This window comes from Saimiri boliviensis, chromosome Y (assembly GCF_048565385.1).
Source record: "Saimiri boliviensis isolate mSaiBol1 chromosome Y, mSaiBol1.pri, whole genome shotgun sequence".
NCBI lineage: Eukaryota > Metazoa > Chordata > Mammalia > Primates > Cebidae > Saimiri > Saimiri boliviensis.
In genome coordinates, this window is record NC_133471.1 from 15,824,224 (window position 1) to 15,945,082 (window position 120,859).

Consider the following 120,859-nt stretch of genomic DNA (forward strand, 5'->3'; position numbering starts at 1 on the left):
TCTAAGCAAAAAGAACAAAGCAGGAGGCATCACACTACCGGACTTCAAACTATACTACAAGGCTACAGTAATCAAAACAACATGGTGCTGGTACCAAAACAGAGATACAGACCAATGGAACAGAACAGAGGCCTCACAGGAAATACAACATACCCACAACCATCTGATCTTCGACAAACCTGACAAAAACAAGCAATGGGGAAAGGACTCCCTGTTTAATAAATGGTGTTGGGAAAACTGGCTAGCCATGTGCAGAAAGCAGAAACAGAACCCCTTCCTGACACCTTACACCAAAATTAACTCCAGATGGATTAAAGACTTAAACATCAGACCTAACACCATAAAAACCTTAGAAGAAAATCTAGGCAAAACCATTCAGGACATAGGTGTAGGCAAGGACTTCATGACCAAAACACCAAAAGCAATGGCAACAAAAGCCAAAATAGACAATGGGACCTAATCAAACTCCACAGCTTCTGCACGGCAAAAGAAACAGTCAGTAGAGTGAATCAGCAACCAACAGAATGGGAAAAAGTTTTTGCAGCCTACCCATCGGACAAGGGGCTGATATCCAGAATTTACAAAGAACTAAGGCAGATCTACAAGAAAAACAACAAACAAGCCCATTCAAAAATGGGCGAAGAAAATGAACAGATACTTTACAAAAGAAGACATACAGGAGGCCAACAAACACATGAAAAAATGCTCATCATCACTGGTCATCAGAGAAATGCAAATCAAAACCACATTGAGATACCATCTCACACCAGTTAGAATGGCGATCATTAAAAAATTGGGAAACAACAGATGCTGGAGAGGATGTGGAGAAACAGGAAAACTTCTACACAGTTGGTGGGAATGTAAATTAATTCAACCATTGTGGAAGACAGTGTGGTGATTCCTCAAGGACCTAAAAATAGAAATCCCATTTGACCCAGCAATCCCATTACTGGGTATATATCCAAAGGATTATAAATCATTCTACTACAAGGACACGTGCACACGAATGTTCATTGCAGCACTGTTTACAATAGCAAAGACCTGGAACCAACCCAAATGCCCAACGATGATAGACTGGATAGGGAAAATGTGGTACATATACACCATGGAATATTACGCAGCCATCAAAAACGATGAGTTCACGTCCTTTGTAGGGACATGGATGAACCTGGAAACCATCATTCTCAGCAAACTGACACAAGAGCAGAAAATCAAACACCACATATTCTCACTCATAGGCGGGTGTTGAACAATGAGAACACATGGACACAGGGAGGGGAGCACTACACACTGGGGTCCGTTGAGGGGAAATGGGGGAGGGGCGGGGGGTGGGGAGGTGGGAAGAGATAGCATGGGGAGAAATGACAGATACAGGTGAGGGGACGGAAGCAGCAAACCACACTGCCATGTGTGTACCTATGCAACAATCTTGCATGTTCATCACATGTACCCCAAAACCTAAAATGCAATTAAAAAAATAAAATAAAATAAATAAAAAAATAAAAATAAAAATAAAAGAGCTATCAGATTAGTATTTTCAGTCTTAAGGAATTTTATTCTGAATTAAACGCCAGTCACATTTTCTGATACTTAACGGAGCTTTTAACTTCGTACATTTCCCTAAGGTTTCTACTGTTCAAAAATCTCAGTATTTCAACATGTTACCTTTTTCCTTTATACTTTCCCTTTAAAAAATCTGATTTATTCAATATAATTCTGTAATTTAAAAATCAAATTTGGAGTCTTACTATAAGTCTGATATGAATCTCTGTTAGAACTTCTACTATGATGTTCAGAATGATCTCTATCAGCATGCCTTTTGTAGCCATCATGATCACTAAATTAAAAAAGAAAAAAAAAAGAGTATTGACAGAGTCACAAATAACGATTTAAGAAATCTATTGGACAAAACCGAAAAATGTTGTAAGACTTATATCCTCTAGTGCAATGTGTATCCTGTCTAGAATGAGCATGATCACAGTATGCATAGTGTCTACACATCGAAGCATATTCCATGGGGTCTCAAAATCCTGAATTATTTCTGATTGCATTAGTTGAAGAAATACATTTTAAGTTATCAATGTCATCAAAAACATAACATAGTTACAGCTTAAATAAAATAAAGGCCAGACATATATAAAAGGCTAGGCACTTATCCAAATACAATATGAAAATACTCAAAAGACAAGTGGAACTGATATTTGTAATTAGTTATTCAGAAATACATTTCAACACCAGAGAGATACCATATTTCAGCAATACTGAAATGGTTATACATTATAAAATGCTACAAATATCAAGACCGTGAGAGGATGCAGATAAACTGGAACGCTGATACAACACTTGCTGGATTGGAAAATGATGCAGCTACTGTGAAGAAAGGTAAAGATCCTCACCACACACACACACACACACACACACACACACACACACACAAAAAAAAAAAAAAAAAAAAAAAAAAACACTTAACATCAAGAATTTTCACTCATACATACCCAGAATTCAGTACCTATACTCAAACAAACATGTGTGCATAAAAATACTCTACAAGAAAATCCAAACAAATGAATAGGTTAACAGCTTGTGTAAAGCGAAGTGCTATGATGTGAAAAAAACTTCAGGACATGAGGCAGAAGAAAAGGGATATAAAAGTTGTGTAGTGTTTGATCAAACCCATTAACATGAATAAGGCAGAACACGTCAGTTCACAATCAAAACAGAGTGATGGTTATTAGCAGCTGAGGAAAAAGACAAAATGAAAGGAACTGCTTAACTGGTAAGGGACATGTAGCTTGGAGTGATGAAAAGCTTTTGGAACTAGACAGAGTCAGATGTTGCACAACACAGCATGTAATAAATGCCACTTAATTGTTTACCTAAAAATGTTCCATTTTCTTACGTGAATTTCATCACTAAAACAGCAATAAACTAGATTTTCGTTTTTCCTTTATCTATTCTTAGGTGCATAATCATCATCTTTTCCTGACATATGGTCATGCCTCCAGGAAAAGACTGACTTTTCACGTGAATGACCTCCGTAATTCTCTCTTCCACGTAATGTGGGACCTGTAAATTTAACATGATGAAGCATTATATAAAAAGAAGAAAACCTGAAACATCATTATATGTTCTCAAAGGCAACTGATTCAAGATATATCTTCAGTGACTCAATTCTTCTTTCCATAAGTCACCAGAAATTCCTAACACCTTGAATCCTTCTTATGGATTGGAATTATCTCGATTCCTACAAGGCCAGTTCTTAAAACTTAAGCCATACACTAACACTTAGGTAAAAGTTCACTTTTAATGACTAATAACTATTAGTTATTATTTTCTTTCTCATATGAATTGCCTACGGCTATGGATGACACACAAAAAACACATAAAATCATTAAAGTCTTCACTGATTGTAAAGTTTGCAGGCTGGTGCTTTCTCAGCTCAAGAAAGTCAATTTGCCCATGTTGTTCAGTGCATCTCACTCACACAAATACTACAAACCACGAGTGGCTGCATGCTATATTTACACCAAAATGTTCTCCTTGGTCTTGAAGCGGTTGGCCCTATCTTAAATGTTGAAAAATTAAAATGTACTAGTGCAGGTTTTCTAATGATGGCCAAGAATTCTTCTCCTGGTAATAAGCAGTTCTATTCAAGTGCTAATTACATTATTATGCCCCTTTCAAAATAGAAAACAATCTCTTTTAATACACTCTTCATCTGCAGCTTCTTAGAGGTCAGTCTTTGACCTGTGATATGTTCACTGGCTAAACTTTGAATGAAAATGTGCTGACTTGTCTATTTTGAAGTCAGTGGATATCTACCTTCACTGATACTCTATTACAAAACGTAAAATTGATAATGCAATGTTTCTAATTTTCCCATATTAATATGGAGGGCTAAGTTAGAATTTTAATGTGTTCTACTTAAAATACTTTGCTGAGAGCAGTTACTTTATTGTCTGGCTTTCTTCTGTTCACTCTGAAACCTTACACTTCTCCTTCTCAGAAACATTACTTCTATTCAACCCTACTGCTTGCCTCATGCTGCTTGGTTCTGAGTTAGCCCCTCAAATAATTTCAACTCCTATACTATGTATCTTGCTTTAATATTTAAACATCCCTGTACCATCCTAACCATTAATTTAAAGCCCTTCCTATATTTCACAACTCTGTACTTCTGTGATATCCACATAACTGAAAATGCTTGACCTGCTGCTGTCCAACATGCATCTTTGAGGATGCTCTTAGTATTTTAAAATCCAGTCAGAATGCCTCCAAATATAAGCATTGCTGGGGTCTCAGGATCTGGATGGCCAGGCACAATGGCTCACACCATAAGCCAGTGTGAAAAACTGAGGCAAGTCAACATTTTGAGCTCAGGGATTTAATGTCAACTATGACAATGTAGTGAGATCCTGTCTCTATCAAAATTTATAAAAAATTAGACAGGTGTGGTGTTGCATGCCACTAGCTACAAAAACAGCAGGCAGCTTTAAGAGAATAACTGCTTCAGCCCCAGAATTTGAGGCAGTGATGTGTCATCCTCGCACCAGTGCACTCTGGCCTGATGAAGGTAGTACTTCAACCCAAAAATGAAACTCAACATTCAATTTTTAGATCGGAACACCAGGGGTCCAGTACAAAGGGACCTAGTAAATGGAAGTATTGATTGGATTAAAAAGCTGACCATCAAAAAAACTACCAGGAACTTCAAGAAAAACTAAGCCATTCTCTAGCATCACAGCATTAAAAGGAGTGTTTCCCTCACTGTAATCCCTTCTTTTATCTGAAATTTGAATCTCAAGTGTTTCTTCACCATAAATATGTAACTTCTCTAGTGAGATGGAAAGTATTATAAAAGTTTTCAAACAGTAAATATGCCTATGTATGTGTCACATCTATTTTATTTCTCAAACTTTTGGTTAACCTTTCAGTACAAATGGCTCATTTTTACAGAATGAGAAATGACAGAATTCCATCAGGTAGCATTTACCTTGACCTCCCATCCCGCTATTGCTTCTAGCCACAGTAAAAGGAGCAGACTTTTTTGGATAAGAACCTCCACTTCTCAAAGGTGGACATCTCTTAACTGGAAAAGGTCCTCTGAAAAAACTCATGCTGAGATCACCAGTGTGTTCACCATAATCTGTATTTCAAACAAAATATTTTGTTAAGTAACATCATTTCCTAAATGGCTAACCAGTAGATATTTCTAAATCTTTTCTATGTATTGTAACCTTAAAAATTTACATTTGTGTATGCTAAAGAATGTAGAATTTCAATATCAAATCAGTGCAATTCACAGTATCAAAACCCATTTAAACATCTGTCAAATGAACACGTAAGAAACACTGCACATTGCTGTGAGAAATAAATATGGGATCAGTAGTGAATGAACTGAGAGCATAAGCCTATTGGCTAAATAGCAAAATATAATGAAACTAAAGAAAAAAAACATTAGAAGATAAATGATAAATTACTGTTCATATTGTTCTAGTATTATGAAAGGTTTTTCAAATCATATAATAAACTTAAACCAAATTACACTCAAAGAAACTCAATTATTTATAAAATGATAGTGACACCTCAGAAAAATCCATTATGTGCAAATTTATTAACATAACAGAATTCTTACAGTTCCCTTATAAAATACTACTTTTCTTCTTAGCCCATGCTCAGTTTTAATAATCATTAAGTATCATGTATTTAATAATCAATTTTTTTACATAACTACAAAAATGTGAGACTTTGGTGGTGTCACATGTAAAAATACACACATTCTCATACATGGCAGAGTATTGTTAAACTTCACATTCAACATTAATTGCAATCAAAAAAGACAAGAAGTTCTGCCTCTTAAAATGAAGCGAACACTGCAATTTCAAATTTAGAAAATGCATCTCCCATCAAGTACATAGCTACCTATTAAATTTCCAAATTAAGTGTTAGATTTTTGATGGTGGGTTAATAGATAACACAAGTTAACCAATAGGTATTTTCTTAAAACATGGTCACATTTTTTTAAGTAGAAACTAAAACCTCTGCCCTACTGAGTAAATCAATCTTAAATGATTTTCAGAAGCTCTTCCTCCTGCAAAGAAAGATACATATGTGTTGGTGAAGCCAAGGATTCTGACATTTCCGAGTCACAGAATCTTTTAAGAAACTCAAGTCCTATACTCCATGAATAGATAATACTTTATGGCAGGCCTATTTATAAATTCTCCATATCAAAAGTGAAATGGTTTTCACTTGCATACAAGTTTACACACACACACACACACACACACACACACACACACAAATATTGTTAAAATCAGTCCTCAAATATTCAGGTACTAATGTTCCATTGGATGGGTTTTAAGGTTTCATCGTGTTTTGAAAATACAACATATATAAAATTCTGGGCCCCAAAGCAATAAACTCTAAAGAATAATTAATGAAACATGTTCTGCAGAAAATATGTAGAGAACACGGAATCAAGATTCATAAACTCAATTCACTTTGAAATTTTCCTAATTTCAATGCAAAGTACTTAAGATTTTAAAATGAGTTTCAGACATAACTTTAATCATTCTCATTATATACTTTTAGTACTTATAAATCATTTTGCTTATTAAGAGTTAGTTAATTTTCTGTTCATAAAGGATATAAAGAAATTTGAAAATTTCTATACTTTCAAGCTTTTCGTCTTTCAGACCTAGGCTTCCATCTTCATATTTTCAAATGTTACCCAAGCATCCTCCACGTGAGGGATGCCAACCTCTTGTCTGTCCACTCCATCCTCTTGCAGATCTCTGTTTTCCTGTGGGTCTTCTGTTTCTTAAAAAAACACAGTGTTCCCTGGCTGCTAGCACTTTGAAAAAAAAGTTTCTTGGCTTGTTCTACTTTTATTGCTTTTCCATCCAAAAACTAAAAGTATTAAGCTGACCATCAGCAACCCTGCCACATTTCAACTAATCCTATTTTACAGACATTTTTACATCAACTCTATTTACAATCTAGATGTTTTCTCCTAAACAAACTTTCTTTTTCCCTGAAATGCCCACATTGAGAACATTGCAAAACCTGCAACAATCACTGAGACCATGCATTCTGTTAAAAAATGAACACCAATTCCATTATTCATTTCCATGAAAAGGCCTCCGGTATTAAAAATAACACCTAAAAAGTTAAACCATCACAAATTGTATGGGAGAATGTAACCCATCTGTTCTGTACAATATACAATGTGCTTAATCTTTGCATTCTCATCACATATTTAAAAGTTTCAGTGTCTTGAGGCTATATGAAAGACTGTGTCATTTGAAAATATAAGGTTATTTATTCAAAGTGGTTAGTCACATTATTCACTATGAATTCATTCTTTAACCCACTGTTGTGTATCACAGAAAATGTTTAAATATGATTTACAGTTCTGTATCTAGTCTAGTACTGTTTCAATAGATGTGATCCCTGTTTGGTCTCATTCATGTTTTCTGTCTTACTCAGTTCTTATTTTACCTAGAGGCATCCCTAAAAAACAACTGAATATAGTACTTCACGTTATTTCTCAGAAGTGGTTTAATGTCCTCATTAAATTCACAATAACTTTCTTCAGTTTAATCTTTTCTGTAGACCAAAGTAATGTTTGAAAACAGTTCTGCTAAACACTCTATTTAAACATTACATGGCTTTTGTTATTTGGGAAAGGATCTTAAATCCCCTCCAAGACCTGTTGCAGACAAATAAGCAGTTCTTCCTATCTTGAGACGTCATGTGTTATTTCTTGGCCCAGAAGAGTTTCCCCAGTTCTGTGCATAGCTGATTCCTTCCTAGTCTTCCAAAGTCAGCCAAAATTTCTTAAACTGTAATCTTCCCCCGAAAACTCTAAGTACCATCTTTATTTCTCATCTTAACGCTTATCTGCATGTAACATTTATTTTAATTTTTCCACAGTAAAATTTGTGAGACAAGGGAATTTGGAAAAGACATCTGCACAAATTAATCCTTCTTGAGCAGAAAAACTGGGAGAAAATGGACAAACATTATGATACATAACTCAAAAGTGTCTCCATACCTAGCATGAAACCATGAACAAAATCAACTATCAGCTTGTACCACACCTTAAAATATGAGAGGATAAGGGTAAATAAAAGTGCACTGTCTGCTATGTACCAGGAAGCGAGCTAGACAGAAGACAAATAAAATCAACTCAAAAAGTTTAAAGATGCACTAAAGACAATTTAATGATCAAGAGATAAATACGTGGTACGGTGAGCACAAAATTCCTATAAAAGACACTGAGGAAAAAAATAGAAAATCTAAGTTGTTCTTAAAGGATACGTTGCTATCTGTGCAACTTTTACATGGAAGAATAATACTCAAGTGGTCCAGAAAAACATACGGGGGATGGCATCAAGTAGAGCAGGAAATAAAAACAGATTGAGATAATATTATAAAACAAAAAAGCTCCAGGGCATCACCAATGGAATCACCTTGGCTGCAACATAAAGAAATTCAGTAGGAAAGAGAATTGTAAAAAGTTTAAAGCTGTAACAAATACACATTCTTTAGAATTTAACACTCCACAGGACAAGATACTGTTGTTTGTATCAAAGCAAGTCCTAGACACACTGGAAAAATAAGGAGGTATGCATGTTACCTAGTAACTAGGTAGGCATGTCACCCTGGTTACAGGAAAAAAAAAAAAAAACGTTCTTAGGAGAGGGACGCAACGATGGGACAAAAATCTCAGTTATTCTGCTATCCAACTTCCATGTTCTCGTATTATTTTCAATTTTCAAGTACTTAACACTTCCTTAAATGTAAACGTCTTGTTTAAACCAACTTTCTCAAGAATGTATTTTCAGAAAATGGGAAAGGATCGTTCCTTCTTGTGAGTCTGTCTTGATGTCTATCTACAGAAGTTTATTTTTTGTAAGTCCATCTAGATGTCTATCCACAGTTTCTCTGTGCTATAGACGTTGAAGTAATTCCATTTATAGCCATTCAATAAACATGACTTTACTAAGTTTTAAAGCTGTTCAAAAGCTTTGAAAGCTTTTTATACTCATATTGAAATAAAAACAAAAAAAAATTGGATTACCATAAGAATTACAATAAGGTATAATGTTTGTTCCAATATCCTTCCAACTACACTGCATTTATATGTCCAAGAAAGAGGATAGCTAAACTATTTCCATTCATACGTCATTATACTATTCTCAAAGTGTACTGTACTAAAAAGACCTAGAGATGCTGTTAATTGAAGAACAGAGTTAGAATAGCACTAATAAGGGAACCTTACCTTTCCATTCCTATCTCTGGTAGCATGCTTAGCAACTGCAGCGTTCTCAAAAGTAATGAACGCAAAGCCTCTGCACTTCCTGCTTCGATATTTCAACAAAATAACTAAAATATAAGAAAGCCTTTTCATTTATATAACAGACTTTCGATAGTACTAGCTATCTGAATGTTACATCAAAATCAAGCAAATTGCACTTCACATTTTTACTGTGATTCTTAACACTACGTCACCCCTGTAGACAGCTTATTTCAATCCACCTCATTCCCTACCAACAAACAAATTTACGTTTGCTTGTATTGTAATAACCTAGCTTGTGCTAGCCTAACTGACTCTGTCTTCGCCATGAGCATGACATGCTCCCTTTAGCTTCTACCTCCATGACTCCGCCCCCTCCACGTGCATTCCTGGGTCACACTGCATTCAAAGCTTTGAATCCTTAAGAGTGGTTCACACTGTCCCCAGTACCTGTAACCATTGTAAACATCTCCTGCTTGGCAAGTCTACCAGCTACTCTCAATGCCCTCCTCGGTGATTGAGTGTATGGAAAGTTCCCCCGCTACCTCTCTAGATGCTCGTATGCAAATACCGTTAGCAACCAACCATCCTGGGAACCTCCTGCCTTCCGGTTACCAGCGTCCTTATCTAACCTGCTTGTTTTGCTTATGTAAAATTCTGCTTCAGCTAGCCTCCCCCTCCCCTACCTAAATAAACGTATAAAGTGAAATCAAGCCCCTTCGTCAGGGCTGAGAGGTTTTGGCAGTGGGCTGACCAGTCACTGCCAAATAAAGAACTCTTAATTTGGAACTTAGAGAGTGGTGCTCCTCTTCTAATTCACTGGTTACAACACTATCCAATTGGCAATAGTATGCAGGTGAACTTTACCACAGACCCTTCACCTGCTGCCATTACAATATTCTGAATACTGTACAGAAACTTCAAAACAGGAGTTTAAAAACAAACAAAAAACTTATGTAACCAATTACATATATTAAGTATATGTTCACTTTGGAACAAAATACGTATATGTTGGTTTTTAGGGTTACCGTCTGACATCGGACCATGTTTCCCGAATACCGCTTTTAGCATCTTTTCATTGGCTTATTTAGTGAACCCATCAATGGAAAGCTTGCCAGGGTGATCTGCTTCCATAATGTTGTTGTAAATGGTAAAAAATAATCTATATTTAGATTACAATAAAAAGTGAAAAGATTAAATTGTATAACACCCTGTGTTGAAAACTGATGTGAAATTCCTTTATAGGGGCTGACCTCTTTTAAAGTACTTTACATCTTATATGAAAAATCTGTAACATAAAGAGCAAAAGGCAGAATGGCTTCATGGATTAATGGTGCATTTCACTACATATCTGAGAAAAACTATTTAGAAAAAACTAGATAACAGAGCTATTCTAATTTTACAAAGTGGAAATACACAGGAATCCCCAATTTAAATCGTTTTATTTGAAAATTACATATTTATGAAGTACAATTATTTTTAAGTGGTAAGTTTCCTGCTGCCAATGTGCATTGCTCTCTGCAGCCTCCTCCACCAAGCCTCAAGTGATCCTGTTACATAGGAACTTCCCAAGTAGCTGGGACTACAGTGGCCTGCTACCAGACCTGGTGTGTGTATGTGTGTGCACTGGTGTGTGCAGGGGTGCGTGTGTGTGCTGGGGTGTGTGTTGCTACCAGAGCGGGTGTGTGTGTGAGTGTGTGTGTGAAGGAGTGTGTGCAAAGTTGCATGCGTGTGCAAGGGTATGTGTGTGTGTGTGTGTGTGTGTGTGTGTCTTTCAATAGACCCAGCTTGTACCATGCTGACCAACTGTGAAACTTCTGGGCTCAAGTGATATGCCAGCATGGGGCTACCAAAGTGCCGTCACTTTTCAAGGGTGAACTGCCACGCAAAACCTCGTATTTTGATAAATGATTAAACTGAGCTACTTAAACTGCAGGCTTTAATAGGGGAGAACCTTTTAAATACTGTGCAATATTTTAGTGATTTGAAATATACACTAACCAGATCGGGTATCCACAAACTCTGGCTTTCAGCCATAAAAAATCTTTGGCCTTTCACGGACCCAGCTGCAAAACAAGGGGTGAAGCACTCTAAGTCACTGAACCCCGCCTCCGCTGGGATCCACAGAGGCAAGGAGCAGTGCTCTGGCCTATGCATGCGAGAAACCTCAGTGGCAATCTCCTCATGAGAATGTAATGTCTGAGAATGACGTTAAGTACCACTGTATGACACCGTCCTCCCTATCACCCTGCGACCCCACCCTGTGCTCCATCCAGCCCTGCTGAAAGCCAAAACCGCTCCATCACGCTGTTCCGAGCAGAAGCCCCACCCTACGCCGTGCCCCATGCTAAGCTGCCGCCTCTCACTCCTCGCCTTCTTCCCACTACCAACCCCTAGTCTGTGGAAAAGCTGCCTTCCTCTAAACCGGTCCCTGGTGCCAGAATGGCAGCAGATTAAACGACCCGCATTATGTTACTCAGGATAGCCTCCAAGTCGTGACTTCAAGTCATTCTTACACCTTCACTTCCGAAAATGTTGGGATTACAGGAGTACGTCAGTTTGCCAGGTCAATACAAAACCTTAAGCGCATCTATTTGCTTCCATTTTCGCCTATGTACCACCATTGATCTCCATTGCAAACACTTCTTCCATTTAAATTATTAACAGAACCAGAGATACAAGAAACGTCTTTCAAATACTGTCATGGAAGGAGGGGGACAATTACAGGTTTAAAAGAGGCAAATTTAAACTGATTATTCATGCTTCCAGACTTCTACAAACCTGAAAGTCAGGCAATTTATGCCAACCTTAGCACGCTACTTCCTGTGAAGAAAATCTGACATTTGAAACGTGCTAACTAAAAGTACAAGCTTTCGTTGTTTCCCTGGTCACACTGCGTAAGTACACTGCCTGTGTATTTGAGTTATGACCACACTGACAGAGAAAAACCGTTTCAATAAAACGTGCACAGGAAAACAATGGCGCCCGAGGTCCCTCTCCCACAAGCTGCCCCCACATCGGACACGTCCAACAGTAAAAGGAAGAATCCTCAAGAAACATCCGTGAGTTTAACAAACCCGAGTTTCTCACGGGCGCTAAGGTGCAGCCCGCTCTACCGTCTCCTCCCATAATTCAACGCCCGCACACTGAAAACCCCAGCCGCTTTCATTGACAACGTCCGAACGCCTGGCGAGACCAACCTGAGCAGAGAAACAGAAATTACAGGTGCTTCTCAGCAGGACAAACAGCCTCTGGGTCACCGGGCCCTCAGGCTGCTTGCATCTGGCTTTGGAAGCCTCTAGCCCCGACCGACTGAGAGGCCCAGAAGCGGACTGGGCGGGAAAGAAAGATCCCCCCCCCCCACCGCAGCCCTACGGAAGTAGCCGAAACAGCCTCTGTCGGCAGCCAATCAGTGCGACGGTGGGTGGCGGTCTTCCAGGGCGGAGGGGCGTGGCCGCAGCTCCACCCTCCTCTGGCGAGCCACAGGTGACGTGCTGGCCGAGTTTCCGCCCAGTGGCTCTGGGTTCACCCACAGGCCAGACGGGCAGCCAGCCCTTTGGAATTGTGGGCCTGGAATCCCCACGGCCTAAATGCCATCATGACTGTGGCAGGCCGTTGACCCACAGCAAACACATGAAACGTCTCACTTCCTAAGGCAGGCCAGGCAGATGGTCCTGAATGTTGCAGATCCAGAGGAGAGGGAGAGGGACCAGCGCTGGCTGCTGCGGCAAGGGCGGCAGCGGAGGAGGCTTGGGGGATGTGGGGCGGGGCAGGCGCGTGGGAAGAAAGCCGCCTGGAACCTTCCTGGGGTGGACTTTGTCTGCACTCTTGGCAGTCTAGGCGAATACAGACCCCGAGTGCCATGCTTCCTCCCTAAGGATGCTGGACTCCCAGGAGCATTCCTCTCATGCTGGGTCCTAGGCACACCGGAGGCCAGCTGCCAGGGTCACCCGTGGATGGACTGTGTACACGCTGTGCTGTGTGCACGCAAGACACTGCATTGCCGACCCAGAAGTTCCCGCCAGCAGGCAACAGCGGCATGTACCGCTCCCGTCAGGGCTTCGCAGGTCCAGGGCCTGCCCTGTATCTTCTGGGCTGCTGGGCATAGCTGATCCCGCTGGGACCCAGGGCCCCAAGGTGAATGCGTGGGACGGCAGCACGGTGGGCCATCCCCGGAGCCCTGGGTCCACGTAGCTTTAGCAACGGATGCTCAGCATGGTGAGGCCCACGGGTTTTTCAAGGACTGGTCCGCACGGTGTAGGGGTTCCCTGACGTGTGTTGAGCAGCAGAGTCAGGTGTAGGTAGGAGGCCTGAGGAGGACATTGTGTTCAGCCTGGAGGTTGGAGAGGGTGACTAGTGCACAGAGCCAGGGGATTGTAAACCAGAGCAGTATCCTTGCAACTGCCCATTTGGGATGGCTGGCAGCAGGGGGTGAGCTCAGACTTCCCAATGCAGGCTTTGGTGGAGCCAGGCCAGAGGTGCTAGAGTTAAGGCAGAAGGCAGGGATGGGGAAAGGGAGGGGAGCCAATGCCAGTGTCTGGTAAGTCAGAAGGCAGCTTGTTTGTGCCTGCGTGAGAGCACAGGGTAGGGACGGGGAGCCAAGCTCATCACTAACAAGGGGGAATAGCCTCACTATGAAGCCTTCAACCACAGCAGAAAGTTCAAGGGCACATTTCTCTGGGAAAGCCCCTGTAGGAAAGGGAGTCTGTATGCCCGTGACAACCATTAAGCCACCCCTGCCCCCACACCTGTTCCCAGCATGCTCACCCCAGAAGCCCAAGGTAGTCAAGGCTTTTCATGGTGCAAAGGACTGCTGTCCTCAGCAAAGCAGGCACTGGCACCCCTGACACATTTTATTCCCTCTGGTGGGGCTGCACCTAAGGGGGTGTAGGTCCTGAACATGTGTGAGCTCCATTGCTCTCCTCAGAGAGGCCAGGAGAAGAGGACACTGCATGTCTGGACAGCAGCACCACCTGTGCAGCTCAGCAACCCTTAGGAAGCAGCTGCCTCACACCACGCCACCCTGCCCCCAACCGGCTGCTCACTATTTCTGTGCCGGCTGCTGGTAGTAGAGGCTTTCTTGGTCAGGCTCCACCTGCCCCCAAGAACACCACAGCCACGTCAGTGCCCCAACTCCGGACAGTGAGAGAGGACCACCACGAAAGAGTTCCAGACCCGAGGTCTCAGCATACCCGTCCTACACTCTTGGTGCTCTTGCAAAGTTGCAGGGTGTTTTGTGCCACGCCCAGCCAATCATATCAAAGCTCCTTAACCCGAGGCAGATTGTGCAGCACACCCAGGTGTCGACCAGCATCAGAAAGGAGGTATGAAGTCCTGCTTAGCTACGTGACTGATTTGCAGGTCAGGCAATGGGGACTGGGTCTTCATAAGGGTTCATGTGTCTGGTTCAGGGTGGGGTGCCCTCCTGAGCCCCCAGCCTATCTCAGGAGAGAACTGGGCAGGGGAAACACATGCACCACCCCAAATACCAGGCCACCTCAGTCCAACTGGATGATTGGTCCCTTTGAGTCTGTCCTCTTTCTCCTCAGCCATACAGGCTGAGAAACTCAGCCTGGATAAGTTTTGTATTTCTAGTAGACGCTGGGTGCCACCATGTTGGTCTGGCTGGTCTTGAACTCCCGACCTCAGGTGATACACCGCCTCAGCCTACCAAAGTTCCTGGATTAAACGTGAGAGTCACCAATCCGAAACCCTAAATTAAGGTTTTGTGCATAGATATTTAGTTACCTGTCCTACTCAACACTTACGAAGTCTGCTACTCCTAGAAATAAGTAAATCTAACTTGAGGCCAGAAGTTCAAGTCCAGCATGGCCAACATGGTGAAACCCCATCTCTACTAACAATGCAAAACTTAGCCAGGCATGGTGGCCAGCAGCTGTAACCCACCTACCCTGGAGGCTGAGGCAGGAAAATCACTTGAACCTGAGGGTGGAGGATGCAGTGAGCTGAGTTTATGCCGCTGCACACCAGCTTGGGCACCAAGAGCAAAACTCCATCTCAGAATAATGATAATAATAATAATAATAATAATAATAATAATAATAATAAAAACAATATGGCTGGGTGTGGTAGCTCACACTTGTGAACCCAGCACTTAGGGAGGTTCAGGTGGGCAGATCACAAGATCAGGAGACCCAGAACAACCTGGCCAACATGGTGAACTTTGTCTCTACTGAAAATACAAAAATTAGCTGCATGTGGTGGTAGGCACCTGTAATCTCAGCTACTTGGGAGGCTGAGGCAGGAGAATCACTTGAGCCCAGGAAGCCAAGCTTGTCGTGAATGGAGATCTCACCACTACACTCCAGTCTGGGGTAACAAGAGCTATACCACATCTCCGAAAAAAGAAAAAAAAAAAAAAAATATATATATATATATATATATATATATATATATATATATATGTCATGTGCTGGGAATATTCTCTCACCTTGAGTGACACAGAATGAGAATGCCACAGCAAATTCATTAATTAAATAGGAATGAATCAATAGGTGGATCTAAAGTTTCTTCTCAAAAAATGAATAAATTTAATAAAATAAAACACCAATGAATCACCACCTACATCTGTTGTTTCTTCTAAAAAATAAATTAAAGTAAGAATGAATGAATGTATCCCTAGATCCACAATTTCTTCTGACAAAATTAATACAATGAGTTAATTAAATAAAACAAAAAGGAATGAGCACCTAGATGAATCATATCTTCTCAAAAAAGTAAATAAATTAATTAAATGAAGTGAGACTGAATCTCTACCTAGATCTATGGTTTCTTTTCAAAAATAAATAAAATTAATTTAATAAAACAAGAATGAATCAGCACTTAGATCTATAACTTCTTTTTTATAACTTCTTCTAAAAAACAAAATTAATTAATTAAATAAAAAAGAATGAATCAACATATAGATGTGTAGTTTCTTTTCAAAAGGAAAATGCAATTAGTTAAACTAAGAATGGGTCTGTACATAGATCCATCATTTTTTCTCAAAAACATAAAACTGATTAACAAAGTAAAACAAGAATTAATCAGCACCAAATTCCATAGTTTCTTCTCAAAAAAAAATAAATAAAATTAGTTAAATAAAATAAGAATAATGAATCTATAGATCCATAGTTTCTTCTCAAAAAGTAAATAAAAGTAATTAATTAGGGTAAGAAGGAATCCACACATAGATCCATCTTTTCTTCTCAAATATAAATAACATTAATTAATTAAATAAGTTGAGAAAGAATCCATACACAGAGCCTTTGTTTCTTAAAAAAAAAAAAAAAAAAAAAAAAAAAAAAAAAAAAAAGATGTGCTCAGAATCCAGAAAGACGAGCAAATATCGGCTCTGGAGAGTTCCAGCTCTGGAGGGAGCCAGACTGCCTCCAACCACCCCAAATTATCCGAGCGAGGAGGAGGCAAAGCTGAGCTGGTAATCTGCAGAGGTGGAAACTACTGAATTACTCACATTTGCAAATTGCATTATGGGAAAAGAAATTACTCTGGTGATGGAATTACAGATATGTATCTACTAATAGCACTCATTAACTGGCAGTGTTTATCTGTCATTTTGAAAGCTGATATGAACAACATCGATCTTGCCAGAGAATAAACAATGTTTTTGTTGTTGTTGTTGTTGTTGTTGTTGTTGTTGTTTTTATGGGGAGTAAAATGGGGTGCATGGTGAGGTGACTTGCCGGGGATCCTATTAACCCCTTTTGGTTTGAAAACACCCCCTGACTGGGGAGAGTAGAGACAGGGCTGTGTCCCCTCAACTCAGAGAAGCTGAAGAAAAACATTCAGGGAAAAATGCATTATGAGAAAATCCCAAAGATTCTATAAATGGGTGCCCCAGAGAATGCACCACATGTGTATTTTTGTTTGTTTTTTATTATTAATATACTTTAAGCTCTGGGTTATGCGTGCAGATCATGCAGGTTTGCTACATATGTATACACTTGGCATGTTACTTTGCTGCATTCATCACCCCGATCATCTACATTAGGTGATTCTCCTAATGCTATGCCTCCCCTAGCCCCAACACACCCTGCTATCACTCCCGTAACCCCTACTCTCTGACAGGCCCCAGTGTGTGATATTCCCCTCCCTGTGTCCATATGTTCTCATCTCTCAACTCCTACTTACGAGTGAGAACATGCAGTGTTTGGTTTTCTCTTCCTGTGTCAGCTTGCTAAGATTGATGGTTTCCAGCTTCATTCGTGTCATACAAAGGACATGAACTCATCTTTTTTATGGCTGCATAGTATTCCCTAATGTGTATGAGCCACATTTTCTTTATCCAGATTATCAGTAATGGGAAATATGATGGGTTTCTAGTCTTTGTTGCTGTAAACGGTGCCACAAAACTTCATATGGAAACAAAATAAAGCCCACGTAACCAAGATAGCACTAAGCAATAAAAAAACAAAGCTGGGGGATGTCATGCTACCTGACTTCAAACTATACTACAATGCTACAGTAATCAAAACAGCATGGTACTGGTACCAAAACAGTCATATAGACCAATTGAACAGAACAGAGGCCTCAGAAGTAACACCACACATCTACAACCATCTGCACTTGTTTTTATGCTGTTCACTTTCCATAATAAGTATCACTGGAACCCTAAGAAAGGAAGGATTTTGTTACCCAGCTGATACCAAGTGGGTGCATTGGCGTCCCATTTAGCCAAATTGATTCTCTAATTAAGAAGGGACGATTGCCTGTAAATGAAAATTATCAGTCACAAGGTGAAAAGCAAGAAAGGCAGAGAAAACCAACCAGGCTGACAAAATTGTCATGGTGTTTGTGGAATGGCAGTTTCCGAATAAGATGGTGGGCTGAATTGTGTCTCCCAAAAACAATGTGATGTCCAGATTCCAGTGAATGTTACCTTATTTGGAACAGCATCTTTGCAGGGCTAATTGGTAAGGTCAACATGATATCCTTAGGGTGAACCCTGATCAAATAGGATTGGAGTTCTTATAAGAAGAGGAGATGAGGACACAGACACACACAGAGGGATGATCCTCTGAGGACACAGGGAGAAGATGGTGTCTACAAGCCCGGGAGAGAGGCATCAGGTGGAGGCAGCCCTGCTCACACCTTGATCTCAGGCCTTCAGCCTCCAGGACTGTGAGAGAATCAACGTGTGTTGTTTATAAGCCACCTAGACCATAGTTTTCTGTGATACCAGCCTCAAATGGAGTAAGACGTCTCCTAAGAAGAGGTGAGGACACAGACACACAGAGAGACGACCCTCTGAGGACACAGGGAGAAGATGGCGTCTGCAAGCCCAGGAGAGAGGACTCAGGAGAAACCAGCCCTGCCAGCATCTTCATTTGAGGCTTCTGTTCTCTGAAAGAGTGAGAGGGAAATATCTTATTGAAAGCCCCCTGTGGGTGACAGTCTCTTATGAGCAGCCCAAGGAACAAATACAGCCATCATCCCACATTTTGCTGTGTGCATTTTCTCAGCTGATTTTCAGGCAGAGATCCAAGAAGACAATCACTAGCCCATCTTTGGCTGTGTTTTTTGACAGCCCTGTGTTTGGAGAGATCCCTGCTGCTGAGAATTGATGACTGTTTGATAGAATATATTGTTTGCCAGGAAGAACCGTGGCAAGAAAAACCTAGCTGCCTTCTCACCAACTAGAAAACTACTGGGGGCATTCCCAAGTGGCAGGACAACATACAAATATCATACAGAGATAAAACAATTCTTTAAGCATCTGACATCTGACTCTGTCCCCGTGGCCCCTCAGGGAGAAAAGTTTTTAGTTTGGGATCAGTGGTAAATGGGCACCAACTACCTACTTGGTCTGTTCTTGTGTGATGAGATAAACGCATTTTGTTAATAAGCATCAATGCTCAGGGAGAATAAACACATGGGTCAGAGTCTCCTGGAGGCAGGCCCTCAGCCCGGGATGCCATCTGCCCCTGAGGCCCTCAGCTTGGAAGGCTGCTGGCACCCTGGATAGACTCATGTTGCTGATCTATCTGGGTCTCTGCTTCTTAGTGCCTTCAGTGCCACTTGGGTGGGGGTTCTCCACAGCCAAGCTGGTCTTTATGCCTGGCAAAGGCCGTCATTGCCAGGCCTCCTCTTGACTCACTTTCCACCTCCCACACCTGAGAGAGGCATAAACAGGTAATATCCCCACAGCCGAACTCCTGACCCTGTCATACATACAGCACCTGCCAACATCTGTTGTGGAGAAGAGATGTTTCTTCCTTCTTCTTTAAGTTTTCATCGTTCCTGTATGATATTGGCCATGCACGAGGCTGGGAGAAAGTCTGTCTGAGTGAGCTTTACAAAAACCGTGCATCTTCCAAAAATCTGTTCGTTCTGCTCACAGTATCTCATAAAGAACGGGGTCGGCCAGTTGTGGTGGCTCAGGCCTGTCATCCCAGCATGTTGGGAGATGGAGGAGGGTGGATCATTTGAGGTCAGGAGTTCAAGACCAGCCTGGCCAACATGGGAAATCTGTCTCACCTAAAAATAAAAATTAAAAAAAAAAAAATAGTCAGGCATGGCTGTGGGCGACTGTATTTGCAATTACTCAGGAGGCTGAGGCAGTTCAAGGTTGCAGTGAGCTGAGATCGCAGCACTGCACTCCAGCCTGGGCAACAGAGCAAGACTCTGTCTCAAAAAGTAAATAAATTATTTAAAAAGAACGGGGTCATTGCAGCACTATAAGAGTCCTGCAAATGAGAGACAGAGAGGTGCGGTGGTTCACACCTGTCATCCCAGCACTTTGGGTGGCCATGGTGGGAGGATCACCTGAGGTCGGGAGTTTGAGACCAGACTGGCCAACATGGGGAAGCCCTGTCTGTACTAAAAACACACACACACAAATTATCTGGGCTTTGTGGCAAGCACATGTAATCCCATCTTCTTGTGAGTCTGAGGAAGGAGAATCATTTTGGAAGTTGCACTGAGCTGAGATCATGCCATTGTACTCCAGCCTATGCAATAGAGCCAGACTCTTGTCTCAAAAAAATAAAAAATGTGAAGATATGAATGTGGACCCTGATACGTTAGTTCTGGGCTTCTTATAGAAACAGGAGTCAAACACATAGACACATAAAGAGATGATTATGTGAACAGAGGGGCAGAGATTGCAGTGATGAGGTTAGAAACCAGACAACACCAAATATTTGCAGTAACCACTACAAGCTGGGAGATATAATAAGAACCCTCCCCTAGAGTCTTCAGAAACAGCCAACACTGCCAACATCTTTAATTTGTTTGTGCTGTTTTGAGATGGAGTCTCACCGGTCGCCCAGGCTGGAGTGCAGTGGCGCGATCTCAGCTCAGTGCAAGGTCTGACTCCCGGGTTCCAGCGATTCTCCCTCCTCTGCCTCCCGAGTAGCTGGAATTACAGGCGCTGAGCACCACACCTGGCTATTTTTTGTATTTTTAGTAGAGATGGGGTTTCACCATGTTGACCAGGCTGTTCTCACCTTCCTGACCTTGGGTGTTCCACCCACGTCCACCTCCCCAAGTGCTGGGACTACAGGCACCTGCCAGCACACCAGCCTAATTTTTGTACTTTTAGTGGGGATGGGGTGTCACCCTGTTGACCAGGCTGGTCTCAAACTCCTGACTTCAGGTGATCTGCCACCTCAGCCTCCCAAATTGCTGTGATTACAGGAGTGAGCCAGCCAGGCTGATTTTTTCTTTCTTTCTGACTTTGTAAACTGCAATGACAGCAATGTGGATATTCATTGATTCCATCTCTCCAATAGTTAGCTAGTTGTTCTTTTTATTCCAAAACATACACTCAGATGAATAGGTGTTTCTATCTCTCTTTCTCTGTCTCTCTCTATCTCTCTTTCTCTGTCTCTCTCTTAATCTCTCTCTATTTCTCTTTCTCTCTTTCTCTCTCTCTCTCTCTCTCTCTCTCTCTCTCTCTCTCTCTCTCTCTCTCTCTCTCTCTCTCTCTCCCCCTTTCTGTCTGTCTGTCTCTCTCTCTCCCTGTTTTTCTGGAGGTTCCCAAATGCTATGATGCTGGCCAGCCTGTTCCTTGAGAGATGCTGATGGGAATAAGCTTTTTTCCATCACCCAAATATGTTCTGACACCTCAGGTCCAGGCAGATTACTTTCTGCGGCTCCTCCCTGGCATTTGGCAAATATGTTAGCTCATTTTCTTTAATAAGCTTGACTTTTTCTTTTGCCTGGTATGTTTCTAAATGGGCCTCATGGCATACCTGATACCTCCTCAGAGAAAGTAATTGCACTTGGATTAAGTTGTAAGTTTTCATCTCTCTTCTCTTTCTAAGTACTGGATATCCCAAGGCATATCTTCCTTCCTGTTTCTATGACTGCTCAAAGTGGTCCCCAGTGCTTTCTGATCAGTGAATCCTAGCATTACATACTGTGTAAAACAAACAAAAAGAGACTGGGCATGGTGGCTCACACCCGTAATCCCAGAACTATGGGAGACTGGAGCAGGTGGAGTCCCAAACACCTGAGATCCAGAGTTTGGGACCAGCCTGGCCAACATGGTGAAACCCCGTGTCTACTAAAAATACAAAGATTACCTAAGCCTGCTGGCAGGTACCTGTAATCCCAGCTACTTGGAAGGCTGAGGCAGGAGAATCACTTGAACCCGGGAGACTGAGGTTGCAGTAAGGTGAGATTGCACCACTGTGCTTCAGCTTGGTGACATAGCAAAACTCCATCTCAACAAGTTTAAGAAAAAAAAAAAAATGATTCATCTACATGGAGTATCTCCATGCATCCTCTCCTTCCCTTTGTAGTTTTTATCATAATGCACACCTGTGATTTCATGTTTTAGGGATAAAACATCTTGGAAACCCCTCCAGCGTCATGGTGGAGAATTCAGATCTGTGTTCAGACCTTGGGATCTGAGAAAGAAGTCATGTTCCTTCTTGGAGCTTGTCACTAGGACTCAGGGCCACCTGCTGCCTCCTCTCAACCCCTCCTGGGAAATCCTGTGCACCACAGTTTGTTTTTTTCTTTTTCTTTTTCTTTCTTTCCTTTTTTTTTTTTTTTTTTTTCTTATTTGTATTATTGTTATTGAGACTGACTCCCAATCTCGTACCCACTCTTACTGGAGTGCAGTGGCACAATCTCGGCCCACTGCAACCTCAGCCTCCCGGGTTCAAATGATTCTCATGCCTCAGCCTCCCAAGTAGCTGAGACTACAGGTACCCACCACCATACCTGGGTAATTTTTGTATTTTTACTAGAGACAGGGTTTCACCATGTTGGCCAGGCTGGTCCCGATCTCCTGACCTCAGGTGATCCGCCTGCCTCTGCCACCCAAAATGCTAGGATGACAGGTGTGAGCCACTATGCTCGACACTCAAGGTTATTTTCATTTTTATTTTATTCTTAACAATTTTTGAGATATGGTCTCACTCTTTTGCCCAGGCTGGAGTGGAGTGGGGCCATCTTGGCTCACTGTAGCCTCTGCCTCCTGGGTTCAAATGATTCTTCTGCCTCAGCCTTCCAAGTTGCTGGGATCACAGGCCCTTGCCAACACACCCAGTTACTTTTTGTACTTTTAGGAGAGACAGCTTTCACCATGTTGGCCAGGCTGGTCTTGAACACCTGACCTCAAGTGATCCACCTGCCTCAGCCTCTTAAAAAGAGTCAGGATGATGGTGTGAGCCATGGCACCTGGCCCTGCCCTCACTAGGGTTATTTCTTAAAAGCCTCAAAGCTGGATCTCAGGGAGTACTTTTCCAAAGCACCAACATTCCGGACACCCATCTACATAGGACAACCTAGCAAAGGACCCACCTTACAGCACTTTGATCCTGGGAAAGTTTGCACACCTCTCCAGCTCGAAGCAAAGTCCCTGGGTTATTGTTACAGATCCTGTGCTTTTCTTGCCATCAGACCTGTCTCTCATGGCCTGGTGCAGCTTCATCTCACATACAGACTATTCGGTCTAGAGATGGGACAGAATGCTCGAGTTCACTCTCGGACCATTTACACCACCTGCTCCCTGTGAGGGTCTGCGGAGTTTTTAAACACGACACTAATTTCAAGTAACACCACCAGGATACCCGAGAGTGGTGGAGGCTGGCAGGTTTATGGTTGATTACCTCATTCCTCTTGCCTTGGAGGAAAGGCATCTCATCTTGAGAGGAAACCATTTCTCAGGAAAGCAAGGTCTGAAGAACCCATCTCTATCACTGTGTTTCAATGAAAGCAAAGTTGACACCCACTGCTTCGCATACAAGGGAAAAAAGGTGCTAGGTGCTAGGATATGGGGTGAAGAGGCATTTCTGTATGGCCAGAAAATTAGCCAGAGCTGGGCGCAGTGGCTCACACCTATAAATCCAGCACTTTGGGAGGCTGAGGCAGGCAGATTGTTGGGTCAGGAGTTCAAGGCCAGTCTGGTGAAACCCTGTCTGTACTAAATATATAAAATTAGCTGGGTGTGGTGGTGCGTGCCTGTCCTGCCAGCCATTCTGGAGGCTCAGGCAGGAGAATTGTTTGTACCTGGGTGGCGGACATTGTAGTGAGCCGAGATCACACCACTGCACTCCAGCCTGCACCACAGAGTGAGACTGCATTTAAATATATATATATACAGGCTTGATGGGTCAATGCCAGATGCTCAGGAGGCTGAGGCAGGAGAATTGTTTCAACCAGGGAGGTAGAGGTTGCAGTGAGCTGAGATTGCACCATTGCAGTCCAGCCTGAAAAAAGAAAATTAGCAGGGCATGGTGACTCACACTTGTAATCCCACCTACTTGGGAGGCTGAGGTAGGAGGATCATTTGAACCTGTGAGGTGGAGGTTGCAGTGAGCCGAGATTGCACCGTTGCACTTCAACCTGGGCAAAAAGAAGCAGACTCCATCTCAAAACAAAGAAACAAACAAATCACATAGTCTCCAAATACTGCGGGTTCTGACACAGAACTGTGATTCAGAAACAGATGGATGAAAGTGTGAGACTCCCCACCCATCTCTCCCCAACCTCATTCTCTGCCTGGCCTCCCACCCATGTCAGAAACACCCACAGTGAGACATTTGGCTGGCAGATTTGTGAGACAAGTGTTTTGTAAAGGACAATCCTGCATTTTAAAACATATTTTTATGGTCACCCTGAGTGTGTGTGTGTGTGTGTGTGTGTGTGTGTCTGTGTGTGTGTGTGTGTGATATTAAGTATGGTTACCTCTCGGTTGGCTACTGTGTCACAAATAAATAAGTCTCTGCTGCTAATATTTTCAGGTGCCTAAGGTTCTCTGTGAACGTTTTAAGAATTTTGGGAGGGCTACATGTTACCTGTCCAGACCATCATGTGTCTAATCCCTGGTCACTATGAGCCTGATCTCCCAGCTGTCTGATACCCGATCACTGTGAGCCTGATATCTGAGCTGTCTGATGCCTGGTGGCTACGAGCCTGATCACTCACCTGTCCGATCCCTAGTCACTATGAGCCTGATCTCCCAGCTGTCTAATCCCTAGTCACTATAAGCCAGATCTCCCAGCTGTCTAATCCCTGGTGGCTATAAGCCTGACCACTGAACTGTCTAATCCCTGATAATTATGAGCCTGATCTCTCACATGTCTGATCCCTGGTCACTATGAGCCTGATCTCCCAGCAGTCTGATCCCTGGTCACAATGAGCCTGATCTCTGAGTTGTCTGATCACTGGTCACTGTAAGCCTGATCTCTTACCTGTCTGATCCCTGGTCACTATTAGCATAATTTCACAGCTGTCTAATTCCTAGCCACTATGAGCCTTATCTCTGAGCTGTCTGATCCCTGGTCACTTCAGCCTGATCTCCCAGCTGTCTGATCCCTGGTGGCTATGAGCCTGACCACTGAACTGTCTGACACCTGATCACTATGATCATGCCTAATCTTTCACCTGTCTGATCCCTGGTCACTATGAGCCTGATCTCCCAGCTGCCTGATCCCTGGTCACTATGACCCTGATCTCTCACCTGTCTGATCCCTGGTCACTCTGAGTCTGATCTCCCAGTTATCTCATCCCTGGTCACTATGAGCTTGATCTCTGAGCTGTCTGATCCCTGGTCACTATGAGCCTGATCTCTCACCTGTCTGATCCCTGGTCACTATGAGCCTGATCTCCCAGCTGTCTGATTCCTACTGGCTATGAGCCTGACCTCTGAGCTGTCTGATACCTGATTATTATGAGCCTGACCTCTCACCTGTCTGATCCCTGGTCGCTATGAGCCTGATCTCCCAGCAGTCTGATCCCTGGTCACTGCGAGCCTGGTCTCTGAGCTGTCTAATCCCTGATTGCTATGTCTGATCTCCCAGCTGTCTCATCCCTGGTCACTATGAGCCTGACTGTCCACCTCTCTGATCCCTGGTCACTGTGAGCCTGATCTCTGAGCTGTCTGATGCCTGATAGTTATGTGTCTTATCTCTCACCTGTCTGATACCAGGTCACTATGAGCTTGAACTCCCAGCTGTCTGATCTCTAATCTCTGAGCTGTCTGGTGCTGGGTGGCTATGAGCCTGATCTCTCAGGTGTCTGATCCCTGGTCACTATGAGCCTGATCTCCCAGCTGCAGACATTACAGTATATTACAAGTAAAATGTCGATGGTGCAAAAAATAGCTCATGAAGATACTTCCTCTAAGGAAGGCAGTTTACTTCCTGAGAAGCATGTGGCTCACAGGTAGAGCAATGGTGATCCCACTCTTGGACACAGGGAAGGGGTACTTATGCCTGATGGGAGTCATTCCTACTGCAGTGTCCTTCCCCTTCCGGCTAGGGTTAGACCACACAAACCAGACTAATCCCAATTGGCTATTTTAAAGAGAGCAGGGATCTGAGGTGGGGTGGCAGGGTGTGTGTTTTGGAGGGAAGGACGCTTGAGGGCCGGTCAGAACAGGCAGCCACCTGTGATCAGGTGACTGGGATGAGTAGGGACAGAGCTGCAGAGCGGCAAGCAGATGTGAACTACTGATTAGAACCCGTGGAGAATGTTGTTTACTGGAATTATGAGGAAGTTAAATATTAAAGCAGAGATTCAGGTCAGGTGTGGTGGCTCACGCCTGTTATCCCAGAACTTTGGGAGGTTGAGGTGGGCGGAGACCCAGGTCAGGAGTTTGATACCAATCTGGCCAATATGGTGGAACCCCGATTCTCCTAAACATACAAAAAGCCAGGTGTCGTGGAGGGCACCTGTAGTCCCAGTTACTCGGGAGGCTGAGGCAGGAGAATTGCTTGAACCTGAAGGCGGAGGTTGCAGTGAGCAGAGATCATGCCACTACACACCAGCCTGGGCAACAGAGCCAGACTCCATCTCAAAACAAACAAACAAAATAGAGATTTAAAGAATAGGAGACCTGAATGTGCTGACACACTGATTCTTTGAAGAGAAACTTGGGGGTCACTAGAAGACAGTAGGTGGCAGAGACTGGTTTCCCTGAACATTCTCGGGAGAAATGTCCATCCGTGCTGCCAGTTTGGAAAGGTCTGTCTTCCCGGGAACAATGGTTCAGAAAGATCCCTGTGTACCTGCCAAGATCATTACACTCAAAACACAGACAAAGGAAAATAGTAAGTGTTGGTGAGGATGTGGACAAATTGAAAAAACCTCAGAAGCCCTGGCCCTGGCCCTGGTCCAAGATGTCAATTTTCTGTTGTCACAGTTCACTGTTGACTGCAGCCTCCTCCACCCACCATTGGAGCTGGGCTCCATGAGTGCGCCAGGCCACAGGGCATCCCTGGATTCTGGGCCAGAGCCATATACTTGAAGCTACCCATTCGGGATGTCAGGCAGCAGCAGGTGGGCTTCAGGCCTCCTGGGGCAGGGCAAGTGGGAGAGGAGAGCCCAGTGGGAGGCGCAGAGGGTCACAACAGTGAGGGGGTAAGGGTCATGGGACAGCGAGGGGAACTGAGGCCAGGCTCCTTGACGTAGGAGGGCAGCTAGCTTGCCAGTGCCATGAGAGCAGATGGTCTAGACCAGGAGCCAAGCACAGCACTCACAAGGGAGAAGAGCAGCGCCAAGGACCCTTCAGGCCCAGCAGAGTCCAAGGGCACATTTCCCTGATAAAGGTATAACGGAAGTTGGAATGCCCATGCCAGCCATTGAACCACCCCTGCTCCCTGTGCCTGTTTCCAGCAAACTCACCCCCAAAACACAAGCACATCAAGACTCAGGTTCACAGTGCACAAGGCTGCTGTCCTCTGCAAGGCAGGCAGCAGCTCCCCAGACATGCTGTCCTTCCTCTGCCGGCGCTGCACACAAAGGTGTGTAGGCCCAGAACAAGTATCATCTCCGTTGCACTCACGTGAGCCCAATGGGAAGGGCCAGACACAGCCCTGCAGTCCCTGCGACCCACAGCGGTTCCCTCCTGGGAACATGCCCACCCCTCAGGGAGACCAGGAGAAGAGGGCACGGCACACCCAGACGGCAGCAGAGCCTGTCCAGCACACAGCAACATGGGGGCCACGTGAAGATCGGGAACCCTGAGGCAGCAGCAGCCTTACAACAGACTAGCCCGCCCCCTGACCTGCTGTCCACTTCTTCTGCACCCCGCCCCTGGTCAGTGCAGGCTCTCTCAGCCTGGCTCCATCAGTCCCCAAGCACCACAGCCGTGACGGTGCCCCCAACCCAGGGCAGAGACAGAGGACCAGCAAGGGAGGGTGCCAGGCCAAAGGCCTGGAGGATAGCCCTACCCCACACCCTCCAGCTTTTGCAAAGCTCCAGGGTGTTTCCTGACACGCCCACCACCCAATCATCTGGAGGCTCCTTGGCCAGCGGCAGATGGTGCAGCACAGCCAGATGTCAACCCACATCAGAAACCATGATGAATTCCTGCAGAGCTGCATGCTGGGTTTGCAGCTCAAGTAGGGAAGCCTGGGTCTAGGGGAGGGGTCTGACTTCTGGGTCCCATTGAGGTCCCCCTGATTGGATGGGGGGCGGGTTCAAGGGGAGAGCTCGGAATAGGGGCGCACATGCTTCGCTCTAGCTAGTGGGCCACCTCAGTCCAGCTTGGTGGGTGAAATGGTCCCTTTGGTTCCCTCCTCTTTCTCTTCCCTGGCCAGGTAGGTGGAGAAACTCAGCCAGCCACCATAGGTGCCGGCACCAGAACAAAGTTTTCCATCTGTCACAACCTTTACTTCCACAATGAAGTAATCATTAAGGAGTATGGCGTTGACATCCATGGTAATGAGTGCCTCCGGCCTGGTAGGGAGGTGGTGTGAGGGAGGTTAGGCCTCCCATGAGCTTTGCTGACTCCTCTCCCTCCTGGATACAGGGTGTCTTGTTACACTTCAGTCCAGTGGTTCTGGGATCATGAAGGCCAAGCCCCCACCTGCAGTCATGACAATTGCCTGTGTGAGCTTCTTCAGCTGTTTGGCTGACCGTGACTGCCCAGGGTCTGGAGAGATTTCTCAGGCGGGGCCACTGTGGGGAGCCCCATTATGGGAAAGCACCTTGCTGGTCACTCTTTGGCCTAGAGGAATTGGCTTTCCACCATGATCCCACCGGTCATGGACCCCTTTCCGCATTCCCCCAGATCATCAGCCAGGGCCTGGGGCTCAATCCCCTAATGTACTACCCGAGGAAGTTGGGGCCCCAGAGAGGCAACAGGGAGGAGGCCAGATGAGCAGCCCAGGGCTGGGCTCTGAGAGGCCTGTAGGTCCTGGAGCTGGGACATACATGGATAAGCCAAGGGTCAGGGAACACACTGCAGTGAGGAATCCCAGGCCATCCATGGGCTCAGGGAGAAATTTGCATCAGGGAAACCTTAACACCCACACTTCAGGCTGGGGAACCTTAACCCGCTTAGGAGGCATACATATCTAAGGTCAGTGGGGCAGAAGGAAGGCTCAATGGATAGCTGTCTCATCATCCCTTGACAGCTGGCTTCCCTGCCATGACACTGGCTACCACCTGGGGCTCAGTTCGGGCTCAACCAGGGCCCCTTTTCCATTCAGGACGACATCTACCCGACACCTGTCAGAGTCGATGTCCTCCCAGAATGGCTCTCCGAGGCTCATCATGTTCTGTTTCCGTGACCGCAGTCTCCCTTGACATACTGTCTCCCCTCTGTCATCCTCACTCACACTGCCCCGGACCCCCAGACAAGAGAGACCGCCACAGGGAATCTGGAGGATCACCCGAGGCTCAAAGTGGAGAAAATGCAAAGAGATGGCAAAATGGCCGCGGACCATCTGTAAGTGTCCAGGGAGGGAATCTGGCTCACCATTAAGACCCACTTCGGAATTGGTGTGGACACCCAGCATCACTTGTCCTTGAGCAAGTGCATGCACACCCCTTATTAAAATAACGTTGGCATCAATACTACCTAAGTGATCTACAGATTCATTGCGACCCCTGTAAAAAATGTCAGTGTGTCTTTCTTCATACAGAGACAATCGGAAATTCCTAAACTTGCTGTGAAATCACAGAAGATCCTGCAGAGTCAGAGCAATCCAGTAGAAAGCACAAAGCTGGAGGCATCACACTACCTCACTTCATAAAATACTACAAATTTTACTCACTGAAATTGCACAGCACTGGCAGAAAACAAGAAAATTAAGCTAAAGAAAAAAGAAAGAAACAAACTCAGGGGATCCCAACAAGGTTGCTACATTTGCAGCTCCCAAACTTCTCCCAAATAAGCAAGAAAGCAAGAATTCACAACTCAAAATTACATCTCTCTTATAAAATGGGTGCGGAGAAATAGGGATATGCATGTAAAGTAGTTTAAACTTGAATTTTGTTTTGTTTTGTTTTGTTTTGTTTTGTTTTGTTTTGTTTTGTTTTGTTTTGTTTTGTTTTGTTTTTGCTGGATGCCTGTGGCTCAGGCATGCAATTCGACACTTAGAAAGGCTGAGGTGAGCATATAAGCTGAGGTCAGGAGTTAGAGATTAGCTTACACAACATGGTGAAACCCCATTTCTATTAAACATATAAAAAGTCCTGTGAACTCTCCTGGTCAGAAATAACCAGGGTATGGCGGCCTGACTCTGTAGTCCCACATACTCAGAAAGCTAAGGCAGGAGAATGTCTTGAACTTTGGTGACAGAGGTGGCACCACTGCACTCCACACTGGGCAACAGAGCCACACTCCATCTCAAAAACGTAATAATAAAAATAAGCCGAACATGGTGTTGGACACTTGTAATCCCAGCTACTTGGAAGGCTGAGGCAGCACAATCTCCTAAACTAGGACGGCGGGGTTGCAGTGAGCAGAGACTGAGCCACTGTATTCCAGCCACGGTGAGAAGGGGAAATCCCACCTCAATTTAAAGAACATAGATTATTTCTCACTGGGCTCTAACGTCAGACATATAATGATAAAAATACCAGAAGAAATCACAAGAAAGAAGCTCCATGACATCAGCGTGGGGAAAGATTTTCTCAAAGTGATGGCAAAAACACAGTAAAAACATAAGAAAAACAGAATATGGAGTCCTATAAACTAAAGTGCTTCAGCACACTGCATGAAACTAAACAGAGGGAAGAGACAGGATGGGAGAAATTATTGGATCACCATGCATCTGATAACAAATGAATATTTACACTATGTAAAGAACTCAAACAACTCAATAGCATGAAAACAGATGGGCTAACAACGTGAAAACTCATTTGTTAAGCTAAGAAATATGGTTTCCCAGCAGGCATACTACAAATATCATCCTCCCTAATCCATCAGGCAAATGCAAGTTAAAACCACAATGAAATTTCATCTCACGTAAGTCAAAATGGCTATTACCCAAAAGACAAGTGGACACCGTTTCTGGTGAGCATGCAAAGAAAAGGATATCCTTGCATGCTTTTGGTGAGAATGTAAATTAGTGCTGGCCTAACTTGGGAGACTGAGAAAGGAGAATTGCTTGATCCCAGGAGGCACGGTGTGCAGTGGCCTAGATCAGGCACTGCACTTTAGCCTGGGTGAGAGACGATTGCTAAGCTGTCAGAAAAACAAACAAACAAACAAACAAACAAACAAACAAATGATCAAATAAATAGAGACTAAATTTGTATTCCTTTTGGAATTACACATTTTTTAACTAAGCTATGTTACATTCAGTAGACCCCTAAGATTTTATCAACAATTTTATATCAATATGGTCATTCCTGAAGTTGACTAAGCATGTGTTCTCCTTTCAGCAAAACCTAATTGGAAACAGATTGTATTATAAATCCTTGTCTGAAACAACAAATGCATTTAAGAATGATTTGCTTAGAAGCAGCTCTAACCATGTAACTAGGTAGCTTTAAGAACTGAAGTTGACCATAGACGCTGTACATATTAAGGGCCTCTTAGAAAAGCCATACTGGTAATTGGTTATAGATTTCCTAACCTAACAAATGAGAAAGACAGGTCACTTCTTGCCAAGCTCGGAAAGCTCAAGATAATTGGTAGCTTCAAGAGAGAAGAGGAATTCAACTGAATCTCCAGGTTCTGAAAGGTTCTGAAACTTCATATTTAAAAACCAATAAAATACAAAATTAGCCAGGTGCGATGGTATTCACCTGTGTTCTCTGTTACTCTGGAAGCTAAGGTGGGTGGATCACTGGAACCCAGAAGGTTGAGGCTGCAGTGAGCCAGACACAGTCTCTCATTTACACAGGTTATAATGAAGGAAGTAAGGAAGGAAGGATAGAAGGGAGGGAGGGAGGGAGGGAGGGCGGGAGAGAAGGAGGGAGGGAGGGAGGGAGGGAAGAAGGGATGGTAGTAAAAGAAGGAAGGAAGGAAGGAAGGAATAAAGGAAGGAAGGAAGGAAGAAATGATGGCCTTTGTGGTCAGTGACCATTTTTACTGCACTTAGGTAAACAATGAGGATAAAACAATGAGGATAAGACCAGACTGACTTTGTGAACAAGAGTAGTAACTGCAGCGAGAATTCTGTTTCAATAGAAAACTAAGGAAAGTCCATATGAGTTGTCCTACATGTTTTAGGAGCATACATAATCTAATTCTCATTTTATCCCATATATAGCTACAACTGTATAAACTAAAATTGCAATGTTATGCCCCTCTTTCATGATTTAGCGTCGCTGAAAACTAACACTGCCCAACTGCCCCCAAACCTTGTAAGTGGAAGCTAGATGACTGCATAGGCACATCTTACAAAATCATCTTCAGGCCTCTAATACCTAATGGCAACTCTGAAGAAATTGAAAAGTGAAAACCAAGGAATTCATTAAAGCATCACTGCCATCCTCACTCCACCATGTAAAAAATACATAAAGCTCAACTTGGAGAATGTTCTACTGGATGTTCTATGGAAGGGGAGCAGGGCCTTTGATTGGAAGTAATCAGGTCAGGAAGACAGCACTTATGAATGTTAATAGCTCCCTCCTAAAAGAATCCAAAGTGTTCCCAAGCCCTTTCTACCAGGTGTAGACTCAGCAAGAGGGCTGTTTAAAATCCAGGAAATGGGACCTTGCCAGAATACTGTATTTGTTTATGCCTTGATCTTGGGCTTCTTGGCCTTTGGGATTACAAAAACTGTTTCCTCGTGCAGATAATCTGCATTAAGATGTTCCAGGGTCAGAGTATCATAGACCATTACACACTTCGTCCTCTTTTTTGAAACAGTCTCTCCTTGACACCCAGGCTAAAATGCAGTGTTACAAACAGACCCAATAAAAACACAACATCATAAGATGAGTTACTCACTTACTCACTTGAAATCAAACTTGGTAACTTCTCTTATAAAAATTGGTTAAAAAGTTACCCTAAAAATTGATAATTTTATCAAAAGTTTTCTCAGAAAATAATTCTTCCTTGCCTCTTCATTTTTCAGAGCAAACCCACCTGGCCGTCTGCAGTGCCTCTGAGTTCTCTGCAGAGGGAGCTTGTTCATTCCAGCTCTTTCTGCTTTGCTGGACCTCAGGTTCCTGCAGAACAGTGATAATCTCTTCTGGAGGGTCTTTTCCAAACCTTTGTTCTGCCCTGTTTTATTTATGGTGAGTCATTTCTGTGTCTGCATACAGGGGAGGATCAAGCAAAGTTTCCCTGGTCTGACACTCAGGAACTGCAGGGGTTTTGAGATGGAGTCTCACTTTGTCACCCAGACTGCAGCACAGTGGTATGATCTAGGCTCACCACCATCATTCCTGTACCATTCTTTTTGATTTTACCAAAATACATATAATGTCACATGCAACAGTTTAACTGTTTCTCATCTTGAAAATAGTTTCCTGGGCCGTGTGCTATGGCTCAAGCCTCTAATCCCAGCACTTTGGGAGGCCGAGGTGGGTAGATCACTTAAGGTCAGGAATTCCAGACCGGTGGGCCAACATGGTGAAACCCTGTCTCTACTATAAATATTAAAAAAAAAAAATTAGCTGGGTGTGGTGGCAGGTATCTGTAACCTCAGCTAATCATGAGGCTGAGGCAGGAGAATAGCTTGAACCCAGGAGGCAGAGGTTGCAGTGAGTCGAGATGGTACCACCCTGGGCACTGCATTCCACCCTGGGCAGCATAGTGAGACTCTATCTCAAAAGAAAAATAGAATAGAAAAGAAAACGGTGTCCCAAGAGGCCCTGAGTGAGAAGTGGGTATCTGCTTCTTCGGGGAAAGAACCTCCTGCTTTAAAAATATATATATTATTAAAGTTCTAGGGTACATGGGCAGAAGGTGCAGGTTTATTACACAGGTGCTTTGGTGGTTTGCTGCATTCTTCACCCCGTCATCTACATTAGGGACTTCTCTTCATGCTATACCTCCCCTAGCCCTCCACCTGCTGCTATCCCTCCCCGAGTGCCTATCCCCCTGCTCTTCCTCCCCTAGCTCCTAACATCTTGCTATCCCTCCCCTAGCCCCTAATCCCCTGCTATTCCTCCTCTCTCCCCAACCCACTGCTGTCCATATCCTAGGCCCTCATCCTCTGCAATCCTTCTTCTAGCCTCTACCCTCTGATATCCCTCCCCTAGCCCCACAACCCCATGCTATCCTTCCCCTAGCCCTCCACCCCTGCTATACCTACAGAATCCAATAAACTCCTGCTATTCCTCCCCTAGACCCAACCCTCTCCTCTCCATCCCCAGTCCCTCACCCCTGATATTTCTCCCCTAGCTCCCCAAACCTCTGCTGTACCTCCCCTAGCCCCCCGCCACTGCTATTCCTCCCCAAGCCCCCCTCCCCCTGCTAACCATGCCCTAGACTGGACCGCCTGCTATTTTTCCCCTAGCCCCTCCACCCTCTGCTACCCTTCCCCTAGAGCCTAACAGGCTGCTGTCCCATCCCTAGCTCCCCAGCTCCCTGCTCTCCCTCCCCTAGCTCCTAACCTCCTGCTATCCCTCCCCTAGCCACAAACACCCTGTTATTCCTCCCGTAGTCTCCCACTCCCTGCTGTCTCTCCCTTAGCCCCTCTGACCCACCTGATAGGGCCCCATGTGTGATGCTCCACTCCCTGTGTCATGTGTCCTCATTGTTCAACACCCACTTATGAGTGAGAACATTCAGTTTTTGTTTCTCGATTCTGTGTCAGCTTGAACCCATCCAAAGGGGGTGAAGGATAAAAACAGACACTTCTAAAAAGAAGACAATCATAGGGGAAAAATACTTCCTGCTTATAAACACAGGAAAAGCTTCACTCTGGGTCCTGATTAGAAATAACATTGACCTGTGTACCCTCTGAGGCAGTCTTTGCAGGGGTATTACTGAGCCTAATAACCATGTCAGTATGCTCCCAGGCTTGTGATAACTTCAGCCTGTCAGGCACAAATCTATCATGCTCATCAGAAACATTCTCCAAAGGCAAACACAAAATTAATTTTTCAGAAATCCCTCCTGATTGCAAAATGAAAGGCCCTTTGCAAAAGACAACAGGCATTCTGGAGAGAAAAGTGGGTCTTTGGTGACAAAAGTGTATGTGGATTATGGCTACCGAACTGTAATTTTCCAGTAAATGGAGACAGCTTTCTGGAAAGGGCTGGGAAGTGGGACGTTTTCTGTATGGAGGAAAGGGACTCACATGCTTCAGAGTTTGCAAGCATAAAAGTTAAAGGAGGTAGAGGAAAAACCAGCTGGGAGGCCAGGCATGGTGGCTCAGGCCTGTAATCCCAGCACTTTGGGTGGCTGAGGACTGACAATCAACTGAGGCCAGCAGTTCGAGATCAGCCTGGCCAACAGAGTGAAAACCTATCTCTACTGAAAATACAAAGTTAGCCACGCATGGTATCATGTGCCTATAATCCCAGCTACTCGGGAGACTGAGGCAGGAGAATCACTTGAACCCGGGACGCAGAGGTTGCAGTAAGCTGAGATCAAGCCACTGCACTCCAGCCTGGGCAACAAGCCAGACGTGTGTCAATAATAATAAGCATCATCATCAATGTCGGGCACAGTGTCTCACATCTGTCATCCCAGCACTTTGGTAGGCAGGGAGAGAGGATTACCTAAGTTCAGGAGTTCGAAACCAGCATAGCCAACATGTAGAAACCCGTCTCTACTAAAAATATAGAATTATTTAGGTGTGGTGACACATTCCTATAATCCCAGGTACTCGGGAGACTGAGGGAGGAGAATCATTTCACATCAGTAGGCAGAGGCTGTGGTGAGCTGAGGTGTCACTGCTGAACTCCAGCCTGGGTGACAGAGTGACACTCAGTCTCCAAAAGTAATAAACATTGAAAACATTTTAAAATTTGAAAAAAAATTCATGTTGTCCCTTGCCAACATCAGGGGGACAGCTAGAGAAGAGCCATTAGTCAGATTTAGATTATGGTTTTTTTTGTTTGTTTGTTTCTTTGTTTTGTTTTTTGAGATGGAATCTCCATGTGCTGTCCACCTGGAGTGCAGTGGCTCCAGCTCAGCTCACTGCAACCTCCTCCTCCCAGGTTCAAGCGATTGTCCTGCCTAAAGCTGATGAGTACCTGGGACTACAGGCACCCGCCATTGGGACTGGATAATTTTTGTATTTCTAGTAGATGCCGGGTGTTACCATGTTGGTCAGGCTGCTCTCGAACTCCTGACCTCAGGTGATACAGCCACCTCAGCCTAACAAAGTCCTGGGATTAGAAGTGTGAGCCACCATACCCAGCCCGTAATGAAGGTTTTGAGTGTAGACATTGAGTTATCTGTCCTACTCAACACTTACAAAGTCTGTTACTCCTAGAAATAAGTAAATCTAACTTGAGGCCAGGAGTTCAAGACCAGCATGACCCACATGGTGAAACCCCATCTCTACCAACAATGCAAAACTTAGCCAGGCATGGTGGCCGGCAGCTGTCACCCAGCTACTCCGGCGGCTGACGCAGCAGAATCTCTTGAACTTGAGGGTGGAGGTTGCAGTGAGCTCAGTTTGTGCTGCTGCACATCAGCCTGGGCACCAAGAGCAAAACTCCATCTCATAATAATAATAATAATAATAATAATAATAATAATAATAGGGCTGGGTGCAGTGGCTCAAACCTGTAATCCCAGCACTTAGGGAGGTGCAGGCAGGCAGATCACAAGATCAGGAGACCCAGACCCACCTGGCCAACATGGTGAACCTTGTCTCTACTAAAAATACAAAAATTAGCTGCGTGTGGTGGTGGGCACCTGTAATCTCAGCTGCTTGGCAGGTTGAGGCAGGAGAATCACTTGAATCCAGAAGGCCGAGGTTTTGATGAGCCAAGATATTGCAACTGCACTCCAGTCTGGGGTAACAAGAGCAAAACCCTGTCTCCAAAAAAAAAAATGATGTCATGTGCTGGGAATATTGTCTCACACCTTGAGTGACACAGAGTGAGAAACTCACAGCAAAATAATTAATTAAACAAGAATTAATCAATACATAGAACTACAGTTTCTCCTAAAAAATGAATAAAATTAATGAAATAAAACAAGAATGAATCAGTACCCACGTCTGTCGTTTCTTCCAAAAAAATTAATTAAAGTAGGAATGAATGAACACCTAGATCCACAGTTTCTTCTGAAAAAAATTAATAAAATCACTTAATAAAACAAGAATGAATAGCACTCAGATCGATCATGTCTTCTAAAAAAATAAATAAAATTAATCAATTTTAAAAAGTGAGAATGAATTTCTACCTAGAGCCAAGGTTTCTTCCTAAAAAACAAATAAAATTAATTTATAAAAACTAGAATGAATCAGCACTTAGTTCTATAGTTTCTTCTCAAAAAATAAAATTAATTAATTAACCAAAAGAATGAATCAATACATAGATGCATAGTTTCTTCTCAAAAAGTAAATAAAATTAATTCTAGAATGTATCCATACAGAGTTCCATCATTTCTTCTCAAAATAATAAAAGAACACTTATCAAGTAAAACAAGAATTAATCAGTAACTGCATCCATAGTTTCTTCTAAAAATAAAATAAAATTAATTCAATAAAATTAATTCTCTGTAACCAACACCGCTTACAAGCGTTTGGCTTCCTGGAAGCTTTTTGGGCCAGTGCTGTGGCAGGAAATTTAAAAAGAACAAGACAGAAGAAAGGCCTGACACCCCTTCTACCTCTCTTATCTCTCTTTCTTCATCCTTTTCCTTTCTTACATGTTGTTCTCTTCCATCTCCATGGACACTGTCCCCTTCCTGTTCAGTCTTTTCTTCTTGAACATTTCCTTCATTGTGCATTTTTCCATCTTGCTCGGGTTTTTTCTCCTGTGGACTTCTCTCCTCTTCTCCCATCCATAGCCTCTTCTGCTAATCCTCTTCAGGAAATATCTTCCTCAACATTTACTGAAGAGTCCATTCTTTCTCATTCCTTTTCATCCTTGCATGCTGCTCCAGCCACACTTGTAACAAAACAACCTCTCCTGATGCCTGGATCTCAACCTGGATGCAAGCCTGGACAGCATCCTCTTAGGCATTCAGAACTCAAGGTTTCCATGGCTGAGTGTCAACTAGCTGTGATCTGGAAAGAAAGTTTCCAGGCTTTCTGGCTCTTCAAGACAGCAGTTGTTTCTCATGAAACCACAGGCAAGTTTAGCCTGGCCATATGTTTGAGTTAAGGTACTTGGTACTAAGACTCTTGTTGGAGACTAAAACTGGAGTTTGTCAAATCAGAAGTTATGTTCTCAGACCTTTGCAATAGCAAAATTTAGATCATTGCATGAATCAACAGAGAAGCCTAAATATTCAGAGAATATCTTATTTTGGCCAAATAGAGCTTATGAGCTGTGTTTTATAAACACAATTCTAATATGAAAACAGTACTTTAAGGATAGTCTTACTTCTTAGAGTTGGTTTATTACTCCACTTGAGGTATATACATATATACATACACACACAGTTGGAAAACAGTAGACTCATATAATATGTTGGATTCTAGTAACTTGGTTATATACAATGAATATATACATATATATATATATATATATATATATATACATACACACACACACGTAAACACACTTACATGCATACATACATACATATATGTATACATATATATATATATAAAATATATAAACACACACATATATATGTATACACACATTAAATTATTATGTGATGGGAAAGTATGCACATACCCTCGGTACTATTTCTAAAATTACACTATAATATAGTATATTTCCAAGTATTTTCTCAGAATTGAAGATACTTAAATTTCCGAGCATTTTACTAAAAACCTAAGATTTCAGAAACAGGAAAGAAGTAACACTAATCTCACTCTATCCCACATGTGGATCCCTTTGGCAGAGTGTGGATTATGCCCTGGTCTTGTCCCCAAGTGTCCCAGTTACAGGGAGGCAGAAATCGGTGAATTTCCTTGGACAGTTTCCATGAAACTGTCTTTCTCCCATTTCTATGCTGGCTCCACAGAAAGAATGGTGGACCCTTATGACAGCTGCTGTGTGTGTGTGTGTGTGTGTGTGTGTGTGTGTGTGTGTGTGTGAGAGAGAGAGAGAGAGAGAGAGAGAGAGAGAGAGAGAGAGAGAGACAGAGAGTGTCTTACTCTGTTAACCAGGTGGGAGTGCAATGGCATGACTCACAGTAGCCTCAGACTCACAAGATTAAGGGGTTCTCCCACCTAAGTCTCCTGAGTACCTGAGAACACAGGCATACACCACTGCCTCTGTGTATGTATTTTTTTGCAAGGATGGAGTCTCACCATGTGTTCCATCCGGTCTCAAATGACCCTTGAAAATCCTGTCAAAAGTACTATTTGTACTTTAGTGCTTACTTGGATTTCATCTGATTCACATGATCTCCAGGGCTTTTTTCACATTGATGTGGGAATAATAAGACTCTTTCTTGATTTTTTTTCTTCAGAATAAGTCAGAAGCCCTGGCCCTGGCCCTGGTCCAAGTGGGGCTTATTGATCTCCAGGATCCTGCCCAAGCTCCAACTGTCAGCAGTGACCATGCCATACTCTACTTATGTCCCATGGGACCTCTACAACCTGGCTTGATCTTCCTGAAGCACCCTCTACATTTTCAACACTGGCTGCTTCCTTCATGCCTGGAGGAAAGAGACAAACCAGAGAAAAACATACAACTAACTATATGACTGTTGGTTACCCTGCTGGTCCTTATGAGGGGTGACTAATTAAGAAGATACTTGGATGGAAGAGAACCATGTTTGGAAAGATAATATTATCCTTACATGAATAATACAAGATTTTTCTTTCCTTTCCAGTCACCATACTTCTCCCTCTAATCTAGGCTAAAGTTGAAAACAAACCACACTAACACCTCTTCTCTGTTTTCCATCAGGAAGTGCTAAAATTCTGAAAGAAAGAAAAAAAAAGGCATCTGAGCATCCTACAAGTCTGCACTTGTGCTCAATTTTGGCCCAGGCTGAATAAATTCACTTTCCCTGTGGAAGCCAAAAAGCTATGTGGAAGCCAAAAAGCTATGGGGAGCCTGTTTCTAAGGTGACAAATTGATGGAGTGTGAATATCAGGGAGATAAAGGAATAACTGAAACACCAAGAGTTACTTCCGGCCCTCCTTCAAAATAATTATTGATATCTTGTTTGTTTTTTCTTGCAGGGTGACCTCTGGGCACCTGTGGTGTGCCATCTATAGCCAAAGGATGTTTGGGTGCAAGTGGGAATCTTGAGTCACTTTAATGAACACTACACAAAGCCCTATGTCTTCAGAAAAGTCTACTCTTTCCTCTTCTGGCTCCAGGGAGTGACACGGCTTAGCCATGCACCCTGGTACAAGCAAGGGCCCATGACTATCTCTGATTCCATGTCTCTTTCACTCTCTACCTCCGCAAATGCCTCAGCTTTCACCTCCACTCCTGCTTCTGTTCAACTCTCTGCCACAGTTCATCTGTCTGCCACAACCTCAGGGTAAGGCTCAAAAAGTTGGTAGGGGAAGTGAAAAAAAGAAGAGAATAGAAATAGAGAAGAACAGAGGGAAGGAGTGGGGAATGGAAAGCTCTTCCTGAGAAATGAAAGACTTTTTTTATCTACCAAATCATAGGAATTGTTTTCCTTATGGCTTACAAAGGCATTTCCTACTCGGTATATGTTTCCATTTCCATAGTATCCCTGCATGAGATAGATTACTGTATGATAAAGACCATATAAGATTATTATTATAGCCATCTTAATTGTTTACTCTGATATTAAATAAGTAGAATGAAGTCGTCAAGTTCTCATGGCAATACATGAATGGAACTGTTACTGCCATGACTAAAACACCAAAAGCAATGGCAACAGAAGCCAAAATAGACAAGTGGGATGTAATTAAACTTAACAGTTTCTGCACAGCAAAAGAAACAATAATTAGAGGGAATCCACAACCCACAGAATGGGAAAAAATTTCTGCAATCTACCCATCTGACATGGGCTAACAACCAGAATGTACAAAGAACTACAGCAGATTTGCAAGAAAAGAAGAAAGCCATTGAAGAGTGGGCAAAGGTATGAACAGACATCTTTTCAGAAGAAGACCTTTATGAGGCCAACAAACATATGAAAAAATGCTGCGCATCAGTGGTCATCAGAGACATGCAAATCAAAACCACATTGAGATACCACCTCACACAAGCTAGAATGAGGATAAGTAAAACAATCAGGAGACCACAGATGCTGGAGAGGATGTGGAGAAATAGGATCGCTTTTACACTGTTGCTCGGTGGGTAAATTAGTTCAACCATTGTGGAAGACAGCATGGCGATTCCTCAAGGATCTAGAAATAGAAATTCCATTTGACCCAATGATCCCAATACTGAGTATATACCCAAAGGATTATGAATTGTTCTATTATAAAGACACATGCACACGTATATTCACTGTGGCACTGTTCGCAATAGTGAAGACCTGGAACGAACCCAAGTTCCCATCAATGATAGATGGGGCAGGGAAAATGTGGCACATATACACCATGGAATACTATGCAGCCATCAAAAACGATGAGTTCCTGTCCTTTGCAGGGACATGGATGAATCTGGAAACCATCATTCTCAGCAAACAGACACAAGAACAGAAAACCAAACACTGCATGTTCTCACATGTAGGCGGGTGTTGAACGGTGAAAATATATGTGCACAGGGAGAGAAGCATCACATGCTGGGGTCTGTTGGTGGGTAGGGAGCGAGGGGAGGGACAGCAGGAGGCAGGGAGGTTGAGGAGGGATAACACTGGGAGAATTGTCTGATGTAGACGATGGGGGAATGGAGACAGCAAACCACCATGGCGTTGCATGTGTACCTATGCAACAATCCTGCAAGATCTGCACAGGTACCCCAGAACTTAAGAGTGCAATTTAAATACATGAATGGAACTAACATTAAGACACACTCTCCTAACACAAAGTCATTTCTTTCTTACCACACAACACCTTATATTTCTAACAGAACTATTTTAAATTTAGTGTACAATAAGTTAAAGACAATATGATGTTTAGAAACAGAATGGTAGTTGGTAAATAATGTGTTTTCAGTGCCAGTACACTAGACTGCATTACACTAGGATTATCATTTTCCTCCTTCCCTGAGCTGGTACAAAACATGTCACAACATTAGCAATGTCTGTTTCAAATTCCTGTTTTCCTTATTTCCTTGGAAACTGACAGATCTCTTCTGGTCTCATGCATTAAATTTTCATGTAATCACAATAAGATGTATTTTATAGTTGTCTACTATTGCCATAGCTACAGTGTATAATACATTTAAAAAACAAAGGAGGCCATAATTCTTTGCTTGCATCCTCCAAATCTAATTCAGAAACAACTACACTGACTTACATGCTTCTAATTTAATCTGTATTTTATATCTATCTATCTATCTATCTATCTATCTATCTGTGTCTGTCTATCTAGTCTATCTAATCAATCTATCCAATCTATCTATCTAATCTATCAATCAATCTATCTATCTAGTTTTTTTTTTTAGCTCTTTCCTGAAACTCAAACTTGAGTTTTCTTTTTAAACCATTGTTTTGATATCTCACTAAGATTATAAGCTTAGTAAGGTAAGCTCCCTACAATTTAGAGACAAGTGCCTTATCTCCAACATGTTCACTACTTATGTAATTTCTTCGAATCACATTATATTTTGTTGCCTATCTACTTCAACAACTTCTAAATACCTAAGATAGTATCTTTATAAAGGTTGCAATGGGGAAGAATGCTGTAATGAATTACAACATTTTACCTAAACAAATTAAAGCTAGGACACAAAGAAACTAAGATCTTGAAGACATATTAAGAGAAATACTTTTTTTTTTTTTTTTTTTTTTTTTTTTTCAAGAAGAATGTGTAAACACAAAGCATGTAGAAGTTGTGTTTACTAGTCATGGTTCACAATGCTGACCTGGTTAGCAGAAAGAGGGGGGATGTAAAACTTTAAAAAATTTGTCTACAGATGGCAGATCCACTCAAACTAATGGTGCTTATTTTTCCCCTCAGTTTTGGCAAATCACGTGATATACCATGCCTTGGCAGGCTGTGATCATGAGCAGTGGCAGTCAGATCTGCAGTGGTTTCAAAATGAGCAGCTCCTGGGCTCTCACAGCTGCCAACTGTGTCAGGAACATGTAAGTCTGTGCCTGCCTCTGCCCATAGCCTAAAATTCATTATCCTGTAATTACACTGCTGAAGGTTTCTCTGTGCGAATTCATTTCCAAAATGCCTGGCCATTTCACATATGCAGATGACAGTTTTGTTTTAGGCTAAAAAGAAATTGCCTCTCTGTGTTTGGCTAAGTAGTACTTCTGTTCAGTTAATTCCTCTGCATTCCCATTGTGTGTCGACTCTTTATTCACAGACTTCTGATTCCTCCGAAGATGAACTAGGGGACTCGAGTATCATGATTAAGGAAATATGCTGGAAGGCCTGATGCAGTATTTAAGTTTCCGTTTTTCTAGCGAAAGCACTTTAATTTACCTACACACACAGGAATCCTGAAGACACTGCTGTGATACTGGGCCTGAGGCGCCCTGTGGCACCACTGAGAGTTGTTAAGGTGTCTACCGTTCCATTGCATGAGAGATTCCAGTTGGTGAGTGGTGCAGCAAGAAATGGCCTGGCATTGTTACTCTTTCAAGTGATCCAGACTCAGTCAGCTCTTAGCACCCTTGGGCTATCTGAAGATCAGAATAGTCCAGAACCCTGGCTGTTTGGGCCAAGAATTCTTATTCCAGGTCAGCAGTTACTTTCCTTATTAGGGTAGTAGTTCTTAAAAAACAAAAAACAAAGTGAAGTTCATATTTTTGATATTAGTCTTCAAAAAAAAATAACCACAATCACAATCTCTGCCTTACTAATTATAAGGCATTTAATCCATTTCGGATACCCACTAGGAGATCTGTTTTATAAGATGATGTTTCTGACCATAACTTGACAGGATTTCAGACGGGAAAAATACGAGGATATTTCTCTGTACAGTCAAGTTTTATAAACCAAGGTAGAGATGATTTGTTTCCCAAATCTTTGCTAACTTTGGAACAAAAGAAAAATAAGAGTTATTTTTGATTGTTTGTGTTTACCTCTTTATGTAAATGAATCTGAACTTGACATGGAATTTGGAACCTTTGTAAGCAGAAACCTGACTTGTTAATTTTGAAGAGTGGCATTTTTAAATGCGATTAAAAAGGGACTAGGTTGTTGAAGTGGCTCACACCTGTAAGTCGAGCACTTTGGGAGCTTAAACTAGAAGGACTCTTTGAGCCAAGGGGTTTGATACCAGCTTGTGCAATACAGCAAGATTTCATTTCTTAAAAAAAAAAAAAAAATTAAAAATACCCAGGTGTGGTCGTGCACACATATAGTTCCAGCTACATGGAAAGCTGAGGCGGGAGGATAGTTTGAGCCCAGGAGGTCGAGCCTGCAGTGAGCCCAAATTGTGCCAGTGTGCTCCAGCCTGGGTAACAAAGCAAGAACTTGTTTCAGAAAAAAGAAAGAAAGGAAAAAGTAAATAAAGGCCAAGTGCAGTGGCTCATGCCTGTAATCCCAGCACTTTAGGAGGCTTTGGGAGGCCAAGGCAGGTGGGTCCTCTGATTTCAGACCAGTCTGATGCACACAGGGATACTCCATCTCTACAAAAAAAAATACAAAATTAGCCAGGAGTGGTGATGTGTGCCAGTAATTCCAGCTACTCAGGAGGCTGAGGAAGGAGAAAATGCTTGAACTGGGCGGCAGAGTTTTCAGTGAGCCAAGATCACCACTGCACTCCAGCCTGGGTGACAGAGAGAAACGCCATTAAAAAAAAAAAAAAAAAAAAAAAAAAAAGTGACCGGAAAGAGAATGAAATAGAAGATAAATGTGTGATGTAAAAGGTTGATGGTGATAACATAAAGTGAATTTGTTTGTATAAGTTATAGATACAAGATTAAGTGATGATGAGACATTAAGGATAAGACAAATCATGGCCTCATCTCAATGCTTAGTGTTTAAACCTAGCACATGTTCTTTAGGATAGTTGTTACTGAAATACATCGTGTTTAAATGTACCATATGTTCTTTAGGATACTTATAGTCCATTTGGCTTTCTAGGAGAAACCAGTGAGAATTCAGAAATGTTTTCTAGGAGAGACCAGTGAGAATCCAGATGCAAGTGATGGAAGCTTCAAAGTGTGCCCATCTGTACCATGGCATAGGCAATTTCACTGTTTGCTTCGTTACTCAGGCCAAAGTCTCTGATGCAAATGTGGCACGCAATTCATTTTTTTCCTCTTTTTACACGAGAGAAACTATATTGTTATATAGATAAAACTTTACCCCATATAAAAAAAATATATGACCTATGCCTAACTGACAAATATACATGAATCGTGGATCAGTAGGAGTAAATATTAAAACTCTTTAATTGCAGAACAAATTATCTGAAAAAATTTATTCCTAATCTCTGAGTTTTCTTACATGGGTTATCAATCTCTAGGCATACTGAAGAGCTAGTATGCTGCTCTTCAAACAAATGAGACATCATATATAATTCTCTTATTTTAACAATAGTACCTTACACTTCAGAGTTTAAAAGGAGTCCAGTGTTTTTTTTATTTACCCAGTGAAACATAACGTTTCCATTTTTAAAATTGTTTTAATTATTGTTGTTTAAGAAGGTGTCTAGCACTATTGCCCAGTCTGGAGTGCAGTGGTGCCATATCTGCTCCTTGCAAACTCCGCCTCCCCGATGCAAGTGTTTCTTCTGAATGAGCCTTCCCAGTAGCTGGTACTACAGGCACATGCGACCACACTCAGCTAATTTTTGAATTTTTAGCATTGACAGGGTTTCACCATGTTAGGCAGATGGGCTCGATCTCCTGACCTAGTGATCCACCCTCCTCGGCCTTCCAAAGTGCTGGGATTATAGACATGACCTGCCACCATGCCCAGCCAAAATGTATCTTTCTAGGATTAGATCTTCAGTGATTTAGTTCCCAGTAAGGTTTGTTTTTGTTTTTGTTTTTGTTTTTGTTTTTGTTTTCTTTTTTTCCCCGAGGTATTTGATCTGGATGAGTTTCCTAGGCACTCATCTGATGTTTACCTTTCTTCGGAATACATCTTCATCATCCACTTATTAAATCTCAGTTTAAGACATTGGGATAGGCATTTAAGTCCAAATTCTATGTTTGAATTTATAGGACTCAGTGAGTCCAGGAGGGCTGTTACGTGCAGGTCAATATCTGGCTATGGCAGTTGGAGGCAAAAAGGCCAATATCTGGCTATGGCAGATATTGGTTATGTGCAGGCCAATAGCTGGCTATGGCAGTTGGAGGCAAATAGGCTTCACCAGTCTCAAAGTCCTAGCTACTATAGTGAGTACACACTTCTTCCGGATCTTATCTACGTCAGCGAAAGAAGGCCACCCAGTAAACCAGGCTTTGGGTAGAAATTGCTCAGTAGTCCACTCTCCTTAAACAGCCAAACTCATTGCGCCTTTCTTCAGTAATAACTACTGCAGCCCAGAGACTTTGGTAGCCTAGCCACTATACCTGGTCATGCTACAGTCTGGTCACAGTCTGATAAAACTCCAGAGCAACAAAAGCAAAAATGCTGACTTAAGCCTTCTAAAATCTCTCTAAACATACATTCAATAAATATGGTTTTTCTTCATAACAACAGCTTTGTCATTACTTCCTAAATTAATGCATGGCCTTGGATTGTTGCCATTTCATTCTTGAAAATAATTCACAGTGTGTCTTTAACATAAACGTGAATACAGGATTTCATTTATCAGCAAATAACGTTTTCAAAACTATGTGAATTAAAAACGCAAAACTGCAAAATTGTATTTCTGAACTTCACTGGTCTTTCAGATTATATATTGATACCTACTCACTCACACAAATTTTCATATCTGTATGTTCTCCTCAGGTGGGGGAAAACGGTATGAGAGTTCCTGAAGAATTTATGAAGGAAAGGATGGCAGTGCTACCCAAGGTTTAACCTATTCACGACACTGTGTTCAGTGAATGGAAACATTGCTTTTCAAATCCTACTGAAGTAATGAGTAAATAGATAAAATATATTATTACAATAACTATACAATATGAGAATGTGAAGAAAATAGAACAAGAGTTAAAATACATCAACAAACAAATGAGGCCAGGCATGGTGGCTCATGCCTTTAATCCCAGCATTTTGGGAGGCCCAGGTGGGTGGATCACTTGAGGTCAGGGGTTTGAGACCAGCCCACCAAACACAGTGAAATCCAATCTTGACTAAAATTACAAAAATTAGCTGGGCATGCGTGATCCTGGCTCCTTAGAGGGCTGAGGCAGGGGAATTACTTGAAGCTGGGAGGGGCATGTTGCAGTGAGCTGAGATCACACCTCTCCAGCCTGAGCAACAGAGTGAGACTCCATCTGAAAAAAATAAAAATAAGATAAAAAGTTCTATTCAAGAAAAAGTGCTCACAGGCAAACTCACATATCCAACAGGAAAATTAAAAAAAAAAAAAAAAAAAAAAAAAAAAAAAAAAAAAAAAAAAAAAAAAAAAAGACCTTTGAGACAAACGTTCCACAAGAGGCAAATAAGGAAACAAATATAAATTACAAATAATAAACTGAGCAGAACCACAGGGGGAAGAAGTTAAAAATTTACAAGTGAGTAGTCTAAAGGAATCCAAAGGGCACCCAAAATTTTCTTGAGTCTCTTTCCCTGTATTGTCATATTATCAGCCAACCAGCTGAACAAGCTCAGGTAGCTGGTGTCCCTTCTGCAGATGGGGGCTTCACCTTCATGATCCTACAGCAACTGGACTGCAATGGAATCAACCACCCTGTACCCTAGAGAGAGGCGGGTGGGGAAGGCTCACGCCAGGCCTAGCCTCTCACACACCACTTCCCCTGGAGTGCCTGGAGGCACTGCTTACCTAGGACGACAAGGAGATACTTCTTAATGATCACTTCACTGAGGAAGTAAAGGTTAGCATGAAAGGACAACTTCAACCTGCTGCTGGTACCCAGGATGGCTGAGTTCCTCCACCTGCTTGGTGATGAAGGGAGAAGAAGTAGGGACACAAAGAGACCATTTCAGCTAGCTGGGCTGAAGCGGGCCTACTAGCTGCTGGAGGGAAGCTTGCATTTCTGCTACCCAGCTCGGCAGCTGAGACACCAACCCCTGGGATCCAGAGAAACCCCTGAGTCCTGACTTCTACCCTAGACCCAGGCTTCCCAGCCTGACCTGTAAATCCGTCATGCAGCTCAGCAAGTAAGCAAGGCTGTATGGTGGCTTGTGATATGGGTGCGGTGGAACATCTGGGTGTGCTGCACAATCTGCCTCTGGTCAAAGAGCCTCCAGATGATTGAGTTAGTGTGTGGTGAAACACCCTGGAACTCTGGAAGAGGGTAGAGAGTGTGGGGCAGGGCTCTCTGGCAGACCTTTGGCCTGGCACCCTTTCTTGGTGGTCCTCTGCCTGTGTCTGGCATGGGGGCAGTTCACGACTGTGGTGGTCTTGCTGGTGGGTGGAACGAGGCGGAGAAAGCCTATGCTGTCCAGCGGCCAGCCAGCGAAGAAGTGGTAAGGAGGTTAGGGGGTGGGCTAGGTGGTGTGAGGTGGCTGCTTCCTCGGGATTCTGGAGCCGCACGAGGCCCTTGTGTGCTGGCTGCTGAGCAGGGTCAGCTACTCTCTTAGTGTACGGTGTTCTCCTCTCCCAAACTCCCTGAGGCGTGGATGACTCCCCATGAGGAAACTGCTGTAGGTAGAAGGGGCCGCAGGGCCACGCCTGGTGGTCCCCATGGGGCTCTTGTGGGTGCAACTGAGTTTATATATATGCTCAGGGACTACTACACCCCTTTGGGGGCAGGGCCAGCAAAAGCGAGGAAAACGTGTCTGGGGAGCTGGTGCCTGCCTTGCAGGGGAGGGCAGCCCCGCGTCCCATGAACTCCAGTCCTGAGAACCTGCAAGGATACGGATCTCCCCAGAAGCCGGAGATGCCCTGCCATCTGGGGCATGAACGGAGCCCAGCTCCAAGTGAAGGACCTCCGGCGAGTCTGTTGCCGGCCAGGGCTTGCTGGGGCCAGGGCGCCGGGCCTGCTGGTCCACCTGCTGCCGCTCCTCAGTGTCAGCCTCCTCCTCGGCCACCCCGTCCACGTCCACCGTTATGTCGTCCACCAGCAGCACTGCCTCCTGCCGCAAGGCTGCCTCCTAGCTCTTCGCCCCAGCCGCCCTCCCTTGCAGTGCCTCCAGCCTGAACTCGGCCCCTCCTGGGGTATCTCACAGACCATGACCTGTGGCGTCCACCCCAAGACCCCGGCAGCCCTGGACTCCCCACGAGGCCCGCGGGCCTCCCATGCTGAGAACCCCAGACGGCGGCTACGTGGACCCAGGGTTCCTGGGGAGCACCTTCGTGCTCGCTGCCGTAGGCACTTGCCGTGGGGCCCAGGACCCCAACAGGGTCAGCTGCGCACAGGAGCCCAGGAGCAGGACGCGGAGGCCCTGGTCTTACAGAGCCCAGCCAGCAGGCACCACGGCCGCTGCTGCACTTGCGGTAGCCTCTGGGTCCACAAGGTGTGTCCAGAGCACTGGACGCGAGTTCCCTAGGAATGCTCCTGGGCGTCCAGCATCCTCAGGGAGGAAGCAAGGTACTCGGAGCCTGTCTGTGCGTAGACCTGCAAGAGTCCGAGCGAGAGTTTCCACCGCCCGAGCGGACAAATTCCACTCCAGCAAGATACTAGGCAACTGTCCTCCCAGGCGCCTGCCCCGCCCACTTCCTCAAGCCTCTCCGCAGCCCTCGCCCCAGCAGACAGCGCTGGTGCCCCTCTCTCTCCTCTCGATCTTGATCTTGGAACACTCAGTACCGTCTACCTGGCCTGCCGACTGAACTCAGATGCTTCATGTGTTCCCTGTGGGTCAATGGCCTGCCACACTCATGATGACAGTCAGGGCACAGCGCTTCCATGCGCACAATTCCAAAGGGCAGGCAGCCCGCGTGTGCCCGCACCCAGCGCCGCCTGCCGCAAGCTCCCAGGGCTTCTCACGGAGGCTTGCCCGAGGAGGCTGGGGCTGCAGGCCAGCCGGGGGGCGTGGCCTCCAGGGACCCTCGCACTGACTGGCTGCTGGGGGAGGCCTGCGGTCTGCGTCGCGCTCAGACAGCCTTTGGAGGCAGTTCGCCCTTGAAGTCCGGCGCATGCGCCCTGGGGGTCCGCCAAGCCACCCGCAGGCTCCCGCGAGCGCAGGAGAGCAACGAGGAGGCCTTGGGGGAGGAGGAGGAGGCGCTGCTGGTGGAGGACGACATAATGGCGGAAGTGGAAGTGGTGGCCGAGGAGGAAGCCGATGTGGAGCGGGAGCAGCAGGACAAACGGGCACAGCCGGGGCCTGGGCCCATGACGCCAGAGTCTGCACTGGAGGAGCTGCGGGCCGTTCAGCTGGAGCTGGAGCCTATTAATGCTCGAGCCAGGAGGGCCTTTTCTCAGCAGACGGAAAAGCTGGAGCGCAGGCGCAAGCCCCACCTGGACCGCAGAGGCGCCATCATCAGGGGCATCCCCGGCTTCTGGGCCAATGCCGTATCCTTTTCAGCACTTTTTCTGTGTGTCCACTTGAAAGATGCCCTAGGGGAACTGTAAGTCACTTACGGGCAGCTCAGCGGGGATATGACTATTCTGGAAACCACGGTGAGGTGCCAGTTGCGAGTTGCCGCGTGAAAGTCTGGCTGTGGAAAGCCGGAGCGGTCGCGGGTCCTGCTCTCTGGCCTGCGGCACAGAGACCCTTCCTGATGCCGAGCAGCAGGAGTTTGAGTCGTCTTTTTAAAGAGCAGAAGCGACTTCTCGCCAGAAGAGTTTTTCTGACAATCGAGCTATTGAGAACGGAGTGCGGTTGCTCCCCCTTGCCAGTCAGATCTGGGACAGGGCATTTTCGGGTATAAGCTGCTTCTGCCACTCCTGAGACAGCAGCAGCCCTCTGCAGGTTGTCCCAGTCAGCCTCAGAATTATACACACTCCGTGAACCCACGAGGCCTTAATTCGGGGGAGGGGGTGGGGAAACGAAGGTCACACACTCAAGCAGATCTCAGAAATCCTGTACCCCAGCCTTAGAGCGTCTTCCCTGTTCCTTCGGGCTCTTAGATCTGCTTCCCTGTTGCGTGTAGCTCTTCCTTCCATCCATGGGAAGGCTCTTTGACCTAAGTCAGATTGCGAACCACCGCCAGATGTCAGCCCTGATCACTGACCAAGATGAAGACATGCTTAGCTACATGATCAACTTGGAGGTGAGGCTGTGAAGACTGAGGCCAGAAGGTTTAGTGGGGAGGGGAAAGGGAAGCAACTCCTTGCTGTCAGCAACAGTGGGCACCTCCCCTGAAAAGATACTTAAGCTTTCTCCACTTTCTCCTGACAGGAAACCAAGCATCCTATTCATGTCTGCAAGATCGTGTTGTTCTTTCGGAGCAACCCCTACTTCCAGAATAAAGTGGTTACCAGGAGTATCTCGTGAACCTCACAGGTGACTGGTGGCCTCCCAGGAGGGGCAGTGGAAGGAAGGTGGTTGGTGGGTGGATCACTGACAACGTGGGCGAAAGGAAGGTGGTGGGTGGGCGGATCAAGCCCACTTCCCACAAAATTCCCTCTCTGTAGAATACAGGCCTTCTCATTCCACTCCAATTCAGTGCTATCAGCGTTATGAACGTGAGGCCTATCACCGCAGACACCACAACAGCAGCCGTAACTTCTTCAACTGGTTTTCTAACGACAACTTTGCAGGATCTAACAGAATTGCTGAGGTGGGTCCTCCCTGGGAAACATCAGGAATGACCCCCCGGTGTGTTCCCAGCTTGGCTCACCACTCTAAGCCCTGATGAGGCCTTTCCCAATTGATTCCTCTGATAGATCATAAGTAAGGACCTGTGGCACAATCCCCTGCAATACTGCACGAGGATGAAGCCACCTGAAGAGGGAACAGAGATTTCAGGTGCGCCGTTCAGTTGGAGCTAGAGCTGACTGATCCTCAGGATGAGGAGGTGGACACACCTCTATGCAGGGAGCCTGCATGGATGCTCCATTCGGAAACGTAGAAATTCCTCGACAGGGAGACAGAGAGTGACAGAATCCAGTACATTTAGGGCATTTGGGCTGAAAGAGGCACATCAGAGTCTGTACTGCTCGGCAGGTTAGAGCTGGGGAGTCTTAAGCCCAGGGAACCAGAGTCTGTTTCCAGACACACTGAAAAGCGAGGCTGAATCATTAACTTCAGTTTGTGGCACTTGTTTCCATGGCTGCCAACCCACCAGCAGTCATCCCACCAGCCCCTTAAGATTGGGCTCCCTGGATATGCCTCCTTGCCACAAACCATAATGACTGTTTCGACTGATGTTCTTCTACTGTAGCCCGATCAGATTTCTGTGTGCTTTTACGGGACTACGTGTCTGGTTAGCTGACTTTGGTCACAGCGAGAAAATGCTGGCAGTGGGGCAGGTGTGACAGAGAACAGCTTGTAACATACGGTAGGAGGAAGTTTAGGAGACAAAAAAAGGGGAACGGGTAGTCTTTTCTGGGCAGGCCTTATAATTAAAACATTTAAAACTATTGCTCAGAGGAAATGCATTTTGACATGCAGTTGTGTTTCTCTACGGGACTCCCAGATTTCGAGTGGAATATGATGGTGTGCCAGACTTTACCTGAAACAGCAGAACTCCTAAAAAGTGCCTACATTATTTAGATGTCAGTACTCCACATGGTCTTATGCACAGGAAATAAAAGAAAGAGAGATCCTGTCATAAAAGAATGCAGACAGGAAGAGGGAGTGAACTTGGATTTTATGGAGTGAAAATAAACACTGTCAAGGATGTTTGACTCTGTGTGTGTGTGTGCCTGGGGGAGGGGTTGTGTCTTCTGTCGGTGTATTGGCATGTGTGCGTGTGTGCGTGTGTATGTGTACGTGGGGGTATGTGTGTGTGTAGCAGTAGTTCAAGGAAAGGGGATAATGGGCACTAAGATATCCAGGGCCCAGTTTGCTGGGACAAGGCACCTCCAAAATCCTTTGTTTGGGGTATCATAAGACACATTAAGCTAGGAAAGGATGATGGAAATCTTGAAGTTCACTTATATGTTGAATTCACATGTTCTTCTTGTATAGGTGAATGCATAATAACCTCTCTGGTGATTTTATGGGACAATCCTCTCGGATCCCAGCAACATGATAAGAAATGGGCATGTGAGGTGTATGGAGGGAATGTGAGAAAGGATACAGACACATGTGGGAAGGCGTTTGGGATACACCTTTTTAAAATTTCTATTTCTTCACGCATAGGTGACTAAGGGAAAACACAGACATACAGAGGTGAGGGGAATGGGGGTGGATCCATGAAATACAAGAACGCCAGCAGCTCAGACCGGGAAATGTCCAGGGACTTGCCTGTTACCAGGACATCAGAAAAGGTCTTGCCCCAATGTAATGCATAAGAAAAAAGTGAGGAAAGGGTCTTGCCATGATTTTTCTAGGAGGTAACTACATAATGAGAAGATTGTAAGTAAATCCCATGACCAGTTTTGGGGCTGGTCTTTTTTAAAATGGTGGTAGGGAAGACCTTTTCCCATGGAAGACAGCAAACCATCAACTGTCCCCTGTGGACTGGAGTGTCAGAGGCACGTCGCTCCGGCGCACTGACCACCCCATAAAGTGACTGCAGCTGACTGGCCTTCCTCCTCAAATCCTACATGCAATTCAGTCTAGTGATTTCACATGGGTCCCAATGTTTTATCAGAGAAAGTGCTTGACTCTACCATCGGTATAATAAAAACAATTATACATCTTTTCTTTGTACTATGTAAACTTTCTGAAAATCTTATTTTGGCCAGTGAGGTGCCCACACCTTCAAGCCCAGCACTTTGGGAGGCCAAGATTGGTACATCACCTGTGATCCGTAGTTCGAGGCCAGACTGACCAACACGGAGAAACCCAATCTCTACCAAAAATACAAAAATTGGCCAGACATGCTGGTGCATGCCTGTGATCCCAGCTCCTCGGGAGGCTGAGGCAGGAGATGCACTTGAAACCTGGGAGGTGGACGTTGTGGTGAGCAGAGATCACGGCACTGCACTCCACCTGGGCAACAAGGCTGAAACCCCATCTAAAAAAGAATGTGTTTTAAGCTCTGGGTAACACGAACAAGTCTGCAGGTTGGTTACATAGGTAAACGTCTTTCAAGGTGCTTTGCTGAAACAGACAACACATCACGTAGGTATTAAGGCCACCATGCTTGAGCTATTGCTCCTGATGCTCTTCCCCCCCCACTCACACTGAGAGGTGCTGGTATGTGATGTTCTCCTCCCTGTGTCCATGTGTTCTCATCTTTCAGCTCCCACTTAGGAGTGAGAACATGCAGTGTTTGGATTTCTGTTCCTGTGTTAGTTTGCCGAGAATGAGGGTCTCCAGATCCATCGACGTCCCTGCAAAAGACATGATGTCATGTATGAACATATTTTTAAAGGCTTTCCTAGAAAAACAGAGCATACAGCTGCACTCACATACATAGCAGCATGATTCACAACAACCCAAAGATGGAAATAACACAATCCATGGATGAGCGGGTAAACAGAATGTGGTCTGTGCAATCAGTGGAATACTATACAGCCAAGAAAAGGGATAAGGCTCAAACCCAGGTGGCAGTGTGGATCAACCTTGAAGACATCAGGCTGAGTGAGAGAAGCCAGGCATGAAAGGCCACATAGCGTATGGCTTCATTTATCTAAAATGTCTAGAACAGGCACAGATTTCAGAGACAGAAACTAGAACTGAGTGGCAGAGAGTAGGAAGGTGGAATGGGGATCTGGTGTTTCTCTTCTTTTCTTTCTTTGTCTTTATTTGACATGCAGTCTTCCTCTGTCAGTCAGATTGGAGTACAGTGGCTCCATCTTGGCTCACTGCAGCCTCCACCTCCCAGGTTCAGGGAATTCTCTGCCTCAGCCTCCCAAGTAGCTTGGAATTACAAGTGAGTGCCACCAAGCTCAGCTGATTTTTCCATTTTAGTAGAGACAGGATTTCACCGTTTTGTCCAGAATGGTCTTGATCTCTTGACTTCCTGATCTGCCGGCCTTGGCCTCCCAAAGTGCTGGGGTTACAGGCATGAGCCTCCTTGCCTCCCGCAGAAATTGGTGCTTAATGTGGACCGTTTCTGTTTGGGAAGATGGAAACATTCAGGAGGTGGATGGTGAAGATGGTTGCATAATTATTTGAATGTACTTATTACCAGTGAAATGCACTCTTTATAATAGCTGAAATCATAGAGGCAATATTATGTGTGCTCTACCACAATGATAAAAAATTATATTGCTGTTGACAGGAAAAGAAGCTTTCTTCTGTGGAAAAGGATAACATTTAGCTGGCAACAATGAACACTGCCCAACATTAAATATATATATATATTTGAGATGGAGTCTGACTCTCAGCCAGGCTGGAGTACAATGTCAGGATCTCAGCTCACTGCAACATCTGCTTCCCTGGTTCAAATGATTATCCTTCTTCAGCCTGTGAAGTAGCTGGGATTATAGACACAAACTCCATGGCAATTTTGTCAGCCTGGTTGTTTTTCTCTGCCTCTCTTGCTTTTCACCTTGTGACTGATCCTTTTCATTTACAGGCAATGGACTCTCCTTATAGAGAGTGTCAATTTGGCTAAACAGGACACCCAATGCACCCACCTGGTATGAACTGGGTAACAAAATCCATCCTTTCTTGGAATTCCGGTGATACTTATTATCGAAAGTGAATTGCATAAAAACAAGTGCAGATGGTTGTAGATGTGTGGTGTTACTTCTGAGGCCTCTGTTCTGTTCCATTGGTCTATATGGCTGTTTTGGCACCAGTACCGTGCTGTTTTGATTACTGTAGCATTGTAGTATAGTTTGAAGCCAGGTAGCATGACATCCCCCAGCTTTGTTTTTTTTAGTTTTTAGTGCTGTCTTGGTTATTTGGGCTTTATTTTGTTTCCATGTCAAGTTATGCAGCACTGTTTACAATAACAAAGAGTAGGAACTCATCCAATTGCCCATCACTGATAATCTGGATAAAGAAAATGTAGCTCATATGCATCAGGGAATACTATGCAGCCATAAAAGAAGGATGAGTTCATGTCCTTTGCAAGGATGTGGATGAAGCTGGAAACCATCAGTCTCAGCAAACTGACACCGGAAGAGAAAACCAAACACTGCATGTTCTCACTCATAAGTGGGAGTTGAACAATGAGAACATATGGACACAGGGAGGGGAACAACACACACTGGGGCCTGTCAGAGGATGGGGTTTAGGGGAGTGGTAGCAAGGTGTGGTGGGGCTAGGGAAGGCATAGCATTAGGAGAAATATCTAATGTAGACGATCGGGGTGGTGAATGCAGCAAAGTACCATGCCAAGTGTATACATATGTAGCAAAGCTGCATGACATGCACACGTACCCCAGAACTTAAAGTATGTTAATAATAAAAATTAAAAAAAAAATGCACGTGTGGGGCATTCTCTGGGGCACTCATTTATAGAACCTGTGGGATTTCTTCATAATGCATTTTTCCCTGAATGTTTTTCTTCAGCTTCTCTGAGTTGAGGGGACACAGCCCTGTCTCTACTCTTCCCAGTCAGGGGGTGTTTTCAACCCAAATGGGTTTAATAGGGTACCCGGCCAGTCAGCTCAGCACACACTCCGTTTTACTCCCCGTAAACTGGTGTTTATTCTCTGGCAAGATGGATGCTGTTCATATCAGCTTTCAAAATGGCAGATAAACATTGCCGGTTAATAAGTGCTATTAGCAGATAAGTATCTGTAATTCCATCCGCAGAGTAATTTTCTTTCCAATAATGCAATTTGCAATTGTGAATGATGCAGTAGCTTCTATCTCTGTGGATTACCAGCTCAGCTTTGCCTCCTCCTCTCTCAGATGATTCGGGGTGCTTTGAGGCAGCCTGGTTCCCTTCAGAGCTGGAACTCTCCAGAGCCGATATTTGCTTGTCTTTCTGGATTCTGAGCACATCTTGGACAGTGGAAACCTGGAATGTTCTTGCCTTCCCACAAGAGATTGACATCCCTGGCCACCCAGACACGGCTTCCTCAGACAGGACAACCCGGCTTGCTCTCTCTAAATTCCTTCTCATCGATATCATCAGTTCACAGAAGAACCAGGAGCATTGTCGGACAATTTAACAAGCACATTAAAAAGAAAAAAGAAAGGTGTGTGTGCGGGGGATGTGGTGGCTCACACATGTCATCCCAGCAATGTGGAAGGCTTAGGTGGGTGGATCACCTGAGGTCAAGACCAGCCTGGGCAACATGGGGAAACCCTGTCTTTATGAATACAAAAAATAGGCTGGGTGTGGTGGCTCATGCCAATAATCTCAGCACTTTGGGAGGCCAAGATGGGCAGATAACTGGAGGTCAGGAGTTCAAGACCAGTCTGGGCAACATGGTCAAACCCTTTCTCTAGTAAAAATACAAAAAATAATCTGGGTGAGGTGGCGGGTGAGGTGGCTCACGCCTATAATCCCAGCACTTTGGGAGGCCAAGACAGGTGGATCCCCTGAGGTAGGGTTTCGAGAACAGCCTGGCCAACATGGCGAAACCCCAACTCTAATAGCACACCAAAAAAAAAAAAAAAAAAGCCAGGCGACATAGCAGTTGCCTGTATTTACAGCTACTTGGTAGGCTGAGACAGGAAAAATAGTTTGAACTTGAACCCTAGAAGTGGAGGTTGCACTGAGCTGATAACACACAACTGTACACCAGCCTGGGTGACAAACTGACACCCCGTCTCTATCTTTAAAAAAAGAAAGAAGGAAAAGAAAAGGAAAGAAAAGAAAAGAAATGGATTTTATACACACCATATAATAGTATGCAGTCATGAAAAATAAGAAAATAATACCTTTTACAGCAAGTTGGATGGATCTGGAGAGGACTGTCCTGAGCAGTGTAATTCAGAAACAGAAAGAAAAATATCACGTGTTCTCATTTACGAGAAGAAACTGCACTATGATACAAAAGGGCACACAGAATAAAATAATAGACAGTAGAGTCTCAGAAGTTGGGAATATAGGAGTGGGGTAAAAGAGGAAAAATTATAAGCCAGCATACAACCTGTCCAGGGAGAAGTCTAGCAGTAGGGCCACAGAGGAGAGTCCCACAAAGAGCATCGCATAGGGACAGATTGTGGGAAGTAGAAAACTTCCTTTCTAAAGTTCCTTTCTTCTTAATGAACAAGTGTGCTCATAACTTTGTGAAGCCCTATCCTATATACCTGTTAGACATGGTGTGCTTACAAGCACATACTACACTCTATGGCCTTGTACTTAATCTGTGCTGGACTTGGCCACAGGCGTGTCCCAGCTCTACATTGCTTTTAGCTGTTCAGAGAAGTTTTAGCTTGTTAGCCAATTGTATTCTGGTTAAATGGTGAGGTCTGGCTCCAGCCAAGAGAGATCAGACAAAGCAGCAAGGACGACCCCACATGCGTCGGGGATAATTGTGTATGTTTTCCTTTCTTCATTTTACTCTGGTGGCACGATGGCTAGTGAGGGTCCTCTTCCCGCAGCCCAGGAAGCAAAAATTGCATTGCTGAAAGATACTTTTTCTCAGTTCTGATTTCTCTTTCCAACACCGAGCATCTATTTCCAACACAAATGCTCTCCTTCTCACAGACAGACATCCCAAAGAGTGGTTGGGAGCCGCTGGGGAAACTTGAGTCACAGTGCCCTTCCTCCTGGGGTCACCTGAGGAAGTCAGTCTGGACAGAGCAGTGTGGTGATGCCAGAAGCTAATCCCACCTAACAGCTCCCAGGGAGGGAGGTTTCAGCATGCTCGGCTTTCAAAGCCTCCGGCTCAAGTCAGAAATGCTGCCGTTTCCCAAAGATCAGAAAGCCATGTGTTTATTGGAGCATGTCTAAGCACATCTCCATCCCTCCCTTTCCTGAAGTGAGGATGACCCAGATCAAAATGGGAACTGAGGCAGATGTCAGCTGCGAGGAGCCATCATTGGGAACCCCGTTTCTGCATGTATCCGTCTAAGGGGGTGCCAGCCTGTGCCCGGCTGCTACTTATTAATATGGATTTTCACGTGCCTGGGTGGAGAGGCAGTCCTCAAGCCTCTCAGGCTTGTGGTCCCTTGGTTTCCTTGGTAACTAACTCCAAATGCACCAAAGCTGGGCTCTGCTCCTCCTTCTCTGCTGTTGGAGGGCTGGGCACAGGCTGGCCAGGTGGCCAGCTCCTCACCTCACCTGTGCACTCCGGGGCCAGTGGGGAGGATTTTGATCACGAGAGGCACCTGTCCCATGAAGACCCTTCATGCCATGATCACCGGGCCCTGCTAAACCCTGGGGATGACATACCCCCAGATCTGTCAGAGGGCATCTCATTCTTATCTCCAAAGTCTACAGAGTGGAAGAAACTATGGATCTAGTGTTGATTCCTTCTTGGTTTATTTGATTCGTTGTTTTATATTTTTTTTATTTTTATTTTTTGAGAAAAAGCTATGGATGTATTTGTTCTCTCATTCTTATTTTATTTATTTAATTTTATCTTTTTTTTTTTTTTTTGAGAAGAAATGAAGGTGTGTGCATGGATTCCTTCTCACCTTATTTAATTAATTAATGTTACTTATGTTTGAGAAGAAATGATGGATCTATGTCTGGATTCATTTTTACTTTAATTAATTACTTTTATTTACTTTTTGAGAAGAAACTATGCATCCATAGATTGATTATTCTCATTTTATTTCATTAATTTTATTTATGTTTTTGAGAAGAAACTATGGAATTTGGTGCTGATTAATTCTTGTTTTACTTAATTAATCAGTGTTATGTTTTTGAGAAGAAATAATGGATCTATGTACGGACCCATTCTTAGTTTAACTAATTGTATTTTCCTTTTGAAAAGAAACTACACATCTATGTACTGATTCGTTCTTTTTTTATTTAATTAATTAATTTTATTTTTTAGAAGAAGTCATAGATCTAAGTGCAGATTCATTCTTGTTTTATTAAGTTAATTGTATTTATTTTTTGAGAGGAAATCATAGATCTAGGTAGAGATTCATTCTCACTTCATTTAATTAATTTTATTTACTTTTTTGAGATGATATAATGCATCTAGTTGCTCATTCCTACTTGTTTAATTAAGTAATTGTATTAATTTTGTCAGAAGAAAATGTGGATCTAGGGATTTATTCATTCTTAATTTAATTCATTAATTTGTTTTAATTTTTTTAAAAATACAACAGAGGTAGGTGGTGATTCATTCTGTTTTATTTCAATAACTTTATTCATTTTTTGAGAAGAAACTTTAGATCTACCTGTTGGTTCATTCCTATTTAATTAATGAATTTGCTGTGATATTCTCACTCTGTGTCACTCAAGGTGTGAGAGAATATTCCCAGCATATGACATAATTCTTTTTTATTATATATATATATATATATATATATATATATATATATATATATATATATATATTGGAGATAGGGTATAGCTCTTTTTACCCCAGACTAGGGTGCAGTGGTGAGATCTCGGCTCATGACAACATCAGCTTCCTGGGTTTCAAGTGATTCTCCTGCCTCAGGCTCTCATGTAGCTGAGATTACAGGCACTTGCCACCACACCCAGCTAATTTTTGTATTTTTAGTAGAGACGAGGTTCCCCATGTTGGCCAGGGTGTTCTGGGTTTCCTGATCTTGTCATCTGCCTGCCTGCACTTCCCTAACTGCTGGGATTACAGGTGTGAATCACCAGGCCCAGCCATATTACATTATTATTATTATTATTATTATTATTATTATTATTATTATTATTATATGGAGTTTTGCTCTTGGTGCCCAAGCTGGTGTGCAGCGGCATGAAGTCCACTCACTGCAACCTCCACCCTCAGGTTCAAGTGATTCTCCTGCCTCAGCCTCTGGAGTAGATGGGTGACAGCTGCTAGCCACCATGCCTGGCTCAGTTTTGCATTGTTAGTAGAGTTTGGGTTTCACCATGTGGGCCATGCTAGTCTTGAACTCCTGGCCTCAAGTTAGATTTACTTACTTCTAGGAGTAGCAGATTTTGTGTTGAGTAGGACAGGAAACTCAGTATCTATGCTCAAAACCTTAATTTTGGGCTGGGCTTGGTGGCTCACACCTTTAATCCAGGAACTTTGGAAGACTGAGGTGGGTGTATCACCTGAGGTAGGGAGTTCAAGACCAGCCCGACCAACATGGTGACACCCAGTCTCTATTAGAAATATAAAAATTGTCCCATCCCAATGGTGGGTGTCTGTAGTCCCAGGTACTCATCAGCCTGAGCCAGGACAATCGCTTGAACCTGGGAAGTGGAGTTTGCAGTGAGCTGAGCTGTAGCCCCTAAACTCCAGGTGGGCAGCACACTAAGACTCCATCTCAAAAACAAAACAAAACAAAACATAATATAATTCTGAGTAATGGCTCTTCTCCGGCTGTCCCCCAGACATTGGAAAGGGAAGACATGTATTTTTGCAAATTTTTAAAATTTTTTAATGTTTATAATTTTTGGAGATGGAGTGCCACACTGTCACCAGGCTGGAGTGCAGTGGTGCCACATCAGCTCACTGCAGCCTCTGCCAGCCAGGTTCAGATGATTCTCCTCCCTCAGCCTCCAGAGTAGGTGGGATTACAAGTGTGAGACACCATGCCTGGCCTTAGGGGACACATTTTCTATGAATTTTCCTGGGAGCAAGGGTGTTAAAGATACAACGTCCTTCAGCAAATGTAAAGAAAAGACAGGAATTCCACCAAATTACAGGAAATCCATCAAATTTGCATACAACAAATCTCTAGGTTACACAGATTAAAGTTTCCCAAATTGGTTATTGTTTCTTTCTTTGAGATAGAGATTTTGCTCTTGTTACCCAGGCTGGAGTGGAGTGGCACCATCTGGGTTCACTGCAGCGTCCCCCTACCAGGTTCAAATGACTCTCCTGCCTCAGCCTCCCAAGTAGTTGGAATTACAGGAATGTGCCACCCTGCCTGGATAATTTTATATTTTTAGTAGCAGCAGGTTTCTCCATGTTGGATATGCTGGTCTCGAACTGCTGAACTCAGGTAATCCTCTCTCCTTGGCCTACCAAAGTGCTGTGATGACAGAGGTGCGCCACTGGGCCTGACCGTTATGATGATGCTTATTATTATTGAGACAAGTCTGGCTTGTTGCTTAGGTTGGAGTGCAGTGGCTTGATCTCAGCTCACTGCAACCTCTGCCTCCCGGGTACAAGGGATTCTCCTCCCTCAATCTCCCAAGTAGCTGGGATTATAGGTACATAACACCATGCATTGTTAATTTTGTATTTTTAGTAGAGATAGGGTTTTATCATGTTGGTCAGGCTGATCTTGAACTGATGGCCTCAGGTGATCCTCCTTCCTCAGACTCCCAAAGTGCTGGGATTACAGGCATTAGCCACCATGCCTGGCCTAACAGCTACTTTTATCTCTACCTCCTTTAAGTTTTCTGCTTGCATACTCTGAAGACTTTGAGTCCCTTTCCTCTGTACAGAAAATGTCCCTCTTACCAGCCCTTTCCAAAAAGCTGTCTCAATTTTCTGGAAACCTCCCGTCCGGTATCCATCATCCACACACATTTTTGTCACCAAATACCTGCTTTTCTCCCCGGAATGACATTTGTCTTTCTCACAGGGCCTTTCACTCTGCAATCAGAAGAGATTTCTAAAAAATTAGGTTCCATGTCTGCCTTGGGACAATATTTTTGATGAGCATGGTGGACGTGTGCCTGGCAGGCTGAAGTTATCACAGTCTTGGGAGCATTCTGACAGGGTTACTAGGCTCAGTAATGCCCTGCAAAGACTGTCTCAGAGGGGACACAGTTCCCTGTTATTTCTAATCAGGACCCTGAGTGTAGATTTTCCCGTGTCTACAAGCAGGAGGCTTTTTCCGATCCGATTGTCTTTTTTTTTAGAAGTGTCTGTTCCTATCCTTCACCCACTTTTGGATGGGGTTCAACTGACACAAGAACAGAAAATCAAACACCGCATGTTCTCACTCATAAATGGTTGTTGAACCATAAGAACACATGGACACAGGGAGGGGCACATCACACACTGTGGCCTCTCACGCAGGTATGGGGGCTAAGAAAGGGATGCAAGGGGATGGGGAATTGGAGATGGATGGCAGGGGCTGTGTACTGGGGGGAATAGCAGGGGGTGGGGCTTATGCTTATGGCCAGAATAGCAGATGTTTAGAGGTTAGGGCAGGAATAGCAGTTGGTGGGGATTTAGGGGACAAAGAGCAGGGAGTGGGAGCTAGGGGAAGAATAGCAGGAGTTAGGGGCTAGGGGAAGGACAGCAGGGCAGTTATGGGGCTAGGGGAGGAATAGCAGGGTGTGGGGACTAGAGGAGGGACAGCAAGGTTTGCAGGTCAGGGTAAGGATAGCTTGGGAATAGGGGACTAGGGAATGGACAGCAGGGGGTTGGGAGTAGGGGAGGAATAGTAGGGTGTGGGGGCTGGGGAGGGATAACATTAGCAGAAACCCCTAAAGTAGATGATGGTGTGATGAATGCAACAAACCAATGAGACGCATATACACCTATGTAATAAACCTGCACTTTCTGCACGTGTACCCTACAACTTTAATAATGATTACTTTAAAAGCAGGAGGGTCTTTCTCCTGAAGATTAGGCACCCACTTAAGACTTGGGGACTCGGTGGATCCTGTTTTCTTTTCTATTTTTCTTCTTTTGAGATGGAGTCTCACTATGTTGCCCAGTGTGGAATGCAGTGGCATCATCTCGACTCACTGCACCCTACACTTCCTGGGTTCAAGCGATTTCCTGCCTTAGCCTCATGAGTAGCTGAGACTACAGGCACCTGCCACCAAAGCAGACTAATTTATTTATTTTTTTTAGTAGAGATGGCGTTTTACCATGTTGGCCAGGCTGGTCTTGACTTCCTGACTTATTATCCAAACACCTCGGTCTCCCAAAGTGCTGGGATTACAGGGATGAGCCACCAAATGCAGCCCTGGGAAAGTGTTTTCAAGAAGAAAACACTTGATGCCTTGATGGGAGCACTGGCAGACAACAAAGAAATGAATGCAAAATCTGCAGATTTTGATAGAAGTGAAATTGGGAAATACGTTTCTCATTGACTCCTGAATTGACAGTCAGATATTGTGTTACTACAGAATAATTTCTCCCCCACCCCTAATATTGCTCATGATGGAAATATTAGCAACTTTGGAAAACTTGAAAAAAAATATTTTTATTTTCATTGTGAATTTCATTCTTTCTCCCAGGCTGGAGTGCTATGATATGATCTTGGCTCACTGTAATGTCTACCTCACGGGTTCAGGTGACACTCCTGCCTTACACTCCCAAGTAGCTGAGATTACAGGCAAACACCACCACACTGGGCCACCTTAAGTATCGGTTTTAAGTAGAGACTGGGTTTTACCATGTTTTCCAGGCTGGTCTCCAACTCCTGACCTCTGGTGATGTGTCCACATCGACCTCTCAAAGTGCAGGGGTTGCAGGTGTGAGTCACTCTGCCCAGTCATGACCAGCTAACACGGTTTCACCATGTTGGCCAGGCTGGACTCAAACTCTTGACCTCAGGTGCTCCACCTGCCTCAGCCGCCCAAAATGCTGGGATTACTGGGCTGAACCTCCACACCAGGTCTGGAGAAGCTGAATAAACAAATAATGACACATTTCCACCTAGCTGTCACAATCACAGATCATTTTTATGTCTCCATTACTCTTTGTCCTACTCTCCACCTAATGACAATAAAAGCAATTATACATCTTTTCTTTGTACCATGTAAACATTTTGAAAACCTCATTCTGGCCAGTGTGGTGCCCACACCTTCAATCCCAGCACTTTGGGAAGCCAAGGTGTGTGGATCACTTAAGATCTGTAGTTCGAGGCCAGACTGACCAACACGGAGAAACCCAATCTCTACTAAAAATACGAAAAATTGGCCTGTCATGCTGGTGCATGCCTTTGATCCCAGCTACTCGAGAGGTTGAGACAGGAGAATCTCTTGGAACCTGGGAGGTGGACGTTGGCATGAGCCAGAATCACTGCACTGCACTCCACCTGGGCAACAAATCTGAAACCTCATCTAAAAAAGAATGTGTCTTTAGCTCTGGGGAACACAGACAAGTGTGCAGCTTAGTTACATAGGTAAATGTGTGTCACGGTGGTTTGCTGCAGCAGCCAACTCATCACCTAGGTATTAAGGCCATCGTGGTTTAGCTATTTGCTCCTGATGCTCTTCCTTCCACCACTTACCCTGAGAGGTGCTGGTGTGTGATGTGCGCCTTCCTCTGTCCATGTGTTCTCATTTTTCAGCTCCCACTTAGGAGTGAGAACATACAGTGTTTGGATTTCTGTTCCTGTGCTAGTTTGTCGAGAATGAGGGTTTCCAGATCCATCAACATCCCCACAAAGGAAAAGACGTCATGTGTGAACGTATTTCTCCAGGCTTTCTGAGAAAAACACAGCATACTGCTACACGCACACACATGGCAGCATGATTCACCACAGCCCAAAGATGGAAATAACCCAGGTGTCCAATCCATGGATGAACGGCTACACAGAAGGTGCTCTGTGCACTCAGCGAAATACTGTACAGGAAAAGGGATGAGGCTCAAACACAGGCGGCAGTGTGAATGAACCTTAAAGACATCAGGCTGAGTGAGAGAAGCCAGGCATGAAAGGCCACATAGCATATGACTTCATTTATCTAAAATGTCTAGAACAGGCACATATTTCAGAGACAGAAACTGGAACTCTGAGTGGCAGAGACTAGGAAGGTGCAATGGGGAATTGGTGTTTCTCCTCTTTTCTTTCTTTCTCTTTGTTTGAGATATAGTCTTCCTCTGTTACCCAGATTGGAGTATAGGCAACTGTCTGCATCAGCCTCCCAAGTGGCATGGAATTACAAGTGAGTGCCACCACGCTCAGCTGATTTTTCCATTTTAGTAGAGACGGGGTTTCACCCTTTTGGCCAGAATGGTCTTGATCTCTTGACTTCCTGAACTGCCTGCCTTGGACTCCCAAAGTGCTGGGGTTACAGGCTTGAGCCTCCTTGCCTAGTCTGGAAATTGCTGCTTAATGTGGACAATTTCTGTTTGGGAAGATGGAAACATTCTAGAGTTGGATGGTTATGTTGGTCGCATAATTATTTGAATGTACTTATTACTAGTAAATTGCACTCTTTAAAATAGCTGACATCATAGAGGCCTTATTATTTGTGCTCTACGGCAAGGTAAAAAAATTATATTGTTGTTGACAGGAAAAGAAGCTTTCTTCTGTGGAAAAGGATAGCATTTAGCTGGAAACAATGAACAGTGCCCAACATTAAATATATAAATATATATATTTGGGATGGAGTCTGACCCTTTCGCCCAGGCTGGAGTACAGTGGCAGGATCTCAACTCACTGCAACCTCTGCTTCTCCTGCCTCAGCCTGTGACCTAGCTGGGATTACAAATTCAGAGCCAATTCTCCAGAGGCCTGGGAATAATCAGCTAGGTCCTTTCCTAGGATCCCCACAATGGTCCCACTTCTGCAATCCTGCCAGACCCTGGGCAGTCATAGTGCACCACCCAGCTGAAGAAGTTCAGGTTGGCAATATTCTGCCTACAGCTGGGGGCTTTACCTTCATGATCCCAGGACCACAGGACTGCAGTGAAATAAGAAATCCTGTATCCTAGAGGAAGAGGAGTCAGGAAGGCCCGAGCCAGGCATATCCTTCCACATACAACTTCCTATACCATGCCAGGAGGCACTCCTTATGGAAAATGTAACAGGATAATCCTTAATGATCATTTCACAGCAGAAGTAAAGGTTGGAAAGAGAAAAACACCTTTATTCTGTGGCCCATTACTGGAGCTGTCTGACTTCCTCAGCCTGCATGGCTGAAGAGAAAGGACAGACTCAAAGAGACCAATCATCTAGTTGGACGGAGGTGGCCTGGTAGCTGGGGTGGTGCATGTGTTTCCCCTGCCCAGCTCTTCCCTGAAATATGCTGGGGCCTAAAGGGGCAACCCCACCCTTACCCAGACACATGAGCCCTCCTGAAGACCCAGTCCCCGTTACCTGACCTGCAAATCCGTCACGTAGCTAAGCAGGACTTCATCATGCTTTCTGATGCTGGTCGACATTTGGGTGTGCTGTGCAATCTGCCTCGGGTTAAGGAGCTTCCATATGATTGGCTGTGCATGCCACAAAACACCCTGCAACTTTGCAAGAGCACCAAGAGTGTAGGACGGGGCTATGCCCCAACCTCTGACATGGAACTCTTCCTTGGTGGTCCTCTCTCACTGTCCAGATTTAGGGCACTGACATGGCTGTGATGGTCTTGGGGGCAAGGTCGACATGACCGAGAAAGCCTCTACTAACCATCAGCCAGGCACAGAAAAAGTGAGCAGCCAGCTGGGGGCAGGGTGGCGTGGTGTAAGGCAGCTGCTTCCTACGCGTTGCTGAGCTGCACAGGTGGTGCTGCTGTCCAGGTGTGCAGTGTCCTCTTCTCCTGTTCTCTCTGAGGAGAGCAATGGAGCTCACACATGTTCAGGGCCTACACCCCCTTAGGTGCAGCCCCGCCAGAGGGAATACTATGTGTCAGGGGTGCCAGTGCCTGCCTTGCAGAGGACAGCAGTCCTTTGCACCACGAACAGCCTTAACTACCTTGGTCTTCTGGGGTGAGCATGCTGGAAGGAGGCATGAGGGCAGGGGTGGCTTAATGGTTGCCATGGGCATGCAGACTCCCTTTCAGACAGGGGCTTTCCCAGAGAAATGTGCCCTTGAACTTTCTGCTGTGGATGAAGGCTTTTCGGTGAGGCTATTCCCCTTGCTAGTGATGAGCTTGGCTCCCCATCCCTACCCTGTGCTCTCACGCAGGCATAAACAAGCTGCCCTCTGACCTACTGGATGCTGGCATTGGCTCCCCTCCCTTTCCATATCCCTGCCTTCTGCCTTAACTCTAGCACCTCTGGCCTGGCTCCACCAAAGCCTGCCTTGGGAAGTCTGAGCTCAACTCTGCTGCCAGTCATCCCAAATGGGCAGTTGCAAGGATACTGCTCTGGTCCACAATCCCCCGGCTCTGTGCACTAGTCACCCTCTCCTACTTCCAGGCTGAACACAATGCCCTCCTCCGGCCTCCCACAGGCAACTGCCTCTGCTGCTCAACACATGCCAGGGAACCCCTACATCTTTCAGACCAGTCCTTGAAAAACCGGTGGGCCTCGCCCTGCTGAGCATCTGTTGCTAAAGCTAAGTGGACCCAGGGCTCCTGGGATGCCCCACCGGGCTGCCATTCCATGAATGCACCTTGGGTCCTGGGCCCCAGCAGGATCAGTTATGCCCAGCAGCCCGGAAGACACAGGGCAGGCCCTGGACCTGCGAAGCCCTGACGGCAGCGGTGCATGCCGCTGTTGCCCACTGGCGGGAACCTCTGGGTTGGCAATGCAGTGTCTTGCGTGCACAAAGCACAGCCTGTACACAGTCCATCCACGGGTGACCCTGGCAGCTGGCCACCGATGTGCCTAGGACTCAGCAACAGAGGAATGCTCCAGGGAGTCCAGCATCCTTAGGGAGGAAACATGGCACTCGGGATTTGTATTCGCCTAGACCTGCCAAGAGTGCAAAGTCCACCCCAGCAAGGTTCCAGGCAGCTTTCCTCCCACTCGCCTGCCCCTCCCCACTTCCCCCAAGCCTCCTCCGCGCCGCCCTTGCCCCAGCAGCCAGCGCTGGTCCCTCACCCTCTCCTCTGGATCTGCAACATTCAGGACCATCTGCCTGGCCTGCCTAAGGAAGTGAGACGTTTCATGTGTTCGCTGTGGGTCAACCGCCTGCCACAGTCATGATGGCAGTTAGGCCGTGGGACTTCCACGCCCACAATTCCAAAGGGCCCGCTGCCCGCCTGGCCTGCACGTGAACCCAGAGTCACTGGGCGGAAACTCCGCCAACTCTTCACCCATCGCTGGCGGGAGGAGGGTGGAGCTGCAGGACACCCAGATGCGGCCACGCCCCTCCGCCCTTGAAGACCGCCACCCACCGTCGCACTGATTGGCTGCCGACAGAGGCTGTTTCGGCTACTTCCGTAGGGCTGCGGGGGATCTTTCTTTCCCGCCCAGTCCGCTTCTGGGCCTCTCAGTCAGCGGCCGGAGCTAGAGGCTTCCAAAGCCAGATGCAAGCAGCCTGAGGGCCCGGTGACCCAGAGGCTGTTTGTCCTGCTGAGAAGCACCTGTAATTTCTGTTTCTCTGGTCAGGTTGGTCTCACCAGGCGTTCGGAAGTTGTCAATGAAAGGGGCTGGGGTTTTCAGTGTGCGGGTGTTGAATTATGGGAGGAGACGGTAGAGCGGGGTCGTCCTTAGCGCCCGTGAGAAACTCGGGTTTGTTAAACTCACGGAGGTTTCTTGAGGATTCTTCCTTTTACTGTTGGACATGTCCGATGTGGGGGCAGCTTGTGGGAGAGGGACCTCGGGCGCCATTGTTTTCCTGTGCACGTTTTATTGAAACGGTTTTTCTCTGTCAGTGTGGTCATAACTCAAATACACAGGCAGTGTACTTAACGCAGTGTGACGAGGGAAACAACAAAAGCTTGTACTTTTAGTTAGCACGTTTCAAATGTCTGATTTTCTTCACAGGACGTAGCATGCTAAGGTTGGCATAAATTGCGTGACTTTCGGGTTTGCAGAAGTCTGCAAGCATGAATAATCAGTTTAAATTTGCCTCTTTTAAACCTGTGATTGCCTCCCTCTTTCCATGACAGTATTTGAAAGACGTTTCCTGTATCTCTGGAACCGTCAATAATTTAAATGGAAGACGTGTTTGCAGTGGAGATCAATGGCGGTAGATAGGCTAAAACGGAAGCAAATAGATGCGCTTAAGGTTTTGTATTGACCTGGCAAACTAACGTACTCCTGTAATCCCAACATTTTCGGAAGTGAAGGTGTAAGAATGACTTGAGGTCACGAGTTGGAAGCTAGCCTGAGTAACGTAATGGGGGTTGTTCAATCTGTTGCCATTCTGGCACCAGGGACCGGTTTAGGGGAAGGCAGCTTTTCCACAGACAAGAAGTTGGTAGGGGGAAGAAGGCGGCCAGTGGACTTGCTGCTGAGGGAGAGGCGGTAGCTTAGCATGGGGCAGGAGGTAGGGCGGGGCTTCTGCTCGGAACAGCGTGGTGGGGAAGTTTGGCTGCAGCTGGGCTGGGTCGATCGCAGGGTGGGGCAGCATGGTGGCAGGGAGGACGTTGTCATGCAGCTGTGGCACCTCACGTCATTTTCAGACGTTACAATCTCATAGGGAGATTGCCAGTGAGATTTCTCGCATGCGTAGGCCAGAGCACTGCTCCTAGCCTCCGCGGATCCCAGCGGAAGCGGGGCTCAGAGACTTAGCGTGCTTCACCCCTCCTTTTGCAGCCAGGTCCCTGAAAGGGCCAAGATGTTTATGGCTGAAAACCAGCGTTTGTGGATACCTAATCTGGTTAGTGTATATTTCAAATCAGTAAAGGATTGTACATTATTTAAAAGGTTCTCCCCCAAGAAAGCCTGCAGTTTAAGTAGGTCAGTTTAATCATTTATCAAAATATGCGGTTTTGCGTGGCAGTTCACCCTTGAAAAGTGACGGCAATTTGGTAGCCCCATGCTGGCATAGCACTTGAGCCAAGAAGTTTCAAAGTTGGTCAGCATGGTACAAGCTGGGTCTATTGAAAGACACACACATAGACATACACACGCATGGCTGCACACACACGCACCCCTGCAAAAAATATTAGCTGGGCGTGGTGGCATACATTTGTAATCCCAGCTATTTAGGAGGCTGAGGCAGGAGAATCACTTGAATCCAGGAGGTGGAGGTTGCAGTGAGCCGAGATCACACCAGTGCATGCCAGTCTGGGCAACAGAGCAAGACTCTGTCAAAAAAAAAAAAAGAAGCTAGACTTTCATATATGCTTCTACATTCAAAGATATTTGGAAAACTAAAAATTCATTCTTCTCACTAATTGTTTTTTTTTTTTCTTTTGGAACACAGAACAGTCACTGAGACACTTGCCCACCTACACTCTACCCTGTGGAACCAGCACAGGTGGCCAGCAGGGGACCTCGATGCCACTTGGGCAAGCCACATCGGAGCAGGGAGGTGCAAGGAACCAGGGTCTGCCGGTCTCCCCTACTCCACCTTCTCCAGCCCACATCCCTCAGCAAGCCCCGCCCTCCTAGCACCCCGGCAAGATGAGGTGGCCCTCAGCTTGGTGCAGGCCTGTGCCAGGGTCCTCTGCTGGGGGTCTGGGCTCTGAGGACGGTCTCGGGTGGTTTGGGCTCCCTGCCTCTGCTGGAGAACAGGAAGACGGAGTCCTGATCATGCTCCCCACAGCTCCATCTGGGCGGGTGGGAGCTGGAACACCCTGGACTCTGGAAGCCAGCATGCTGGTCACGGCTCAGCCATGTCCGGCGGGCGTTCTGTCTCTCACAGCCACAAAGGCCTTGGCAGACCGGGGTAGGGGGAGGAGGGAGGAAGGTCTGCAAGCCAGGCTCCCTGGGGCACAGGCCGTGTGCAAGTCAGGAGACCATGTGAGAGCTCTGCCTCGCAGCCAGGAGGCCTGTGGAGGAAGAGAAGCAGGGTTAGCTCGGCCAGTCCAAATCCCGCTGCTGGACATGACAGGGTGGCAGCCAAGAACAAGCACTGGTCAGAGTCCGTTCTATGACCAGGGAAGGGGCTTTTGTCTCCGCCTCTGAGGGCTGGAGGGCACTGGGCACAGCACACGCGTGGGGCCGCCACTGGTGCCGCCTCCAACCCAGGATCACTTTCAGGCTGAAGGCTGCCTCGCCCCAGGCAGGACATGCATTGTGTGACACTGAAAACTGCCCACAAACAGGCCTCTGTCCTGACCCATGCTGCAACCAGAGGAAGCTCAAGAACAGCATGCACTGGGGAGGAAGCCAGACACCAATGGCCACAGCGGAGGGTCGACTGTTACAGAATGTTCAGAACAGACCAATCCACAGACAGAAAGGGGCTCGTGGGGGCCAGGAGCTAGGGAAAGGGACGGTGGGAGAGTGACTGCTAAGGGGGATGACAGAATGTTTTAGATTAGAGTCAAAAGCTGTGTGACCTTGGATACACTAAAAGTCAATGAATTATACCCTCACACATGAGACTTAGCGCAAGAACTCTGGCAATCCAAAAAGACACTGTGTTCCCTCAGAAGACCCAGGCCTGCGGAGGGACGTGAGGCGCAGCCCTGACGCCCAGCTCAGTCGCCAACACCTGATCTGGGGAAAACTTGAGTGATGAAAACCGCGAAGCTGTACCTGTGTGCTGGACGATTCCAGTCAGAGGCGAGCAAAAGCCACAGGCCCCTCCCCGACTTCCTGAGCCCGGAATCGGGTTGCGTGCCCGTGACTGACAGGCAAGGCTCCGCCTTACTCCCCACCCCTTTAGCACCTCTTAACTGCCGATTGGCGGGATCGGCTTGGTCTCAGCGCTGATTGGTAGCTTGTGGCAACCAAGGGCTACGGGCTGGCGCTTTGCCCTCCACCACAGCTCACCCCGAGGAGCGCCGAGAGGACGTCCGGCCACAGTTGACAACGCGGCAGGAGAGCACGTGAGACTGGAGAGCACTGGGAGCCTTTGCCTTTGTCGTGCAGCATGAAACCCTTGTAAACCCTCTGCCCAAAACCTTCATATTTTAGCATGGAAGACTCCCAATCCCCTCACCCTGAGAAGCTCCAAATCTTGGCAGCCTCCAGATACACCAAATCCTTTCACCTCGAGGGAATTTTTTTTTTTTTTAAGATGGAGTCTCGCCCTGTAACCGGTCACTGCAACCCCTTGAGGGACTTTAAATCCCCTCAGCATAAAACTCCCGAAGTACCTCAGCTTCAGAGACCCCAAATCCCTTTACCCAGAGGAACACCGAATCTCCTAATGATTAGATCCCCAAATATTCGGAGCCTGAGGAGCCACAATTCCCCTCACCCTAAAGCACCCCAAACCCCTCAGCCTGAGGAACCCTAAATATCTCACCCACAGAGAGACCAAATTTCTCCAACCTCAGATAACCTAAATACTCAGCCTGAAATCTCAATCCCTTTAACTTCAAGGACTAAATAACTTCAGCGTCAGAGACCCTAAAGCCCCTTAATGAGAGACCCAAATCTTCACCTGAGACCCAGAATTTCCTCAGCCTCAAAGATCCCAAATTCTTTCATCTGGAGGAACTCCAAATCCCTTAACCTTTCCAAGCCTATAGGATTCCAAATCCTTTCATCCAGAGGAATCCCAAATCCCCTCAAATCCTGTCAACTTGAGCACCCCAAATTTCAACCTAAAAGACGCCACATCTCATTCTGAAAAACCACAAAAACTGTCAGCCTGAGGGATGCCAAAGCTCCTCAGCTCGAGACGCCAAATTTCCTCAATCTCAGAAACCCCAGTTTCTTCAGCCTAAGACACCTCAAATCCCCTCAGCCTGAGGGACCCCAAATCTCAGCCTGAGAGATAGCTGCCCCTTAGAGATGCATGCTGCTTTACTCCTGGATTTTTCCTGAATCCCCAGGAACATTCCTCATTTTTATTTTGCCTTGCTGAAACAAAACCCTGCTCCTCAGTGTGACCCAAATCCCACCAGTCAGGGGGCCTCAAGTTTGCCTTAGGACTCCTCTGGCTCTCACACGTTAGGACTCCCCTCAAACACCCATAGCTACAACCCTCCCGGCCACTGTGCCACCCTTCTCCCCCTCTCCAAATAAGCCAAGCTGAAGCGGAACTGAAAGAACAAAATCCAGCTTACATTAGGTGGTAGTTCATGGCCAGCAGAGACCTTCCCATCCCATAAGTACCCCCAAACCTCCCTGAGGTGCTCAAGACCTCACCAGGAACCCACATCTTCCTACTCTGAACACCCCAGCCAAATGAAGAAGACAGAACCTGGTTCTGGGTAGTGTTCAGGGCTGTTGCCCCCTCTTAGCACCTTCTCCTTCCACAGGAGCCTTTGGTTTAGGACCTGAGAGAATCAGGCCCTTCCCACACTTGCAAATGAAGCAGGGCTTTCTACACAGGGACTGCTCTGCGTCAGCAGAGAGCTAGGAAAATGCTCGGTGTCTTCTCAGTTAAACAGGATGCAATCTGGAGAAGAAGGGAAAGTCTTTACGTTTCACAGAGACTCCCAGAGGCCCCAGGCCAAGCCCTACACACAGGGTAGAGGAAAAGCACCCACTCAACGTGTACTAGTAAATCACTGATGGACTCTGTTACTTCCTCTAGGTAAATGATGCCTTCAAAGACATTGCCATATACTTCTCCAAGGAATAATGGGCAGAGATGGGAGACTGGGAGAAAACTCGCTATAGGAATGTGAAAAGGAACTATAATTCACTGATTGCTATAGGTAACCAGAGTGCTAGGCCTATACCAGCCTGAGAAACAAAACAGGTCTTTGGTCCTGTGTTATTTCAGTTCTCAGGTAGTGGTATCTGCCCGCAGTTCCCTTTTGTATGAAGAAAAATCTGGAGGGAAATTGTGTTCTTTTGTGTCAGTGTGGGGCTGAGTGTGGATACTGACCATGCAGAAGTCACATCTTGACCTTGTTCAGGACTCTGCCAGCTCTTCAGACTGAGCCACACTGGCTTTGTGGTCCTTTCCACTGCCACTGCCCTTTGTTCCTCTGCCCAGCTCTTCCCTTTTAGAACAGAATTTTTCCTTAATTTCAGGTCTCAGAGCCACTCGACCAGCTTTCATTTGTCACCGAAGGCAGGCCATCAAACTCCAGGTGGATGACACTGAAGATTCTGATGAAGAATGGACACCTAGGCAGCAAGGTAAGAGGAAAGTAGGATTTTTTATTTTTTTATTTTTATTATTTTTGAAACAGAGTCTTGCCCTGTCACCCAGGCTGGAGTACAGTGGTGCAATCTCAGCTGACTGCAGCCTCTGCCTCCTGGGTTCAAGCAATTCTCCCACCTCAGCCTCTCGAGTAGCTGGGACATGGTGGCGCACACCACCATGAGCCACCGTGCATAGCCCCCAGTAAGATTTAGAGCAGGCGTCCCCAAACTGCGGCCCCCTGAGGCCATTTATCCAGCCCCCACCGGACTTCAGGAAGGGGCACCTCTTTCACTGGTGGTCAGTGAGAGGAGCACAGTATGTGGTGGCCCTCCAATGGTCTGAGGGACAGTGAACTGGCCCCTCATGTAAAAAGTTTGGGGACGCCTGATTTAGAGTGACCTCTGGCACGGTGGCTCACACCTGAAATCCCAGCACTTTGGGAGGCCAAGGTAGGAGTATCACTTGAGGTCTGGAGTTTGAGACCAGCTTAGCGAATGTGGTGAAACCCCTGTCTCTATTAAACACACCAAAAAAAAAAAAAAAAAAAAAAAATTAGCTGGGCGTGGTGGTGGGTGCCCGTAATCCCAGATACTCAGGAGGCTGAGGCTGGAGAAGTGAGTGGCTCACTGCAACCTCTGTGTCCTGGGTTCAAGCAATACTTCTGCCTCAGCCTCCCAAGTAGCTGGGACTACAGGTGCCCACCACCACACCCAGCTAATGAATCTTTATAATTTTCTATATGTAAGATCATGTCATCTGCAAATAGAGATAATTTTACTTCTTTCTTTCAATTTGGATGCCTTTTATTTCTTTACCTTGCCTAATTGCTCTGGCTTTAACTTCCAGCACTGTGTTGAATAGAAGTAGCAAGACTGGAAATCCTTACCTTGTTTATGACCTCAGAAGAAAGGCTTTCATTTTTCATCATCGACTATGATGTTAAAAATGGACCTTTTATGTTGAGGTGATTTCCTTCTATTCCTAGGTTGTTCAATGTGTTTGTCATGAAAGGCCAATTTACATTTAAAAAATAAATGTAATAGATACGTCATGAATATAGGATGAAACAAAGATGAAGTTTCATCTATCTTTTTTTTAATCTTGAGAAAATCAGCGATGCCCCAATAGAAGCATAGGCCTTAATGATACCTCAGAAAACATTTTCAGATCACCCTCAGATAATACTTGGAATCATCACTCTCTGGTTCAGAATTCTCTGTCTCTAATGAGAGTCTCCAGAGTTGAGCCAGGCATGGTGGCTCATGCTTGTAATCCTAGCACTTTGGAAGGCCAAGGTGGGTGGATCACCTGAGGTCAGGAATTCAAGACCAGCATGGCCAACATGGAGAAACCCTGTCTCTACTATAAGTACAAAAATTAGCCAGCTGTGGTGTCACACACCTGTAGTTCCCAACAACTTGGGAGGCCGAAGCAGGAGAATCACTTGAACTTGAGAGGCAGAGGTTGCCGTGAGCTGAGATTGTGCCACTGCACCACAGCTTGGGCCACAGAGGAAGACTTCATCTCAAAAAAGAAAGAAAAAGAAAACCTCCAGAGTTTGGAAATATTTACCAACCAAACCACTGATTTCTCCTCACCTTTTAGTCAAACCTCCTGGGATGGCCTTCAGAGTGGAACAGAGTAAATACCAGAAGGTAAGTATTTCCCAAATCCTACTGACAAGAAATCTTCCTCCTAGATCCAACACAGGTAAAAGGAGAATGTACAGAGTGTCCTAGGAACTACTGCCTTTCTTTCCTGATCTCTCTTGCACAATGTCTGCTGCCATCATTATTTTAACAGTTAATAAGTACAGTAGTAATAATCACTACTGTAGTGTTATTTTCTCAATATTTAAGACTTTAAGCTTTTTACATGAGTAAACTTCATATATCATACCTATTTAACTTTACATATAGTTCCTATTAAGTAGCTGCTGTAACTATAGCCATTTTCTCGATGAGAAAACTGTCATATAAAAATGTGCAATTATGTGCCTGGAATCACATGCAGTCTAATCGAAAACTCCTTCTCTAAAGCACTTACGAGATCCTTAAAAGTTTCTTAGTTTTATAAAGTTTATCCTGCCTTACCCATATATCTTTGCATCATTCATTCAACTGACTTTTCAACCTCAGATTTTCTCTGTTATAGTACAGTGAGATTTATACTAAAACACTCTGATTAAGAGAAGCTTCCGAGTAAATAGACAATTCATACTGTGACAGTCCCAGAAGGAGATAGGGTCCCTCCCCTCATAAGGGACCCATTCTGATCAGAGGAAGCAGCTTCCAGCCCTGAGGAGTTTAAGGTTTGAAGACTGAGAAACAACAAACAAGAAAATTGTTTAGGACTTCGTATAGGTTACACCTAGCAAGAAAAAATATATTCTGGAACTGATTTCAAATGCTCATTCCTGTAGAAGGCAGTAACAGCTCCTTCCTCTGGACTCCAGTAAGGGAACTCTCATGCTGTCTGGAATCATTTGTTTATCCTGTCTGCTGCCTCTGTACTGTGAGCTCTTCAGGAGTCTGGTCCATACCTGATTCTTCTCAGAACTCCTAAGCCTGGCTCAGGGCCTCTGAGCCTCCTGACTGTTTTCTGAATGAGTGATTCCAAATTTATGAATTAAACTATAGGTGACAGGGTCAAGGAATGCTGAAAATATCTTTGAGTTAGATTTCAACTGTAGAGATGATATCAGGACTATGAGAAAATATTTGTTTGTTTGTTTGTTTGTTTGTTTTTGGGGGTGAAGGGATTTGAGAGAAACAGGGTCTCACTCTTTCACCCATGCTGGAGTGCAATGGCTCAATCTCAGTTCACTGCAACCTCCATCTTCTAGGTAAGTGATATCCTACCGCCTCAGCCTCCTGAGTAGCTGGGACAACAAGCGTGCACCACCACACCTGGCTAATACTTGCATTTTTTCATAAAGACACTGTTTTGTCATGTGGCTCATGCAAGCCTTGAACTCCTGGGCTCAAGCAATCCTTCCACCTCGGCCTCCCAAAGTGCTGAGATTACAGATGTGAGCCACCACACCCAGTCTGTGAGAAGAATTATTTATTTTATTTTATTGAGACAGAGTTTCACTTTTGTCACCCAGGCTGGAGTGCAGTGATGTGATCTTGGCTCACAGCAAGCTCCACCTCCTGGGTCCAAGTGATTCTCCTGCCTCAGCCTCCCGAGTAGCTAGGATTACAGGCACCCACCACCATGCCTAGCTAGTATTTCGTATTTTTCATAGAGGTGAGGTTGGCCAGGCTGGTCTTAAACTCCTGACCTTAGGTGATCCACCTGCCTCAGCCCCCACAAAGCACTGGCATTACAGGTGTGCACCACCACACCCAGCCAAAAAAAAATTATTACTCTCACATTCGTACTGTATTAAGTAGCTCACGAAACACTTCGGTGAACATTATTATCTTTCATATTCCATATAATATTAAGAATTAGCAGCAGGCCTGGTGGCTCACACCTGTCATTCCAGAACTTTGGGAGGTGAGGGTGGGCAGATCACCTGAGGTCAGGATTTTGAGACCAGCCTGACCAAAATGGTGAAACCCCATCTCTACTAAAACTACAAAAATTAGCCAGGCGTGGTGGTGGATGCCTGCAATCCCGGCTACTCAGGAGGCTGAAGCAGAATTGCTTGAATCCAGGAGGTAGAGGCTGCAGTAAGCTGAGATTGTGCCACTGCACTCCAGCCTACATGACAGAGCAAGACTCCCTCTCCAAAAAAGAAAGAAAGAAAGAAAGAATTAGCATTGGCCAGGCATGGTGGCACACACCTATAATCCCAGCACTTTGGGAGGTCAAGATGGGTAGATAAATTGTGGTGAGGAGTTCAAGACCAGCCTGCCCAACCTAGTGAAACCTTGTCTCTAATAAAAATAGAAAAATTAGCTGGGCATGGTGGTGCACACCTGTAGTCCCAGCTACCCAGGAGGCTGAGGCAGGAGAATTGCTTGAACCCGGGAGATGGACATTGCAGTGAGCTGAGATCACACCACAACACTCCAGATTGGGTGACAGAATGAAACTCCATTTCACCAACAAATACAATAAAATAAGTGTTAGCCAGGTGTAGTGGCACATGCCAGTAATCCCAGCTTCTCGGGAGGCTGCAGCCAGAGAATCTCTTGAATACGGGAGGCGGAGGCTGCAGTGACTTGAGGTCGTGACAGTGCACTCCATCCTAGGCAATAGAGTGAGACTCCCTCTCAAAAAAATTAGCATGTATGCCAGTTTCTGGATTGGGAAACTAAAGAGAATTAGCTAACAATACACCCTTATTCCAGCAGACAAGCAGAACTGGTACAGGAATAAGTAATTCCAAAACCAAATATTCTTCCCAGGATATGGCAATGTGCAACTCTGATGTCACTTTCTTAGTTGTCTAGATACATTTTTGCCAGTCATCTCTGTTCTGTTCCCAACCTTACTGCTCTTTTACCTCATTTTCCAGATGTGCCTCGTCCCTCTGTGTTTTCCCACATTTGCCCTTCCATCAAATGTCTACTAGTTTATAGAAGATTCCCTCCTTCTCTCTGTTAGCCCTTACCCTCTTCTTTCACAGACCTGTTGATTCTCCAGATAGTCTTCCCAAGTTTTCTTCCTCCCTCCCTTTAACTTCTATAGAGAATTTTGAGGGAAAGTTGAAGGAAAGAGCCTTAAGACATAGATTATAGTCCCAGATTCACTACCCACTTAGACCTTCTCTTTTCCCTCTAGTATTTAGATACTCTAGGTATTTCCAAGGTTTGAAGCATTAACTAGAGTCATGCATATGAAAAGATGTTGCAAGCCTTAAAGAACTAAAGAAATGCATGTTGTCATTTAATATGTGACTCACATTCAAGGGAATGCCCAAGGCGTCATTCAGCAATGAATCTAGTTTGAAGAAATTGTCTGATACGGCAAATGTACTGAATACAAGTGTCTCAGAGCAGGCTCAGAGACCAGTGTCCCCTCCTGGAGAAGCGAGTACCTCTGGACAGCACTCTAGAGTAAAACCAGGTAAGAAAAAAATATTTAGGGGGACTTCAATCCTTCTATGTCCTCTAGAAAGGTTGATGAGTATGGTCTGCATATGTGGGGTAGAGTTTGGATAGCCTGGGCTTAAGCTGGACTCAGTTGTGAGACCAGAAGTTAGATGCAGTATTTTGTTAAAATTATTTATTTATTTGTTCACTGAGACCAATCTCACTCTGTCGCCCAGGCTGAGTGCAGTGGCATGATTTTGGTACACTGCAACCTCTGCCTCCCAGGTAATAACAAGTCTCATGCTTCAGTCACCCAAGTAGCTGGAATTATAGGTATGCACCACCAAGCTCAGCTAATTTTTGTATTTTTAGTAGAGACAGGGTATCACCATATTGGCCAGGCTGGTTTCGAACTCCTGGTCAAGTGACCTGCTCACCTCAGCCTCCCAAAATGCTGGGACTACAGGCTTGAGCCACCATGTCTGGCCTTGGATACAGTATTGAATAGCATGTAAGAACATTAATTTTGAAGTCACTCACTTGGGTTATAATCCACATAGAAGCATTGGGGCCCTGGACAAATCTTATAAAACCTCTGAGCTCTTGAATGGTAATCTGTAAAATGAGATCAAGTACATATAGTTCATATATTATTTGAAATAATTAAATACAAATGAATTGATACGTGCAAAGTGTTCAATAAGTACTTCTCTGATAATTGATATTCCTTTGTGCATTTCTGCATTTCCTCTTCCATAAAATGTCTATTAGTTTATAGAATATCCCCTGTAGAGACCATATTTTCTTAGTGTTGTATGTCCAAACTTTGTTCAATGCCTAAGATATAATGTGCCCTCAAGAAATATTTTCTTAAGGACTAAAGGCATGAATGAAACACTTTACAAGTAGAAAGGATGGGAGGTTAACGAGATAATGGGAACGGTCAGAACTAAAATTGAATAGGCCAGGTGCAGTGGCTCACGCCTGTAATCCCAGCACTTTGGGAGGCCGAGGTAGGTGGATCATGAGGTCAAGAGATCGAGACCAACCCGGTCAACATGGTGAAAACCCGTCTCTACTAAAAATACAAAAAATTAGCTGGGCATGGTGGCACGTGCCTATAATCCCAGCTACTCAGGAGGCTGAGGCAGGAGAATTGCCCGAACCCAGGAGGTGGAGGTTGCGGTGAGCTGAGATTGTGCCATTGCACTCCAGCCTGGGTAACAAGAGTGAAACTCTGTCTCAAAAAAAGAAAAAAAAAAAAAAAAAAAAAAAGAATAGGCATCTGCAGTCAGTGTGGGTGTGGGATCTAAGTCCCTCTAAAGCAGTAAAGAGGGGGGACTGGAATATGTAGCAAGGTAGATCCTCATTTGATGGCAGGAGATTTTACATTTTCTTATGAAACAGGGATGAACACCCCAGTCTCCCAATTTTACTCATTTCCTTTTCTCCAACCTAGAACTAAGGAGGAAGGAGACTGAAGGAAAGAGGTATAACCTGCGAGAAAGAAAGGGTCATGCATACAAAGAGGTCAGCGAGCCCCAGGATGACGACTGCCTCTGTAAGTGAACCTCTCAGCCACTCCCACAGTTGGCTGTTATGTCCTGGTGCAATAATTTCATCATTTGACCCCCAAATCATTCCCTTACTATAATGAGTTAGAGTACAGGACTGTGGGTAAGTAATGTAAGTGCCGAGCTCTTTCTGAAGCCCTTATATCAAGGAACTTGGATTATAACTTTCCTAATCCCTGCTGCCCTCGCTTCCAGATTGTGAGATGTGTCAGAACTTCTTCATTGACAGCTGTGCTGTTCATGGGCCCCCGACATTTGTGAAGGACAGCGCAGTGGACAAGGGGCATCCCAACCATGCAGCCCTCAGCCTGCCCCCTGGACTGCGAATTGGGCCATCAGGCATCCCTCAGGCTGGGCTTGGAGTATGGAATGAGGCCTCTGATCTGCCGCTGGGTCTGCACTTTGGACCCTATGAGGACCGAATTATAGAAGACGAAGAGGCAGCCAACAATGGATACTCCTGGCTGGTAAGAATTACCTGCTATTTCCCTTGTTCTGTCTTCCCACATCCCTTCTGTGCCTTTGCTGGGACAGCACCATCTTCATGTTAGGTTACAGGCAGAAATAACTTGGCTAGCTCTGTGTACTCAAGGGTCTTTGCATGAACATGGAACTTCTATTTAGAGGTCAGAGGGTATGTGGGAGGAGAGTGGTACAAAGACGACAAGTGCATCCTCCCTTGTGGGGCTTCTGCTCTGACTGGACAAATCAACTCAGATGTGCAGATGATGAATACGGTGCATACCATGTGGTCTGAACTGGCAGCTGAAGCCATGCAGGCCCAAAGGCCACTGATGACATGGAGTAAAATAATTCTTCTGATTTTTACTCTCTAAAAAGCCTTTACCTTATTTTTCTGAAACTCAGATCACCAAAGGGAGAAACTGCTATGAGTATGTGGATGGAAAGGATAAATCCTGGGCCAACTGGATGCGGTAAGGCCAGTGCTCTCTGAGTTTCAGAACCAACCTTCCTCTCTCACAATCCCAGATTTCCTTCCTTCTCATCATGGCACCTTCAATGATTTTCACATTCCGTGTTTCTGTTTTCTTCACACAGTGCTGTTTTATACCATCAACATTTAGAAATAAAAGTATAGATATTATGATTTATTGGTATCAAAACATAAATCTGTATGTTAGACAAAATTGAGGCAACAAGATAAACCTTGGGAAGCGTAGATTCACAGGGACACTGCATTCATGCTTTAATTTATGTAATCCACATTTATTAAGCACTTGGTATGTTCCAGGTTAGGAAGGGAAGTTCATACTTGAACAGATCATACAACCCATGTCCTATGTGGGGGATGTATTGCAGACGGACATGAAACATTTGGTTATAGGAACATTTAACCACAATTTTCTTATTTTTTTAAGAAGCACCTGCGTAAAATTAAAACCAAAGCCTAAGGAGACGTGAGCTGCTGGATGACCCACCCCTTTCCACAGTGGGCTCTAGTTTTGCCAAATAATTGGAAAATGAATAAACTATTATTGTTCTGTTATTGGGCCAAGAGAACTTCTAAGTTTCTCTGGAAACCTGGGGAAGGCAGGAGAACGGCACCTGGGTGAGCTGTAGGGTGATTGAGGAAGGACTCTCAAAGCAAGATGGACTAGGGCTGAATGTAGAATGATGTACGCTAATCTAGAAGCAGAGTTTGTGATCAAATACCAAGTTCTGTGGCATAAAAGGGAATTAATTTAAAGTTTAGAGAAGCTAGGCATTGATGTGTTTTATGGTCAATCAAGGTGGAGGTAAGTCCAGAGTTGGGCTTTGAAAAAATGGTTGATTGCGCACAGCAGTGACACATTCCAGGCAGCATGAGCACTGTTGTCAGATCGTAAGTTTATATGACCTTGTGAAAGAGATTTAGGAAAGAACAGAAGGCTCCCAGAGGAGTGGTGGGGGAGTGGTCAGCACTAGACCATGAGGGCCTAGACCAGCAGGTGATGGGCCCGACCTGGATCTGACAGATACTGAGAACTCACTGCCTCTTTTCTTTCCCTTTGCTGCCTTGACCCCAGGTATGTGAACTGTTCCCGGGATGATGAGGAGCAGAACTTTGTGGCCTTCCAGTACCACAGGCAGATCTTCTATAGAACCTGCTGAGTCATTAGGCCAGGCTGTGAACTGTTAGTCTGGTACGGGGATGAGTATGGCCAGAAACTGGGCAGCAAGTGGGGCAGCAAGTGGAAGAAAGAGCTTGTGGCAGGGAGAGGTAGGCATCACTATTACTCTTTTAAAAGGACAAGAAAGAATTATCCTTGAGAATTTTCATGGTTTAACTCTTAAGTAGAGTAAAATGACATCTACAGTCAGTAAAATTTCAGATCAGTGTCTTCCAAGATTAAAGATTCATGTTACACACCTTTGCCTCTTTGGAACGACTTTTATGTTTTTAAATTTTTGATTTTATATTCTAAGAACTTTATGCACAAAGTAAAGACAAAATCAAGTTCTCAAACAACTCCAGCTCTCCCAACAAGATAGTTTCTTCTGGCATTTCCTTTTTATTTCTTAATGATATGCATGTGTTATTCATTCATTCATTATCCCAGTTAGCTGCCATGTGAATTCCTACTCTGTGCCAGATGACATTGCACATAGACGCTGCCTCTGATGCTGCTTGCGATTGCCTAGTCTAGCTGATATGTAGAAAAGGCCCAAGATGTGGGGTTTCTGGATTTTTTTTAAGATGTAGTAAATAAAAGTTACAAAAAGTGTAAATACAAGTTGATCAAGACAATCAGAAAGCCTACTCTTGAACAGATTACATGTAAATTAGGGAACCATATGAATACATACAGACATATGTGTAATATCAGGCAGCGATTAGTGCTTTGAAGAAACTGAATCCCGGAAGAGTACCTGGGGATCAGTGTGAGGCGAGGGTAGAGTATGGCAGGGGACTGTCAGGGAAGCTTTTTCTCAGAAGACAGCATTTGAGAAGTGCACGTGCCTGCAGGCAAAGGGTTCTGGGCACTGGGCGCAGCTAGTGCATAGGTCCTGAGGCCAGAAAGACTTCAGCTTTGGCTCATTTTTGGAAAACAGACTGCAGTTGGTCATCCCCTCAGAGCTACTCCAGTTTCTGGGTGAGAGAGAACGGTGACAGGATGAAGGGGGGAGCACGGAGGTAAGCCTGATTAGGGATATTTTTTGAAGCAAGATTTCCTATTGTATTTGAAATGGGCTCAGACTGAATGAAATAAATCAAGCACAAATACTTGATATGCAGCCTGAAAAAGAGCATATTCTCATTTTATGATCTGTGGAATCTGAAATAAAAGCAGCCCATGCACCTAGTTGGAGCAGCAGGCCCTTTAGTCGGTGGGACCTGGACCACTCTGTGCTGGCCAACCTGAATCCCACTTGCTGATGGAGAACCAAGCACATAACAGTCCTCGATTAAATATGTCACTTTGAATGAGGAGACTCAAATTCAGATTTGCTCACACATCTTCTCTTTAACCACATTTGTGGATCTCCAGGTTGAGTGCTCCTAATCATTCTTTTCCCCTCCCTCTTAGGAAGTCTCTAAGGACAATCTCACCTAAGTCATCAAGAGTGTTATTTTTTAATAGAATAAAAATAGCTGAAGACCTTGTGTCAGTGAAAGTGCCCAGGGACCAGGGAGGAAGGATGTGGCAGAGGGTGATCAGGGAGGGATTTACAGGACTTGGAAGATACCTGTAGTGTGTGGGAAAGGTCACCGCAGTTCCATCTATGTGAGGAATGACATTGCCTCTGACGCTGCTTGAGGTTACCTAGTCTGGCTAATATATAGAGAAGGCCCAAGACGTGGGATTTCTGGATTTTGTAAGATGTAGTGAATAAAAGTGGAATGGAAAAATGGACTGTAAAGGTCCATCCAGCACTTGGTGGGAGCGAGCTTGCATTGTTAACATATGAAGAATGATTGGTTCTTCATTTGATCTTCATGACTTCATATGTGGTAAGGCCTGACCAAAAACCAAAAACTTTCTCTTTCAGAACCAAAGCCAGAGATTCATTCATGTCCCTCATGCTGCCTGGCCTTCTCAAGTCAGAAATTTCTCAGTCATCATGTGGAACACAATCATTCCTCTCAGAACTTCCCAGGAACATCTACAAGAAAACTACCCCAACCAGAGAATCCCTGCCCAGGGAAACAGGAAGAGGAGCAGCAATATTTTGATTCATGCAACTCTAATGACAAAACCAAAGGTCAAGAGATCAAAGAACGGTCCAAACTCTTGAATACAAGGACATGGTGGAGGGAGATTTCAAGGGCCTTTTCTAACCCACCCAAAGGACAAATGGGGAGCTCTAGAGTGGAAGAAAGAACGATGGAAGGTGAGTCCAGAACAGGCCAGAAAGTGAATCCAGTGGACACAGGCAAATTATTTGTGGAGGTGGGAATCTCAAGAATTGCAAAAGCCAAATATGGAGAGTGTGAGCAAGGTTTCAATGATATGTCAGATGTTACTGCACTGCACACCAGAGCACACACACGGGTGAGAAGCCCTATGTCTGCAGGGAGTGTGGGAAGGCCTTTAGCCGGAAGTCACCCCTCCTCACTCACCAGAGGACACACACAGGGGAGAAGCCCTATGTCTGCAGGGAGTGTGGGCAGGGCTTTAGCCATAAGTCAACCCTCCTTAGTCACCAGAAGACACACACAGGGGAGAAGCCCTATGTCTGCAGGGAGTGTGGGTGGGGCTTTAGCATTAAGTCAAACCTCCACAGACACCAGAGGACACACAGGGGAGAAGCCCTATGTCTGCAGGGAGTGTGGATGGAGCTTTAGCCAGAAGTCACACTTCCTCAGTCACCAGAGGACATACACAGGGAAGAAGCCCTATGTCTGCAGGGACTGTGGGCGGGCCTTTAGCCGGAAGTCACACCTCCTCAGACACCAGAGGACACACACAGGGGAGAAGCCCTATGTCTGCAGGGAGTGTGGGCGGGGCTTTAGCATTAAGTCAAACCTCCTCAGACACCAGAGGACACACATGGGGGAGAAGCCCTATGTCTGCAGGGAGTGTGGGCAGGGCTTTAGCCAGAAGTCACACCTCCTCAGTCACCAGAGGACACACACAGGGAAGAAGCCCTATGTCTGCAGGGAGTGCGGGCAGGCCTTTAGCCGGAAGTCACACCTCCTCAGACACCAGAGGGCACACACGGGGGAGAAGCCCTATATCTGCAGGGAGTGTGGGCGGGGCTTTAGCGTTAAGTCAAACCTCCTCAGACACCAGAGGACACACACAGCGGAGAAGCCCTATGTCTGCAGTGAGGATGAGTAAGTCATGAGTAACAAAACTCATCTCAATAGCCACAAGAAGACAAATGTGGTCACTACACACTTGCACACCCGAACTCTGGCTTCAGAGGAAGTCTACTGACCCCTTACATTCCCTGAGAATGTAAAGAGATCAGAAATAGATGATTAAACAATTCTGCCACTTTCATGACTAGAGATGAGGAAGAAAAACAGGAGAGTTTGTAAGTGTTCAGAGGAACGTCTACATGTGATTCATTCCCACGCTGCTCTCCTCCACTTTTTTTTTTTTTTTCCTGTTCTAATAAATTTTTTCTCCATACAAATCTGAAGCCCAAGTGTGTACACCTTATTCTTCCCCTGTCAGTGAAGGCAGAAGTATCCAGAAGGGTCACAGAGAACTCATCTGTTCAGCTCAAGTCTCCACAGGATTTCAACACCCAGAAAGAGATAAGCTTGGAGTCTATCTGGTTTAATTATTGGAGAATCAATTCCCAGGTCCAGGGAGAGAAACATAAGATTTTAGAGAGTCGTATCAGGAAAGGAAGTTCTCTGGTCTCCTGAGGAGTGTGGCCTCTTCCCCTAAAGGACCCCTCTCCCCTGCTGCCATTCTCTCCCTTGGCTCCTCTCGTCTCCTCTCCTGATATCCTCCATTCTCTGTAGCCCCAGAGCTGAAAGCCGGATGGAACATGCATATATGTATATATGTGTTCACGTGTGCTATATGTGTTAAGCCAGCATGCATGGGTGTATGGGTACAAGGGATTTCAAGGGTGTATGTGCATGTACTTGTGTGTGTGTGTCTCCACTTGAGGGAAGATTCTGCAATCAGGGAAGGAATGCCCCTGCTTCCTCCAGGGGAATCCTAGATCCTCCCTCTCCTTCTACAGAGACACAAAAATGTAAAAACAAGCACCTTGCTTTTTTCTAAAAAAGATATGAAAATAAATAAAGGAAAAGTTGTTTTTGTTTTTGTTTTTGTTTTTGTTTTTGTTTTTGTTTTTAACTAAGATCCACACTCTCTGTCAAGACCAAGCCAAGTTCGAGGAGGGCAGAAAGACCAATCCCTGCAGGCCTAGGTCTTCCTGTCCTCTGGGAGATACTTAGGAATCAAGCCTTCCTGTCCCTGCAGCAGACACATGACTGAAATGTGCTGAAGTTCCCCTTAGAAGAAAGTTAAACAGGGGTGGTGTGGAGGAAAAGTAAGTGCCCCAGATGCGTGGGTAACTAGCTTTGCCGCCCGAAAAAGCTCTGCCTTTGATTCTGAACCTGATTCTTGAGGTGAGAGAAGGTCTCTCAAACCAAAGAGGGGAAATGGAGTGCTCAGAATCCAGTCAGTCCCCATTCTGAACAATCTAAGTTCCTTTTGTCGTTCAGTTGCCTCTTGTTCATTCAAAGCCAGCTCAAACCTTAGTTGGGACTTGGTGGTAAGTGATAGCTGCTAGATGGCACTAACCATCAGGCGTTTAATGAGGGGAAATTTCTATGAAAATAAAAACAGGTGAATAGTTGGAAACCCAGTTTCTGGGTCCATAGGTCAGTCAGTGGAGAGGGTTTCTCAGGGATGGAACAAATGCCTTTAAACAACTACCCCCATGCATAGGTGTAGAGAGCATGACTTAAGTCCCACACTCACACCACTCTGGGCCTGATAAAACTTGCACACCTCGCATAGCTCAGACTGCTCTGAGCTTTTTTTCTTACCTTCTTTTACGATCTAGAACATTTAATGGATTTTCCTTCCTATCAGGCAGTTCAGGAACATTTCATGTAAGATCTATATGTAACTATCATTACAGTTAGCCTTCTCTGTTCCACTGTAGTGATTTAAGCCATGACTGTGTTCCGAAGGTCGGGCTGTGTAGGTAGCATAGCAGCTTCTGCTTGCAGGAGGGCCCTGGCAAGCTTCCAGCTATGGCAGAAGGCAAAGGGGTGTGAGATGTCTTGCCTGGAGCAGGAGCGAGAGTGAGGAGAGAGATGTCTCACACTTCTGAATGACCAGGTCTCATGACAACTCACTCACTATCATGAAAGCATTACCAAGTGAGGATGGTGCTGAACCCTTCATAAGAAATCCACTGCATGATCCAGCTGGCTCCCACCAAGCCTCACCTCCAACACTTGGGATTACAGTTCGACATGAGATTTGATGGGCCTCAGATCCAAATCGTATTATTCCAACCCTTGCCCTTCAAATCTCATGTCTTTCTCCCACTGCAAAACTACAATAGTGTCTTCCCAACAGTCTCTCAAAGTCTAACTCATTTCAGCATTAATTCAAAAGTTTGAAGTTCCAAGTCTCATCTGACACAGGCAAATCTCTTCCACCCATCAGCCTGTAAAATAAAAAACAAGTTATGTACTTCCAAGATGCAATAGGAGTACAAGCATTGGGTAAATATTCCCATTTCAAAATGGAGAAATCAGCCAAAAGAAAGGAGCTCCAGGCCTCATTCTAAAACCCAACATGGCGTCATTAAATCTTAAAGTTCCAAAATAATCTCCTTTGACTCCATATCCCACATGCAGGCCTGTAGGGGTGGGCTCCCAAGGCCTTTGGCAGCTATGGCCCTGTGATTTGGCAGGATTCAACGCCCCCATAGCCACCCTCATGGGCTGGCATTGAGTGCCTGAGGCTTTTCCTGGCACAGATGCAAGCTCCTGGTGGGCCTGGAGGATGGTGGCCCTTCTCACATAGCTCCGATAGGCAACTTCTCAGTGGGGACTCTGTGTTTCGGCACCAACCCCACATTTCCTCTCTCCATTGCCCTAGTAGAGGTTCTCCATGAGGGCTCCACCCCTGCAGCAGGCTCCTTCGTGTACATCCAGGCTTTTCTGGACATCCTCTGAAATCTAGCCAGAGGTTCCCAAGACTCAACTCTTGCACTCTGTGCAACCACAGGCTTAACACCACATGGAAGCTGCCAAAGCTTATGGCTTGCGCCCTCTGAAGCAGCCACCAGAGCTGTACTTGGACCCTTTTAGACATAGTTGAAGCTGGAGTGGCCAGGATGCAGGGACCAGGGTCTCCAGGCTCACAGGACAGCAGGGATCTGGGCCTGGCTGCCAAACAATCCAGCCCTCCTAGGCTTTCAGACTGTGCTGGGAAGAGCTGCCTTTAAGATCTTTGAAATGCCTTCAAGGCCTTTTCCCCATTGTCCTGGCTATTAACACTTGGCTCCTTTTTACTTATGCAAATTTATGCAGATTTCTTGAGACCCTCCCCTAAAAATGGGTTTTTCTTTTCTACCACTTGGCCAGGCTGCAAATATTCTGAACTTTTACCCTCTGCATCCCCCTTAAATATAGGTTACAATTTTAAATCATTTGTTCCCTCACACGTATGAGCATAGGTTGTTAAAAGCAATTAGGCTGCATCTTGAATTCTCTTCTGCCTTTACCCTAAATTATCATCTCAATCCAGTTCAAACTTCCACAGATCCCCAGGGCAGAAGCACAATTCCACCAAGTTCTTTGCTAAAGCATAACAAAAATGATTTACGCTCCAGTCCCAGTAAGTTCCTCATTTCCATCTGAGACCTCGTCAACCTTGTGTCACTATACTTATCACTATCAGCTTTTTGGTACAACCGTTTAACCAGTCTCTAGGAAGTTCCAAACAGTCCCTCATCATCCTGTCTTCTTCCAAGCCCCTCAAAGTCTTCCAAACCCTGCCTGTTACCCAGTTCCAAAGTCACTTCCACATTTTCAGGTATCTTTATAGCAATGCCCCCGTCCTGGTACTAATTTTCTGTATTACTCTGTTCTCACATTGTTACAAAGAAATATCTGAGACTGGGTACTTTATAAAGAAAAGAAGTTTAACTAGCTCCTGGTTCTGCAGGCTGTACAGGAAGCACTGCAGCATCTGCTTGGCTTCTGGAGAGGCCTCAGAAAACTTACAATTATGGTGGAAGACAAAGGAGAAGCAGACACATCACATAGCCAGAGCAGGAGGAAGAGAGTGAGGTGGGAGGTGGTACACACTTTTAAACAACCCCACAACCAATTGAACAGAACCCCTTGTGGCAAGGACACTCCAGAGAAAGCTTGAGAACTGAGTTCCCAGCCATGATGTTACAGGAGCTCAGACACGCCTTGTTATGCCCCCTCTTCTTCACTACCCACCGTTAGTCTTTCTTCCCCACGGGCTACACTGAAACCAGCCGCTTTTTTTTTTTTTTTTTTTTTTTTGAGACAATTTCACTCTTGGTGCCCAGTCTGGAGTGCAATGGCATCATCTTGGCTCACCGCAACCTCTGACTCCCGGGTTCAAGCAATTCTCCTGCCTCAGCCTCCAGGGTAGCTGGGATTACAAGCATGCACCACCACGCTCAACTAATCTTGTATATTTTTGGTAGAGGTGGGGAGGAACCCACCCTTTTGAGGGACTCCACCACCACAACTGCTATGACCCTTTTGCAGTTTCAATACAATTAACTGCATTCCTCCCTACTAAAAGACCACTGACAAGGCAGTGCCTCCAGCCAATCTACAGAGAATGCATAGTGAGGGTCGCTGCATTCCTCTACTTCACGTTGGAGGTCAGAGGCCCAAAAACTCCACCCTCAAGTCATTCTAACAGTGGCACCTTTTGAACACTGGACCCAGAGAGAGGCAGGAAGCTCAGTCACAAATGCACACATTTCTCCTCTCATAAATATTCATGACTCCTCATATAGCTTATAGGGGAATGTAAATCTGGCCAAGCCATTCCGTATAAATCCCTGTCTCAGTCTTCTGCCCCTTGAAGTGCCTATTTCTGGCTTCTGGCCAGAGGCAATGCTTTCCAGCCTGTCCAAATGACGAGGCTGCAACTCTTCATGAGAAATAGAGCTCTGCTTTCCAATTCTGTGAAACCTCATCATTCTTCAGTTGACAAACTTAAGGAAAGTCCGTAGAAATGCCATTAGTGTTTTTTTCCTATGAGAATAAAAGTGAGCAGCTGAGATTGATTCACTCAAGCTGTAACTCCCCAAAATAGATGAGGCAGTAGAGGAAAATGGCTCCCTGCAACCTCTGCCTCCTGAGTTCAAGCAATTCTGCCTCAGCCTCCCAAGTAGTTGGGATTATAGGCATGCACCACCACACCCAGTAATTTTGTTATTTTTAGTAGAGATCGTGTTTTACTGTGTTGGGCAGGCTGGTCTCGAACTCCTGGCCTCAAGTGATCCACCCATCTCTCAAAGTGCTGGGATTACAGGCGTGAGCCACCATGCCCAGCAAAGACCATGCTTCTTATTGTTTCATTTTTTGAGACAGCATTTTGCTTTGTCACTGAGGCTAAAGTGGAGTAGTGTGAACACAGCTCACTGTAGCCTTGACCTCCCAGGCTCAAGCGGTCCACTCACCTGAGCACCTCCAGGTAGCTGGGTTGGAAACCACCTTTGCAAAATTATGGCTGCGCAGTGAAAGAGCTCTAACTTAACTGACACCATCTTGCCTCTAACCTCCAAGGTGTCCTTGTTCATTCTTGGGCACAGGCTGAACTGGCATTGGGAGAAACTTACTTTGTGGTTTATATTTTAAACAAAGACAGTAACAGCCCTCTTCCAAAGCAGACTCCTTCTTGCCTGGGCAAGAATTAGTCCTTTGCTGGACTAATGCTAGCTCTAAGATTAGAAATGATAGTTTAGTTATCATGCAGCTGGAGGCTACAGGATTCTGGTCTCGCTGAAGTGTTCTAAGATCAGTGCCTGAGACATGTTGTTGACCCTACACTTGATGAATCAGCTGGCGCTGCCAAGGTCAAGAAACTGCACTCCATCTCCAAAAAAAAAATAATTAAATAAAAGTAGAAGCATGGTCTTGAGTGGCAGAAGAACAGGCAGATCTCCTTGCTGTTACCTCTTCCCACCCTAGCCAGGCTTATATACCACAGGGAAAGGGTGTGCATGGCGTATAAGGACAATTAAAGCTGACCTTCCAGGAGAAAACAAGAACGCTATATATACCATATCCTGTAATTTGTGCAAAACATCAAGACAGGGGTGTTTTGTTTTGTTTTGTTTTGTTTTACTTCCCAAACTACATTGCTGTAAAGATAGTTTTGACCTAAGTGCAGGTTTTGTGATAAGTACCTGCACAAGGAACAGTAGATAAAGTAGAAATCTTGGAGGCATTTCTGGAACTGGGGTTAATCAGAAGTCAAAAAGGGCCAGGTGCAGCGGCTCATGCCTATAACCCCATCACTTCAAAAGGCCAAGGTGGGAGGACTGCTTGATCCCAGGAGTTCAAGACTAGCATGGACAATATAGTTAGACCCTGTATCTACTCACCTCCCCCTCAAAAAACATAGCCTGGAGTAGTGGCACACCCCTGTGGTGCCTGCTACTCAGGAGGCTGAGGTGGGAGGATCGCTTGAGTCTGGGAGGTTGAGGCTGCAGTTGCTGGTGGGCTTGGGGGTGGTCTTTAGATGTTGGTGAAACCGCAGCCCTGGCTTGTGTTCCAAGTTCTTGACACTGTCATAGAAAGAATTCAGGGAGGAGTCAGCATGAAGCCAAAGGCAAGAAGCTTTTATTGCAAAGCAAAAGTACACACTCCATCATGGGACTGCAGATGTACTCAGGACAGTGCCACACATGTTGGAATTTGGGGTTCTAATTTTACAGGTTTTTCCAATTAGGTGGTGGAATAACCATGAGGTTTTCTAGGAAAAAAGTAGAGATTTCTTAGAATTGAGATGCCACCATTTCATACTAAATACCATGCTTGGACCAGCCATGGCACTGGTGGGAGTGTGGGCAATGAGTGTATAATTAAGTCTGGGTGGGCATGGGTCACACCTAGCACTGTGTAAACCCAGAAGGTCTCCACCAGCAGAGCCCTGCCTTTTGGTTGTTCATTAGGGTCCTATCAGCCCAGGCGCATCTCTGTAGCTAATACTAACAGCTCCTTTCTTGATGTTATGTAAAATTGCTGCCTGATAGTTTCTCGCTTCTCCTGTCATCATACAGCATTCCTGTTTTATGGATGTTTCTTTAATCATGTGTCAACAAAAATAGTGAAACTCTGTAAAATATTGGAAGATACTTATTCTGAGCCAAATATGAGTGACCATGGCCCATGACACGGCCCTCAGGAGATCCTGAGAACATGCACCCAAGGTGGCTGCGGCACAGCTTGGTTTTCTGCATTTTAGGGAGGCATGAGATGTCAATCAAATACATTAAGAAATACACTGTTCAGTCCAGAAAGGAGGACAACTCAAAGAAGTGGAAGAGGAGGTGGGAGAATGCTGGGGAGGGGCTCCCAGGTCATTACAGATAAATTTAAACATTTTCTGGTTGACAATTGGTTCAGTTTGTCTAAAGACCTGGGGGCAATAGATATAAAATGTTCAGGTTAAGATAAAACACTGTATGTAGCCTGGCGCGGCAGCTCACACCTGTAATCCCAGCACTTTGGGAGGCTGAGGTGGATGCATCACCTGAGGTCAGGAGTTCGACACTAGCCTGGCCCAAATGATGAAACCCCTTCTCTACTAAAAAAAAAAAAAAAAAAATAGCTGGGCAAGGTGGCAGGTGCCTGTAATCCCAGCTGCTCAGGAGGTTGAGGCAGGAGAAACGCTTGAACCCAGAGACTATAGGTTGCAGTGAGCTGATATCACACCACTGCACTCCAGCCTGGTGACAGAGAGAGACTCCATCTCAAAAATAAATAAATTAAATAAATAAATAACAAAACGTGGCAAATAAACTAGTAATGGGGTAAAATTACTTTGACATCCTTCTTTGTCACATAATGTTATGCCAGAGTCAGTTTTCTCTGAAGCTCATGGCCTCTTTACCCAGGCCCTCCGCATTACCTTCCTTCCTGCCTCGAAGGGATCTCTCTCTCCTCCTCACTCTGAGTGGCTGAAGCCGATCCTAGTCTCTCCAAATGAGGAAACTAGGCACTCCAACACCTAGTCTCAATCCACTCCTCTGTCTGCGTTAACACGGCAGGCACCTTCTTCCTCTGTGGGTCCACAGCCCACTCTGCCTCCCACCCACTGGACAGGTACTTGCACCCTAGTCTACCTTGCCCCCACATTAGGCTTGTCCTTCAAACCAACAACTCCCTGTCCCTGCTACATTACATGCCTGCCCCAAAAGACCAATACTGTCCATTCCCTTATTACTAGCCCTCAGAGTCACCACCAGTGTCGGGTCAGGACCCGGAAGCCTGAGAACCTCATTACCACATTTCCGGTCACTCTCCGGAGACTTCCACACTTGATCTTCGCCAAAAGGCCGAGAAGCCATTTCTCCGGAGACTTCCAGTCGTCACTAGAAGAAACAGACGCTGTCACTCATCTCCAAAACCAACTAGACTCTTTAGAGCAGAATTCACCCTACAAAACTGCAGAGGTCTAGACCTCCTCACTGCTGAAAAAGGTTTATGCCTATTTTTAAATGAACAATGCTGATTCTGCCTCAATGAATCAGGGCTAGTACAGCTGCGGCGGGTGGATCACGAGGTGAAGAGATCGAGACCATCCTGATTAATATGGTGAAACTCCATCTCTACTAAAAAAAATACAAAAAATTAGCTGGGCATGGTGGCACGTGCCTGTAGTCCCAGCTACTCAGGAGGCCGAGGCAGGAGAATTGCCCAAACCCAGGAGGCGGAGGTTGCGGTGAGCCGAGACCGCGCCATTGCACTCCAGCCTGGGTAACAAGAGCAAAACTTCGTCTAGAAAACAAGCAAGCAAACAAACAAAAAACAACTCAGTGACCGAACACAAAAACTTAGTCGTTCCACCTGCCTCCAGTGGTTCTGAAACTCCTGGGTGCCCTGGCTACTGCCCCTTGTAGGCCCCGCCAGAACTCCGTCTTCCTCCTGGCATTTGGTCCCTGCCTCTTACCAGTCCTCACCCAGTTTTTACAAGACCGTGTTAAAGCTTTCACCCATGGGGCAATACAAGATATGAAGGCGCGCCAAGAGCACCAACAGCTCCTGGAATGGCAACCCCTGCAACCTAGCCTCACAAAGAAACATGCCCCCGACCAGCAAGAAGCAGCCCCTCTTCCATTACCTATTGAAACACCGGATCGTTAGGGGCAGCTGAAGCCCCCTCGGATTGCTCTGCAGCTGCATTCCTGTCTAGGCGCCACAGCAAAGCTGCCGGACCTGCTGCGACTGAGCACCGCCTGAACGCAGCCACCTGGGGCGGCCACGGGAAAGCGAACCTCCCTTCAGACTCCTGTTTACACGGCCTGGTTTTTTCAAACTGCCGCCACAAAAGTCACAGAATAATGTAAGTCTGTCGAAAGCTGAAAAACGACCTCTGTTCCTGTTACAAGCTGGCAGATTATAAAACTCCCTTCCGCACCCCTAGCCCCGTATACTCTTCCTTTTGTAAGATGGGGCTGCTTCCTCTGACCAGCCCGGCAGGTGACTAGAACTTGCTTACCTGGCTTGGGTCAAGTCCGCTTTGTCTCGGCTAATCTTAACCGTATTTCCCCGTAAGGAGCTTCCATGGCAAAACTGCGGACCTCCAAACCCGGCGCGGACCCCAATCCCGCCTCACCTGCTGGCCCGCGGCCCCACCCCCCACCCCCCGCCCCGAGGCTGCCCCGCCCCACTCCGGCCCCGGCTCGCGCCTGCCCTGCGCCCCTGTCCTCGACTCCTCTCGGGGCTCCAGGTCTCTGCGCCCTGATTCTCCACCAGCGCCCCTTCCTAGGCAAAGCCCCGCTGGGGACCTCCTGGTGGGCACGCGGTGGTCCGAGGCGGGGTGACGGCCCCGCCCTTCCCTCTGCCCGCGGGCGTCGAAGTCGGTGGGGCCGGATGAGCTCCAGGGCCGCCCCGCGGCTGCTGCGGCTCCAGCGACACCTGGGCCCCCAGGAGGATAGGGGGCCAGGCCTGGACATGCCGGGCTCCTGTCCCCTCAGCTGCCTAGGGCGGGGCTGAGCATCGTGGACCCACGTAAGGGGGCGGAGGAGAGAGCCCAGAGACTGGAGGGCCTGGGGGACGATGGGACTTTTGTGGGGGGCGTGGGCGTGAGACTTGGTCCCCAGTGGGGCGGGGGAGCCGGAGATCGGGGGGATTGGCCGGGAAGGGTCGGGAGGCACAGGTCCGCTGTTGAGCTTTGGACCCTCTTCAGCGGACTAGGCAGTTCCAGTGGCTCTTGCCCCCTGTCCCCTGGGCACTGGAAGGACTGTCCAGAGGGCCGTTTACACCTTACAGCTGGTGTGGATGCAGGATTGGGGCGGGTGGGCACAGGGCCCCAGACGCTCACCCTGGCCTTCTCCTCCTGGCCTAGGGCAGCAGCATGGAGCCTCTGGGCTGCCCACTGAACACCCATGTGCTGGATACCGCCTCCGGGGTCCCAGCCAGGGGCCTCTGCCTCTGCTTGTCCCGGCTGGAGGACCACAGCCAGCAGTGGATGGAGCCGAGGACTAGGTAGGCCCAAGACGCTAGTAGGCAGGTCCTGCCCTGAGACAGATGGCAGGGGCTAGGGAGCCAGGCAGTGAGGCTGGAAAGCAGGGCTGACGCTGCTGACCCTCCACTCAGCCCAGGGTGCGGGGAGGGACCAGGGCTTCCCTCCTGCCTCTCTCAGCCCATAGGGAAATGAGTAGAGGTGCTGTTTCCTCCCACCTCCAACCTCAGGGCACTGAGCACCTCATGGTGTGGGAGTGTTTCTGCCAGTTCCTGGCAGTTGTGTGGTGGTGGGGGGTGGGTTAGGTGAGCCCTGAGGGAAAATGGAAGACTTCACTGCCTCTGAGATCACAGTTAACCCTGTGCCAGGCAGTAGCTGGACACTGCTTTCCATTCTCCAGACACCCTGAAGCCAGCACCATGGTTACTCCTTCTACAGTAAGCCCAGTTCTGTGCTGGAATTCCCAGCCAGGCCTGAGGGCAACGACTCCCTCGGCCTCCATGGGGCCTTGCCCACTGCCTCAGACACAGGCTCCACGGGCACTTCCCAGGTGGGTGTCACCCCCTAGGCCTTATGGCCCTAAGTGGGAAGCAAGCCCCTCTCTTCCAGCCAGAAGAGCAGGGCTGGGGCCCACAGGATCAGGTGTGCCCGTGCAGCTCCTCCATCTTCATTTGACCCTTCGCAAAAGCTGAGGCACTAATTCCTCCAGGTCCCACCTGACAAATTACGAGAGGACCATGTGGCCTACGAGTCTCACAGAGGTTCACCACATACACAGGTACTCTATATATATATATATATATATATATATATATATATATATATATATATATGTATATATATATATATTTTTTTTAATGTCCTCTCGTTCTGTCACCCAGGCTGGAGTGCAGTGGTGCAATCTCAACTCACTGCAGCCTCCACTCCACAGGTTCAAGCAATTCTCTGCCTCAGCATCTCTAGCAGCTGGGATTGCAGGCAAGGACCACCACACCTGGCTGATTTGTTTGTATTTTTAGTAGAGATGGGGTTTTGCCATGTTGGCCAGGATGGTTTTGAACTCCTGACATCATAGCCTCCCAAAGCACTGGGATTAAAGGTGGGAGCCACTGCACCCGGCCTGCTCTTTCTAATAATCACAGCTGAGGCGCACACTTTAAAGACCAGCTGGCAAGAATGATGTAAGGTTTTCCGGAGGTGACACTGGGCAGAGCCACAGGAGTTCAGGACCCTGACAAGGCACCAGGGCACACGATGGGTGTGCTCTGTGCAGTGGAAAGGCCCACCCTGTGGTGAGGGTTTTGGCAGTTATTGACCCAGAAAGCCACACACAATATATTAAGTGAAAACCACAGCTTATAAAATAATACAAATAGTACAATCCATTTGATGAGTTGTTTGTCAACAAATATGCATAGAGAAAATCTGGAAAAATATATACCAGCTCTAAGTTGGTTACTGCTCATGGGGTAAATTATGGGAGCTTTTTCCCTTTTTCTTCTCAGTGTTATGATTCCCTAAAGACAGTGCTGTGGGGTCCTGACTGCTCCGGAGCCGCAGGCCAAGTCCCACTCTGCTCACCCAAGTCTGACAGGTGGCGTGCAGACCCAAGAAAGCTGGGGGTGGGGAGCTCCTCATCTCCCTCTGCACCCTCATCCTCTCCCCAGCTACACAGACCCAGATGGCCGCTGCCCTGGACTCCTGACGCGGGACCAGATGAAGGCAGGCACCTACAAGCTCACCTTTGACACTGAGGCCTACTGGAGGAAGAGGGGGCAGGAAAGCTTCTACACATACGTGGAGGTGAGTGCCCAGTGCGCTGGAGGGCTGAGGTCTGTGACTCACTGGAACCGGCAGGTCAGGTCCTGCGGGCCGGCATCATTTAGGCGGCGGGCAGACTGGTCCTGGGTGGTGGCAGGTGGGTGAGCTCACTTGCCGTGAGCTCCCAAAAGAAAGGTTTCCAGGCAGCAAGACTCTATAGGACACACCCATTGCTGACCTGCCCAGGGTCAGGCTTTGTGAGGAGATTGGGCCAGGGGTGACTCATCCCCTCTGTTGATAGAGGTTTTCCTCTGAGCCACCTCCAGCTCTGTGCCTGACCTCACTGCCGCCGCACAGAAGCATCTGCCCTGTCAGGCTGTGGCTGCGCTCAGGGCTGTGGCTTCAGAGGAATGCCCCTCTGGTGGGGAGGGTTCACCCCATCCCAGACCCTCCTTCTGGGCTGCTGAACTCTCCCAGGCAAGGTGGGGCTAGTTTGTTGCCACCCCCTCACCCTCTCCCTGGCCTTCTCTCCACCTCAGGTTGTTTTCACCATCCCCAGCGAGGCCCAGAAGTTCCACGTGTCCCTGTAGTGGAGCCCCTGGTCCTATACCACCTACCGAAGGAGCTAGAGCCAAGCCTGGCAGCAGGAGGCCACCTGCCCCTTCCCATACACAAGCTGTGCCCCCCGACCCCAACAGAGTGGGCCTCGTTCTCATCAGGGAACACTAGGGTCACCCACTTCCTAGGGAAGTCCTGGAGATTCCCAGTGGGCAGCTGTGACTCAGGCGTCAATAAACTCACTGCCAGCACCCGCAAAGCCGTCCAGTCATTGGGACAGCAATGGTGTGAAGACAGGCAGCATGCTGTGCCCAACCCCAGGTGAGCGCAGAGCCCTCCGAGAAGGTCCTGCTGTCTGTGGCTGGAGGTGCCCATGGAGCAGGCACAGGCACGGGCTGGACATGCACCCAGAGAAGGAAGTGGTGGGGATGCCATGGGTGAGGGTCCTGCAGGCAGTTCTGTCCACGGAGCCAGGCAACACGATGGAAGGACATGTGAAAAGCTTTCATTTGCTGATGATGAAATCTAAAACATTTGTTGTCCTTGGTTTGAAAGGGGTGTCATTTAGAGAGTTCCGAGGCTGGCGCTGGGGGCTGTGCCCCCCCAAAGGGGCAGCTATATGGGGGTGCCCACCAGTCCTGCAGGGCCCTGGCCTATCATCTGCCTGATCACAGCTGTCTCCAAGGGCTTGAAGCCCAAGTTGTCCAGAGGGATCCCGAAGGCCATCAGCTTTGCCTCGTACATGCGCAGCAGGTCATTGTGGGCCTGTGGGGACAGGGCAGCATTAGGGAGCTGAGGGTCCCCAAGCCTAGGCCCACCAGAGCTCAGGGTCCCCGCACCCAGGCCCACCAGAGCTCAGGGTCCCCACATCCAGGCCCACTGTAGCTCAGGGTCCCTGTGCCTAGGCCCACCAGAGCTGAGTCCAACTCCGTGGAGGGGCAAGGATCGTGAGCCTCACAGTGTAAAAGGATAAAGCCAAAGGCCTCTCAGTCATTTGCTGTGTGGAAGACATCACCCCACTCAGGTGTCAAAACAGGGAGTGGCCATCACTATTCCCATTCCACAAATGAGGACACAGAGGCAGAGGGCAGAGACACTCAGGGCAGAGCCGTGGTGGTCTGAGAGGCTCTGCCCCTGGCTCTGCTCTGGCCCCTGGGTAGATGTTCCTCCCTCAGGTTCCTCATGCCCTCCCTACCCAGGGGAAGGGGCTGACCAGGGAAGGGTCTAGGTGCCCCCACACCCATCCCAGCAGAGACATGGCCTAGATGACAGTGCTGTGCCCCAAACCAACAGAATCCAGATGCCCTCAGCCATGGCTGCACCCTCACTTGGGGACAGTGATGGCTGCCTTGTCAAACCAAGTACAAAGTGGGCACCGGTGGGGTCCTCAGAGAGCATCTCCATTTAAAACAGGCTGGCGCCGAGGGTGTCTCTGAGGGAGGGCAGCGCATTTCGTACCTTACAGACTCGGGCCAGCTCATACTGCAGGTCCTTGATGGTGCTGTTCTTCGATTCCAGAACATCCTGAGGAGAGAGAGGTGAGTCTTTGAGACTCTTTTTTTTTTTTTTTTTTTTTTTTTTTTCCAGCTCATACTGCAGGTCCTTGATGGTGCTGTTCTTCAATTCCAGAACATCCTGAGGAGAGACAGGTGAGACTTTGAGACTCATTTTTTTTTTTTTTTTTTGACCGAGGCAGTGGGGGTGGCCTGGGAGCTCCAGGCTCTCCTCAGAGACCCAGGGAATAACAGCATGGTTCAACAGTGCCTCCATCCACACAGAGTTTTCAGCAGGAAAAGGTCTCCAAGGGTTGAGAGAAAACACGGGAGGAGCAGAGAACACGGAGCCACATGTCTCCATAAAGAAATGGTCCAGACCGTGCAAGGCAGCCCACACCTCTGATCTCAGTAGTTTGGAAGGCCAAGATGGTGGATCATTTGAGGTCAGGAGTTCAAGAGCACCCTGGCCAACACGGCGAAACCCTTTTTTTTTTTTTTTTTTTTTTTAAATAAAGACAGGGTTTCACCATGTTGTCCAGGATGGTTTTGAACTCCTAACCTCAGGCGATGCACCCACCTCAGCCACCCAAAATGCTGAGATTACAGGCGTGAGCCACCATGCCTGGCCGAAACCCCTTCTTTGCTAAAAATACAAAAATTAGCGAGGCATCCTGGCTCACACCTATAATCCCACCACTTTGGGAGGCCAAGGTGGGCAGATCACTTGCAGTCAGGAGTTTGAGACCAGCCTGGCCAACGTGGTGAAACCCTATCTCTAATAAAAATACAAAAAATTAGCCAGGCGTGCTGGCTCACACCTGTGTAATCCCAGCCACTTGGGAGTCTGAGGCACAAGAATCGCTTGAACCTGGGAAACAGCGGTTGCAGTGAGCTGAGACTGCACCACTGCACTCCGGCCTGGGTGGAGCAAGACACAGTCTCATTAAAAAAAAAAAAAAAAAAAAAAAAAAAAAAAGTCCAAACCCACAAGAAATGCAGATGAGGTGACAGCAGGCAGTGTGCAGTCACACACGGAGAACATCCACTGAACACCACTCACATGTTGCTTACATGTCTCGAAGCTTGTGAATGTATTCTCCCACCTTTTCCTAACAGAAAAAAGTGGTCTTCGGCAGCGTTGGCCCACTCAGATGTGGGAAAGGGTCTCACCAGATGGCCAGGCCAGGGGCTTCTTGGGCTACTTCCTGTGGCCATGACTGGGCCCAGCCTAGCTTTAGGGCCATCTCTGCTGCCCTCACAGAGCAGCCCTCACACCTGCGCAGCCTGCCAACGATGACCCTGCCAAGGCCTCTGTCACTTCGCCAGAAGATTTCTCCCTTAAAAGTCATGGTAACAATGACCAGGAAAGGAAGAGCCGACCCACATTTGGCTCCATGCTCACCCTGGTGTGTCAGTACAGCAGCAGTGACCCTCATCCCAATGGTTCAGCAGCCAGCTGGGTGCAGCCTCAGCCAGGAGCTGGGAACGCACCTCCTCCTCCTCCCAACAGTGGGACCTCACTCCCTCACCTGCCTGTGCTCACAGCGCCCAGTGCTGAACAGACAATCTCAGAGTCTGCCTCTGGCCCCAGTAAGACCCCACTCATACAGCCTCACTACCTCAGGCCCCGAGAGCAGGGCCATCCCAGTTGACCAGGGTCCCACAGGCACCACTGCCCACTAGGCCAGTACCCACAGTTCCGCAGCGTGCAAACGCCAAGCCACCTTGGCCCCTCCCAGCCCTGCTGGTTGACTCAGCCTCTGGACAGCTCTCAAACCCTCTGCCCATCCCCATTCTGTGCTTGCCCCAACCTGCCCCCACCAGCCCTTCCATCCCCAGCAGTGGCAGAGTAGGCTCTGTCCAGTTCTCCCATGGTTACCATGGGCCCGAAACTCAGACACAGCTGACAGGCCTTTCAGAACCAGCCCCTCAGTCTTGCATCTGTCCAACACCTGGTGCCCCCAGGGCAGCTCAGCAAGGGGCTCCAGGTTGGACAACAGAAAAAAAAAAAAAAAAAAAAAAGAGATTAGCTGACTTGAATGAGGTCAGTCCTCGGCCTGGTGTCAGTGGTGAGCACATGCATTTGTGTTCAGCTCAACTGCGTTTGGACCAACCACCTTAAAAACGCCATCTGGAGGCCAGGCACTGTGGCTCACGCCTGTAATCCCAGCACTTCAGGAAGCCAAGGTGCGTGGATCACGAGGTCAGAGACAGACCATCCTGGCCAACATGGCAAAACTCCATCTCTACTAAAAATACAAAAATAAGGTCAGGTGTGATGGTGTGCAGCTGTAATCCCAGCACTTTGGGAGGCCAAGGCGTGAAGATCACTTGAGGTCAGGAGGTGAAGATGAGCCCGGCCAACATGGTCAAACTGTCTCTACTAAAAATACAAAAATTAGCCAGGCTTGGTGGCACATGCCTGTAATCCCAGCTACTTGGGAGGCAGAGGCTGCAGTGTCAAGATGGCACCACTGCACTGCAGCCTGGGTGACAGAGCAAGACTCAGTCTCAGAAACAAAACAAACAAACAAAAATACCATCTGTGAATGTTCTCAGGATAACAGATGCTTCCACAGTGAGGAAGCCTCGAGCTGAGGTCCCAGGCATGTGTGTGCTGAAGGATGAGCCCAGCACGGCAGCAGAGTCAGACGGGGCGCGGTGGCCCGAAGCCTGCGTCTCTGTGACCAGCCAATCTGTTTGCGGCCTGTTGGTGAAGACCTCATGACCAGCTGTTGCAAGCTCAGGGGCAGCAGCTGGGCCAGGGGTATGCATCATGCATCTTGGAGCGCCCAAAGGAAGCCACAGGCTGTGCCTCGACTGGCCAGAATTCCAGTGTCAGTCAGAGACCTTTGCCCTGTGCCTGTTCCTTCTGTGACTTTCCCTAACCAGGTCCAGAGAACAGAGGCCAAGCCCAGGTCCAGAAGCTAGACACAGGTGTGAGGCGCCTGTGAGGCAGTCTGAGGCTCCAGCATCCTCCTGATCCTCCAGGGCATGCTGACTCTCCCCATGGGGGCCCAGGCCTCATCTGCTTTATCCCAGGACACCCTAGCAGAGAAGCACCATACATAACCATGACACAGAATGATGGAATGCTCCGGGCTCTTCTTAGACCTCATGTCCCCAGTACCTGCCAAGTGAGGTCGGGGTCCCCAGGCTCCCACGCCCCTGCACTTACCATGCCTGTAACTGCCCATGTCCTAACCGAGCCCATCTCAGGGCCTCCCGGTGCCCTCTCTGTCCCAGGATGGGGGTGGTGCCTGGGCTGAGAGCTCAGGAGGTGCAACCATCCTCTAGGCCTGTGTCTGGGTCTGCTGTCACCAATGGAGGCCTTCAGGCCCACAGGGACTCCACATGGCCTTTCCACTCCCACGCCCATTGTCAGGCTGCAGTGAGATAACTATGGCCTTAGGTGCTCGGATGAGCCAGGCCTGAGAACTGGAGTGAGCAGAGACCCAGAGGTGAGGACGCACCTTGAGGTCACACAGGGTCAAGGGAAGATCAAGAGACTTCAGCAGAACTGATGAGGAGACCACTAAGATGGCGAGAGGCATCCACGCCGCTCTGTTCTCAGACCACAGGAAGCCCACAAATGGCCCCGCCCAGTGGTTGACTGAGGGGTCTGTGCCTGTCCTGGGAGGCACAGCATGGAACGGAAGGGTCCTGCCATAGGGAAGAGGCTGCCCACTGGGGCAGCCCACCTCAAGGGCCTACCTCGAGCTTGCGGGACACCAGCGTCATGGATGCAGGGTCCAGGTTGGAAGCCGCCAGCACCTCGTTGAACTGCACCTCCTTCTTCTCCGCAGCGACGCTGAGGGCCTGCAGCTTGAACTCTAGCACCAGGTTCTTAAAGCCGGTCTTCTGCTGCACCTCCTGGATGGCAGCAGTGAACTTCCTGTATAGCTCATCCCGCTCTGCTGCACCTGCAGGGACATCACTGGGTGGGCTGTGAGGCCCCTCCCCTGGGGACATCTCAACGGGAAGAAGCTGTCTCCCACCTCTGCACCCACCCAAACATGGTGCTTCTTTCTATGGGAGGTGGCTTTCCAACAGTGCCCACCCCCACAGCACCGAGCGGGTTGCTGTCCACACTGCCCACACCCTGGCCCTCTGTACAGCTGTCCACACAGTGGAAGGCAGGAGGAGAACAGCGTAAGCCTTCCCCTGAGGAAGGTGTCTCTAGAAGCCATGAGTCCTGGCAAGAGCTGGAGCAGCCCCACCCTGAAAGCCACTCCATGGGTGGCTCCAAGCGAGGGCTGTGGGTTCAGCTAAGATGCGGGATCCAGGGCACCCAGCAGGCAGAGCTGCGGGTGGGTCCCCATGGAGGATGCACTCTCTTGGATCCCACGAGCTGCCTGCCCCACAAACGGAGGACCTGAACAGCCTTGGAGCCAGCTGCCTGCCAGCCAGTAAAACCATTCTTTTTCACCTCCTAATCGTTCTACGAATTGCACATTCTAAACAAATCTAGACTTTGCTGAAGACTATAAAAAAGTAAACAGTCTGAGCTCAACGCAGTGGCTCACATCCGTCATCCCAGCACTTTGGGAGGCTGAGGTGGGTGGATCGCCCGAGGTCAGGAATTAGAGACCATCCTGGACAACAGAGAGAAACCCCATCTCCACTAAAAATAGAAAAATTAGCAGGGTGTGGTCATAGGTGCCCATAATCCCAGCTACTAGGTAGGCTGAGGCAGGTGGATTGCTTCAACCCTGGAGGCAGAGGTTGCAGCAAGCTGAGATTGCACTGCACTACTGCACTGTAGCCTGGGCAACAAGAGCAAAACTTCACCTCAAACAAGTGAACGCCTTAACCCCAGTTCCCAGAGCCCACCACTGTGAACACATGGTGTGACCCATCTACGATGTTCTCTATAGATTTAAAAACATTTACGACTGTTTGGATGAAAAAAAGGACCATGCTAAAACACTGCAGCTTTTTTCAAAGCCACAACCTGTGATACCTGCAGCACCTCCAAGACAGCACGTGGCCCTGCATTCCTTGTAACTGCTGTCAGAATTCCCCAGATTTGCTGAAATCCAGTTCTTTGTCCATATGCATTAGACTGTAAGTGCCTTTGTCTCTACATGTTGCTGACAAATTTGAGCTCTCGGTTCTTTAGAAGAGACACTGACTTTGATAATTTCAGGAACTACATCCGAATAGAAGAAAATATGGCAGAGAACAAGGCTCCAACCCAGGCACGTCTCTGCTCTCCTCTTCCTAATAATGCTCACTCAAAACCTACAGAGGGGAGGAAGGGTCCCTGTCTAACACAGCAGTCCTCAGGGTCTCACCGGCTGCCCTGCAGATGCCCTTCCTCTGAGCTGTGCAAACAGGGTTGTACCCAGGAGCTGGCACAGCCCAGCAATGCACATCCTGCAGGACCCAAGGCATCTCTGAAGGTGGGTCTACATCTGACAGACAGATGGGATGTTCCAACCGTCTGCGTTCATAAATGTCAATTAAGTTGGAGAACAGAAAGAGCATCCATCGCTGCTGCTTAAGGTAAGATGCTCCAGCCACGCAAACCACAGACAAAGCCTGAGGGGCCCAAGGTGCTGGACCGGTCCTTGGCCAGAATTTGAAACTGCACAGAGGCAGGGAGCATCCAGGGACAGAGACTAGACCCAGCATTTGGCACTCACCAGAAATCTGAGAAGTGCACGCTAAAAGATGTTTCCCATCCAATCACATGTGTACAGGTTTAAACCTGTTAGATCTGGTACAGTTGAGGAAGGATGGAGATGGCCCCTCCAGCACCCTGGCAGCTGTGTGACTCAGAATGGCCCTCTGGACAGACGATCAGAATCCTCAGTGCAGACCCCCCAGACCCAGCAATCCCACTGCTAGGAACTGGCTTTCCTAAGAAGCAATCTTACACAGGTGCACAAAGACAAATTTATTGAGCCAGCCAGGCTTACAACAGCAGAGGATTAGAAACAGGCAGTCAGCTACATAAGCAATCAAACATTCATGAAACAGAGCACCATGTGATTCAGAATGAAACCACTTCCAATTTGCAGCCTGATACACTGTGAGATTAGAAAGTAAGCTGTGCTTATGCCCGATCCTGTGTTCATAATCTACAGTCAAATGCACACTAGAGCATGCAGGAAACCAGGAAGGGAGCTCACAAAGCTCGCCAGTATGCCAGTATGAAGACCAGTGCTGAGCAGCTGGAGACTCATTTTCTTTTTTCCTTTTTTTTTTTAAGATGGGGTTTCACCATGATGGCCAGGCTGGTCTTGAACTCCTGACCTCAGGTGATCCTCCCACCTCGGCCTCTCAAAGTGCTAGGATTACACAGGCATGAGCCACTGCGCCAAGCCTGGAGACTCATTTTAACTTACACTTAAGACCCCAAGACTTCTTTACTATGAGAGGAACAGGTTAGTACTTAGAAACGTACACACAGGGAAGAAAGATGTGCTGAAGGTGCCAGGCCTCCTTCATGTGCTCAGAGGGGAGCTCTTAAGAAAACAAAAGTCATGTGTGATCCACTCCCTATGAGTCCACAGGCCTCCTGCAGGACACGTACATGAGTAATGTGTGATCTGTTCCCATGAGACCCCAGATCTCCTGTAGGACACGCATGTGAGTCATGTGTGATCCGCTCCCATGAGACCCCAGGCCTCCTGCAGGATACATGAGTCACGTACGATCTGCTCCCCATGAGACCCCAGGCCTCCTGTAGGACACATATGTGAGTCATGTGTGAGACCACAGGCTTCCTGCGGGATACACATGAGGCACATATGATCTGCTCCCCATGAGACCCCAGGCCTCCTGTAGGACACACATGAGTCATGTGTGATCTGCTCCCCATGAGACCCCAGGCTTCCTGCAGGACACACATGTGAGTCAAGTGTGATCTGCTAGCCATGAGACCCCAGGCCTCCTGCAGGGCATGCATGTGCGTCACGTGTGAGCTGCTCCCATGAGACCCCAGGCCTCCTGCAGGATATACATGCAAAATAGGCCACAGGTTTTTGCCTCTTAGAAGCTATGGGATGAGTTACAGCTTCAGAACCCAAAAACATGGTCAAGGCACTTGAAGCTGTTCCAGGGGCCGGGGCAACAAGGAGAGCCCCGTCCCTGGCTGGCAGACAACGGCCCGTCGTGACACATCACTACCACTGCCCGAGCAGGGCCAGCCTGATGCCCACTCACCTTGGTGAACCGCTGCTCTAACACTTTGTGCTCCCACTGCAGGTCTTTCAGCTCTTTCTCTGTGACTTTTAAATGTGCTTTTGTGAACTGGAGAGAAAACAGGGAGTAGGGACAGAAAGTATTCAAGATTCACAATCATCAGGTAACAGTCTCCTGGGAGATGGCAAGGCCAAAAACCATCACCATTAAGACCAGGCTCCAGGACACCAGCAGATGAGCCCCACCAGGGCAGGTCAGTAGCATGTGGTGAAGATGAGGGCCTGTCTCCAAAACACCCACAGACTTGACTTTCCCCAGAAAATTAGGGTGAGAAAGCAGAAACGCCAGCCTCCACATCTCCTTTCCTGTCTTGAGGGCCAAGCACCACGTGGAGCCTCAGGGATCTCCGTGATGTTCCTTCCTCCTGAGCTGAGGCTGGTGCCAAGGAGGGAGATGAATCCAACAGGAAACTCACAAGCAGGATCTGCTTGTTCCTCTCGTAGTTTGCGAGCTGCTTCTGCATCTCACCCATCTCCTCGCGAGCCTTCTGAAGAAGGTCCGCCAGATGCCTGTTCTGCACAGACACCTCTGCCATCTCCCTCTCCAGGTGGTCCTCCTTCTTCTGCATGTCCACCATTTGCTCCTGTAGGCACAAGCATGGGCCTGGGAGGGGTCAGCAGGCAGAACCAAAGGGGCCATGGCTGCAGGGGTAGCCAGGGGACCCTCCTGCCCACAAACAGGTCCTGAGGCCACATGCACGCTGGCACTTAGATCCCCGTTGTAGGTATAAACACAGTATTTTTGCAGTTGCAACTTACTCTGAGTTTTCTGGGAATGCAGCTTCCATGCAGATGGAGGGACTACACTGTTAAAGATTACACCAAGGGCCGTGGCCTCTTGTAGAAGATCCCATCACTGCCACCATGTGAGTGATGAGTACACCCGTCCACTCCAGCCACAATGGGGTGCCCACTGCAGTTCACTGCCAGCATGTGAGTGATGAGGACACCCGTCCACTCCAGCCACAATGGGGTGCCCACTGCAGTTCACTGCCAGCATGCAAGTGATGAGGACACTCGTCCACTCCAGCCACAATGGGGTGTCCACTGCAGTTCCACCAGGCTTTTACATATCAATTACACTTGATTACCTCCCCCCTCACTACAGTGAGGAACTATCCTGACAGCTTTTAACAATACATATAGACAGCTTACATTATTTAGGAATTTCAGTTAGGGACACTAGAGGGCCATTTTCAAACAATCTTATGAAACGGGGTGTGTCGGGAGGAGGGCTGGGGTCTGGATCCCCAGGACTCTGCAGCCCACATCCTAGCACAGGCAGAGTATGTCTCCCCCTACCCTGCCTCGTGCGCAGCACCTCACCTTGAGGGAGTTGATGAGGGCCAGGTTGTTGAGGGTGATGTCGTTGTAGTAGTTCTTGATGTCGGTGAAGGCCTCCTCATGGCGCTGCATCAGCGTGTTGATCTGGCCGTTCTTCCTCTCTTCCACTTCGTGCAGCTCGGTCTTTCTCTGCAGATTGAGCTCGTCCTTCAGCATCTTCATCTTGTCATACTTGGCCTCAATTTCTGAAAGGCAGCAACAAATAGCAGCTTAGCAAGGAAGAAGGTGCCCCTATGACTACAAAACAGGGAGCCTGTAAACAGGACCCCAAATGCCCACTGTGGTCAGAACAGCTTTGCAAGAAAGCTCTGCAGGAGAACAGGGGGCTTTAGTGCTTTCTGCTGATGCTCATACTCAGCACACATGCCACTGTCCACCTGCCTTTGCCAATGACAGGCATTGCTAATCGCTCCGTGCACTGGGACTGCCAACAGCTGAATGTCAGCTGACCCCAGGGAGTGTAATCAAGGCCTGTGTGGCCATCCAGACACAGACTACAGGCTCTTATTAGTAAAACAGACTGACTTCTGAAGTTGGAGCCTTCTCAGACCAGGAATCAGGGAGAAGACTATTTTAAGAATTCTGCCCAGCGCACTGACTACCACCTGCTGATAACTCCTGATTTTAGCTAGGAGTGGGAAAGTGTGTGATAATCACAGCCTCCCAGACTCACATGGAAGTAAGTCATTCTGGGATTCTGAGTGGGTCCACTAACCTTGGAAACTCCCACATTCTTTCCATTGCATGCTTCGGCTGTTTTAATCTAGTCTGTGTTCCCTGAGTTCACAAGCTCTGGAGGTAAGTTCCCTTCTGATGGGGGCTCTGGCACCGCCCTACACAATGAGCATGGGGGAAACTGACCTCGAACTTGCCTCTCAAAATCATTCCAAAACTTGGTGATCTCCTCAGTGTGTTTCTGCACAGGAGAAAAGAGGCCATTACTAGACAGCCAGACAGAGGGAAGCCCACTCCCTTCAGGCTGACCCTGGTCCTAACCTCCATGAAAAACCCAGCTCAGCAAACCTCATTCTGCTGCTGGTTGCTAGGTTCTCCGCACCTCCAGGTTCATGGAATATGCTCAGGATAACATGGTTCTGGTGACCTCCACACTTCCTAACTCACTTCCCTCAACTAAATCACCTCTAAGCTTGAGAGAGAACATGAACAGACACTGTGAGCACTGAACCCAGCATCGTTCCCTTGCCAAACCATCCCACAGCCTGGAGGGCGGCAGTCACATCCACAGACAGCTGAGGCATCTCTGCAGGTCCCGTGTGTAGCTTCCAACCTGCTGCACTGTTGCCTAAAGCAGCATTTTAAAAGTATTTTAATAGGCTGGGTATGCCTGTAATCCCAGCACTTCAGAGGCCAAGGCAGGAGGATCACTTGAGGCCAAGAGTTCAACAGCAGCCTAGGCAACACAGCAAGACCCTCTACAGAAAATTTAAAGATTAGGTGCATGTGGTGGCACATGTCTATAGTTCCAGCTACTTGGGAGGCTAAGGTGGAAGGATCACCTGAGCCCAGGAGTCCGAAGCTGCTGTGAGCTACAATTGTACCATTGCACTGTAGCCTGGGACACAGAATGAGACCTCATCTCTAAAAATAAATAAATATATATTTTTAAACAAATAATTTGTATATATTATATTTCAATAAACATTATATATTAAAATTTTGGATTTAAAAATTATTTTTTTTTTTTTCCTCGAGACAGAGTCTCACTCTGTCACCAGGCTGGAGTGCAGTGGCACAATCTCAGCTCACCGTGACCTCCGCCTCCCAGGTTCCAGTGATTCTCCTGGCTCAGCCTCCCAAGTTGCTGGGATTACAGGCACGGGCCACCCCACATGCCTGTAAATAGAAAATAAACTAGAAAATAAAATTTTTGTATTTTTAGTAGAGACAGGGTTTCACCATATTGGCCAGGATGGTCTCAATCTACTGACCTTGTGATCCACCCACCTTGGTCTCCCAAAGTGCTGGGATTACAGGCTTGAGCCGCTGCAAATGACCACTGATTTTTTTTTTTAAAGCAATATTTTCATCCAACAGGGAACTCTGATTATGTAACAAAACCGCATCCAGGACCCGGATGAAGATCAGACAATTCTGGAGGGTTCAAGACTTCAGCACCCTCATGCTTTGCTGCAAAGTCAGCAGTGTCACCAAGCTCCTTCCAGATTCAGTTGAGGCTGAACTGTTTCCAGGCATGAGGCAAATGTGTTAAAGTCTCCTTGAGACCAGACGCAGCGGCTCGTGCCCACAATCCCAGGACTCTGGGAGACCGAGGTGGGCGGATCATCTGAGGTCAGGAGTTCGAGACAGCCTGGCCAACATGGTGAAACCCTATCTCTACAAAAATACAAAAATTAGCCAAGTATGATGGCAGGTGCCTGTAATCCCAGCTACTTGGGAGGCTGAGGTGGGAGAATGCCTTGAATCCAGGAGGCGGAGGTTGCAGTGAGCCACGATTGTGCCACTGCACTCCAGCTTGGGTGACAGAGTGAGACTCCACCTCCAAAAAAATAGAAAGAAAGTCTCCTCTACCCAGCACCAGGAAGAACCTTTGAATACTAAAGTCAGACACATGTCTCCTCCAGCCCAGTTCTCAAGAGTGCAGTGGACTCCCCTAGGTCAAAGTCCCAGTCCTCACCTGGCTTTCGAGGCGAACAAGCACAGACCCTTCTCCCCCAGTGTCCTCCTTCGGTTCCTCTGGGCCTTCCCACTGGCCCGCCCCTCTCCCTACTGGTAACCTACTTGCTCAAAACTGCATCCCTCCTCTCCCCACTTTGCTTTCTCTGTGTCAGGTGTCCCCACCATATTCTCTATTCGATCTGACACATTTATTTGTCTTCCAACTCACCTGTTGTCCTTTCGAGACCATCAGCCCCAGCCAGGCAGGCATTTTGTCAGAGATCAGATCAGGAACTAGCAGCTAAAGAACACTCAGCAAACAAATTTCTTTCTTTTTTGTTTGGTCTCACTCTGTCACCTAGGCTTGAGTGCAGTGACACGATCCTAGCTCACCACAGCCTTGACTTCCTGAACTCAAGGGATCCTCCCACCTCAGCCTCCCAAGTAGCTGACACTACAGGCATTGCTGCCACACCAGCTTATGTTTGTTGTTACTGTTATTTGAGACAGAAACTCACTCTTTCATTCAGGCTGGAGTGAAGTGGTGCCATCTCGGCTCAATGCAGCCTCCACCTTCTGGTTTCAAGCAAGCTTCCTGTCTCAGCCTCCCAAGTAGGTGAGATTACAGGCACCCACCACCATGCCCAGCTAATTTTTGTATTTTCCGTACAGACGGGGTTCATCACGCTGGCCAGGCTGGTCTCAAAATCCTGACCTCATGATCCACTCGCCTTGGCCTCCCACAGTGCTGGGATCACAGCCCTGATCTACCTCACCGGGCCATGGGTTTGTTTTGCTTTGTTTTTCTGTAGAGATAGGGTTCATCCTGCTGAGCCGTCTAGAGAAAAGAAAGAAAAAAAAAAAAACAAAAACAAAAAAAAAAAAAAAAAGAAAAAAACAAGATAGGGTTCAATGATTTCACCCACGCTACCCTCAAACTATTGGTCTCAACTGGTTCTCCCATCTAACCCTCCCAAGTGCTGTGATTATGGGTGTGAGCCACTGAACCACGTGCACAAATCAATTTTAAAGGTGCCCTGGAAACTCCCAGCTTCAAAAGTAAAAATCAGCACAGCTTGGGACAAACCATCACAGCTGCCCAGGGACCGACACACTGGACATTTTAATGGTTGGTTCACTTTCTACTAAACACCTATGACACTATTCTCTAGGAAAGTCCCTGGGCATCATGTGTCAGCAGCACATCAAAGACCCTGAGCTGGACTTTTCTTCGGGGATGTCGATTTTTTTCTCAGGGCTGAGACAGAATTGTGCACTTGGCTCCAAAATGGAGTCTGTTTGGATACGTGCTTAAAAATATACATATATTTCAACAAACTGAAAAAATGCAGGAGATCTTATGCAAAAATATGAATTCCCAATTGCTGTTGAATAAACCAGAGTTCATGCAGCACTGGGCTTGCATCCCCAGCAATCTGTCAGCCCCGACATGCCCCCATCACACCTACCAGCCGCAGGTTCTTCACCACCACCTCATTGGCCAGCTCCTGCTCCCTGAGCTCCACCTTCAGCGCCCGCATATCCTTGAGCAGTGCACCCGCCTGCATGTGGTGCTCCTTCTGCGCCAGCTTCATGATCACGGTGCCCTCAGCCTTCATCTCTGTCAGGTTGTTCTGCTGCTCATAGAGCAGGTGCTTCACTTTCTGCTTGTACACCTGCAGGGCAATGAGAGTACCACCTGCTCACCTGCACCACAGCTATTCACCTACACGCCTCCTCACCTGCACCACACCTGCTCACCCGTACCTGCTCGCCTGCACCACACCTGCTCACCTACACACTTGCTTACCTGCACACCTACACACCTGTTCACCTACAAACCTCACCTGCAGCACACCTGCTCACCTACACCACAGCTGTTCACCTACACACCTCCTCACCTGCACCACACCTGCTCACCCATACACCTGCTCACCTGCATTACACCTGCTCACCTACACCATACCTCCTCACCTGCACCACACCTGCTCACCTGCACCAAAGCTGCTCACCTACACACCTTCTCACCTGCACCACACCTGCTCACCCATACCTGCTCACCTGCATGCCTCATCTGCACCATTACCTGCTCACCTGCACACCTCCTCACCTGCACCACACCTGCTAACCTACACGCCTGCTTACCTGCACACCTGCTCACCTACACCACAGTTGTTCGCCTACACACCTCACCTGCACACCTGCTCACCCGTACACAACTGCTCACCTACACCATAGCTGTTCACCCACACACCTGCTTACCCGTACACCTGCTCACCTGCACCACACCTGCTCACCTACACCACAGCTGCTCACCGATACACCTGCTCACCTGTACACCTGGTCACCTGCATCACACCTGCTCACCTACACACCTGACCCATACACCTGCTCACCTGCACCACACCTGCTCACCTACACCACAGCTGCTCACCTACATACCTGCTCACGTGCACCCACCTGCTCACCTACACCACACCTCCTCACCTGTAAACAGTGCTCACCTGCACCACACCTCACCTGTACACACCTGGTCACTTGCACCCACCTGGTCACTTGCACCCTCTTGCTCACCTGCACTATCTGCTGACTTTCATGCTGCCTCACCTACACACACCTGTACTCATGTGGTCACTTGTACCCACTTGCCCACCTGTACACCTCTGTATGCACCTGGTCACTTACACCCACCTGCTTACCTGCACCCACCTGCTGACACCTCCTCATCTGCACATACCTGCCCGACCTGCTGACCTGCATCACCTCCTCACCTGTATTACCTGTGCCATCTGCTCACCTGCCCATGCCTCCTCACCTGCACACACTTGCCCGCTTGCATCCACCTGCTCATCTGCACCATCTGCTCACCTGTCCGTACCTCCTGACCTGCCCATGCCTCACCTGCACACATCTGCTCACCTGAACCATCTGCTCACCTGCCTACATCTCCTCACCTGCCCATGCCTCATCTGTACACACCTGCTCACTTGCATCCACCTGCTTACCTGCACCATCTAACTGCCTGCACCATCTAATCACATGTACACATCTCCTCACCTGCACACATCTGCTCATTTGCATACACCTACTCACTTTCATCATCTACTCACCTGCCCATGCCTCCTCACCTGCACACACCTCCTCACCTGCACACACACACACTCATTTGCATCCACGTGCTCACCTGCACCATCTACTCACCTGCACCCACCTCCTCACCTGCACCCACCTCCTCAACTGCACACACCTCCTCACCTGCACAGACCTGCTGACTTGCATCCACCTGCTCCCTTGCATGACTCCTCACCTGCACACAGCTACACGTGCCTGTTCACTTAAGCAAACCTGCACACTTGAGGCAGAGTCAGACACCAAGGCTGGGAGGTGAGGTGCATCCCCATCTCACAGGGTGCTGAAGGGCAGAGCTGAGTTGCAAACAGGCCAGCCTGCCCCCAGAGCCCATGCTCCTTCCATGTTGTGGAGGCTGCATGTTAAACCTCAGGACCTGCGGGGTCTCTCCTGACATTGGAGAGATGAAGTGTCTCCCCCTCGGCCTCTTTTATAAAAAACACCTTCAGGGCTGTGATTCCCAAAGCTGAGGACAGACAGTGCCCCACCCTCACCACCAGTAGGCCCAGCTCCTCTGTGGCTGTGTCGGTGACCAGGTGGGCACGGGCAGGCTGGCCCCACTCACCTTGATATCCACTTGGTGCCTCTCCTCGGCCTCTTCCATCTCCCGATCTTTGTTCCTGAGCTCAGCCTTCTTCTCCTCCAGCTGCCTCCGGGTGATCTCCCAGAAGATGTGGATCTTGTCCCGCTCCAGCTGGAAGTAGTTGCGCTCCTCCCGCTCACGGTCCAGCTCCTCCCAGATACGGCCCACATGTTCCTCCATCTGGCCAGGTGCAGTGGGTCAGCTGAGCACTGGGCAATGGCCCGTGCATAGCAGAGGGGCAGGTGGCCGGAGAAGGGCAAGGAACAAAAAGGGTGGACCCCTTTTCACCTAAAATTAAGCAGCTGAAAATAAAAAGTTAATATATAAAGCTAGGAAGCTCCAGAGACAGAATACATTCAACAAGTGGCAGAATTCTCTTCTATTTGCCCAATAAACATAAAATAACTATATCCTTTCATCCATTTCTGAGAATTTATACCTAAGAAATTTCTCAAAAGAAATATAAGAGCTTGTTGCTGAAAGATATTACCCACATCATTATTACAAAAGCAAAAATGTTAAAGAGGAAACAATCTGAGACCAATGTAAACAGGGAATGGGCTAGAGGTAGCGGTTCTCGCCTGCAATCCCAGCACTTTGGGAGGCCGAGGTGGAAGGATCCCTTGAGCCCAGGAGTTTAAGCCAGCTTGGGCAACATAGCAAGACCCCATCTCTGCAAAAAAAAAAAAAAAAAAAAAAAAAAAAAAAAAAAAAACATTATAATTAGCCAGATGTCATGGCACATACCTGTAGTCTCGGCTGCTGGGAAAGCTGAGGTGGGAGAGTCACTTAAGCCCAGGAGGTTGAGGCTGCAGTTAGTCATGATAAAGCCACTACACTCAAGCCTGGGTGACAGACTGAGATTCTGTCTCAAAAAAAATAAACAGCCAGGTACAGTGGCTCCCAGCATTTTGGGAGGCCAAAGCAGGAGGATCTTTTGAGCCTGACAGTTGACCAGCCTAGGCAGCATGGCAAAACCCCATATCTAGATAACAGAAAAATAAAAATTAGCCAGGAGTGGCGGCACATACCTATGGTCACAGCTACTGGGAACACTTTGGGAGAATGATCGTTTGAACCTGGGAGCTCAAGGCTGCAGTGAGCCGTGATCACACCACTGCAGTCTGCCCTGGGTGACGGAGCAGGACCCTGTCTCTAAAACATAAATAAATGAATACTGTAATGGTTGAAAACTTAAGAATATATCAACTGGGAGAAATATCACATTACACAAAAAACAAATATGCAAATGAGGTAGCAGCATTTAAATAAATTCATATAATATTAAATAAAAAAAAATCACCTTTAAAGATACAATGTTAAGCAAAAAATATACAAGACTAGCAGACTCCTAACCCTCAAGAGGGTTCAACTGCAAATCTGCAAATAGGTTAAAAAAAATGTAGGACAAACTTCCAGCTTTCTGGGGAGCTCTCTTCCCTTAAGAATCAGTTATTTTTTGGGCACAGCCCCAGGCCCCTCCAGCCAGGCATGTCCAGGTCACCTCCAGCCCTACCCTCTGCCTGGACCCTGAAGAATTCTTCTTAATCTGTGGTTCCGTGTGCCATGCGCAGTGTAAGACCCTGCCCAGTGGACTGTACAGCCACTGCCACGCAAGGCCTGTCTCCACAGGGTGGGGAAGCAAACAGGGAGGCGGCAGCAGCTCACATGCTAGGACAAGGCAACAATCCACTCTCCACCCAGCAGCTCCAGACACCTTTCCAGAACATAAACTCACTCCATTACCTCTTCGCTCAGCCCCCAGCTTGAACTGCCCACACTTTCCCTGCATGTAAAACACAGCCATTCTTTAGCATGGTTCAAGGACCTCTGCCCAGCTCCAACTTCAGGTCATGTGACTCTTCTAGTCCCCTTCATATTTAATTTTTATCTTAATACCATCAAAAGAAGGTAACAATTATTACAACAACACATGAGCTGACACAGCACTCATGTCCCATGTCAGAGGCTCATAGGGCAGTCATCCATCAGGGCAGAGGCTAGAGGCTACACTGTGCTCACCACAGCCCGCAGGTTTCAGGAGCCTCTTAGGTAAAACTGTAATTACATAATTATGTTCTGTAGCCCTTAACTGCATCAAAATGAAGAATGGACTTGAAATAATTCCTACAAAGAAACTATAGAAACATCACCTCCTCCTCAAAATTAGCATAGCCAAGAAGAAAAAGGCAGCCCTGATGGGACTTATATCAAAAACAATGAATGATCAGTCAGGCTGAGATGTGATTTTAAATAACTCATCTTTCTTTCAAAACCTTCCTTTTTGAGATAATGTTTAATTGTGAATAAAATAAAGGAGAATGCTACGTGTGTGTGCTATGATAAGTCTATACACAACAGTTGCAAAAAAGGGTAGATTGAAAGAGAATACTCAAAATTAAAAATAGCTTTTAAATCAGAAAAAACTTGTCCTTCCAGATTCCTACCGCCCTATTAAAACGTTCTATAATGGGCTCTATTGCCTTTTTGAAAACACATAATCCGAGTGAAAGCTTTGCAGCTGATGGGAATTACGGACCAGGCTGGGGGGCTCGTTCTGGCTTGCACAGAACAGTAGATCCACATGGTGAGATAGACAAATGGTGCAGCCACGTGAGAGGTTCACACAGGAATCCTGCATGGCGCCCACCCCAGGACTGGGCCACAGCCGGCTCTGCTCACCTGACCCTGCGTGGCACCCGCCCACACCGGGACTAGGCCACAGCCGGCTCTGCCCACCTGACCCTGCGTGGTGCCCGCCTACCCCAGGACCGAGCCACTGCTGACTCAGCCCACCTGACCCTGCATGGCATCCACCCCAGGACTGGGCCACAGCCGGCTCTGCTCACCTGATCCTGCGTGGCGCCCGCCCACCCCGGGACTGGGTCACAGCCGACTCTGCCCACCTGACCCTGCCTGGTGCCCACTCCACTACTGGGACACAGCCGGCTCTGCCCACCTGACCCTGCATAGCACCCGCCCACCCAGGGACTAGGCCACAGCCAGCTCTGCCCACCTGACCCTGCGTGGCGCCCACCCACCCCGGGACTGGGCCACAGCCGGCTCTGCTCACCTGCTCCTTGCTCATGTCCTCTGGGGCGAGTCCATTGACAACTGGAGTGCCTTTGGCTTTGCCTTTCTTCCCTTTCTTTTTGGGTGCCTTTGGAGATAACTGGGTAAGAGAGACTCTTAACAGCTTCTCCCTCTTGATTGGCTGTGATTTGCTCACAGGGGCATTTGGCAGAGAAGGTTCTGGAACCTCTTTCCCTCCTGCTCACCTGGAGCACATCATTGCCCTGAGTGTTGCCACCCTCAACCACACACACACATATCCTGTGGTTGCATCTGGAGAAGCACAAAGGAGAAACCTTCCTCTCAAGAAGGAGACCATTCCTTCTAGAAAAGAGAGGAAATCCATTCTAAACCCACTGATTCCTTGGTCTGTGGTGGCCAGGTGCAGTGGCTCACATGTGTAATCCCAGCACTCTGGGAGGCCAGGGCAGGAGGATCACTTGAATCTAGAAGTTTAAGGCTACAGTGAGCTATGGCTGCATCACTGCACTTCAGCCTGGGCAGCAGACTTAAGACCCTGTCTCCAAAAACTATGACAGGGGAACCCATTCCAAACCCACTCACCCCTTGGTAATAGTAAACACCTCTGCTGTGGATGCAAAATGTACTTGGGCTCCACAGGGAAGAACCCCAATACCACACTGCCCCATGTTACCATGTTGGCTGCAATGCTTAGAAACCACCATGGAAAGACGTCCAGGAAGCCATTCAGTAAGTATAGGGAGAAAGGCCTCCATAACCATAACGAGCTATGACAACCAGAGGTTTCCTTTCTTCCAAATAGAAAATTCCTTCGGAGATGCCTGGTCAACAAAGCTTGGGCAGACAGCCCCCACCATGAGTGCTCCGTAAATGGGTTGCCAGAAGGGACTGTGCATGGCATCATGTGAGGTTTCAGCAACTTTGACAAGGTTGGGAGAGAATCTAACCCCACTCCCTTGTGAAAGTTGCTGAAACCAAGCATGACACCACAAGCAGTTCTGTCTGGTCACTCACTCACAGAACACTCAGCAGATACCGAATTTCCACAGCCTATCCTTCTGACTTTGCCACTTCAGTGGTCTTCAGCCTATGCTCTTCTGTGTCTACATGTCTCGATAACCCGTTTTGAGGACAAGATCTTCTTCCGTTACCCAAGCTGGAGTGCAGTGGTGTGATTACGGCTCACTGCAGCCTCCAAATGCCAGGCTCAAATGAATACTCCCACCTCAGTCTCGCCGGTAGCTGGGACTAGGGAAGTGCATTGCCTGTGTGTCCAGCTGTGGAACATTTTTATAAATAAAAATTTCATGTGGAATTTTTATTTATTTTTTCAAAACAGTAAAATCTAAATCCATTTATCCTTTTTTTTTTTTTTTTTTTTTTCAGATGGAGCCTCCCTCTGTCACTGAGGCTGGAGTGCAATGGCACCATCTTGACTCACTGCAACCTTTGACTCGGTTCAAACGATTATTCTGCCTCAGCCTCCCCAGGTAGCTGGGCCTACAGGCACCTGCAACCACACCTAGCTAATTGTATTTTTAGTAGAGACAAAGTTTCACCATGTTGACCAGGCTGGTCTCAAACTCTTGATCTCAGGTGATCCACCCGCCTAGGCCTCCCAAAGTGCTAGAATTACAGGTGTAAGCCACCATGCCCAGCCTATTTATCTTAATTTATGTTTCATTTAGTCCTGAGTGAAAATATTATGAAGAGCCGAGATATGTCCAGCCTAGGTGACAGAGTGAGACTCTGCCTCAAAAAATAAAATAAAATAAAATAAAATAAAATTTAAAAAAAAAATATATATATATATATATATATATATATATATATATATATATATATATTAGAAATTTTAGAAAACACTGATGAGAAGAAAAAAGAAATATTACCCATATTCCTTGGTCCCAAGGATCCAACATACCACGAACCATATTCTCACAAACTACTGTAAACAGAAGTAGTTCAGCTGGGCACAATGGCTCACACTTATAATCCCAAAACTTTGGGAGGCTAAGGCAGGTGGATCACCTAAGGTCAGAAGT

General features: G+C 46.7%; 2 protein-coding genes and 2 pseudogenes across 2 annotated transcripts; 3 read left to right on the forward strand and 1 right to left on the reverse strand.

Annotated features, from left to right (window-relative positions):
* Positions 1-49,994: 49,994 nt before the first annotated feature.
* On the forward strand, positions 49,995-57,218 carry LOC141582953 (testis-specific Y-encoded protein 3-like; annotated as a pseudogene).
* A 14,043-nt stretch (positions 57,219-71,261) lies between these two features.
* On the forward strand, positions 71,262-86,802 carry LOC141582954 (histone-lysine N-methyltransferase PRDM9-like; annotated as a pseudogene).
* Positions 86,803-96,449: 9,647 nt separating this feature from the next.
* LOC141583007 (5-hydroxyisourate hydrolase-like) lies at positions 96,450-99,392 on the forward strand. The gene is made up of 4 exons (XM_074392439.1): positions 96,450-96,517; positions 96,930-97,064; positions 98,709-98,844; positions 99,342-99,392. Exons 1-4 carry the CDS (start codon positions 96,450-96,452, stop codon positions 99,390-99,392), a joined length of 390 nt encoding a protein of 129 aa, XP_074248540.1.
* A 207-nt stretch (positions 99,393-99,599) lies between these two features.
* On the reverse strand, positions 99,600-118,848 carry LOC141582955 (dynein regulatory complex subunit 4-like). The gene is made up of 12 exons (XM_074392403.1): positions 118,834-118,848; positions 115,743-115,940; positions 113,518-113,724; positions 110,273-110,327; positions 109,394-109,596; positions 108,484-108,651; positions 108,030-108,116; positions 106,094-106,100; positions 104,571-104,773; positions 100,819-100,884; positions 99,994-100,125; positions 99,600-99,902 (listed from the first exon to the last, which is right to left on the reverse strand). The coding sequence occupies exons 1-12, from the start codon at positions 118,846-118,848 to the stop codon at positions 99,600-99,602; spliced, it is 1,644 nt and encodes a 547-aa protein (XP_074248504.1).
* Positions 118,849-120,859: the final 2,011 nt, after the last annotated feature.

What these genes read in the sequence shown, in the direction of transcription:
- LOC141583007 (XM_074392439.1), top strand. Translation starts at nt 96,450, where the DNA reads ATGAGCTCCAGGGCCGCCCCGCGGCTGCTGCGGCTCCAGCGACACCTG. An exon ending in GGCCCCCAGGAGGATAGGGG is followed by an intron (nt 96,518 to 96,929) that starts GCCAGGCCTGGA and finishes GGCCTAGGGCAG; the next exon opens with CAGCATGGAGCCTCTGGGCT. An exon ending in TGGATGGAGCCGAGGACTAG is followed by an intron (nt 97,065 to 98,708) that starts GTAGGCCCAAGA and finishes TCCTCTCCCCAG; the next exon opens with CTACACAGACCCAGATGGCC.
- LOC141582955 (XM_074392403.1), bottom strand. An exon ending in CCCTCATCAACTCCCTCAAG is followed by an intron (nt 108,652 to 109,393) that starts GTGAGGTGCTGC and finishes TTGTGCCTACAG; the next exon opens with GAGCAAATGGTGGACATGCA. An exon ending in GGAACAAGCAGATCCTGCTT is followed by an intron (nt 108,117 to 108,483) that starts GTGAGTTTCCTG and finishes TTTTCTCTCCAG; the next exon opens with TTCACAAAAGCACATTTAAA.